Below are 127,614 nucleotides of genomic sequence, written 5' to 3' on the forward strand. Positions count from 1 at the left end.
ATTTTCTTTACATACATTAATTTTCAAAATATTTCGATTATTATCGAATATAAATATTTGGTTTTTAAGTTTTATTTTAAAAATGTTGATAAAAAAAAATTTGGCAGTCAAAATATTTTAAAATGTAAGGTTCCGTATAAAATGGCTTACAGTTATTTAAAAAGCTTTAAAATATATATTATGTACTATATTTTATAGTTATTATTATACTAATAATAAAAACTTAATTCCGTCTCCATTCATTTCGTTCACAATCGTTTTTTATTGTGTACAATGATTTATTGTATAAAACCTATATGGTTTGTAATTATTGAAAACATTAATCATAAAAACATTTTTTTTCTAATTAATAATCTACAAATTCTAATGTTTTAAGATAGTAAATACTTATTGAAATGAAATAAAGAGTTTAGAGTAAAGAAATTAATCAAATAATTTAATATGCTAAAATAATACGTACCATTATAATGAAAATTGCGAGCCAGAGGTTAAATTTTTACTATGGTAACTATATGGTCGTCTGCTTGCGTAAAATCGCTGTAGTAAAATGAAGCTACAATCATTAAAACGATATAACTCTGAACCACTAAAAAAAATCGTGCACTAAACGTCTGAACACATAGATAACTATACATAGAGAATTCTCGGAACAATTCATATCTACACGCCGCCGACGAAAAAACACACACAATAGAAAAAATGTCAGGTCAGATAGATACTATCGCGATCGGCCACGGGAAAACCCGAAATACACCATGCAATTATACAAATAAACCGTAATAATAAAAGCGTATCATATTATATTAAACTCGCCTATTTTTTTTTGGATTTTGGGGGGGGCATGGTCCCCTGGGCCCCTCCCCTAGAGCCGCCCCCGACTTGCATTTATAACAGAAGGCAACAAAATAACACACCAGAACGTTCTCAAACACTTGTACAGGAGCAACGTAAGTCGTAACGCTTTGAGTATGAAATCAGCGTTTAATTATCAATTCGAGATTGCAGATTATTTAAATATTAAAGCGCTTCAAATTGGATGAATGACTATATTATGTCCTAAGTGCCATGCAAAAAAATGGAAAGATGAAACCCATGGACTTTGCTGCGCTGACGGTAAAGTTGTTTTACACCATTTTGAGAATCTTCCAGACCTAATTAAAAGTTTAATTGATAATTCTCACCCTCTATCAAAACATTTCTTTGATAATTCTAGACGGTATAATACTCTGTTTCAAATGACATCGTTTGGAGCAAACGAAATAGCTGAACCTAACCCCCTTCATGCCCACTTTTAAAATTCAGGGTCAAGTGCATCATTTAATAAGTAGTTTATTACCCAAAATTGGAAATAATGCTAAATTTTTACAAATATATTTTATGTCAGAGTCGGATTAAACATCTATTCGAACAAATATGATTCCAAATTTAAAAAGAGGTCTCATTGAATCATTACAAACAGTTTTGAGTGAAAATGATCACCTCATACATAGCTTCAGATCTAATCTGGAGTTGAGGTCTTTTGATGAGTTGCAAAACTTTAAGTTAATTATTCATGCTGATAGAGTTCCTCAAGATGAACACAGAGGTCAATATAATGCACCTACCATCGATGAAGTAGCTGTATTATTAATTACGGAAGATAAAGGTCCCAGAGATATAGTTCTGCACGGTCGGAGTGGACACTTGAATCGAGTTTCCGAATGAAATAGATCTTTTGGTGCACTGCAATATCCATTGATGTATACTAGAGGCGAAGACGGTTATCATATAAATATTTTAAAGAAAAATAACCAAAATGCAACAAAAACTGTCTCCTACATGCAATTTTCTTCTTATAGGTTTATGGTTAGAGAAACAAGTCTAAATCATCTACATTATTACAAAAAAATTATTCAGCCAATTCGCCGTAGATATGATGGCAAAAATGATTTCTGAAAGACTACACTTTATTTGTAACCATCAAAAATAACTACGTGTGGATGATTATGTTCACCTCCGAGATGCTGTTAACAATGATGCAAATATTAATGCTAATAACGTGGGGCAACAAGTAATTCTTCCCTCCTCTTTTACTGGCTCCCCACGTTATATGCATGAAAAAAATCAGGATGCCATGACTTATGTTCGTAAATTTGGCCGTCCAAATTTATTTATTACTTTCACATGCAACCCGGAATGGCCGGAAATAAAAAATGAATTATTTCAAGACCAAACGTCGTTTGATAGACACGATATAATCTCTAGAGTTTTTCATCTCAAACTAAAAAAGTTTATGCATGTATTAAAAAATAAATATATTTTTGGAGATGTAAATTGTTATGTTTACAGTGCTGAATGACAAAAACAAGGTTTGCCACACTGCCACATTCTTTTGTGGTTACAAACGAAAATTCAGCCAGATGAAATTGATAAAATTATTTCTGCCGAGATACCAAACAAAGACAGAGATCCTATACTTTTTGAAATAGTATGCAAGAATATGATAACTTGGCCCATGCGGCCATTAGATCGCCATGTATAAATAATGGAAAATGTAGTAAGAAATACCCTTACAAATTGACCAAGGATACTCAAACTGGAGATGATGGTTATCCGACTTGCCGACGGAGATCACCAGACGATGGAGGTTATACTGCAATATTAAAAGTTCGTGGTCAAACAGAAGTCGTGGTTGACAACCGTTGGGTTGTACCGTATTGTTCAGTGCTATCTAGGTGCTTTAATGCGCATATTAACGTAGAATACTGTCATTCGGTTAAAGTGATAAAATACATATGTAAATATATTAATAAAGGATCAGATAGAGCTACTTTTTCTGTTAATCGTGAAAACGATGAGATTACAAATTATTTGAATGGTCGATACATATGTACTTCTGAAGCGTTTTGGAGAATTTTCAATTTTGAAATCCATGATCAGAGATCCGACAGTTCATCACTTGGCTGTTCATCTAGAAAATGGACAGCGTGTTTTCTTTAATGCTAATAATCTTCATCAAGTTTTTGAGAATCCAAGAAAAACGACACTAACTGCATTTTTTGAACTGTGTTCACATGATGATTTTGCGAAAACACTGTTCTATCATGAAGTTCCTTCTTATTATATCTGGGATGATAGCAGAGGCTGGTTAAAGAGAAGACGGGAAAAAGATGTTCCAGGTTGGCCAGGAATAAAAATGGACACTGCCATTGGTAGAATTTACACGATTCACCCAAATCAAAGTGAGTGCTTCCATTTAAGATTGTTACTAAATTATGTACAAGGTCCTACTTCATTTGAAAGCTTGAAGGCCTTTGATGGAGTCATTCACGCGACTTTTAAAGCTATCTGTTTTGCTCTTGGGCTTTTAGAAAATAACGAGCAATGAAAAAATGCTCTAGCGGAGGCAACTCTTTCAGAAAGTCCTTCAAAATTGAGAGAATTATTCTCAATAATCATAGTTTTCTGCCAACCGCCTGAACCTCAATATTTGTGGAAACAGTTCAGAAATGATTTTTGTGAAGATATTCTTCATACAGAGCGGACTCGATTAAATGACTTGCAATTTACTTTTTTTGATGAAATATTTAATAGAGGTTTGATTGAAATAGAAGATAAAGTTGTTTGTCTGTCTGAAAAATATTTAACTGAATTTGGAATGAACTCACCTGTTCGAAATAAAAATGCATCTGATCCTTTTGAATTCTCAATTTTGCGTTCTTACGATAATAACCGATTACAAGAATTTGCAGAAATCAATTTACCAAAATTAGTAAATGATCAAAAATATGCTTTTAATGTTATTACAGAAAGTGTAATGAATCATCAAGGAAGAGTTTTTTTTAGATGCTCCGGGTGGTACAGGAAAAACATTCCTAATTAATTTGTTGTTGGCTCAAATTAGATCCTCAGGTAAAGTTGTATTAGCAGTAGCTTCATCTGGTATAGCAGCAAATCTCCTTAGTGGCGGAAGAACTGCTCACTCGACTTTCAAGTTATCGTTAAATGTATTAGTTGATACAGAATACGTTTGTACGATTCGTAAAAATGGCCCTTTTAGAAAAATTCTTCAAGAAAGCTCATTCGTTGAGTGGGATGAGTGTACAATGAGTCACAGATCACATATCGGAAGCAATTGATCGAACATTTAAAGATCTTAGGTGTAATAATAAGTTTATGGGTAGCATAACATTTGTTTTCCCTGATGATTTCCGTCAAACCTTACCAGTAATCATTAAAGGTACTCGAGCTGATGTCGTTAATGCTTGCTTAAAATCTCCCCTATATGGAACTATTTTGAAAAACTTTATTTGCGAACAAACATGAGAGTTTATTTATGCGGAGGGGACGATATTTTTCCAGCACAGTTATTGAAAATTGGAAATGGAACTTTAGAAAATGAAAATGGTTACATTTCTGTCAATCACACGATTGGACGGGTGGTTAATAACGTGGAACTGTGGAAGAGTTGATTTTTACAGTTTATTCTGACATTTTTAATCTGTCCAATAAATCTTATCTGTGGTTATGTGAAAGAGCTATTATCTCCCCGAGAAATGTAACAGCAGGAGAAATTAATGATATTATCCTTCTAAAATTCGATAGACACTCACGTGAATATCTATCTATTGATACAGTTACATCAACAGATAATGCTATTCATTATCCACAAGAATTTCTCAATTCTCTTTCTCCTTCGGGATTTCTTCCTCATAAGCTAAAATTAAAAATTGGTGCTCCAATTACATTATTACGTAATCTTCAACCACCGAACTTATGTAACGGTACAAGATTACAAATAAAATCGTTGCGAAATAATATTATATAAGCCGTAATTCTTACAGGGCCAGCGAAAGGAGAAATTGCATTTATTCCAAGATCCCATTATTCCCTCTGACTTGCCGTTTTCTTTCAAACGGCTTCAATTACCGGTTAAAGTTTCTTTTGCCGTTACCATAAACAAAGCGCAAGGTCAAACATTCAAGTACGTTGGCGTAGATCTTCGTATAGAGTGCTTTTCACATGGGCAATTATACGTGTCATTTTCTCGAACTGGAGACCCGAATCATCCTATGATTTTAATTTCAACAGGAAATATAACAAAAAACATCATATACTCAGAAGTCTTATAAAATTATTATTTTAATTCTTTTTTTTTCTTTTTTTTTCTTCATCAACTTCAATCAAATTCTTTATCAACTATAAATTATTTCTTTTTTATCTGTATTTATTTTTATCATTTATAACGCTAGAAAAATTTCAATCCGTTTTCATTAACCGTTTTTTTATATTTACTTGCCGATCACATTAAACAATAATATTTGAATAAAAAATCATGGTCCGAAGGCAAAATAAACAACCAATCACGGGCATAGCTGTGACGGGTCGGCTAGTCTTGTATAAATTAAAATTTGACGTAGCACAGTTAACCAAAACTACCTTCATCCATAACCGATACATGTTTATTTGGAATAATTTCATTTTTTACAGTGTTTGTTTTGACAAACAGAGATATGGATTAGGAATGGTGGCCCTGCAAGAGATAAGATGTAATTATAAAGAAACTCTCAACATTCAGGACACGACGATCTTCTACGGTGAGTATAATTTATAACGCCAATTTAAAACAGGGTTCGCAGTGTGTAAAAACGTAGTAACTTCAGTAAAGGAATTCAAAAGTATCAATCTCAGGATGCCAGTGTTTACAATAAAAACACAATATTTAATATTACATTCGTGAATGGACATGTACAAGGACGAATTCTATGATAATCTGGGGCACACTCTAAACGAATTTCCTTTAAGTAGAATAAGGATAGCCGTAGAAGACTTCAATGCTAAATTAAGGGAAAAGAAGATATTTAGATCAATTATTATCAGTAAACGTTGCCTTCATGATGTAACTAGTAAAAATGGAATCACTTACAGACTTTACAAGTGATGAAGAACTTATTGCGAAAATTAAGGAACATAGAAAGCATCGAATGGTAGATATGTCAATCGAATAGACCATGTTTTAATTAATACTAGATTCGAATATTGTTTATATAATGGCTGCAATTTAGACCAATACCTAGTTAAAGGTAAATTGAAGGTGAAACACAAGAAACTGGCATCTGAAGAAGGAACAATTGTGGACAGATATGATGTAAATACATTTAAGGATAATAATATATGTGCATTTTTCAAGCAGCAATTACACGAAACAGTAAACAATTTAAACATAAACCAAGAAAAAACAATTGATGCTAAATAAAAGGTGGTTAAGGATGCTTTAAAGAGGGTCACATACATAGGTAGTAATAAGCAAACAAAAAAGTATGAAGAAACCGTGGTTCAACAACTTCTATAAAGAGACATTTAATATAAAGAAAGAGGCCAGAATGTTCAACGAATCCTCTAATAGAGAGAAACTGATGGCTTGCAAGGACACAAAAAGAAGTAAGTAATATATTTTGGTATGAAAAATATATAATAGAAGAAACTGAGATTGAATATAAAGTAAATAGAACTTAACAAATATACCATAAAATTAATTCAATTAGGGTAGATAGAAAAAACGTGAAAAGTTTTTTTAAAAAATCGATGGCTCCATAGTGATATTATGACAAGACAAAGTTTTGGAAAAATGGATAGCGAGACTCCGAAAAATAACATTGTCCGAATTAAAAGAAATATTTCATTCTGGATCGACTATAAGACAACAAAAGCTTTCTTTAATTTAAAACTTAAAGTAGATTTACTTGTTGATTAAGGTTCTTGAGAAGCCAGTGAAATATTTGAAGACCATAATTACAATGAAACTTTTGTATTAAATTATATTATTTTCTATGCTACCGGGTATGTGACAAAAAAATGTATTAAAAATACATCTTGCATTTTGTGCTTGAACGCATTAAAAAAATAACCAGAAGTATGTAGATAGGTATTCCTGAAGCAGAATTGGTTAACTTAAAATCAAAAGGATGCCAACATACATTTATTTCATTTTTTAACTAAAGTTGAAGAAAGTTTTGCTACATATTACCATTATAAAAATGTATTTGATCTCACTGTAGATGATATTCAAAATTTTTCTATTTTATTCCCTTGTAATTAACACAAAAGCCAAATAGTTTTATCTATTTAACTAGTTATTTAATTATGCAAATGCGACACTTTACTGCACAAGACAATCGAAAAGAAAAAAAAGCAGAGAAAAGAAGAAAATTTCTAATTTAGTCTCTACTTAAAATATGCTTTATAACTGCTTATATATTATTATTAAATATTTTGTAATATTCTTGTTCATTTGTTGTTATTATTTATAAAATTGCATAGGTATGCTTATAATTATTATTTTTCTTTTAATATTAATTGCATTATTTAATAAAATTTATCACCAGTTTGCAGTTTAATTGTATATGCTATTGTAGTTGGGTGCTTGATTGGTGGTTGACGGCTGTTGTAGAAATGGTTAAAAATAAAAATTTGTAACTAACAACCTGATAAATATTAATTTGAATCATTTTTGTTCCAGGTAAAATGGACGCATAATAGTAAATACATTGTGGCCTATTTCTTTTATATAATACATTTTTTCATAGCTTATAATAATAAATAACTGTTTAACAATGTAATAGTATCTACTACTAGACAAAATGAATTGTGTGGACTTGGGTTTAGTTGATATTAACTATTACAATAGTTAAACCTGTTTCTTAGACACATTTCTTTGTAAAATACTATTTAATACCTACCTATAACTTTTTAAAAAATTATGTAACTTAAAAAGTTTTAAATAGTTATTGGTCATTAGATTTATTATTTACAAAATACTGAAGCATAGAGAAGAGATCTAAAATCTCTTATTTTAATTTATGTTTATTAAAATTGTTATTAATTACTGACTTATTTTATGAATCATTGGTTTTAACTTTTGTTTTCCGTATAATCTAAATTGTAATACACCTATGTAATATACAAAAATTAAAAAAAATGTTAAATCGTTACTTAATCCAATATAATTTTGTAATAATTATTTTATTCGAACGCTGCCATAGCCAAATTCTCTGCGTAATCATAAGTAATTATGATGATTATTATTTATAAGTAGGTATACGTAAAAAAAAAATTATAGTGTTTTTCGTTGCGACAATCGTCTATATCATTGATCAACCAGCACGACGGTTGTGTCGAGTATGACAACATTTTGCCATGGTGGTGAGAAGCTAGGGGAAAAAAAAAAAGCTGAATTGTCACAACTATATACCATAATAATTACATTTACACGAGCCAGAGTTTGTCCATTAAACGTGTGTAAATTTGCCCATTTTCTTTAACCAGGCCTACAGAGTTAAATAATGGACAGATTAGCCCGTCTGTGGTATCAATAGATCGGGCATGATATGCAGATTACATCTTAGTTGTTTTTGAAAAAATTAGTTGAAAAATGCCGAATATATTAGCAAAAAAGTTTAGTATTTTTGAGGCAAAAACATACTGCGCTCGACCATTTTAATTATAACGTTTCAAGGAACAGCGCCAGGGACATTTTATATGTTATCTATGGCCAGGGATCGTATTATCCTCTCAGACCTCTCTATGCCGTATACGTCGTACAGTTCTTACCACGAACTAAGATATCTTAGTTCGTGGTTCTTACACTGATCACCGGGAGCGGTTCCTGCAGTTGTCTGCGACTTCGTTTATCGTATTCGTTCTGGCGACATTTGCTATCGAGTGTTGACGTGGATTTACGCCGTTGCGTCGTAGTATGTTATAACTAAGTGTTATTTGTAGTAATTGTTAACACTATTCATCCATTGTTGTGGTGGGTCGTGTAGATCGTCTAGTGTTCATAATATTAATATTTAATACTGTCATGTATTAACTACACATATTAAATAGATACTTTGTAATTTGTTTTTAAAAATGTCTAAAGTGTATCAACAGAAATTACGTAAAAAGAGAAACTATTTGAAAAAAAACACAGATAGGTACCTACCATATTTATGGATGAGTTCAAAAAAGAATTCTATCACCATAACATAAAAAAAAGTTGTTAAAAATCAAAAAAAACTATTTCCATTTAATGGAAGCGTAGACAAATGGACTAATAAACTTCTTTGTCAATTGTCATCATGGTTCGTCTATGAATGGAGCCAATGGGCTTCATAAGTATAATGATACTTGCATGATTTTACATCAAAATAAATGGCTATGCCCAGTGAACATAACTCGTATAACTTAAATACGTTTATAAAAAGGATAACTGGTGCATAATATACATAAGTATACAATACTATACATACGTAGTTACGTATGAGGCGAATTCTACGGGCATGCGCCGCTTGCTTAAGAATACAAACATGAAAATTTCGTATAAATATAAAAATTATTTTGTCATCAATAATATACTACATTATTATGTATTTAAAATCATCATGATGTATGACAAAAATTTCATCTGAACAGATGAAATAATTATCTTTTATACTTGTCTGTGTTAATTTTGATCGTGACGTTTATTAACAAAGCATGCGATAGCAGTGTGCGCAAGCTATGCTACGCTTGTTATAGCTGTGAAATATTGTTTATTGATTTATCCCGAGACTCAAATTATAGCCGATAGGTTTAGTCGTTAGGTCCCCGTAGATTCGAATCCGGATTGGGAGGCCGTAATTATACGGAAAATAATTGACCGGAATAGTAAAAAATACGGAAAGTAAAATGACGGAACGTAATACCACGGAACTTAAAATAACGGAATGTAGTTATTCGGACCATAATTTTCTGAAACGTAAATTTACGGAACCAGAAAAATGCGGAAAAAAATAATTTGGAACGTATAATTACGGAACCAGAAAATTGTGGAATGTAATATCACGGATAGTAATACCCTGGACTGGATTATATTCATAAACATAACTTCACGGACCGTAATTTTGCGGAAAGTAAAATTACGGAATTTGAAATACCATAAACCAATGATTCTCAACATAACTATGTATATTTTGGTTTTGTTTTTTACATATTCTATAAATAATGCATTATTGACAAAATTAACGACAGTTAGAAGCAGTGGCATAGCCAGGGGAGGGGCTGAGGGGGCTGCAGCCCTCCCTGAAGTTTTAAGAAAATTAAAAAATTATATTATTTATCTATGAAAAACGCTACAAAAGGCTTAAATTGTATTTTACTGTTTTTAAATTGTCTTAGCTTTTTTTTATTTGTTATATATTAATACATCTGCATGTTACACTTATGGAAGAACCCTAGGTAAACCACCGGTGTGAAAAATTGATAGCCACTAGTTGGAAACATACTTAATATAATTTTATCTTGAATAGAAGGCACAAAGGTGCCCCAAACATGATTTTTCGATAAATTAGAAACACATTTTTAAGGTTAATTAAATACCTAGGTACTTATTTAGTTAAGATCTGTACTTAAACACATTTAAACAATAAAGCCATTTTTAAAATCATATGTCACGTGTTAGACAAAGGTATAAAATGACCGGGTGGAAACCCCTTAAGGCTTAAAGAATATTAAATAACAGAATAACAATACATATTATAGAAGTAAATAATTAGTAATCAATGGTAATACCACCTACAATATTTTGTGCATCAATTTGTGTTATACCAACTTTACATGCCTACATACAAATATTTATGTGAATATGGCACATTCGATGTATTTTATATCCAGTGTATATATTTTAATTGTTATTTTTTTAAAAATGTATAAAATGTGTACACACGATTTAAATCGCATTATATAAAATATAAGTAGAAATTAATTAAATGTGTGTAGGTGTATACAATGATTTATAAAAAAGTCTATTTTTTTTTTTAACGAATTCTTACAATATACATCTTTTTGTATATAGTTTTGTATTCTTAATGCAGCAAAGTTTTGAATAATCGGCAATAGCCAATAGGTAGGGAGCATATCATTTTTATTTTTTATTGTACCTACCTTATGTATTAAGCTCTGTAACCAGTGTTGATAAACTGTACCTATTTAAAATTTTTTTTGGTATTGAAAGCTTTGTCTTAAAATTCAATAGTATTTAAAACTTATTTTTTTTTTAATAAATTTTATTTTGATAACGCTTGTTCAATATTATATTTATTTTTCACGCTAGAACTTTTATATTTTCATCAAATACTTGTGCAATAATTTATTTTGTTTTATTTTTTGTGTTCGTTTCTTTAAATAAATTATTACCTAATGAGAGTATAAGTTTAAAACACTTTTTATAGGTATTCTTTAGTAGTACCTAATATCTTGTGGTTTGTATTTCATCATATAAATTAAATGTATTTTGATTTAGATAATCATTTTTACTATACTGGTCATCCCCCAACCCTCGTATTAAAAGTAAATTAATTTCATCTAAAGAATCTTTAATTAATTACTATTATAATGATACCTATATTTCATTCACAACTCAGAATTTTTTTCCAGTTTAGTATCGTTTAAAACAACATAATAACTACAACTAATATAAAAGTAATAACTACATATAGTATATAGAACAGTAGGTATAACAGTAGTCAGTACCTATTATATAATTACTAGGTATATAATATAGGTACATAATGCAGGTAACTAGGTACTTAATATTCATAATAATTTTATATAATATTAACTTTTATTATATTTCATAACAGAATAATTAATTATTAATTTCATTTATGATAAAAACATTCTTTGAAAATGATGTACATCTCCTCGACAGACTGGGCATATTCTAGGATATTGACCATCCAACACTGAAACACATGTTTCACACACCCAGGCGTGACCACAAGGCAAAACTATATGCTGAACTACATTTTCACCAGGAGTTGTAGTTAAACAAACCATACAGTTTATTGGACTGGGTACAACTACTGGTATATTTTGTGGTACTTCTGGTACTTCTTGTTCGACAAAGTCATCTGATAAACCATCATCATTTGATTCCTGATCATGTTCAATACCAAGTACCCAATGTCTTTGCCTTCTTTCGTATCCATCACAGGAATGCGAACATTTGACTAGAAATTGCCATACACTTAATAGACCTGCTTCATGTTGTTCAACAGCCCTTTTTATTCTTCTAGAATTCAGAAGATACTTAGCCTTTAAATTTCTAGTCGGTTGCAGACCATTGGCTATTTGAGTAACCATAGTGTGATACTTTTGGCTCAACTCACATATCTGACCTGATGATGAAATTAAATTAATTATTATATTTTATAATGTTTATGTTTGTTATAGTATAAAAACATAATAAAACAATATACCTATAGCTTCATATTATAAAATTATGTAGTTTAGCAAACAAAGAGTTGTCTTATTGATTTACATCGACTATACACTTTTCATCAAATTTAAAAAGATAATGAATTCAATATTATAAATTGTATAGGTAGGTATGTTCAAAGTATTTATACAATTTTAGTTTTTACACAGATAAAAATTAATTTAGCACTTACCAAGAAAGACCCATAAATTTGGATGTGCGATAGAGAACTTATGTCTCAAAAAGTTATGGAAGCTTTCCAAGTTATTATTTGTCCTTCTTGAGACACCATTCACAGATAAAACATCAACTCCGACACGTCTTATCCAGTAACTGTAAAGTTTAACCATAATAAAAAATGAGTATTTTAATAATTGAAACATGTTAAAGTAATACATAAAATTGTTATGATGAATTACTTTTGGTAATATTCAAATAAATTAGGTAATGGAACGTTGTGGTGGATAGCATATGCCTTTGTGAGAAGAAAACCTTGTTCTATTACTGCACTGGGTAATAATGGTAAACACATAAGGATCTTCAATGTTTTCAATGCATATGGATTTGAATTGATTGTTTGTAAATAATTCAGGGATTTCATTTTTTTCCATACTGCCTGTAAATTAAATTTAATAAGAAAATATTAAGTGATTAACATATTAGATGTTTTTTTTGTAAACTTATAGGTAAATTTAGTTTTGTTAAAGTTATAAAACTTTAAGAGGAAGTGATAACCTAATTTTCTGTCTCCATTCATCTAACAAGTATAAATAGACCATATTCGAAAAAATGTCATATTTAATTGTAAAATATAATTTTATTGTAGAAATTAGTGATATTAATTCAAAACAGGAAAATATACAACACATTTAATTCTTATTCAGAAAAAACATACCTATTTTATTAAAAAAGAATATATTGTTTGAAAATACTTACAATATTTTTATAGAACATTATTTTTATTTCAACCAAAGTATTAGTATAACTTTGATTTTATACAATGTAATTTTGCTATATTTTCGGTTAGATCAACATAGACTAGACAGCAAAAGTGGAAATCAGTCAGATACAATATTATGCCTAATGCATAGAAAAATGTCCAATATATCAACTTAACAATTAAAAATTAAAGTAACTAATTACTTAGGTAGGTAATTCACAAAATTGAAAATATTTACCCTACTCATAAACATTTAAAATGTTTATAAACAAAATACTTAAGTCTACATTTGATTAATGTATTGGTGTTTAATATAGGTACCTACATTAACATTTCTAGAAGAATAATCTAAATTAGTTTATGAATCAATTAGCAACTTAAAGTACTAACCAACAGTAGGTTACTAACTTGGTTATGATGGAACCAACATCCTAAGACACGTGTCCCTTCAACACCCAAACAAGAAGATAATGCATCTCTAAGTGCTGGTTCAAAGTCAGTCATTATCAATGACGGTGTTATGTTAGGAATTAAATTATTCTTCATATAATCCATTACGCATTGAAATGAGTTTCTAGATTTACTTTCCATTAATGCGTAGGCTATTGGTATGGACTGCAAAATATAATATAAAATATTAGCTACTACTAATTAACATTTTCTGTTAAATTGATATTATATAAATACAAATAATAATTATCAAAATTTAATTGTACTTTAGTTAAATTAAATATAACTTACAAAATTATCAATCATAAAATGAATACTTAGCAGTTGAATGCCCATATTAGACGGGACTACTTTAAATGTGGCATCTGCGTGGATCTCGGTTATGCCATGCGACAATACCAAGTTTATTAGGTGTGTACATGCTAATATAACACTGTATTTACCTAAAGCATTTTATCACAAAATTTAAATTAATTGCATAAATAAATATTATAGTAGGTATTATAAAATACAACATATTTTTATAAAGAATCATATTTTGTGCGTAGGCCGTAGGCATATATATACATACATAGGTATTGTAATCTGACTAAGAATTTATTGTTTAATAGACTATCTTATTTTAATTGTATGTTTTGATTTTAAATATAATAAAGATCTGATATAAATTATGGGTTCTCCATTTTTCATAATATATTTATTAAATTTAAAGTATAAAATAGGTATTAACAAAAATTCATGGTAGGTAAATTAAAAATATATATATATATATATATTAAAATAGTAATTATAAATTAATATAAAACTAAGAATCTTTGAATTAAATATGAAATTTTGACAATTCTAATCAAATTTTTAAATTCTACAGGGTATAATTATAATGTATAAAGATATTTGATAAATAAACAATTAAAAATTAAATATAAATATTACCATCCAAATCTCTAACAGATCCACTAAATATGGAATTGTTGCAACACGTATACCTAAGGCTACTGGTGGTTCGTCTCATTATACAACTACAATATTGTGCGTCTTTTTAAAAGTAAGTACCCGTTTTAAATATTTGTATTTAGTACCTAGGTGGCTAGAACACTAGGTAGTTCTCTATCATTATAGGTAGGTACATAATAATAACTAATGTATCCTTTAAGACAGTGTTTCCCAAAGGCTGTCTTGAAAATTTGGATTTTTAATTTAAACATCGTGTGCCGTGATTCATAAAAATTAATTTTAATGTGCCACAATGGGTATGTGGTATTGCGGTCTACCGCTCGTTTTTATACTTCATATTACATATATGCGATCTATTATAGGTGCCATATGGTTGATATTATTTTTATCAACCATACGTAATTACTAATATTACTATAAAAAACTTTCAAAAGCTCATAGAAAACTGGTTGAAAACCACAGTTTTATAGGTTGTATAAATACATCGATAGTTGTGACCGTTATCGAATTAATGAATTAATAATTTCAAGACTAACCGACACTGTGTCGCTAAAAATATCACAGTCGCGTACTTATTCAACTTTTATATTTTTAACGTATAGACGTACCTATAGTTGAATTTATTTTCAAACAATTTTGATAACCAATGGATTTATAAAATAAATGTCTAGGGAGTCAACTTAATGCATAAATCTTGGGAGCCAATTAAATACGTAAAAATGATGATTACCTAAAACGTCAATTAGCCGATTCAATACCTCTGGTTTGGTGTTCATGGTCAAACCTTCATTAGTCTATAAAATATAAATACGAAATAAGTGTTGAATAAGTAACATAGTCGAACATAATACAAACAAAATTTATTATATCAATATAAAAAATATTGTTAATATCATTGTTTTAATTATTACAAGCGTTAACAGATGTAAAAATATTACAGTTGGGTTATTAATAAATAACCAGATTTCAATTCTTTTGCTATTGGAATGTAAACTTTCAAAGAAAATTATTACATGAAGTTTAGAAGAATGGTTCACACTTATGTCTGAATCTAATTACAATTCGATTATTAATAATTTGCACACCAAATGGAGACGTGTAAAAATAACTGATAACTTTTCATATTCAATCAATGTTAAACATAGTTTAATTACCTTGCATATAAACGAAAATAAATTACATTAGTTTGACAAACATTGACTTCGCCCGTCTCAAGCAAATACAAAATTTGATCTAGTAGACTATGACACTGGCTGTAGTATTAACATACTTACTTACCCTAAATTCAAATATAACAAACTCTACACCCAACGCCTTAGCCCACTAGGCCATGAGCCCACAAGTTATTTAATTGATATTTGCGCATATAAGTTGAAATAACGAAGAATACAAAACTATGATAAAAAACGAAAACTGAGTAAAATATCTTTTTTATTAAAAATTTTCTCGGGGACGACAATGCCATCGCAAGGGGAAAAGTTGTGGATAAACGTTTTTAAATCTCCATGTAACTGTTAAAAACGAGGAAAGGAAGTACCCACAAATCTGATCACTCCAGAGGGAAAGTCGTGGACAAACGTTTTTAAATCTCCCTGTAATTTTAAAAACGGGGATAGAATACTACCAACTTACTGGCCTAGAAGTTTGTCTTACAGACGTACGAAATACATTTTCAGTTGTGACTTACCTTTATCGGTGCTGATGTTTTGTTTTCTATTAGTATAAATAGTATGGTTAAAAAAAAAAAAATATTATTATCATAAAGCCAAAGTTCATCACTTTATGAATCATTATGTTGTTTTTTGTGAATTTGGTTTGGAATGTTTGGATAATATTATAATCGTCTTCAATCTATAACATAATAATAGTTATTAATTATTATTATATTCACTCGAAAACTTTTATGAAACTTACTTGTACGACAAACGATTGGTCCATTACAAACTCCGCATACTACAAATAATTGATATATATTTAATTATATAATAATAATTCAGGTTGCAATGTTCCTAATATATGTTGTTAGCCAGTTAAATAAGGTTGTTTGAACAATAATATTATTAACATATTTTTTAATGAGTGTATATTATTTACATATACATGTGCACTTTCATATTTAACATCGATAAATGATAATGAGGTCTCGTTAATAATTACTTATTTACGTTATATATATAATCCTCAAAAAAAACTACTTCTGAGAAGTAAAAAAGCTTTCTGTGCGTAAGCTGAAGAGATTGGGAGAAAAGATAGAATTTTGGTGTTAATAAATATGTGAAATCAATCTCAAAGTCCTGTGCCAAAAAGGGCCACGGTTGAAAAAATAGAATTTGGGGCTTAATAAAGAAGTGAAATCAATACCCAAATTATGTGCCTCAACTTGAAAAAATATCTTATTCAACAAAATTTCAAGATGTTCAACTGTACAAACATTATATATTTTTTTAATGTTTGTACAGTTGAACATCTAGACATTTTTTTGAATAAGATATTTTTTCAAGTTGAGGCACATAATTTGGGTATTGATTTCACATCTTTATTTACATCAAAGTTTTATATTTTCTCCCAATCTCTTCAACTTACGCACAGAAAGCCTTTTTTACTTCTCTGAAGTAGTTTTTTTTGAGGATTTCAATTATTTTTCCGAAGCACGTTTTACTGTGATATCTCAGGACAATGTAATTATTTTGCTTCGAATACTAAAATGTGGGCGTTTTTTGAATTCTGGGGCCACTTTTGTATTTTCGTGATTTGGTTTTTTATTTGTACCCAGTTGGTTTTGTTCTCTCTGATCATTATGCTGTATCTACCAGATTTAAGATTATTCTCGTAGAAAATGCAGCTGTGTAGCATATAGGAGCGATTGTGAATTTTCAGTATAGACGTTGGCAAAGCCTTTATTTTGTAATTACAGAATATATTATCCCCAGGATTGCTATAATAGCAAAGTTTTCCAACTGTAATTGAATATTCAAAACTTTGTTGGTAATTTTTGGATCATCCTGAACATTATGAGTTGTATCCTTGTTACAACTTAAACATGTAGTCCAGGTTTTTTTAATTGAACGTTCGAAATCCATGAGTGTTTTTAACTCATACCTTATTTTCGAATCATTTTTTATGGGTACTCGCATAATACTTGATTGAAATTCTTGGACATTTTTACAAGAACATACAATGAAAATTTTAATATAAACACCCTTGAACGAAACGATATCATTAATTTGATTACTTTTATTCAAAATTGATTGTAAGAAAATGGGTATTGTTATGTTATTATTTGTTGCAAACGTATACTCGTGTCCAGCGAAAAGCATAAATTCTCGCAAATTTTGCAGTCTGTTTGACAAGTAATTATTGATCATCACGTTCAAGGTATGATATGGTGGAAGTTTTTTTATTTGATTCCTCAATGTTGGATTTGATAACAGTAAGAGGAATGTAACCGCTGCAAATGAGTTGTAACCGTCTTCTGGGAACCCTCTGAGATTGGATATGTTATTTTCTGGATCATTATTCTGTTGAACTTCTAAAACTTCTCTTGGAATAGCCCAAACCTGTTCAACATGGTTATGATCATGGCAACCCGTTGCGGGAAGACAATAACCTACCAAGTCGGTTCTAAATTTTTGTCTCAAGAAGTTGTATTGCAAGATTGCTAGTGTATCTGCAACAACTTTAAAAGTATCATAATTTATTAAGTGTAGGCCATTCAGAGAAGTGACTCTAGATGGGGCTACATATATTTGTCCCTTTGCAAAATTGTGCACCCCTGTGTCAATGACTACAGTCTTTAAGCTAATGCCTTGACTTTTGTGTACGGCTATAGCTAGCTCAAGATCAAAGGAAACTGCTCTCTATTGACGTAAACGCCAGTTGATACTTCAAAAGTGACCCTTATCCGTTCAATCCCATGGATTTCTCCACTCAATAATCTAACATTGACTTTTTCAACCTCACCGGTTACAGATCTTGTGATTGAGTCTACTACACATAGAGTTCCATTAACTAATTCAAGCGGAGTATCAATATTATGTCGGATCATGACTTTTGCATTTTTTTTTAATCGTGATTTTCTTGGGAAAACCAGCCGTGACAGACGAGTCTTCATTTTTTTCTAATTTATTTTTAGCATATTGCCGTTATTGTGGGTTCTTAGCGTCTATTTTATCATTGGCGTGTAGTGTGATTTCAGGTTCGTTATTTCTGGCTAACATAGCCTCGTTCAAGGTATCGCACATTTCATTTGTAGGCATTATGCAAACAGCATCACTAAGAGCTTTTACGTAATCACAAAGTTTGTATAATCTTTCACCTGGATTATGGAAATTCAAAGTAATCACTCGTGTTTTTAAAATGTTCGTATCAGCATCACTCACAGTGCCTACTCGCAAATTGGCAAGAATTGTTTTGTAAGTGTCATCATCTTTTTGACGCATATTTATTCGTAATTCATCTTAATCAAGTAGAGACCATAAATCTACTGGAGCAACGGATTGTACACATTTATTTAAAGTTTCGGTTGGAACAGGCACGAAAACGGGACCATCACTGACAGGTGGCAGTTGCAGTAAATCGCCAAAAACCAACAAATGCATTTTTCCGAACCAGCCATCTTCGTCGTTTGAGACCATAGATATTTCATCGACAATCACCAAAACTATATTTTTAAGGGCTTTTCTAATTGCGTCTAGCGCTATATTAGAAAGTGGAGAATATTTAGGCGTGCCTCTTTTATGTTCAACGGGTAGTTGCAACAATCGGTGCATGGTTAAACCTCCTACATTAAAAGCAGCTATGCCCGTTGGGGCCAGAATGGTGACATCTTTTTTGAGTTCCTGACGAATAGCGTGAACTAAACATTTTATGACGTAACTTTTTCCCTACCAGTTTCGCTAGTAACGAACTTTCTGCATATTTTGTTACCATCCTTGACTAATTGGAAGACTGAATCGAAGACCCTTCGTTGATCCTCATTCATGGATTCTACTCCTTTTTGCCAGGCAAAATTATCTTCTACTTTCTATTTTTTGTTTCCCTGAAAATCATCCATGGCATTCTCGACTTCTTCGGGCACACAACCTAAATCCTCAAAAATGTTTTCTAGTGGGTTTTTCTGTTGCTGTTCTTCATCTTCAATATTTTGAGCCATTTGTTCCAGCATTATCTCTCGGTTAGTTATTTTTTCGAAATACGAAACCGCATCAGGTAAATCACCTTTTTTTATCATAAAGGAAGCCTGATACGTCTCACAACCATTTAAAAGTTCGTCAGTCAACCTCCATGGCTGTTTCAACAATAGTAAAAATAATAAAAGTTCTCCGGCTGTATTTTTACTTTGAAGATGTAATGACTGATAACGTATGGTTTTGCTCGCTTAACTAAATATTTTGCTATAGTTTTATTAGCGAAACTACTTTTAATTTCATGAAAATCTCTGGTTTCTCTTTTGGGTTTTTCAGGTTTCAATTCGTACCACTGTGTGAATTCATATAGGCACATGTCGGTTAACGCGATCGGTCAGTTGGGATAAATATCATCAATAAATGAACTGTAAAATACGTCTTCCGACCCTTTTTGAAGTTTTTATAATTGATTTATCGGTAGAACTCTTTTATTTCTTATCATAAAAACATTAAGCCACTTTATAACTGTGTCATTATCAGTGCCGTATAACGAATTCATCAAGTATACATCTGCTGCTTCAATTACACCACATTATCGGTTGTAGAGCGTTGTCATAGCAAAGCTCCACAGCTTTTTGGTAAGTGATCGGGCCGGGAGCGTATGACGATAATACGCGCACCCCGGACACCTATGAATGTTGCTCACCACTAACACTTAGGTCTAAAAAATATGTTATGGAGGACTAGCTGGGTGTGTAGTGGTGTAATAGCTCGAACAGCAGTGGTCGGGATCGCCGGGCATAAACTGTCGAGCTACGTAATGCGTGTAGTGTAATTATGTGTATTATCTGTGTTGTGTGTGTATATAGGTGTGTGTGTACTCTTAAATGCTAAAACGGATAGGTAACTCTAATAAAAATGGTAACTCAAATTGGTAATGGAAAATAAAATATAATAATAAAAATATGCGGCCTACTTGGCCCAACAATAAAATGTATACAGTATAATAAAAATAATAACTACGGCCCTTTTGGCCCAACAGGTAAAAATAGTTTGGCACAGCCTATAATAATAATACCAATATAATATTTAAAATAAAATAATAATACAAAATAACTCACAGATCGTCGGTGCTCGGCTGGCCAGCTGCTACCTATGCTATAATAATAATTTCACAAAACACAACACGAAAACAATAATTGAAATAATACACAAAATAAATAATATAATAAAAATAATAGGTGTATAATTCAACAAGACGATTAGCGCCTATAAAACAATAATAATAATATAATCCATTTTGCGACAATTAGTGCCTACAAAAATGCAATATTGCATATAAAATAAAATATTTAAAATTGGTGGCGATTAGCGCGCACACAATATAATATAATATAATAATAAAAAACGGTGACGATTAGCGCACACTATATAATATAATAATAAAAAAAGTTGACGATTAGCGTCCAATCAAATACAATAATAAATGTGGCGATTCGCGCCCACGACTTTATATTTTGCACAAATAAAACTAACACGGCGATAAAAATGCGTTTATGCGTAAACGCTGGAGAGAGACTGAAAAACAATAGTTATAATAATATTAATTTATTACGACTGGGCCGGCCTGAATCCTTATAATTTCGCCGGCCGCGTTAATATATCCCAGCAGATGCACGGCGGCGGCGTACGATAACGCGGTGTAATCTACATGTTATATAACTCACAAGACACATTCAAATAGGTACATACAAAAATAAATATTATGGTAACAGTTGATAGTGTGTGTGTGTGTGTCCAGCTGTCCGATATCGATAATTATTTTATATTATTTTATATTTATCAGAATTATGTTGCGGCGGCAACAGTAAGACTCTCATTAGTAAGAGTACGTTCCAAAATATTCTGTTCCAGTGCTTTCTCACTTTTTAAGATATATTTGAGGATATAAGTGACCAATGCTGTCGAATGATCACACACAAATTGAATATCCATGTTTCCATTCCACAACATCATAAGTATGGGAACGTAATCATTATTATTAGATTCAGTCGGTTTGCTCACTTTTGACGTTTCTCAAAACAAACTCTTCCGTAACTGGCCTGTCGAATCCAAAACGACAAACTTTCATGAAACCCCTTTCAGTTTTCTTAATTCTCATACAGTATGAATTATGCTTATGGCGTTGAAATCGTGTAACGCTGTCGTAAAGCGTGGGTGATGCATTTTTATCAGGTAATGCACATGAGACTACCCTCATAATAAACTGGGCTATTTCTTCCTCAGATGAAGCACCGAGCATGGGAGCACCTTCTATCCAAACTAGCATATGGAAATGACACATTCCTCTCTGTTGATATTCACGTCTCCAAAAGTGGTGTAAACACATTTCACCGAGCGGATTATCATCAGAATAAATACACTTCAATATGGCCTCGAACTGATTATCCAAATACCTAGCGACTGATACTGGATCTAAAGTTAGAATCTCATTGACGCTCATTTTTGACGTATTAATATCGGGGTTGATATCTCTAATGTATTGAATCAGTTCTGGGTCATTCCACTCGCCAGGACTGAAGGTAACGAACCAAGTAGCTGGTCCATATTCTTTAATCATGGCGTTCAAATCACACGTAGGTTTTTTCCAATATTCTTTGATATTTCTCACTCTACTAAAGACGTTGTTCATCTGATTTTCTCCATCATCAAAATCTCCATTTGCTACCTTTTGAAGATAGATTTCTTTTGTAAGCTTTTGGTTATATAACTGAAAACTTGGTCCAGGCAGTCACCACATGTTCAACAATTAGTGATCGCAAATCCATCGCATTGTCTTGTGTTCCGTGTATTAAAAAAGAAAGAACTCGGAATAAACAGGCACCATCGCCAGCAATGGCAAAAAAAAATGTGTCTATGTATTCTTATAATTTATTTTATCGCTATAAGAATAACTTATGAGGAACTTTGTATTAATTTTTCAAATATTTTGACTCCACCAAAAAAATTTTATCGACACTTCAAAAAATAATTCCTAGGAGAATTGAAAATTTCATTTGTCTATAAATAGCTCAAAAAAAGTCAAAATATTTTGAAAATCAAATCACGTAAAGAAAATGACAATCTAAATAACTGGTAAAATTTTTAAGTATTTACGACTTATACTATTTGAATAACAACAAATATCAAAAATCGTTTGAGGCTAAACTGTTATTTAACGCGGTTTTGTAAAAATTTAAATTTCAAACACTCATAAAAATTTTTTTGTCTGAATCCGGTAGTTTTTTTTACAGATATTTGAAGAAAAATTTATGGAGAAACTTGTACCATATTTTCAAAAGTAAGTTATAAAAGAAAAAATTTTTACGATTTTCCAACCACAAAATTACTTGCAAATTTTCGCAATTTTGACATATTTCGTATAAATTCGAACTTTAAGCACTTATAAAAAAAAAATTGTGGCTAACGATTTCGGATTTTTTTTTGTCACTTAAAGAACAACTTATAAGTAACCTTGTATTAAATTTTCAAGGTTTTCTGTTCAGCCAAAAAATTTTATCGTTATTTAAAAAAAAAATACTTAGAAAAATCGAAAATTGCAATAGTCTATAAATAGTTCAAAAAAAGTCAATTCTTTGAAAATTTAACTGTGTATGGAGAACGTTAATCTAAACATTTGGTGAAAATTTCAAGTATTTACATCGATTAGTTTTTGAGTTATAGCAAAATAAAAAATTCGATTTTGACGAAAACTCTTTTTGCGTAAAAATTCTCGTTTTTCCTTCATTTTTTTAGGGTTTTTCCCTATTCATTTAAAAAATATTGAAAATTTTTAACTTTTGACTCTCCAAAGTACCAACTAGATTCAATTTCCTTTTCAAAGAGGGGCTTAAGTCAAAAATCGAAGCATATTTAATGCTCCAAATGTTGTCGAAAGACACAAAAAAAAACACACATCATTGTAAAATCAATATATTCATCACTCCGTTCAGAATCTAAAAGAACAAAAAAATACTTACAGGAAATGGCACGTCAAATTTTTTTCATTGGCTATTTGGTCGGCTTCATATGTTATTTTAACCCAATCACTTGGATGAATATACCATCTTTTGGCCGATGGATTGCCAGCCCCTTTCATTCTACTCATTGCCTTCTTCGGCAATCGCAACACTGCCGGACCAAAGACGCGTTCCATAAACAGATTTTTATAATTGTAAGTTTCTTGGACATAGGATGAATTACAGGATTCCGAATCGTCTTGCGCGGAGTGTCGTGGAACGCTCACCAGCACTCGCAATGGGAGAGCCGGGTCACCTCCCAAAGTGAACTCGCAATGTTCGAAATCTAGAAAAAAAACATCTTCAAAAACGGTACCAATTTATACACATGCAGTTGTGTGAATAATAAAATGTTACCTAGTTTTAATGTAATGATTAAATTATTAGTTTGGAAGAGTCAAATATTGTATTTGTTAAAATGAAAAAAATCTGGCCTTATTAGAAAACTCTGATAACGAATATGATAAAAAATAAAATAAAATAGAAGAAGAGTAAATAAAATACAATAATATACACCTAAACTAACTTCATTAAGCATTCAATTTTCCATTATATTATTTAGACGTAATGAATGGAATGACTATCAAACGAAATTGGAGAATCTAATCATCGAAGGTTATAAAGCATTAAGCCGCGAAGATGAATATATCAAGAATCAAGATTCAATTACAGACAATTAAAGAAAAGAAAAACTTGATTTGGAAACACGATTGAATGAGCCAATATTAGAATTACAATTGCATCAATCGGAAGAAATAGAAAATTATCAGAATAAAATCAGAAAACTTTCTGCAATTATAACTGATATGAATAGAGCGTTAATATCAACCAGAGAGTCGCACAACATGGCGATATTGGAAATGAGATAGAAGCTTATAATAATATTGAAAACTGTATATTATAAACTAATATAAAATATTATCTCGAAATATACTTTAGTATGGTATATTAATAATATTATACCCCTGTTATATGAATGTGCTGTTTAAAATATAAATATGTATTCACAGGAGTCGTCTCAAAGAATTTAACATATCATTAGCTACGAAAAACGATTTGATTAATCAGCAAAATATAACATTGGACTTAGGGCCCGTATTACAATAGCAGCTTAACCTCCCGTCGGAGTTTAAACCTAGGTCAAATGAAAAAGACCGTATAACAATCGATCATCTATGTTTATTTATTATATCTATAAAAATGAATTTATAACACGGACTAAGATGATATGGACTGGTTACGAACTGGTAGGCGGGTGGTAGAGGTAAAGTCAGTAATTGTTATGGTACCGGAATCATGCGATAGTGTCGGTGCTTAGCGGTATTCTTCGTAAACGCTAGAACTGTTATGATTTATTAATTTATTATGAATTATGATTTTAATTCGTGGTTTTATTATATTTAAAATTTATTATATTATATTATAATTTATAGTTATTATTCATTTGTTTTAAAAAAGTCAAGTTTTCTACTTAGTAGGTACAGAAGTATAAAATTACTGCATATGAAAAATAAAAAAAAAGTACAATTTTTAATTTTAATTTAAAAACATTAATTGTTAATTTTATTACTGTTGAATAGATTATTATATTTTATGTACCTATATCCGACATCTAAGTTTTGACAAATTTTGAATGTTTTTTTAACTGTTTATTTTGTTTTTTTTCGTTACGATTTTGTAGAACTGCATGTTGGCGCATCCTCATTGTTAGGTAATATGTGATAATATGAGTTAGTATTTCATTTTTATGTTGAGAACAGGGAAAACATAAAAGATTAGAACTGTTTTGCATAATATCTTCAACGCAGCAATCAAATACATTTTCATTATTAGAAAACTTTTCAAATGAATTTTCTATCGACAAAATTAAATTAAAAAATCCTTGATTTGGATGTGTTAATCTTCCCCTGGACTTCATATTTGTGAAAGTTGCTTCTTGTGTGGTTGAAGAATTACCTGTAAATTATTTGACATTAGTATTCTTCATGAACTAAGATCATAGTTCTAAGTTCATAGAATTTATATTTTATATTAATTTCTAACGGTTTTTTTTATTTTAAGGACTATATTTTATTATTTCTAATTCCAATGAATTAATGGAGTAATATCAAGCAAACTTGCCTGCTACAATCGCTGAAGTACATTCTTTACATTTTGTATGTTTTATAATTTGTTTACTAACATAACCACAAATATAATAGCACACACAATCCTTCACTGATGATTTTGTGTAATCGTGATCAAAAATATCTTCTGCTTCCCATACTCCTTCATCTATTAAGGTATCTAATTTTATTGATAAATTTCTTATTTTATCTGCCCTTTCAGATGAATCTGTATCAACAATTTGTTTAATATCAGATAATGTAATTTTAGGTGCTGATGTTTCCAAAATAGTACAGTTTCCAGATTTTGGTGGCTTCAAAATGGAATATGACGATAATATCTTATAGATATGTATAAATGTTGGAGTACTAGGATGATCGTTTGGACCTGATGCCTGACGAACCATTCCAAAAAATTGCTAAAATAAAAAAAAGTAAGAAAATGTTTATTCAGGAATATTTTGTATCAATCTTGAATTTAGACTTAGTTCATGGTATCAATATATTACTTCTAATCTATCTTGATTCATTTTATTCGATAATACATATCGAAATCCAGACTGTAGTAAATATTTTGCTAGTTCAATGGTTGATTTCATTGTCACTCGTAGGCCATCAGCAGTTTGTTTTGTTAAAAACTCGGATTCCATAATCTTTTGATCCAATAAATTCTGTTCCCATGAATTAATAAATGTTATTCCATCTTCTAAAACCTTATATAATAACATTTTTTGAAAAAATATTCTATTGTGAAATATTTATAAATATAATTTTAATACTTTAAAATCCTTAGAATTTTGTCTTATACCCTCGGCTGGGAATTTTCTATTTAATGCATCAAAAATATTATTAAATAAATTTGAAAAATTTTCAGTCTCTAAACTATTTTCTAATTCTGGTACTTTTTGATACTCTCTATAATATTTTAAGCCTGCTGCAACTGAATTACTAAAGATCTGTGAAAGTAATGGAACATAAAATATAGTTATAGGTATAGGTAAATAAAAAATAAATATTTTCTTTAATAATCTAACCTGAGCCGCTAGTTTTACGTTCATCTTTGAAAAACTGTCCAAGTACAAATGTCGTTTGGTTAATTTTGGACAAATTCTTTTTGAAATTTGTTTTAGGTCATAATTGTGTAATGATTCATAATGAGACCAACTAATAGATTCATTTTCAGGAGATACCTTAAATTAAATTGTATAACCAATTTAACTACTGAATACTATAGTGAGTTATTGTACATGTGTTATAAACTTACTCTTAATGTTTTTTTATTGTATAATCTATTTCGTACTGTTTTCAGCAAATGTGGAGCATCTGAAAAAAAATAGATTCTACGTTTCCTATCCATTGGATGTATAATACTATTTTTAAGATTTTCTTTTGTTCCATTTATACCAAATTCTTTCCATAATTTTCTATTGGAAGAACCAGCATCAGAAACAATACCATCAATCATAACACCAGCATTTTCAAGCAATGATATTGCCTTTATAACTAATTGTGTGAGTACAATACCTGAAAAACATAATAATATACATATTATTAATTTAATATAATTATGTTTTAATTACCATTCACCGGTCCTTTTGAACAAAATACTGCAATAGGCTGAGTAATGTTTGACCCAAGACTTTGAAACATCATTACGAGTCCGTGATCTGCCTTTTCACCTGTGTTCAAAGAAGGGTCATCATTACCAAAATTTTCTAATCCAGAATATGTTAGGGTCTTTGAGTTGACACTAATACTCTGACGTAAGAAAATTTCATCAAACAAGAGCATTCCGTGTTTTTCATTTTCATTTGATAAAGATATTTTTTTTTTAAATATCTTGAAAAAATTGTCATCAAAACCACAATTTGTTTTCGTCATTGATAAATATCTTCGAATAGTTCGAGATGAAGGTAATGGCAATATACCCTGGTTTCTTAAGAAATTGTAAGTTGAAGATGATCTATATAAATAAATTAATGATAATCATTATCACCTATCGTAATATAATGTTAATTATACCTATAATTTATAATATTAATGTAATGAAAATTTTACCTAATATGAAACAGAATACATAAAAGTAGCCAATTTTCTGAGTATCTTTTGTTTACTGGTTTAACTTTGCTGGTATTAAGCATTTCTTTAATCAATATTTGTTGAGGTTCACTTAATTTATTAATGTCACATATCTTTTTTAACGAATCATCACATAAATGATTCATTTTGTTTTGTAAAGTAGATAATGTACAATTCATTTTATCAATTTTGTTGTTTAATCTAATAACAAAATTTTTATTATCATAATGTTGTAAAGATATTTTTTGTTATTCTATATTTTATTTCTAACCTGTAGTTACATTTTTGTGTTTTATGCTTATTTCTTTGTAATGTTTGTAGAGTCTTAAGTCTATTTGGTGTGAGTGTTGGCCCAATATTTTTTTTACCGTTTGTTATTTTACTCCTTTGCTTATACACCCTAAATATTTGTACAATTTTTTCACACCACAAACATCTCTTTGGTGTAGCATTTTGCAGTATTAATGTACACTTTTTGTGTCTCCAAATATTATTCACCCCTTTAATTGCATGTTTAGCTGAAATGCCTTATAAAAATATAAAAATATCATTAATACCTTTATTAAATATAAGTATATCTTAGTACGAACCTGGATAGTTAGTAACACTTGGGCCCCCTATACAAACATATGTAGAGTTCATAACATCTACCAAATGTTGTATCTGTGATAAATTATGTGAAAATGCTATTTTATTAATCCCCAAAACATCCTCTGTAATCAACTTATCTTTTATATAGGATGTTATTTGACTCTCTTCAAAATTTATAATTACTTGCTTTTCTACTGTTGCTTTAATTATATCTGTTTTTTCATTTTTTATACAGAAATAACTCAGAGCTACCTCATCATAATGAAAGTACCAGCCATTAGGTAATTTTATACTATTTGGAATTTGTTTCAAATCAGATATCAAATGATCAGAGGTTTCAAAACACTGAATCTGTTTCATAAAAAAATTTAAAATATTGGATACCTGTATCATTTTTATATAATTATTTTTTAACCTGCTGTGAATTATTGTTATGTAGTATAAGCTCTGTTTCAGTACTCTCAATGGGCCACAACAATTGTCGCTTGCATTTAAGACTACCATTATCAAGATTGTCTTCTGTCGATCTTTTGTTTGAAACCTAAATGTTTTATTTCCACATGTAACTTTATTTGTAACTTTCATTTAATAATAAATTACCTGTTTACATAATAAACTTGATGTACTATTTATTGTTTCGTAATTAAAAACCGAGGGAAAAGAACCTTTTTTTAGACCAGGCTTGAGTCTTAGTGTAAAAGGAGTCAACTATAATATTGTAAATAATATGTTTATGTACAATTGTATTAAATATTTATGAATAAAATCAACATACTTCATCATTAGTGTTATAACCAGACCATCCTGAATAATTGTTTAAAAAGTCATCTGGCTTAAAGTGTTTTTCGCATACAAAATTAACTTTAGTAGCAAAACCATTTACCTTTGAAATGATATCAGTCCAAATATTTACCGAGGTCTTAGGAACTTTAAAAAAGGTACATTTACTAATATCATCTGCGCTTGTGCACAATTTAATTGCACATTTTCTTACCATTTTTATGAAATAAATAAACACAGTTGTACAGAAAAGTAACAATAACGTTTATTCTGGAAGTTTGGAGACTGGAGTAATGCTCAATGCAAAAAGTAACTATTTTTAAACAAAATATTAAATATGTCCGCTAGAGTGCGTTACTATCGCATAGTTTTGTATCCATAACATTTCCTGACCGGTATTTGGGTATACGTGACCAGTCCATATCATCATAGTTCATGATTTATAAACAATATTTAGTTGTTATCTATGCATATTATGATAGTTATCTTAAATGATTTTAACACACTTCAATTTAAAAGGGTTTATTAAAGGAGACGAAACAAATATAAGGATCAAAGTCACTGCATTAACAAACATAGAGTAACATAGTTATTTAACAAATATATAATACAATATAAAGATTTAACTGATTTTAACTATGTCATTGTAAAATAGCTGTATTAACTAATACATAAAAACAAATTAGGAACATACTATTTCTTCTTTAATCAGTAACAATTCAAACTAAAACTTATTACATTAAAAATAAAAATGTAACAAATAATAATTATTTATTCTGTTTGGTAGCTATAGTTAACAAATAGCACATAATTAATATTTTAAACTTAAAACTAAAAAATATATAGTTGCTAGTAATTAAAACAATTTTATTCATCAGTTGAATAAAATATATCAGTAGTAATATTATCTGGTAAGATTTCTTTTTTAGAATATAATGTATTACTGGTCATTCAATTAATCCTTAACCTTTCTAGGAAAAAAGTTTACACAATTTTTTGTCTGAGATCGTCTGTTCTTTATTCACTCTTTTGTCAGTATAGTACCATTTATAGTTTCGGTAACTAACTTGTTTCGATACTTTGTTTTTATAGCATTTACGCTAGAAAATATTCTCTCACAGTCAGCATTAGAATGTAGTAGACAAAGAACTGATAATGCGAAATCAGGGAGTTCTTGCCCTATTGCTTTAGTTTTTAAATCATAATCCTTGATGCTAGACTTGAAATAACCTTTGTAAAATTATTATATTTATCTATCTATAAATAGAGTTTGTATATGTTATCGTTCAGAAGTAGTTACAGTTTTGTTTAAGTTGAGTTTCATATTATATTTAATTTGAGCAAATTCACTTAGGAATCTTACGAACTGTTGAGTTTTCGTGAGTGACCATTGTGTGAAGGCGGAGTTGTTGTCGCCCATGAAAAAGAATTTAAATTGTTTAATTTCATGTTCGGAAACACCGAATTCGGTCAGTGCGTGTATCATAACAAATAAGTTGCAATAGCTGTTTAAATACTGAGTGTTCAACATACCAGAAGGTATTCCGGCATATAGTCTTTGGTAGGCAAAGCCATCCTGGGATAGGAAAACCATATTTTTATACCAAACGTATAAAAACTCTAGAGTATTATTCATCATTAAAGCTATTTGATCTGCATCAGTCATTGGATGATTAGGATATTCATATGTGGCGAGGTATCCATGATTTTCCATAAGTTTGCAATAAAGTCATGCCAGTATGTTCGAACTAGTCTAAAAAGAATAGTCTGATCAAAGCATGACCAGTCGGCAGTAAAATATGATTGGTATTGCTGTGCAATAGCATTTAAATATTTATTACTTCCACGCATAGTTTCGAGGCTGTACATTATATAAGATGATATTTGTCTAGCTTGTAAATGGAGGGGATCCATTAACATGTATTCCATGGTCAGAAACAGTTCATCGACTGCATAGACGGGACTTTGTTTTAAAGTCCCGTTTCTTTCTGAAATGTGGTTGCGGGTAAACATTAGTGTTGGATACGTGTGGATAAAGTCTGATAGGTCAGACAAAATTTTTTGCTCAGTTGTTGGATTAGTCATGTCATACTTATCTATATTAAGTGGGATTCCTGTATATTTATTCGATGTACTAATGTTCTGTTGAGGTCAAGAACTGCGTTTATGACATAGTCTTTTGAAGTAGGTTTGTCAGCATACTCAGGATTGTGTGAGTATTTAGCGTTTACATGTATTTTAAAAGAGTGACGAATGTGATAACCTGTGCCAGTCGAAAGTGGCATTCCTGCGTGTACTGTATCTACAAAGTGCATTAACTGGAATGGTGTTGCACTGTCGCGGTCGTTATCGCAACGACCGCGGCTGCTCTATTCTCGTCCGCGATAACGCGACTGGAATGGGTCGCGCGGCGACCGGTCCGGCCGGCGACCGGCGACAGGCAGTCTAACCTGAACAACGGTCGCCGGACGTACACTTTGTAATATATTACGCGGTTTGTTAATTTGTAATAATAAAGTTCTTAAGGATTACGCGGCGAGTTTTTTAGTTATCCCAGCCCGACACCTACATTTGGCGCAGTCGGAAAAGGAGTAAGGTAAGTGCTAATTTTAATAAAAATAATTTTACGTAAATTAAAGTAAATTAGCACATATCGGGTTAAAAGAACCTACAATAGGTGTCCTGATCATACCGGTTCCTAAATAGTTTTATTCAAATTATTTATATTTTTTTTTTATATTGAATAAAATATTAAGGGCTTATCCAATCTGAGGTGGTAAATTTTGGCAAAATTTGCATAATTTAGCGTAATTCCTACCGAGCTAAACTGCGTTTTGGCTATTTATAGATTGGAAAGTACATATCTCTACCAGCGATAGCCCGAGTTACGTAATTTCGTATCCATCGTAATTTAATTAGATAGATAATTACAAGTAAATTTAATCTCCACAATGGTTACGAAATGCATTAGTGAGTTAAATATTGTAGAAATTAACCGGGAATTGTCGATACGTGGTATTGAGACCGGGGGGTCCAAGGCCGATAAACTCTTAGCACTGGAGGAGTATATTAGGTCTAAGGAAAACATGGATCCAAGATCAGTACGGTTTGGGGTAACTGACGGGACGTCAGCCCAGGTACTGGAAGATAATACATCGGAGGTCCAGAACAGTGGTGAAGAGGGCAAATCTGACGGAGATTTGATAAACCACTTTATGGAACAGATGTTAGATAGACTGGAGGGGCTGGAAACAACGGTCGACAAGCAGCAGCTAACAATTGCTACTCTCAGCGAGAGCGTGGAACGCTTGGAGCGGGAGTTAGCCGAAGAAAAGCTTAGGTCGACCGAACGGGTGGCGCAAGCAAGTTGCGCATGCCGTGGGGTTTTTCCCAAACCCTCCACCAGCCTTTTGTCCGGTGAAAATCAAAATTTCCCGGGCAAAAGCCAAAATCTTCCGGTCAAAACTCAAGGTGTGAGTTTTGAGAGCCGTTGGGCGAACATACGGAGCAGATTGGCCGGGGAAAACCCGAGAAATCGGGAAGTATCCGGAGTTTCCGGTAACCGGTCCGGAGTGTCCGGTGAAATGTCCGGTGTCTTCGGTGATCTGTCCGGAGTGTCCGGCGAAGTGTCCGGTAGAAGTGATGGGGAAGCGTTACGGAGTAATCTCTCCGGTGGAAAACGTGTTCACTTCGCGGACAGCCTGCTCATTCCTCAAAATGAGTTGAATATGGCCCGTGCGTCGATACCAGAGTTTGCTGGCAAGAGGGAGGAAGACCCGGTGCGGTTTTTGCTCCAGGCCGAAGCAATACTTGAAGAAACTGGTATCCACATGGCTCGATGGGTGACCGTGTTGGCCCCTCAGCTAAAGGCACAGGTAGGTACATGGTGGGGAACCATGAGGGCGTTGGACTTGCCATGGCAAGAGTTCAAGTTTGAGCTTTTGGAAAAGTTCAACGGGGACGAATTACAGTCGAGCTTACAATCGGAACTGTTAAGTACCGCCCAGACCAAGGCCGAAACACTGGGAGGGTATGTCCTTCAAAAGTACCAGTTGTATCGGAGGTTAAATCTTGGTCTGACTGAAGAAGCGGTGGTGATGACGGTGATTGGGCTCATGCGTTATGAATTTAGAATTCATGCACGCATTGAACGGCTGAAATCGTTCAGTGAACTACGTGCGCTTGCACATATTTTGGATGGTAGTAAGGCCGTAGTACCGGATAAGGCGGGAGAGAGCACCAGCGGACCACCAAAATTAAAATGGTTGGATAGAAGAAAAGCTGAGGATGCTAGCAAACCCCGGGTGCCTAATCCGAGGGAACGACTATCTTCGGGTGCAGGATGCAGAGTATGTGGTAGTCATGACCACTGGCAAGCTGCATGTCCGAAAAGAAAGTCGGAGTCGGGAAACGCCAGAACGACCGGCGGGACCGCCGGGTCCCGACCGGCCAGGAAGTAACCGGCGGAAAAGTCACGAGTCATCCGAAGAGTGGTAAGCAACGAAGTTCAACTCGGTCAGTGAGTAACGTTTCGGTACAGAAACCACAAATTACAAGAACTGACCCGAAGAAATGGAACTTCGGAGCGTTACGGACCGGAGACTCGGGAAAGGATCCGAATAAATCGGATCAAAAGAGTTCTGGACCGGAGAAAACCGGTAAGAACAGAAATCCTCCGGAGGAAAACTTCGGTTACCCGAATTGGACGTCCGGAGTGAGAAGTTGTCCGGTGGAAACCGTCGAGCCTCCGGGGAAACACCGGAGAAAACGCCGTAGCCACCCGAGAAAACTCATTGAAAGCGATGTTCCGGAAAAGGAACCACAGTTCGTGACAATGAGTCGGGCAAATGGCAAATCGACGGAGAGGTGGTTGAACCACCCGGACAAGAGGTATGGAAAATCGAACAGGATTGAAAATGTTTCGGACAAATGTGAAGATATCACCGAGGTGAGTTATCCTTCCGATAAAAATGTCGCGAACAGCATTTCAAGTGATGCGGAACAAGATAAGTTAACACAGCTGTTGTTAATTTGTCCGGTCACATCCGAAGATTTTCCCGAGGAAATAGTTCCTTATCCACGGAAGGTGTGCAAAAGGAGAGACTCAGATACGGACTCAAAGTTTGAGTTGCGGCAACGCTTCTCGGATCTGCGGACGGAAGCGTTTGAGTCTCCAGCCATTGCAACGGTGTCAACGGGGAAAACTAGGGTATCGGATGTTCCGGTACCGGCCATAGAACTTGAGTTTGCACTCGGGGCAGTAGTAGCGCTATTGGACTCCCAGGCGGCGAGGACTTATGTCAAACCGTGGGTAGCAAAGAAGTTCGGCCGAAGTTTTACCGAAGAACCGGAGATTGTCCGGATGGCGGACGGTCGGACCCGAGAAATTACGGAGTTTTCCGAATTTCGGGCCCGGATAGTGGATATGAAGGTAAGCTTCAAGGCAGCAGTGTTAGACGATCTCATTGGTGATGTCTTCCTGGGCCACGATTTCCTCGTGGAGCAACAAGTCGCTTGGGACTATAGTGGTTGCATAATCCATTTGGGGAAAGAAAGACGGGTTTCCGTGAGTTGGAGAAATCCAGTAACTCCGGTCACCGTAGGAGTGGACTTAACGACCGCAGTTTTACCGGAAGGAGAGTACGGTACGCGGGTCAAAGAAGTCTTATGCCAATATCCGGAGGTGTTCTCCGGAGAGGTAGGCAGAACTCGGGTGATAGAGCACCAGATCCGTCTCAAGGATCCAAATCCGGTGGCTCTAAATGCTTACGGGTACTCCCGAGAGAAAAACGAGGTAATTGCCGAGATGGTGCGAGACATGGAGGAACAGGGGTTTGTTGAACCTAGCATATCTCCATGGGCTGCACCGGTAGTACTCGTGAAGAAAAAGGATGGTTCACGCAGATTTTGCGTTGACTATCGCCGTCTGAACATGCAGACGGAGTCGGATGCTCACCCAATGCCGGACCTTCATGACATGGTCCGAGGAATGGGCGGAGCGAAAATTTACAGCACCATGGACCTGAAATCAGGATATTGGCAAGTGGGTCTCTCCGCAGACGTTTAGGACCCAAAGAGGATTATTCCAGTTTAGGGTAATGCCTTTTGGACTTAAAAACGCCCCCGCCACTTTCTGTCGCTTGGTAAGCGAAGTCTTCCGTGGGTTAGTTGGTAAATTTGTGTTGGTTTATTTGGATGATATTGTGGTATACTCTGAGAGTCCCGATCAACATCTAAACCACTTGCAGAGAGTCTTGGAGCGACTCCAGTCTTACGGTCTAACGTGTCAACCCAAAAAATGTACATTCGGGGTGGCACAGATCAAATTCTTAGGTCACGTCGTGGACGGTGAAGGAATAGACCGGGAACCGGAGAAATTGACGGCGATTCAGGAGTTACCGGTTCCAAAAAAGACAAAAGACGTGTTGCGCGTGTTAGGCGTTTGTGGTTGGTACAGTCAGTTCGTGCCACACTATGCCGAGATCACAGCACCGCTCACGAGTCTGTTGGCCAAAGGGACCAGATGGCGTTGGTCAGAAATTGGGCAAGAGGCGTTCCGGAAGTTGAAGGAGTCTTTGGTGTCCGCACCACGGCTCTGCCCTCCTCTTCCGGGTAAGCCATTCAATCTACAGACCGACGCAAGCGAAGTCGGAGTTGGTGCCGTGCTCTTCCAGCGGGGGGAGAGTGGCGACAGGAAAATCATATCCTATGCCAGCAAAAAACTTAACCCAGCTCAGGGAAGATACTCGGCAGTCGAACGCGAATGTCTAGCCATAGTTTGGGCAGTTGACAGGTTCAGGCCGTATCTTGAGTCTGGTAAGTTTATGTTATTTACAGATAACGCGGCACTCCGATGGTTACAGCAAGCTCGCTGTACCAACAGCAAACTAACGCGATGGGCGTTACAACTCGGGGCTTTCGATTTCGAAATCCGGCACGTGCCCGGAGTAGAAAATGAAGCAGCCGACGCGTTATCCCGTTGTCCGGCGGGACCGAATACAGTGGACGAAGAATCGTTGGAGAATAATATCCACGACCCCCCTGTGATTCGGCCGGGAGCGTCCGGAGAAATGTTCGGAATCTTCGGTGATCTATCCGGCGGGGCCGGAGGACCCAGAGTGGGTGTCACCCAGTGTGGTGCGATCCAGCCGAAGAAGGATGACGGAAACGTCACATTGCAAGCTGTCCGAGAGTGGCAACAGAACGACCCGAACATACGGGAGATAGTTGCCAAACTCTCCGGAGACGGTGCAAGGTTCGGGCGTCTGCGGAAGCTGTACGTCATGCGGGACAAGGTGTTGCACCGTCACCCTCGATCCATCGCGAATGGAGAGGAGGGGGTGGTCGTCCCAGCTGACAAGGCCCAAATTCTGCTGCAAAGGTTTCACGACCACGATACAGCGAATCACCCAGGGTAGAAAGAAACGTACCGCAGCATAAAGAGTCGTTTCTTTTGGGCCGGTATGCGTGAAGCAGTGCGTAACTACGTGCGGGCATGCGACGTCTGTGCACGGGTAAAACCACTGAATCGTAAACCTGAAGATCGGATGTGCACCAGGGTTCCACGTCAACCTTGGGAGGTACTGAGCATCGATCTTATGGGTCCGTACCCACGGACGCAGCGGGGTAAGACGACGATTTTGGTAGTAACGGACTGCTACAGTCGTTGGGTAGAGGCCTACCCTTTAGGAAAGGCGACGACCAAGGCGATTGTGGATACATTCGAACGGGAGTTGTTCCCACGGTTCGGATACCCGAGGGCATTATTGTCAGATAATGGCCCGCAGTTCGTGTCCAAGGCAATGGGAGAGGCACTCAAGAAGTGGGGAGTGGAAGGTTGGACGACTCCAATATACCACCCACGTGCCAACCCGGTAGAAAGGCAGAATCAAGAGTTGAAGAAAGGGTTACGAACCTTACTTGTTGATAAGCCTCATCAGCTGTGGGATGTCTATCTGCCACACGTGTTGTTCTCCGTAAGAAACAGAGAAAACCGAAACACCGGACAGTCACCGGCCAAAATGATGTTTGGTCGGGAGATCAAGGCCCCCGGAGACTGGCAGCTTGAGTTGGCTGAAGAGTCACCGGACGACGGCAACAATGGTCCGGAGTTGTCCGGAGCACATCAGAACCCTCCGGTAGGAACCGAAGATTCTCCGGCGGAACAGCTTGATGCTCCGGCGGTAGAGGGGGGTTACCCGGTGGTTTCCGGCCCCAAGGCCCCTAATACCCATATACCCCCAGAATCCCCGGGAAAAGGCAATCTGGCAGTAGGGGATTGGGTATACTACAAAGCGCATCCGCAGTCAAGTGCGGAGAAGCGGTTTCACGCGGGGTTCGCCCCGAAATGGTTAGGTCCGGTTAAGTTGGGTAAGCCACTAGGAACCGGAGTGTTCTTGACGGAGGGTAAACACCCTACCAAGTTACATGTCTCAGCGATGAAGCGAGCTGTAGGACCGTCAGAGAACACTAACTAATCATACCTTGTTTTAGATGGCAGAACGAGGTAACCCACCACCGACCCGCAACAACCGGCCATCCCGTGGCATGATCGCCACACATGTGGAGAAGCTCCGGGCGATGGCCGCGCAGTTGTTGCGGGAAGCCAGGAGGCTGACGGGCGAGGGTCCGGACGACGCGGTCGGAGGTTGGTCAGCCGAACGGGCGGCCACCGCTTCGTTCGGCCGAATACGGGCAAGCCCAACAGCTTGGGCGTTGTTCGAACGTGGTTTCGCCGAGGGACGACGGTCCACTCGGGAGACCACCCCTCAGGCCGGGGCAAGGACGAGGGCGGGACCGCCAGGCCGAGTGCCACCCCGACGAGCGGTACCGGCGTATCAACGCCATGACGTACGGGACCGGCAGGGCCGGTTCCAACGTCAAGGGCAGCAGCCCGCACCGCAGGCACCCCCATCGGCGGCTCCAGTCCCACAGCAGCCACCGTCCCAGCCGCTACAGCCGCTACAGCCACCATCGGTCCAGCCAAAGCCACCAACCCCCACACCTCCAACCCAACCAGCTCAACCACCAGTTATACCTCCAATCCAGCCGGCCCAACCACCAGCTACACCCGAGGCGCAGCTAGCAGTCGTGGAGCGGTGGATTGAGGAGATGGAGGTGACGGCAGAGGCGGACGCGGACAGTTAGGGCCGAGTAGGGTGGTCGCGTTTCGCGGACTTGGGGGGGAGTATGTCGCGGTCGTTATCGCAACGACCGCGGCTGCTCTATTCTCGTCCGCGATAACGCGACTGGAATGGGTCGCGCGGCGACCGGTCCGGCCGGCGACCGGCGACAGGCAGTCTAACCTGAACAACGGTCGCCGGACGTACACTTTGTAATATATTACGCGGTTTGTTAATTTGTAATAATAAAGTTCTTAAGGATTACGCGGCGAGTTTTTTAGTTATCCCAGCCCGACACCTACAGCACTAAGGTGGTGTGTGGTATGATCTTGTCTTTCTCTTCTTATGTAAATGGATCTGTATCTCGTTGCGACTTGTTAAAATCAGTAAATGTAGTATCTGTTGTTCCAAGGGGTCTACAATATTTATTAATAAGATTAGAGTATTGTGGATGCTTTGTACTTACCATGTGGTGTAGTAACGGATGAAAGGAGTAGCCTTCTTCTGGAACATCAATAGTTACTTCTACTATTCTACCTTTGTGGTAGCGTAGTGGAAGAATGTAATTTCCTTGATTAGGAATTCTGTTTTTCGGAAGTGATGGAATATCTAATGCTGTGAAGTATTCAAAACGTTCACGTTTTTCAAGATTCTTGAGAATTATATCATATTCAAATTGCAATTGCTGCATCAAATTTACGTCATAATAAAAATTTACATATACTCGTATAGGTAATAAAATCGTTCAAAATATATAGGTATTTATGAATAGGTACTACACTTTATTTTTAAAATTATTACACATATTTTTTTATGAATTCATAACGAGTAATATCATTTGATCGGTACCTCGTTATTTGTTTTTGATTGTGAACTTTCCTATTATATTTGCATCTTTTGATGTATTTGGTATTTTAACGCTATTGATTTTTATATACGTATCAAATTGGACGAAATCTTTCACAACATTTAACTAACTTAATATAAATGGAGAATAATAATAATAATGGTCATTGAAGAACGAATGAAACGACTTCGTCGTAAGTAGAATACTAGCTAAATTACATGCCCATAAACAAGGAGGAAATATACTATCCTCAAAAATATAATTGTTTACTAAATAATCACAATATTTGGTGACTCTTTCATCAGTTGGGCATTCTGGCATCAAATCTTCAACAAAACAATCAGACACTTCTTCGAGATCCAAATATAATAAACCAAAAGTGTATTTAATCAATTTGCCAATTTCCGAATTTGTTTTATATTCTATTACTAAACCATGCTGCTGAATATTTCTACACCACGCCTGTGTTAGATGAAAGCGACATCCAACCCTCTTTGACAGAGGCCATAGTTCATTAACAATTGAGTGTATAGCCAGTTCAAAGTCAATAGTTATATATTTAGTTGAAAAATTTAAATTAATTTCTTTACATTTATCAATAACTGCGTTAAGCGTTTAGAAGTATGTTTCATACTTTTTATCGAGAAGCAGACAAAAGATTAACGGTATATAATGTCCATTTTGAAAACCATGAATGGTAAACATTTGAGTGAAAAATCGCGCACAATATTGAAAAGTTCCATCCATATATATTGTGTTCACTGTACTTAAAAATGTTAAATTAGTCTTTTTTATTTCCGGTAAATCGACGACCAGGAGGGAACCGCTTTCGCATTACTTCCTCCATTAGTCTTTTAGTCAATTAGTCTTACAAGAAAAAATAATAACATTTTTTTCTTGATTATTTATTAAAACAAATGGTTCGTTTTTTGAGGTTACAGTTTCAGATGTATTTAAAGTCATGTGTGCTTCAATTATATTAATTGGCAACACAGGGAGAACTTTACGCCTACTTCTATAAATTACTTTTCTAATTGTAGTAAAATCGTTTGATATTAGGGCATCAGCAAGTTGAGAGTTCTGTGCTAATTCTTTTAAAATAATTTTTTTTGGTTGTATAAAATGTTCTTCCGAAGCTTTTCGTTTACAAGTTGTACTCATCATTTGCCGGTTTATATCTGAATCATTGCATGGCATATGATTGTGGAAATCTTGATCAGATAGTAAAATATTTTCTTCATTTACAACTTTAGAACCAAAGGTATACAACGTGGCAGAACACGAACGTTTTACACAACGCCAAATAACCTCACATGTATTTACGTTATTTGAACCGAAATTGTATTTATAATTATTAAACATTACCTTACCTTATCTCTTATTTAACCTTATCTTTGTCTCTTTTACTTTTTAAAAACACAATTCGTATAAAATTTGTGATATGTTTATACGTCGATGTCACATATTCGGACTTTGATCAAAGCTGATAATGTTTTTTGTTCATTACTTTTATAAGTTTTAAGTATGTAATTTGTTTTATGGTTAGGTACCTTTTATATTAGATAAGATAAGCTACGGTGATGATGCAGTATTTTCATAAAGTCGTAGTCATCATTTTTTCGGTGTGCTTTATAGATGTTGATCGATTTCAATTCGATAACGACTGGATTTCTTATGTGTTATCTGCTATCAATTTTATATATTATCATTTATAAACGATATTTTTTTTTGGCTTTATTTTCTTAACTCAATTACCGTAATTGTACTACTATAGGAGTGCGTTCAGAAACGTTTTCCGGTATCATCGAGTAATTCCCGTCGTCGTTCATAAAGTATTATGGGCGTTTCGGTGAATTAGCTGACACGCCCCTTTCGCGTTCAAAAACGTAGATGACTATCTAGATAAGTCATCACCTTTAACGCACTCCGTTAACCGTCACAACAAAATGGTTATAATGGTTACTGGTTAGAACCTACATTTTATTCCCGCCAAAATAGTGAACATAATATTATTATAAAATTAAAAATAAATTAATAAATAATAACAAATACTATAATAGAACAAAGGTCAATAACATGACAAAGACAATGCTGACTATTGTCATTTGTCAAATTGTCAATTGTCAAATAGGTACTATATTTTTAACAATCTAATTGAAATGTTTCCTCAAGTCACAGTAGTAAGTATCAAAATAAACTACTAATTTTAACATACCTCTAGGCTCTAAGTACAAAGTAGGTACTAGGTAGTAAGTAATTTTAATTATGTTATTGTTTCAGAAAAAATGTCCAATTTGCAGTGGTTATATTGTTTCAAACCAAATGCCTGAACACTTAAAAAAACATAGGTAAGTTAAATTGTTAAAAATAATATATACACACAGTGGGATCACAACAATAAGTAACTTGAATTTTGAATAGTATATAATTAACCCAATAATAACTTATATAATTATACCCATTAATTTATCTCATATAGAAAGCCAATAATTATACTTTTTTTTTGGTTATAGCCAAGAATACCAACTAAAGAAAAATGAAAATATATCTAAACCAAATAAAAAAACCAATTTATTCGACGAATTTTGTACTGAAACAAGGTAAATAAGTTTATAGTTGATATCGTTATTAAGTTTTGGAAATTTATTGAATACTTACATATTGTTATACCCAGTGCTCGACTTAAGAGGGGAGTACCCCAAATAACTTGTGAAACGAATACAACTTTTACTATACTGTCTTGGCCCATTGCTGGTTAATAAATAATTATATATTTTTTTGTTATAGCCAAGAACACCAACTACAGCAAAATGATATTAATATGCCTAAAGCAAATAAAAGAAAAATCAGTTTATTTGATGAGTTCTGTACTGAAACAAGGTAAATAAGTTTATAGTTGATATTGTTATTAAGTTTTGGAAATATATTGAATACTTACATTATGTTATAGCTACAATAGAGCTAGGAAAACTTCTGAAACTAATACAATTCATATAAATTTTATTGTACTTTCTTAGCTCATTGCTGATTAATAACTAAATAATATACTTTATTTTTATAGCCAAGACCAACTAGAGAAAAATGACAGCAATGTGTCTAAATTGAATAATAAAACCGATTCAATTGACGAGATCTGCACTGAAACAAGGTAAACAATGAGTTTAGTTGTTAAAAACTTTTTTTTTAACTAAACTGGAGTTAAAAAGTTAATGTTAAATGTTGGTTTTTGTTTAACTTAAATCAATTGATCGACAATTTTGAATTAATTTTTGACTATTAACTTTATTTAGATTTCAATTTAATTTAACTAAAAATAGCATTACCCTGGCCCAGCCTTGGTAATTGGTAGTATGTTATTAACATTTATTTCAACTTAAGAAGTTTGAAATTTTTTTACTGTGTAGTACAAATGAAAAACGAGTAACAAATTGGACTAAGTCAGAAACACTTAGCCTTATTGAGGCATATGAAAATAATATTTCGATATTTGAATGTAATTCAAAAAAAAATCGCACAGGTTGGATTCAAGTTTCAAAAGATTTAAAGAAGTAAATTTTCAGATATTTGTTTAACATTTTGTATAATACCTATATTAATAATATAAATAACTTTTATATCATTAGAAAGCAAATTGAATATACTGAGGATCAATGTCAAGGAAAATTTAAATATTTATTATTGTGTTACAAAAAAAAACTTGATAATAGACATAAAACAGGAAGTGCCAATTATGAGTTTGACTATTTTGATGAACTTGATGGGTTATTTGGCAGAAAACCAAACATCAAATCAAAGTATTTAGCATCTTCTAGTCGCATTTACAATGGTTAGTAATACATTTTTAATTTCTCTATAAAAATGTTATGAAATACATTATTTATTATTTACAGGCCTCAATGAAAAGGGTATCTTTAACGAAGATAATGTATCAGCTTCAACTCTACATACTTCAAACACTCCTCCAGAAGCAAAAAAACAAAAAAAAAAAAATCCCAGTGTCCACGAAGCTGCAATTCAAAAGAGACACGATGAAAAAATGGCCATGTCTCAACTTGCACTTGATACATATTAAAATTATATGGATAAACTTCTTGAAAAATTATAAAATACTTTTTTAATGTTTTACAACAGATGATTCAACTCAATCAAAGTAGATTGTAGGTGCTATACTGCTATGTCTGTATTTATTTTTATTTTTTAAAACTAAAGATTTAGGTATTTTATAATTATAAAACAGTAAATTGTGATATAATTTAATTTGTACAGTTGTTATAAATGAAATATTAACGTTTCAATTTTGTTAATCTATAATACATATTATATAATATAAGTATTATTAACTTATTTCTGTATGCTTAAGGATGAAAATAACTTTGATCATATAAAAATACACATTAAACCTTGTAGTGAATTAAATTGTCAAAATATTTTCAGTGTTGTGTACAAGATATCAAGAGTTAACAATATTGATAAAAACATGAAATGGAATCTACACATGAATAACATTGTATCATGACTATAGAATTTTGTCATTCAAATTTTATAAATTGAGAATTTTTTTTACCAGTTCATACTTTAAGAATAATCTATCTTGCCTTTTATAGAGCAATACTACAATACAGCCTGTTGGTTTGGGGAGGTACAGCTAAAAACGCACTACAGCCACTAATAATACAGGAATGATTAATAATTAGGATCTGTCTTAGTAAGATAAACCTAGAAAGATCAATAATAGAAAATGTTAAATGTTAATAAACTATACTTTTCATAATTAAAAATTATAATCTATGGGTGGACGTAGTTAACATTTATGATAAAATAGAAAATAGAGCATATGATGCAAAAATACCTTAATCTAAAAAATCTTTCGGACATAAATTTGTTAATAATTATTTTCATATTTTGTAACTTGTTCTTTGATCTCTGTATAATTTATAATAAATGATCAGGTTAGGTATTAAACAAATAAAAAAAAAAAAAAATTCTACAAAATAAAATTTATCATATTATAATTTAAAGGTATCTACAGTATTAAGCATTGTATAGTTCACACATTGCATCTCGCTTTAATTTCCCATATGTGCGGCAGTGATCTTCAGACGATACTCTTGTAGGATTTGTACATTCGATTCTCTGGTGTCTTAAAAAATTCATCCCTCCTTCAATATATTCATTTATATTAGAATCTGTTTTGTTTTTTAAACACAAATTATGTAGTACACAAGCTGCCAAAACTGTAGATGGGATGAAGTCCATCCTTGACATGTCTAGGTATTTAAACCGTCTAAATCTACCAAAAAATAGAGCAAATGAACTTCTACAGTTTGTCTAGTTCGAGATATATTAAAATTAAAGTGTTTTTGAGCTTCTGTCAGACGACCCCTGTTTATATATGGTTCAACACACCATGTAAGTGGAGGATATGCTTTGTCGCCAAAGATATGCTCATCATTTGGAAAATAAAATTTTGGATTTTTCATAATATTTATATATATATATATCTGAATTTCGAAAAATACGGGTGTCACTCACAGAACCCGGATAGCCAACAAAAACATCGGTAAACTTTAATTCGGCATTTGTAATTGCTTGCATGGTAATTGCATAGTTGCATTTTCGTGTAATATATACTTCTGCATCTTCTTTTGGTGCCTTAATGGGAATGAAAGTACCATCTACAGCTCCAATGACATTTGGGATATTTGCCATCCGAAAAAATAATTCTTTTTGCCGTTCCAACTCTTCTCCGTGTGGCCAAATTATAACGTTGGAAGCATTTATTACTATTAAGTTGACAATTCTGAAAAATGATACTGACAGTGATGATTTTCCCATATCAAACTTTTTTCCGACTGATCTAAATATTAAACATTAAAAAAAATAAATAAAGTCTACAAATTTTATTTTAGTGAAATTTTACATAATACAAATAGTTAATAGTAGTTAAGTATATAGGGTAATGTTATGAAATATTTAAGAGTAATATATGACAAACAATTTAAATTAAATCCTCATATTTATAATATAATACAGAGGTGGCCACAGAAAGGCTCATGCAGCTCTAAAATCAGTTTCGTGTGACTCTTGATACCTTGTTTAAAGTAAAGTAAAATAAAATGAAAAATGTGTCTTCATTTTATAAACATCTCTTAACAATGTGATGTTAACATATTGAAACAATTGCACATTTGCACTAATAAGCTACTAAAAATACTTTAAATATTAGCTATTGAATAACACTATGATAAAGAAGGAATAAAGAATGTGTACTTAATGTAAAACACTAAAACCAATATAGAATAAATAATAATATAAAACCTACTAGAAATGCAAACAAGGTAAACTTTCAACTATTTAAACCTAATGCTACAATAAAAATAATATTGTAGAACAATACCACTATACAACAAAAGTGTTAAATTAATTTATAATATCTTAAAATATTAACTTGAAATAATAAATATATATGAACTAAATAATAAATGTAGAAATGAACGTAGTACATTTAATATCATGTAGTTACTAATTAATATTACATTATTTCATCCTAATTGTATATTGAATTAAATTGGAAAACTATAAAATTATTAGACAATATTACAATAATATAGTAGAAGGTAGTTAATTTTAAAGTTATAAATATTATAATATCAGTATCTAATATCTATAACCTATTATAATAGGTATATAACCTAGATGATGATTTATTTTATCAAAAATTGAAAAATGTCTATAGTATGGTTTTAATAAATGCCATGCTTTTTATTATCATCAATGAAACTATTAGGTAAGTAGTAAGTACTAAGTAGTATTGTATTAACTATAACTATTTACCTATATGAATCTGGAGTGGCAAGTATCCAAAGAACAGACAACAACTGTGAATTTCAGGTCTTCCTGTTTTCTTTTCTCCATTGTTGATTTTGTTTTGACTAATTTCTATCATTGGTAATAGAGTATTATGGAACACTGATCTAGATATTCTAAAACAAGTATAAAGAAATATATTCATTTCGTTTTTGTAATTTACCTACCTGCAGTACACATAATATTATACACTTTTTATTTGCTAAACCTTTAATTACCTAAAGTGGCTTTGAAATACATTATCTGAATAATGAACCACAACATTTTCAATGTAGTTTTTTATCCTGATTGGTAAGTCTTTCTCGATGGTTAAATCTGTATCCTCGTCATCATCATTGTCGTCGAAAGTGAATAGTCCACAGTCTAAAAGTAATTTAAACGAACTACTTGCTGCAATGGATAGAACTATATGATTAGTCATAATAAAATAATAATTACAATTATTAATTTCAAAATGATGTACACATTAAAAATGTATAAAAAAATATTTAGTTTATTTATTCATTATTGTACAAACTGCAAATCAAAGTAAAGCTATAAATAGTATAAAATATATAAAAATGTATTATGATTAGGTATATTATCACTTTAATGTTACCAATTATTGAATTATGGTTCTTCTAATAAGGTATATCATATTTCGGTAATCTGGTTGATAACAGAATGGTTCATTGAAATGGGTGGAGTCATATCGTTCCCCAGCGAAAATCTTAATTCTACATGGAAAACGTTTCTGAACGCACTATAGGTTTTATAACGTTCCCTAAAATATAATATTTGACTGAACTATTGCCAACTTAATTTTAAATTGTTCTAAACTACTCTGGACGAAATGGGAATCGTATAAAAACAAAATTTGAGCGAAACGGGTACCTGGGCGGTTTGGTTAAGTGAAACCTTTCATTACTGTATCCATTTTATTAAGAATTTGATTTTAAGCATCCAAATTAAGACCATAACTCTTAGTAAACCCATCAATTTGTAACTGGTTATTTAATAAATCGAACCAATCACTAATCGTTTTAAAAATATCCACTGCCTAAAATAATTTATTACGTGTGTTTATGATTCCTTACTATTTTTAATTTTACGTTTTGTCTCAGTGTACTCATTACATTTAAATGTTTCTCTGTAATTTTATATGCCAATTTAAAATCTGAGTTTTTTGTTGTACTTAAATACTCTTCAATAATTTGCCTTCCAATACATGAAAAAATTTATTGGAAGAAGTAACTCGAGTTACTTCTTTTATCTTGGGCAAATAAAGATAATTACTAAAAAAAAATTTTCAAATAAAATTATTTTATTTTATATTAACAACAAGATTATAACAAATCAAATCATAAAATCAACTATAAAAATGTTTAATTAAAGAAATGAAATACTTTGTACACCTATCTTAGATAGATTCAAATAATTATATAAAAAAATAAAATAAAATAACAAATTACTTACTAACTTAAAAATATTTAAAAACTGTTTATTGTCTAAAAACAATAGAAAAAATAAATAAATATAAATTATTCAAAGCTCAGTGATCTATAAAAATCATGATAAACTGATGATATGAGTTCACTATCACATAAACACATAAACACAACAAATCTTTAACTTTAAGTTTTTCTGTTGACATTTTTCCTGTGTATGCAACTTTTGGTTTAATGTGTAGTATATCATAGCATCTTTCTTTATTTTTCTTAGTAGCTATTATGTCAAGAGTAATAAAACCTATCGTATTAAGGTTATACCTAATTTCTATTAAAAATAACCTTTCATGCAATACTGATACCTCTTTCACATGATTTCATTTAATCACATTTTTGTTTGTAGATGTTTTCCAGTCAAATTGTTCATTTTCTACTAAACATTTGAAATCTAAAAATACATTGTTTGACATTTGAATAATCAAATAAGGTTGTTTAGTTACTTTAACACTTTTCATTTAAGTGACCCATTGCATTGGAACATAAATAATTGTTCTCTTTTTAGCACATTCGATTGTTGCATGCACACTATCACCTTCATTCTGTGTATGACCCTTCTCCAAAAAAGTGTGTCTTTTATTAACTTAATGAATGAAAGCTGTATATTCCCACATTGAGTATATGTATAGATTCCTATTTTGTCCTGCACAGTTATCTGAGTAGAAATTAAATTCACATATACCATGGTTCTCCTTCATAAATTTAAAAAAAATTAATAAACAAGTACCAATGACATAAGAACCTCTTTTTCCATCAGATTCACACCACATATAACAATATGCTTGTTTTTTGCCATTATCAAAAACAGTAAAATTGTATGTGGCAAATTTTCTTTTGTAATACAAATTACAAATTCCCAACATCATCTTGAGGTGTTGTTAGAACTTTTTGGAGATTACACACAGCTAAACAAAATTTTGAATCAGTTAATGTCTTTAGTTTAACAGATTTTTTTTTTTTGTCTTCCTAATATTTTATTTATTATATGCAAATCATATTCAATTTGCATTGTAGTTTCTCTAATGGTCTGGCTAATATATATTTTTCCCATACATCACACTGATCCTTCTTTGGTTTAAAGAAGGATAAATTAAAATTATTATTATAAATATCTGTGTATTGTCTTAATGCTGTATTTAATACTCTAGGATGTAATGTGGACTTTTTTTTTTATCCAATTCAAGTAAAGTCTGTGCATTTTTGATATAGATAGTCCACTTTCCAAGTATTTTCTTTTTGAATCTTCTCTTATGTAGTGAGAATCTATAGTAGGAAAACTATTTATATGCTCTGTGATGTATTTATTCACTTCACTGTTCATAGTTGATTGGCGTTTAAATTTCCCTCTTAAATCTTTTGAAAAAATTGATGATGTTTTTAAATTTATGCAAATATTAGTAACTACTTTGTCCGAGATTCCTAAAGTTTGTAAAAACATGGTTTTGCAAATTTGAATTTTTTCTAATTTAATAGTAAAATAATATTTACGAGAATAGTTTTTGCGAGGTTGTGATGTACCCTCAGAAGTACCAAAAGTTATGCTACTCTTCTTACTCATCATTTGTACATTGCTTGAAATAAAGTCTCGATGTTTCATATGGCTATTTGAGGTCCAATATGAATCAAAATTATTTTCTTATCTTCATCATTCAATTTTTCTATGCACTTCATTTGACACTTTTCCATACATTGTGGTCCCATCTTTTTTGCCATTATCGTTTTACCTTTTTTGTTGATATGCTCTTCTCCTAGATTAATTTTCTTTTTGATTTTACATCAATCCATTCAGAACTATTTTTAATACTTTTCCTTGTTAAATTATCTTTATGAATCAACTGACGTATTTTTTGCTTAACATAAAGTACCTACTAATGTATTCTCTACCTGTATAAAACAAAACATAATAAATTTATTGAAAAACAGTTATATTATTATGAACTTACAACTAATGTATTGGGTAAGACTATCAAGGTTGGAAATATATTTTCAGGTGTCAAACTATTTGTGTCATTTTGTACACTATCATCACAGTTAATGGTCAAGTATTCCGGACCTTTGTCACTATCATACATATCTGGCTCATCTTCACTATTGGAAGCTTTATGTGCTAATTTTTCGTTCTATTAAAAATAATATTATCATCATAAAACATATTAGTATAGAAACCTAACTATGATAATATTTTAATTGTACATCTTATTATTATTTATTAATATTTGATGTCTTATTCAAAATATTATTAAAATATAAATAAATATTTTTATTACTCAATAATTGCATACTAAATGCATCAACATTATGTGGCTAAATCTTTAGCAACATTATTTATATAGGTATTTTATTTTTATAATTTATAGTTGTATAGTTTAAAATGAATTACATTATTATAATCATAATATTAACTAAGTGCCTAAGATATTTATTAATAAGTTTAAGTTTAATGAAATAAAAATAATAATATATGAATTAAATATGTCAGAGTTCACTACAATATTATCAATATTTTGCCTAGACTTGAATTGTCTTATTAACTATAATGCTTAAAATTATATTTATAGGTAGGTATGGAAAAATTGCATGGTTAGCGACTTATTATTTTAATATTGAAATGTGAAACCCTTTTAGTTTTGTTGCATATTATATTTGCATATTTTCAACTATTTGAAACTATCATCCTCTGATGAAATTTGACCATATTCATAGCAATCTAAGATACTATCTTCATTATCTGATGAAATTGGACCTGAATTCGAATCCTGTTTTATAATAATATAATAATCAACAAAAAATGTAATTAGATTATCAGTAATAATACTATGCTGCTATTATTCACTGCTATTGATATTATTTTTATAATATAAAATATTTTCTTATTTTCTTCTCAACTCTAAATCCCAATTTAATACAATTTTGCAGTCGTCCAAGCTTTGGAGTTGATTCATATGTTACTGGTAGAGAGTCATTTTTTATGTTTTTAAAACATCGTGGATTATGGGATTTTCCAATTATGACCAGTTTCATTTTTTTACCAGTCATACTTGCCAAAACTAAGACAGTCATACGTTCTTTAGTAATTTTACCACCTGAACATTTTTCGCCTTTAAATTTTAATGTTCTGTTAGGAAGCATTTTGTAAAAAAGTCCAGTCTCATCTACATTAGAAATTTGGTCATCTGTCTATCCTTCCCGTAATTTCGGCCACATTTTTTCTCGCCAATTTTTTGTTATTTCAGTGTTGACCGAATTAAATTCATCGCTTATTGTTGAAAACACAATATTATGACCTTGATTTAAATCTTTGAATCCAACCAGTGGAACAATTAAAATTATGCTTGCCAAGGCCTTCAGCTAATTCATTCGCTTTTTGTCGAAGAATTGGTCCATTAATTGGAATGCAGAGATTTCTTTGATTTTTAAACCATTGTGATAAAACAGAGTCTAAATCTATACATATATGTACGATTTTAAAGTTTCTTAATTGATAATTTTTCGTTTTGAAACTCTTGTTCGAAATTGTAAAAATGTAACTAAGGATAAAATTGTTTTAATTGGTCAAAGTTCAAGCTCTTTTATAACTATTATAAGCCAAACTTATGGAGAATCTTGTATTAAATTTTCAATTCTTAGCTTCTTACAAAAAATTTTTTATAAATTTTAACTACAAAATAAATTATACATTTTTATGATATTGACGAATTTTTGTGAATATTTAAACTTCAAAAGCTAATAAAAAAAAAAAAAAAAAAAAAAAACTAAACAAAAACGAATAATTCAAATGCCTATGAATAGCATTGAAATAAGCGAAATATTTTGAATTTAGAAAAATTAAATCGTGTAAAGAAAATGCCAATTTAAATGACTGGTAAAATTTTCAAAAATCTATGACTTATACTTTTTGAATAATAACAAATACTTAAAAGCGTTTTAGGATAAAACATTATCGATACGCAATTTCGTAAAGACTTAAAATTCAATTGCTCATAACATTTTTCCAATAATGACGCTTCGAGTTTTCTCTATAGCTATTTGAAGGAAAACTTATGGAAAACTTAATATTGGATTTTTTAATCTTAGATATAAATACAAAACATTTTATGAATTAATTACAAAGCTGCTTGTAAATGTTTACGATTTTGACATATTTCGTAAAAATTTGAACTTTAAACCTTTATAAAAAAAAATTGTGACTAACGATTTTGATTTTTTCTTACAACAATAAGTCCGATTTATAAGAAACCTGGTATTAAAGTTTCAAGTTTTATTGGTGACCCAACATTTTTTTATTGATATTTCAAAAAAAAAAAAAAAAAAATCAGATAAATCGAAAATTTCAGTTGTCTATAATACTAGCTCAAAAAATTCATAATATTTTAACTAATAATGTTAAAATTTAACTGTATATAGATAACGCTATTATAAACATTTGGTGAAAATTTAAAGTATTTACAGTGATTAGTTTTTGAGTTTAAACCACATAAAAAATCGATTTTTTGAATACTCTTGGAAAATTCTTACTTTTGACATCTATAATGCACCAAGAATATTCACTTTGCCATCGGAAATCAAAGCAGAAGTTTATAATTGAAACATTATTTCGACAAGTTTTGCTGAACCCAGACATAAAAACAAAAAAAAAAAACACATCATTGTAAAATCAATACATTTATCACTTCGTTCAGAATCTAAAATTCAGTAGTTATTCAATATTTTATTAGAAACGGAGTGATGAATGTATTGATTTCACACAATGGTGTGTGGTTTTGTGTGTGTGTGTGTGTGTGTGTGTGTGTGTGTGTGTGTGTGTGTGTGTGTGTGTGTGTGTGTGTGTGTGTGTGTGTGTGTGTGTGTGTGTGTTGTGTGTGTGTGTGTGTGTGTGTGTGTGTGTGTGTGTGTGTGTGTGGTGTGTGTGTGTGTGTGTGTGTGTGTGTGTGTGTGTGTGTGTGTGTGTGTGTGTGTGTGTGTGTGTGTGTGTGTGTGTGTGTGTGTGTGTTGTGTGTGGTGTGTGTGTGGTGTGTGTGTGTGTGTTGTGTGTGTGTGTGTGTGTGGTGTGTGGTGTGTGTGTGTGTGTGTGTGTGTGTCTGTGTGTGTGTGTGTGTGTGTGTGTGTCTGTGTGTCTGTGTGTCTGTGTGTGTGTCTGTGTCTGTGTCTGTGTGTGTCTGTGACGTGTGTCTGTGTGTGTGTGACGTGGTCTGTGTACAGCATAACTAGTCTGCTATAATGCTTCAATTTTAAACTTCGGGGGTGGTTTCCGAAGATAAAATGAATATCCTTGGTGCATAATAGAGGTAAAAAGTATTTATATATTATATATTGTATATATTTTTATATTGTATTTATATATTATGTAAACAATTAAATTTTAAATGTTTACGAAACCGCGTAACAATGACGATTTATCTTCAAACGAAAATAAATATTTGTTATAATTCAAAAAACATAAGTCATAGATATATGACAATTTCACCAGTTATTAAGATTGGCATTTTCCTTACATGATTTAATTTTCAAAATATTTTGAGTTTTTTGAGCTATTTATAGACGAAATTTAGACTGAAATTTTCAATTTTTCTGAAAATTTTTTTTTTGAAGTGTCGATAAATTTTTTTTGGCCCTATCAAAATTCTTGAAAATTTTATACAAAGTTCCTCATATGTTATTCTTATAGTGATTAAAAAATTATTAATTATTATTTTTATTAGCATTTGAAGTTCAAATTTTGACGAAAATTCGTCAAAACTATGAATATTTGCAAATTATTTTGTAGGTATAATAATTCATAAAAATTAGTAGCTAAGAGCTGAAAATTTAATACAACATTTTTCATAAATTTAGCTTACAATAATTATAAAAGAACTTAAATTTTGGTGTATTCAGGCCATTTAAACATAAATCACCTTTTTCACCAACCACTGGAAATTATATCCTAGGCTAACTAATCATCTTCGTTCAGAATCGTTTTTCGTGTACAATGATACCTATACCTATCATTGGATTCAAATTTAATTTACTTATAATATAATAGTGATCCAACGGCACCTAATTTATAGCAATGAGGTACCCACTTTTTTATGTTCCTATTACCTATATACTTGGTACCTCAGCTAGAATAAATTAGGAGTATCAACTAGAGTTGGTAGGTGGAAATAACTAAAAATGTCTGTTTACGCTAATGGAGAAGACAGAAATGTTAAGACTGCCACGAATGTAACCAAATATCCGCCTATGACGTGTACTCAATAATCTGTTTGACATCAAAATAAAGGTGCTTTACCGAGATAAACCATGAGCGTGAATATAGCCATTTAAATTATTCTAACGTTAGTTTAATGAAAGTGCTACGTGCCTATTATACTTGTATATATATTTATTTGTTAATTTTTATTTCATTTATAAAATATTATTTTATTCATTCATATTGTCTTTATCCGAACATTTATTTTTTGCCGGGACCTTTAATCTAAGATCATTACTCCCAATAAGTCATTACAACCGGTGTCATTATAAACGGTTTCTGCTGTATAAATTGTTGAAATTTAATGAATAAAGTGAAGAAACTTAATTTTTACTCCTACCTCTATATTTAAAACTGTATAGTGCATTGTAGCTTGAAAATAAAACTAGATATATAATCTTAGCAACAAATATTAGCAATTAATAAATATTATTTTATTTTTTATTTTTTTTTAAAGTTCAAGCAAATCTTGATTTAATTAGGTATATAGTTTAACTAAATTATTTCATTAAAAATTAAAAAGAGGAAAAAGTAATTCAGTGTGATTAAAATTATATTTTGTGATCCTTTAAGTTTTAGAACATTGGTAAAAAATTTCAGATTACTCTACTACAAAATTAACGATACTAAATTTTCAAAAAAAAATTCTCTACAATGAAGAAAGTCAAAACAAACACTGTAAAAAATGAAATTATTCCAAATAAACATGTATCGGATATGGATGAAGGTAGTTTTGGTTAACTGTGCTACGTCAAATTTTAATTTATACAACATTAAATTACAGCGGTGTTACGATGGGAAACACTTATGTCAAAAAATATGATAGTTACAAGTAGAGATGAAGAAGCTACTATACTTAAAGTATTTATTACTTCAATCTTACCGACCTAACGTTGGTAACGGAATCTCGGGCAAACGCGAATACGATTTACCTGTGTCGTCGGCCGGTGTCTGAGGAACCGATAATTTGTTTTGTATATTTGACATATCAATTACCTCCACACCTTTAGGGGTGACCTGATGTGCTATTGCCTTTGACGCCGAAATAAGTGTCCGAACCTCCGCAGGCATCCCGACATCATAGTCTTTCGTTACACTTAGCCGTCTTCGAGCTTATGATGTATACATATTTACCGTTGGTGTAAATTGAGTGGTTCTTCTTATGAACTCTTTATCCACATTTTCTAAACTATAGCGTGTTGTTCCTATTACAATTACTTGATTTGATGAGCATCTCGCCCAATACTCGAAAAAGTGTCGACATAATTTCTTCGAGGAACTCAAAAAATCATCTGAAAAACGGAAAATTAGTCTATTTTTCAATGTGCATGTATTGGAATTTCTCCTTTTTTTTATTACACTTTTTTTATATTTATATAATAAACCATTTACCTATAAAGATTAAACTCGTGAAGAATAGAATAGCATTTTCACCTTATAATTATACAAATAGACATATATTTTAAACATTATATTATTTAATAAAATTCAAATGTAAAATATATTTATTCAAAAATAATGAGTTATTATTTTACTATTGATTATTCAAGTATAATTTATTTATTCTTATTTCACAATATCATATTTAATAGATTTATTATTGTTATCATTGTATTATAATTTATAACTATTATTTAAATATACTGTTTTCTATTATAACTATAAATATCCACTATTCAAAAAAAATTACATTTTAGTGTAAAAAATCTTAAAAACAAAAAATAAATAAATAAATTTACTTGATCCACAAAATTATAAAATCAATAGTTTCTTCACTCGTTTAAAAGAAAAATAATACTGATATTTGTTAAAGCAAATTATAAACCAAATGTAAAACTAAATATTATTCATCAATAAATAGTTATATTAAAATAAATATCCCAATCATGATTTTTAGTTATAGGTTATAAATTTATAATAAAAATATTAATAGTATTACGTCTAAATTATTCATTGAATTCAGTACAACACATGATAGTAATGCTAAAGAATGAAAATTAATTATACTAAAGTATTTCATTTTTAGCAACCTACGTTTTAATATTCGTTCAAGTATATTCATCATTGAAAACTAATACAGATAACTGAGTGAAAATTAAAAAAATATACAAACACTTATGCGTGTGTTAAAAATAGCCGACTGTTAGGTGGAAAATAATAATTTATTTACCTGAAGCTTTTAACGAGGGCAAAGAACTTTTAACGAGTACGAGTAGAGGTGGTCACGCTGTGGTTAAATTGATCGTCCTGGTCTAAGCAGACCGTTGTTGGGCTACCAAAAAACGTAAACACTAGATATTTAACTGCTAAAAAACGTTATAAAGTCATTTACTTGTCAATGTATGTCAACATAGGACGTACTTTGAAGAGCTGCTGTATTTGTAAATAGCCATAATATTTTCAGTAAGTACCTACATTATGTAACTTTGATGACAATTAAAAAAAAATCACATTTATCGGTAACTATTCATAATAGGCTAATACACATTACAATAACCTTTATTGCAAGAGACTCTCATATTTATATTTTGTTTATTTATTGGATTTATAATTTTTTTAACTAATTCGAATCGCTCAAATGTTTTAATAAAATTAAATTTTTTCAAACGTATTAAATTGTTTAATAAATCTATATTATTATTTATTACAAAAAAATATTGTAGCCTATAGGTATACAATTTTTATTGTATACATTGATATAAAAGATATAATTTTAAAGTTATATTTAGTTTATTTTTGTATAGACTACTTAAAATCATTTGTATTCTAAAATATACTTATTCATTAAGTTTTATCATAATCTTATGTATTAATGTATTATACATTTTATTAGAAATATATAATAAGAATTATTATTATTATTATAACAAAAACGGAGAAGACGCTTTATTAAGCTCTGTATTCAATTTTAAAGTTTGAGTTATTCAAATTTTGTTAATTCAGAAATCAAAGTACAAAATAATTTTTAAATATACATGACATAATCCTAAAGGTCACGCCAGACACAATAAAAATAAAACATACATCATTAACCAATAGAATTATCGCTCTGTCTGCTCAAAAAAAAAATCTTTGGCAAATAATTAATTAAAAAAAAAATAATTAAGATATTTAAAATTATTAAATTAGTTACATAATTATAAAAAAATAAATATTTAATAAGTAACATATAAAATATATTTTTAATAAAATAATTATATCGCAATCGTTTTAGATTCAAACTAAATTTTATTTCATATATTTAATAATTGTATAAATATTTATTATTTTAATTATAAAATATTATTTTTTGCTAACTATAAAAAACTATAATTTATGTATATTATTTAAACATATAAATAGATATTTTTTGTGTTTGTTTGTTAATATACATAAGGGGTTATTGAGAAATATAAGATGAAATCTTCAATATCTTATGACGGTGGTTTTTTTTTTAAATAAAATATTTTATCGATGATAAGTGAAAATGGTATGTATAATCGAACAGAGCATAAAAAATGCATTAGTCACTGTCAACTGTTGTGAATTTTTGTAATGACATTTAATGTCGGCTCTAATTTTCAACAATGCTTCATAGAGAAAGGATATAGATTATTGTTTTTTAAGGTTTACATTCAAACTTAGTTTGTTCCAGCAAGAAATATTTGCTTCAAGGGTACCTACTCACCATTCCAAGACAATTTCATTATTCAATGGGGTACCAAATAAGAATTCATAACTATAGTTACCTTGTGATTTTTACTAGTACGGCAGCCACCTAACGATTAATATAACGAGTTAAATAAATTGAAGTGTGACTACTTATTAAAATAATAATTAAATATTATGTAATATAGGTATAACCAAGATATACGTAATACCTAATAATTTCTTTTATGAATTATAATGAATAGGTAATAAAATAATATAGGTACCTAATTTATATTTATAATAATTAATTGATAATAGTAGGTATATTTTGTGCGTTCTATCCAAGTTTTTACACGGTGACAAGGAGTGATTTCTATGTAAATTAGTTTTGTTTACCGTGTGGATACACATTGTACATTTTATCCACACGAACAAAAATTGCACAATATTAAATAAAAAGTGTGTAATTTGTGTTCGCGTGGATAAAATGTACAATGTGTGTCCACTCGTAAACAAAACTAATTTATGTCGAATTCACCCCTTGCTACTGTGTAAAAACTTGGATAAAACATAAAACGTACCTACAAAATATACCTACTACAATAAAAATAAATTGGAACGTTTATAAATTCACGGATTGCATGCCACCTGTTAAAGGTATATTTGAATAGCATAATGTGTATAATTTACACTGTTCACAAATTAATTTTTTCAATTTTGGATTTTTCTAATTTTTCAAAAAACGAAAAATAAATCAATCAAAATTGTTTAAAAATATTTCTTTTTATTTATTCGTGGATAAAAAATTTAGTTTGTTTAGTCACAAATGTGCCTAAATTTTTAATTACTACTTAAAATAATTAAATTAAAATAACATTTTCCTTCCATTTTTTGAAGACTAAATTAGGACTGACTATAAAGTTGTGTTGTACTGATGTGGTTAAAAATATTGTATTTTAAAATATTATATTCAAATTTTAAAAACTTAAAAATAATTAAACTATCTTATATAATTTTATTAATTTAGGTATAGTATAATAGCATTTATATTGTTATCTCCAATAACCATAATATCTGTTAAGTGTTAATTGATTATTCGCATTGTATTATATTAATTCCATTTTTTCAATTAACTATGATTTTGTTAAAATTTGAACTTCAAATGCTTATAAAAGAAATCGCTCATTTTATATATCTTAGGTATTTTTAAATAGCTATAATATGAAGAGCTACTTTATTTAATTTTCAAGTATTTTTGAACTAAGATACAAAAATATTATTAATAAAATAAGTTTAAAATTTTTTTAAATATTTATAAATAGTTAAGAATGTCAAAACATTTTTTAAAAAAAAGTGGTCACCCATCCAAGAACATTGCATACAATTGCTGGCTGACTAGAGGAAACGTAATAGAATCTCTCTCGTTATCCTAATGATGATATTATTAAAAATAAAATATATTATTTAACTTAAAACTTAATTTTTATTGTTGAAACACGAATTACAAATTTTCATGATTTTCATGTTTTTTTTATGAATTTTGTAATTTATTTTTTTAATACCTATTTGCGTAGTTACATTGTTTCTTGTTGGTATAATATTAGGTACTCAATTATATTGAAAATTATTATGAATTCTTATATTTAATCATCAACTATTTTTAAATTTAAAATGTATGTAGTAAAAAATGTAGTAATATTTTTTTTTAATTTTTGGATTACAGTTATAACAACTAATAACTTATAAGGAGATTCGTATTATATTTTTAAACCATTGCTTATATAAATAATATTAATGAAGAATTATTATTTTTCGCGTCAAAATTTAAACTTCAAACGTTCGTAAAAAAAATTTGTGGAGTTGCCTACAAAACTTGATAAACTTTTCCGAGAACTTTGTATTTAATATATTATTAATACTTGAACTTGATTATATGTATAATACATACATGCATATAAGTATATATTGTATGTATTATCATACATATGTACTTCGTATATTTGTTACGTATTAACTTTTGAGTTTATACCGACATGCAGTAGAATGCAAGTATAATTAAGCAATACAATAAAATTAATCTAAATGTTTTAAAAAAGTCGATGTTTATATAAAATATGTTAAAATATACATAAAAGTTTCAAATTTCTATGAAAAATACTTATGAATTACAACAAAATAACTATTGCTATTTTTCTTCGTTTAATAACTAATCTCCTCCAAATCTAAACTGTAATTGACTTTAAAAAAAAAATGTGTTGATAAAATTTTAGATTTTTTGGTTTCAGTAAAAACTACTTATAATTAACCTTGTATTAAAAATTCTATAAGAATTGAATATTTTATAAATTTTTAACTACTAAATAATTTTTAAATTAAAAAAAAAATAACACATCCCTGACAACCCCCCACGAAGACTCAAACGTAAATGGGTTAGAGACCTCCTCCATTAATTAATAAAATACCCAAATAGGTAGCTCCATTGAGAGCCCTCCTACATCGTGCCATATTCATATTATGTAATCCTCTTCATCATTATTACTTGTTGTGCTTAATTGTATAGTTGTATATTTCTTATTAAATAAAAAAAAAAATTAAAAAAAAAAAATAAATAAATAAAAAAATAAAACCAAAAACAATCGAAAATATATTAATAATAATATGCTAAGTTAATAATAAAGTATAATAAAGGCTATATAAATAATATATAATTAGCGTACTTTGAAAGACATGGCTGATAATAATTAATATATATATATAATTAGTTAGACTTAGTCTATTGGCAAATAATATGAGTGCCAACGGAAAAATAGAAAAAAGCGTCGAAAACATCCATTTGGAAGTCGAAGAGCAACTGGAAAAAAACAATAATAAAGTAGTGGATTCCAGTGATGATGCAAGTTGTGTAAGTACAATAAATAAATCCTTACAATTTACATAGTTTTTATAGTTTTCAATGCTTATTTTTGTAGAATAGCTATAATACCAATTGATTGTAAGTAAGTAGGTACCTAATTTATAAATAAGCAATGTCAACTATTTATTGAGCTACTCATTTAATTATTTACTATAAATTGTATGAATTATATTTAAAACACTGATTAATTACGTTAAAAGTAATAGATTTTACAATAATATAATTCATATAACTAATTTCAATATATATAATATATATATATTGCTGTAACTATGAAATATATATATATACGTTCATAATTGGACGTAATGGACTATAGCTTATATTAAATCTGCAACATTTTCATCAATTTCATTGACTGAGTCCGACATTAACATCAACACATATTTTACTAATTTGAACCCGAGAATTTAGATCAATATTCGATGACAAGTGAACAGTAGTTTTTAATACGATTTTAGATTTTACTTCTTTTTTTAGTATTTAATATACGTATCAAAAAAAATCGACATTTCAATCAATAAATAAAACATCATTGAGTTTACTTAATGGCCACAGGTTACAGTCGAATCGTTATTTAAAACAAATATAACAAAAACGAAAACGAAAACTTACGTATAAGTAGGTAATTATTCGACGGAAATTACGATTTACGACAACGCAAAACGAAACGCCCTTCAGGATAAAATGTCTTTAAACATTTAAGTCGATAGAAGTTAAAATCAGTTTACATGTATAATAGTGTAAACAATAATAAGGTAGTTATACATTTTTGTTTGAACATTTTTGTTTTTGTCATTGCGATAAGAATCTGTTGCAACGGCATGACGAAAAACACGAGTGCAAATAACCAACGTTTCACTCCACCGGGAGGCAGAGAATACCGAATAATTCAATTATAATTGAATTACCTTACAAGATTTTGGTAATTTTTGTAAAATAAGTATTTTGTACTTTGAAAGATGTTTAATTATAATTATGAGGAGTTCAGCACCTCCCCAATCTCTGTCTATCATCATGTAGGTTACTAGGTCCTAAGTATAAGCTACGCAGTAAGGGTACTACAGTAACAATATCTCTACTATTCGGAATTTACTAGTTTACTATTATAATCAGTGGTGAATAAGTGGTAAACAAATTCACGGGTATACTATAATTATGCCTTTTTTTTAAACATATTTCTCGAAATGTTGTTTTATCGCTGCAATGGAACACTATAATAATATCATTTATATTGTGTTTAATTGTGTAAATGTAGATTTGTGTGTGGTTATTTGTTGCCATCAGTCTTTGCTACATATAGCTATACAGCTGTAAAAAAAATATTAAGAAGGAAGTGTATAATATAATAATATACATTATACATAATATATATATTATATATGCATTGCATCTGTAGGTATACTGTATACATCGAATCACATACATTTTTGTAAGCCTGTAATAAACATCTAAAATCAAGTAAAACAAAGTGTTATGCAGGTAAATACCTATCGTATTTATGCCACTGCTATCAATAATGAATTATATACACATATATTTTCATTCGAGTGGAGATTATCAAATTGCACTTGGGTTAAAATCGCTAATCGGGACATATTATATAATACTACTAGTCTAACTACATTTTGATTTGAACTCATTTGAACCATAATTTTCAATTAAATGATTCCCAGATGAAAGTTCAATTTTATAATATTTTAATAAACTCATAAATTTCCCGAATAGGTAGGTACTTGTTGTTTTACTGTACTGTATTTAAATAAATTGGTAATTTTTGAATTGCTTAGATAATCTGCTGCAGATCTATACATTTTTGGTAAAAATTTCAAAAATTTTCTGAAGTTACCTACATAAAAAAATTGATTTTGTTAAAAATTATATTTACGTAAAAATGTCTGTTTATCTTTAATTTTTTATTGTTTTTCCCAATTATTTTGACTTAATTTTTATCTCTACAAAGTACAAATGAAATCCTGCAATTTTCTATCTGAAACCACCTTCAAAGTTTTGAAAACCGAAGCTATTTTTCGACTGTTTATCGTGTCTGTAAACACGATAAAAAAAAATCAATACGTTCATCTTTTCCGTCCTGCAGCAGAGTCTAAAAAAGGGTTATACCTCATAAAGGTTGTAATATGAGCGCTGTGTTTAATTACTTGCTGAGCAAGATAGATGTTTTTTACTTATTGAGGCATGGCTCCGATTATTCATTTAACAATGTAATAATTAAACGTGAATTTTCACACGAAATTCGACAACATAACTATAAGAAAATCGGATGAATTTCAATTTTACGCTTCGCGATGGTCAGCTCGCGAATATCCTTGTCGGAGGTGGTGACAGCGATGCGAATGGAGTGAAGGGGAAGAGCGCGTGCGGTGACGGTGGAGGCGGCGAATGCCAGGTGTTCGCCTTAACGGACAACGCGCCAGTCGTCCATTCGACATGACCGCATACGCGTTTTATTGCTCTCGTCGAACCTTCGTCGTCGTCGCCGTTCCGCTCACGTTCAGCCGCCGCTGCCAATAACTCGCCGCCGGCACGTTTCGTGTTTTTGTTCGGTGCACACAGTAGTCACCCAAAACCGTGGAAACTTTTTGCATGCTGTAACGTCACACTCCGTTTTATCCACACAAGGTATATATTCACACATTGCGCACACTTACATATTGTATTATGCACATAATATTACAATATTATATATAATATTTTCGTTAAAGTCGACTTTTTTACTTATTTATAGTAGGCCCAATATAGTCTTAAAAACTTACTTGGGTACCTATTTAGTATAAGACTTAACGTAATAACATAGCTTTTCTCGGTTATTTCAATACGTCAAATTAAAAATCATGTTTACAATAATATAATAATATAGTTAAAGATAGATAGGTACCTGTACATGGTATCATGGTTAAAAATTACCACTATCTTATGCTTAACTCGAAGTTCTCAATGTTTTTTATTATTATTATTTATTTTTTTTTTTTTTTGAGGGGGGGGGGGGGGTAAGTAGTGGCTGGAATAATGGATAATTAATGATAGGAGAATGTGTATAGATTTTTTTTTCTAATAGATACATAGTCGGTCTTATGCATTAAGTATTTGTAAACTACCGAATTCGACGTCGACAATAAAATTATCGTAAAGAATTGACTTACAAACACATACACAATACCAATATTTAGGTTCTACTGTTCTAAATGTTTAAATGCTAAATAAGCTAAATGTTAGCTTAAATAATAGAATGAACTGGCATATAATCAAACTTAGAGGTAAGAACATTATTTTGTGTTCTATCTTTGACTTTTTAAAATATTTTGACTTTCAAGCATATATAATAAGTACGTAAAATATTAAAATTTGATAATGCACATAACTTGCTTAAAAATTAAAATATTTTAAAAAGCAAAGAGACTACACGGGTATTGTTCTAACCATTAAGTTTAATAATAGTTCAATTTAATCTAATATTAAGGTAACAACTAACAACATAAAACTTGAAGTCCTGAATCTAATTATTGGTATTTTACATGTAAGTAAAATGTAGACAAGTCATGTAGGTATGACGTTATCTTAAAAGCCAACTGTGCGCTCACTTATTAGTACCTAAGTTTTAATCTTAAATAAATATAATATTATATAGGTAGTTATGTGTTTTGAAAACCTGTGTTTATAATTTACAGGCAACAAAAACAATTCTAATTGTTCTTTGATTATCAGTTTTTTTTATTTATACGTTTCTAAACTTTAATTTGACTTGAATCATTCATCACATTATATTTAAATAAACTTCCAAAATCTTTTAATAATAATATAATATTAAAAGGCAATAGTTAATTAAATAATTTCTTTAATGTACTTACACTTTATTTTATACTATGTAAAACAAAACAAAAATAAGTTTTGCAATTATTACTATATTTTTATACCTACCTACTCATGATATACTTATTTCGTGCAAACTTTATACCTATAGGCTATAGTAGGTATTTCGAATGGTACACACTTTTTGAATATTGTATAATGTACCTACATTATATTAAATACTTTTTAACTTATTTTATTTATAGATATTTAATATTTATCTATTTCGTTGTCTTAACAATTTATTTAAGCAATATCATAAATTATACTAGCTAAGAAAAAAGATTTTTTAAGAGTTCTCCGGAACGTTTGAAAAATTTAATACAGACATTAGTTGGAAAAATTAAGGAATTTCACCAAATTAAGTTTTAACTAGTTCTTTTCAAAATCATTTATTATCATAATTTTAAAATTGAATAACATAGAAAAAAAATATATTAACTCATTGAACCTACACACTTCTAACACATTTTTTTTTTTTTAGTCTTATTTAATTTAACTAATAGCAACTGCCAACTATATAATAACATTTTAATTTTAAATAAAACTTTTATAGTTAACCTAAGTATAACATTTTAATGTATTTTTATTGTATAATCTACTTAGTATAATCCAGTAACTTCTATTAAATTACATTAAATATTGTTTAACCTTCACGGTTAACACACCTTGTCAAAAGAACATTTTTTAACGTTTTAATAATATTATTATGTCCTACATAATTAGGTATTATGAAGTTCAATTTAATAACTAGAGAATTCAGAAAGTATGTAAGTTAATGGTTTTACAATTTTGTAATAATAATTTTATTGAGGACATTTAATTTGTTTGTTATCGAGCAAGTGTTTTATTTTAAAAGCTAAAGACGTATTATAGGTACCTACTCGTAATAACATAATGTGCGCGGATCGACAAATAGATTGTGTTAAATTATTACATTGAACACTAAAATTTGTCCATCTACCTATATCATAACATTTGTAACGAGTACTTACAATTTATTTTAACGATCACTTTTACTTTTCATTACCATCTGATAACATAACATTGTAGGTAGGATATAAACTATAGGTACATTTTATTACAATGCATGAGAGTATGAGACACACCTGCTGTATTTAAATGTCATATATTGTTATGAAGTTTACAACATTCGTAGATATTAATACATGAATAATACTTTTCGTTTACTACTAGATAATTATAGGTAGATATAAAATTTTTTTCATGATTATGTTTTACATGAACATTTAATAACGAATTATAATTTAAATACAATATTATTCGTATTGATTTATTAATATACTATACTAATATTTCAGAAATTAATATTGTAGCTTATTCTTGTTCTAAAATAATTATTATATATAAGTACATACATATTATGTCTTATTATAATAATAAGTTCATCAACGTTAAAAATACTATGTTCTGTAAAGATAATGACTTACAACAATGGTACAGACGTCTAATGTGTTTTTATTAACGTTTAATATTTCTGTAAATTTGCCATGTTAATAATAAATAAATAATAATTTAATAATAACAATAAATAATTATTAAACATTTAATAGTCTACTATATGCTAATGGTCCCTTAGACGTGATTTAGTGAACCATTAAAAATTATTGACTCAATAAATAAATAAATTTTTAGCAATTTGGAATAACTCGATCCATAAAACAAGAGAGTCATCTATTAATAATACTTTGAGGTGGACAAGGCAAAGTGATACGTTATGACTCTTGACAATCATTTTAAAAAGGCACATCTGTCAGTCACGCATTACAGAATATTATAGTAAAAATCTCTCATCCTGTTTCACTCACTGTGATTATATTATTCAAATTAGCAATCATAACATTTATAAAAAATAATATTATTATGTGTGTGTCAGAAGCCTTTTTAAAATATTTTTTATTTTTAAGGAAGTTGTTTAACATTTTTTCAAGTTATTAATAACTTTCATAAAATTAAAAATATTAAAAATTTAAACTTTTGATAGAACACGAACACAACGTTTTTTTACGTTTAATTCATTAATAATAATTTAAATATTTTAAATACTTATGAATTATAAATTTATGTTGTGCATTGAAGCCTTTATAATATAGAAGAAATTAAAATTTAACAAATTCAATGAATGAATTGCATGTATAAAATGTAATTGTTTGATCTGTATTAAGAATTTAAATAGGTACCTATGTTATTTTAAAAGTGAAATAATATAGGTAGATCGTTATATGAAATTTGTCGTGTAACCGCGTAAGTACTCGTGAGGTATCTTGGTATATTATAAAATGTTCACGGAATTTTATTATTATTTTCGTCATTATATTGAATTTAACTATATGAGTAAGTTATGTGTATGTACCTAATAGGTAATATTTGTGTATATAATAATACGAGGTTCGCTGAACATTTGGATAATATTATATGTTTACCTTGTCCTTTGAACCATGTAATATTTCTACTGTGTTATGTATTAGTCATTAGAATATAAATCAAAATAGACCGCAGTAGTCAAAGACCTTCGTCCTGCATGAAGTTTATACATTTTAGAATAGTTATAGTAGGTTCGTTAGCTATACTTATATAGATACACATTACACATAATATAACATGACTCGTAAATAAACCAGTCGTACGAATGAATATTATAAACCTATAAAAAAAAAGAAAAAAATGCAGGGATAAAATAGTAATTGTATTCTTTCGCGTAGTTCAGCGTTACGGGTAATTAAATACTTAATATTACGTAGTCATCTTGTTCGACTATGTATATATACTGAAAATTAATTTTTCGTATTTTTCTTGATGAAGAGTAATCAAGGCTGGGAAAATCAATCGATTTTTCTAAAACATTGAATTGAGATAAAATTAAAACATGATAAATTAAAAATTAAAAAAAAAAACAATCAATCAATTGAAACTCAACAGAATTGAAAAAGAAATTAGGTAGGTTTCCAATGTCAATATTAAGTGAAAACAAGTATAAAACATGTATCTATTATCACATATTACGATTAAAAAAAATGATAGAGAAATGTTAGCAAATAAATAATAATATTTTATTCGTGGAATAAAAAAAAAATAACTAGATATATTTTAAAATAAAATATTACTTCAATTTACTACTACTGTCTAATTCAAGTTACTATTGCATCAAAAAAATAACTAGTTTTGTACTCCAATGACTTAATTCAAATTTATACTTTAATTTGTTTAATATTTAGTCTTAATATTTAATTATTATTATGCATTTTTAGTTACTTTCTTATTTTATTATTATTTTCAAATAATAATTTCAATTAAATTAAACTACATATTGATATTAATACCTAATGACATATTATATTAAATTAACATTTTTATTATTATTTAATTTTTTTTTATATTAAATCATAAACTACATAAACTTGTTATAATTATCTACTAACCTAAATCAACTTTTGAACATAAAGAGTTCTGAAAGTGTTTACCCTATTGTCATTTTAAATATAGGATATCAATAATTGGATCATTTTGATGCTGTATCCTCAAATATAATGTACCTATTTAAGTAATTAGGTATCTAAGTAAAATTAAGTAATATTATATTGATAATGTGTTTATTTATGAAGCATATAAAATTGTTTTATAATAATGACTAGGTAAATATACAACAATATATTTTAGCATTTATAAGTGAATAAAATATAAATAAAATATATTGTTGTATATTTACCCAGTCATTATTATAAAACAATTTTATATGCTTCATAAATAAACACATTATCAATATAATATTACTTAATTTTACTTAGATACCTAATTACCTAAATAGGTACATTATATTTGAGGATACAGCATCAAAATGATCCAATTATTGATATCCTATATTTAAAATGACAATAGGGTAAACACTTTCAGAACTCTTTTTTTCAAAAGTTGATTTAGGTTAGTAGATAATTATAACTAGTTCAGTTTTATTATTTCACTGCTAAGAAACAGGTAATCAATTTATGTTGAAAATGTTTATTATAGTATTATTATTATCGATATCAACTCACAGTTATCAATAAATTGCTTCCATATTCATGCAGTGTGTCTATAAAAAAATATAAATAAGTATTAAGTATACCTGTGCAAGTGCATGTAACCCACATTTTATTATTTCACATCATTTTGTAAATAAATAATACTCAAATTATATTTTTATAAATTTGATTATTTATTAACTCTTAAATTATTAATTGTTGAGTTTTTATGTATCTATTATTTACATATTATTATAATATTAGTCATTGGAGTACCTATATTTATTTATTATTTGAAAATAAATTATTGAATTTAAACTGTCCATTTGTAAACATTGTGTAATTTCAATGTAAAATATTAATAAATAATTAGGTATTATGGCATATGGTATTAGATTTTATATACCAAATATAAATTGTAGAATATATAAAGTTAGACGAAGAAATAATAATTTGTACAACAATATAATATTACTAATACTTCAACTGTTTTTACGAAGGTATTGTTTTGTAGATATACTAATTGACGTATAATAATATATTTTTAGAACTTTTACATATATTATATTATTATGAATTTTACTTCGCGTAATGCCATTTTTGATTTATTTTAAGTTTTACACTAGAATATATTTTTTTTGTTTTACGGTAACAATATTTTTTACTATGTACCTAACATAGAAAATATACTTATTATTACAACTTATAAGAAGTAAATACTGCTATAAATATAATATTTTAGGAAAAAATTGTATCAACCTATACCACAATACCAAAAGGAAAATAAATTACTTTAATAGCTATATAAAAAAAAAAAAAACATATCATGAAGTATAGTTTATGACATAGACTGACAGACCATCACCGCTCAGAATCAATTTTCGTGAACAATGTTATATCGTTGAATTCAATTTTAAAACATTCGTTATAGTTACCTACTCATTCGACCTAATACACAGCAGAGTGTACGAGGTACCACTTGCATACCTTTTAAGGGAGGTTTCATTATAAATACAATATATACATACATTTATTTATTTTTATATCTAATATAATAGATAATATATTAATATTTTAAAAATACAAATATTTTCATTTTTCAATAAAAATAAAATATAGGTATTAAGAAAAGTTTTCATTATCATAATTTAATAAGATGTAGTTTTACTTCATTAACAATACTTTTATTATACCTATATGTTTTAAATGTTTATAATATTGTAAAATTGTTACTAATCAATAAAAACAAATCAGAACGAATTACAAATAATAGGTATTCTCTCATATTCAGTAGTTAATTAAAAGTTGATGTTAACAGTAAATATGATAGTAATAAAAAATTCAAATATTATTATTTCTAACATCAGTTATTAAACTGTAATGTTATCAATATTATAATATTATAGTATAAAAATTCGTACAGACCGTCTAGTGTTTTAACTTAGGCCTCAGGAACGAATTATTATTTATTAATTACTATTACTTTTGAATTTTAAATAAATCTCCAACGACTGAATACAAAATACGAATGCATTCTCTGTACAAAAGATGTAATTTACACAAATTCCTACTCGTAAAGGTGTAAATGACAAATAATAATAATAATTAGTGTCTGCATTGTTGGAAGTGTGATTTCATATTTTGTATATATATAAACAATATACGTTATACGTATATATCTCGTTATTGTTATAAACCAAGCCTCCTGTTAAATTCGGTGATAATATTACCAGCATTGTCATTAATTGTCTGTATAATAATATTATTGTTGTCTAAAATATTTTTGATACATTAACAAAAAGTATAAATTATACTTTAAAAAATGTGTTGTAGGTATATATCATCTATGTCACATGTATTTAATATTATAATCATTTATCCGTTATTTTTTTACGCTTGTACCTATTTGGCAAAGACTCGAATTGTCCGTACACCAGCGAAGTACGTAGGTACAGGTGAATCATTTCGTTTGTCCGTTTTCAATAATAATTATGACTGTGATCCGTGACGTATATATAATATATAATAATACATACCTAATACATTATAGTCAAGATATTTTTTATTTTTCCAAGAAATCCTTTGAAATTTTATCACGTACGTGGTAATAAATATATTTTAAGTTAACTTAGTATTAAGAATAGTGGATTATGTTATGTGTTATCTACTGTGATAAGTAGATACATATAAATTATAATTGAGAACTTTTCTTTAACCCCTTTACACGGTATCCGAATAATTCATTCTTCTACCCACCTCTTATACCGAAGCTCTAAGAGAGTAGAGATATATAGACATATAATTTTTAGTTTAATTTGCGCTTATGTAAAAATAATTTAAATTATTATATACATAAAACAGTTTTATACATTGAATATTTAAAATATTCGTATCTAAGACTTTGAAACGATTTTTTTTTTGTTTTTGAGTAAAGGTAAACCTGAAAATACTACTCATCAACTACAACGATTAATCACTGAAGCTAATAAAATTAATATTCATGTAGTAATAAATAGAGCGTGGATTTAAATGCATTTAAATATTTATTCTGTCTGATTGTATATGATGTTAAGTAAACAAAACAAGTATTTCATAGCATAGAGATTAAAAATAATGTTATGAAATTATAATAATGTATACTTATTTCAAACTTAAAAGAAGATTATTATACAAAAAAAATTATATTATTTGAATTTTGATATTATATTTTTAATAAATGTTTAAATAAACTGATACGGATTTGTCGGATACAAGCCACCGTTACAATATATTAACTTTCTGTATTTAGTTATCATTACGGATATCATACATAGTGCATACGTATAGAAAGACAAAAATATATTTTCCACAAACACTTTAAGAGGTTTGATTTTTGTTTCCACCAAACACGAATACAAGTAGTATAATTTTAAACTTACGCGAATAGTTAAATTAGTGATTAAAAATGTTATACGAAATAATGAAGAAATAAAATATCAATTATAGATACCAACACTACAATAACTATTAGAAATACTAAAAATAATAACACTATAAAATAAAATGATAAAGAAATTAATTATATTTTTAAAAATACTTCTACATACTTTAGCAAAAAACTATGACGAATGTGTCATAAAAAATAAAAAATTGTAAAATTAAATTAAAAAATATTTTTAGTAATTGTGAAAGCATCATTCTCGTAGTAACTTCGATGCAAAATGACAATTATTGTTTTTGTTTTGTAAAAATTTGAAGTTTTTAGTGCATATATAAACATTGTTATTTTTAGTACAAATAAATAAATCAATGAATAATATTTTTTTTTAATATTATATTTCATAAATATTAGTCAGAAACAGAGTATTATTGATAGAGTGAAATTATTTAGCGTTCACTATGTTGCAAAATATACTATTTACTAAGTTGTTCATTTTTAGAATTTGAAGACAGCGGCTGCTGCCGGTAACTTAGATTCTGAATAATACTTATAACTTGAGAGTTGTATTATTAAATATTTTAAAAAATAGGTTATCTATTTAACTGTATACCTTATGAGCTGGATTTTGAGTAACTTATTTTCAAATTAATTTACGTTTATTTTTTATCGGGCGTGTCATCTCGGCAGTAATACGATTAAAAGTATCATATAATCTGGAAAAAGTTGTGTGACTTTCCTTTCGATTTCACAATTTCGTCCTATTATCTGAGTAATATGCCCTTATATATTATACCCTATATATACTATATATTTTATATTATTATATATATGCTTCTATAGTTGTTCATAAAACCGTGCGAGTAGGTGAGTAACGTGTCACGTGCACCATCGGTGGATGGGTGTCCGCTATCATTCATCACTTGTTGTCGCTACAGCAGAAAATTGTGATTTCGAAACAACAAAGTCATCTTCTCTTTTTAATATGGAGATTCAGCAGTTAAGACGTCTACCATACAGTTGTCTAATCTTTCATTATTATCACGTTTTATCGGCGGCGGCGGCGCCACCGTACAGTATATGGGAGGGGAGAAAAATGAACGTTTAACATTGTCGTTCGGTCATCTGAAGGTCTCAAAGATGACGTTTATAAGGTAGATTTAATATATGTATATGTATACTCACATATAACTTGCCTATTACTTTTTTTCGTTTTTATTAGTCGGCATTGTCCGCGGGCTGTTAAGTTTTTTCGATATTTGCGTCAGATTGGCACGGTCGATGCCACCTTGAGGAATATTTCTACCTACCTACCAATGTACATGGATAAATATATAATTTTACGTTTTTCTTACAATAAAACCTAGTGGGTTATTTTTACGAAATGTCTAGTTTATAAGTACGATAATATCAACAATAATTTTTTTTAATTTTTATTATTTTATTATTGTTTTTAATATTTGTGTTTCATATTAGCACGATAAATAATATTGTGGATCGTCATTATATTGTGTTCTATCTTATATATAAGTTTATAATATTATATAGCAGTACTAATGAATGTAATTTATCATTGAATTAAATAATGGCTTTATAGAAAGAGGTTCCTCTATTTTTCTATTGGACAACTAAAGTCTAAAAGTATGAAGTTCCTATACATTCAATATGTAAAGACGTATTTAAATTCTAAGTATAGTAATTTCTAATTACACAGGTGTACAAAAAAAAAAAAAAATGATTTTTAAAAAACTGTTCTGTTTCTTATCTCTGATCTTATTTAAACAATGTGCACAGCATTTAAATATATTAACTGTTTAGTCGTACCACGTCATAATTTTTTACAATTAGGTAAATATAAATAATAAAAATATTTATATAAAAATTTTAAGCAAACAATATAATTAGTAACACATATCTACCTATCTCCTATATAATCAATTTATGTTTGAGTCAAAGTAATTTATTCCGATCACTGACCTTATGCCGTGTTTTTTTTCAAATTGATTATAATACATAAATAACTTAAAATAATCTTCTTTTAATAGTGTAAAAGCATATTTTTAAATTCTCTACTATCCATAAAAACAGTGTGCAGGACTTTCCTGTAAGTAACTATCAAGCCATCTCTTAGAGCTTATACGGTATACTAGTACATACATGTACAACATATTATAATAAAAGCTAGATAGCATCCAAATGAAAACTATAGGCGTATCTATAGAACTCTTTAACAGATACGGTCAAAAGTAATAAATTATATATGAAAATCATCGTTTAAAAAAAATAAATTCTTAACGTTAGAAATTCAAGTAGAAATAATTTTTTTGGGGCTATTTAAATCTAAATTATGAAATATTTATGTTGATTTTAATCGTTTTATAAGCAAAAGTTTTACTCAAATTTTTAGATATGATTTGAGTTTCTTGAACAAAATTCATAAACGATACTTTTATTTTAGACTAAGAAAAGTATTAAGTATTAACATACATAAGTACTCGATAACTTAATTATAATAATTATATTTATTTATATTTAATGAACAACAATGATGCTAACAGAATAATATACAGGTGGGTTATAAGTGAGTTCTAGGTCAGTCATACTTTAGAAGTGCTTTTATAATAATTATTATCATAAATAGATGACTTTTATCATGTCAGATTTTTTATTTTTAATGTCAATCAATCAATCAATAAATAATTATAAATTATAATACATTAAGAACCTATGTATACATAACAAAATCATATATTTTTAACGATTGTTAGAAATATTTAAGTACTGAAAATATTCACAGCGGGTGATTTTTCGTTTTTGGAATAGACTGTATAGCGAGTCTGAAAATGCCCACCTCCACTTACCCTGCAACAACACAGTCAAAAAAATCCTTGAACCCGCTTCTGCAGCAGATATAGATCATTGATACTAAAATTGTACAGGCATTATACATATATATATATTATATATATTATACAGTACAGTTGATGACCAGTGAAACTTATTGGTGGGGGGGGGGGGGGTGGTACGATGAGAGGGTCTCGAGGAGTAGTATTCGCGGGGGCACAGGAGATCGACTTTCTCGCGCCGAATGTGATATAATATTGTAACACGGCACGCCGCGAAATGGAATTGCGGTCAAGGTCGTCACCGTCCGCTATTGGATTCGGCCGGCGCGTGAGTTTCCCATACATAATAATATTATATTATAATGTATATGTGACAAACACCAGAGTAGCGTAATAATATAAACAATATTTAATATAATAATAGTTTATATATATATACCATTACAAACTGCCCATAACCTATGACTACAATATTAATGACCAGCAATTATGTCAGTGCCCATTGTTGGTGAAATAAAAATAAAAATACCAATCTTTTAGGTCGCATATAAACTCGATTTATTTCTTAGGTATTTTGAACATTAAGATTTATTAAGCGTACCTATATGTGTTAAGAATTTTTAGATATTAAAAGTTTCAAAGTCCATCCGTTATTAGCATTTGAATCTATAGTTTGGAATATTAGTCAGGTTGGGTTAATAAATAAAATTGATAAAATCCGGAAAAAAATTCTCTGTACGTATAATCGCTCTTAAAAATATATTTTTAGTAAAGTTGGTATTGTGAAATTAAGTCAGTAAAATGTAATTGTGTAACCTTATCAATGCAAAATGGATTACGACTCATAATTTTTAGAAAAATTATATTTCAAATTTATGTTAAGCTATTGAAGTCCTGTTAAGTTAAAAAAAAATTATAATAAGATATCTTGCTATATTGTGGCTATCATATAATGAATAATTATATTCTAACATTAATTATGTAATTTAATTAAACTTTATGATTACCTATTTGAAACTGGTAAACTCTGTAGTTTTACTACGCGGAATGTTAATAAATAAATAAATCCATGAACACATTCACTTATATAATACAACTATACAAAATGATGAATACATACATATTACTACATAATATACTATATACATAGTTGAAAATTGTGTTAAAATATTCGTATTGTGATTCAGTGATAAACTATATAGAACTTAGGGAGAAAGAAGTCGAGTCCACACTCATCTCCTCTCATTTCAATTTAAATATTAGTTTAATTTATAATATGTTTTCACACCACCAACATGTAATCTAATAAAAAAAAATATGTATATCAAACAATACATTAACGAGAAATTTCAAAAATTACCATTTTAAAATACTCTAATATTTACTTTAAGTTAAAATACTAGAATTAACATTGTGGTGTGATAATATTATGTATTAGAAAAACGGAAAAAATACACCCTGGTTTAACTTATAATTATACTATTTTATTAAATTATTTAACACACCAATAAAATTAAAATTATAATACCTATCTAGGCATAATATTATAGTTTTTACTTACTATATTACAAATTAAATAATTTGCCTTTTATCATGTACATATTTCATATATTATATGCTTTGTATCTATTTACCTAAAATATTTTAAGTATTCTGTTAGTTATGATACAGGAATCGAAAATCATAGAAGCTAAAATAGGCAAATATGCAAAAAAAAATTATTCAAAATTCCGAAAAAAAAATCTAATGTTGCTTATAATATGTAAAAAATAAATGTAAAAATAAATGTACAGTTAATACTTAACAAACGTAACAGAAAAACGGTTGGTATTTTAACAGTTTAATTCTTAACTGTTTTTTTTTTTACATATAAGGGTGTATTCCAGCTTATCTATAACACAGATTACTGTAACTAAATATGTTATTTGATTAAATGTATTCAATAATAATGAGACAAATCATCAAATTGTGTATCAGCCGATTTTTAATCATTTTATATAAACAAAAATTAGTAGTAGGCGTAGAACGAACGTGTATATTAAACCGTTATTTATACCACTTGTCGTAGATTTGTAGACTTGTAGTGTATAGTCTTTACCTCTTCGTGACAAGTGATTCCATACGACACACTATTGTACATGTGTATTTGCATTATACATGTATCACAACGACGACAGCCGGTCAACAATGTGATGATAATTTAAAAAATAATTTTCCAAAAATAACAAATCGGAAAAAAAAACATTCGTAGGCGTTGACGTCAGTACTCACGATGCGCCCCCCCCCCCGCAACCTAAGCTACCAAGTCGAATTTTATTTCTATAAATATTTTTTTTCTTCATTTGATCGATACCGCGCGTAACCGCGGGTATTCGCGTGACCATCGCGCGGTTACCGAAATCCGCATGGACAACAATACACGTAATATTATCAACACATTTTTATATTACGTTCGAGTCGGAATACGTCACGAGTCACGACCGACTATTTGTACGTATTATATTATATATGTTCATATACACCGGCACCGTATAATAATGTACTTATCGGTTTCGTCATCATATTATATCGTGTAATACGATGATTGCTTCGCCGCCGCGCTAATACAACAATATTATGCGTGTTGTGTTCTATAGGTAATACTGCGACTGTCGTTGCACGTGTGTACATCTCGAAACGCGTCCTTGCAATCGAGACGAAAGTCCCGAAAAAAGTAACCGTATTCTATTATATATATACGTACACGGTATGGTTACGTTCGAGCAAACGAAACGCGTCTTCAATTTTTAACAAAAATCACGTTTTTATATCAAAAAATCCAGAACCATCGTTGATTAAATCATTATAAATTTTGTTATCCTTACAAAAATAATTTATTAATAAAATAATTAATAATATATTTTTTTGAAAATTCGTTTCGCACAAAAATAATAATTAAGCAGGTAGGTATATTATATTGATTGCAGTGTAGTGTGTGTAAGTATTGAGAAAAACGGCATGTTTAAAAAAATAACCTTTAACAATGTATACATGCCTTTGTTAAAAGGCCGAGCTTTACGTGTCGTGTTTTTCTTGCGTATACCTTAGTCTTTATGCATAATATATTTTAATATTATTCATTATTGATCGTCCGCGACCAATGAACCCGACCCGTGGCTCTCGCCGAAATCCAAAAGTTTTTAAATTAGGTATACCTACGAATAGAATCGGTCAAATTACACACTTTTATTTATTCATAGGTACATGTTATTTTTGAGTTTTTAGTACTATATACAATATATTATCGTATTATATAATATTATTAGAATTCATATCATATACTTGCCTATGTATGCAATTCATATATCTAAGAAGCACTCGTTTAAAACGTAAACAAATTCTTATTGTGCAGCAAGTGTGTGAATTACAAACAATATGACATTACCTATATATATCTTCACATAATATGGTACTATGTACCATGTATAATATATAACATACATGTATATCGTATTTATCATATAAAAGAAAGTCAACGGTAACATACCTTCATCGTTATAAACAAATGTTTTTTAACGAGCACTTCGACGTGTTTTCTTCTTCCCAGGAAAAAATGTCGACATCATCATAATTATTATTATTCGTGTTTCGTGTGCAGTTAGTTTTGCTGCCCGAGCACTCGGACACATATTATATGAAACTAAACGTAATTATAGGTACGCGCACTTACGTATTATATCACGGAGAACGGTGTATACCTACGCAGATACATACGATAGACTTATAAGTAAATTAACTTTTATTATTTAACTATTTTGTTAATAATTCTGCGATACCTCTATACAGAGTGTAAGTCCTAATCAGTGGATATCAGTCCTCCTCCGTGTTATGATGATATAATATTGTGCAGAACGGTAAGCCACCAATAATGATTGCCGTCAATCTCAGCGAGTGATTAAGTCATCGAACGGCTGAGCGCCAAATGTGTCATCGTCGGAGATGGTAAAAGAACGCGGTAACAGCATTATTATTATGACGATCATAATATAATATTATGTCGTTATACAACGAAAACAAATAACAATCAATAATTAAAAAGAAAAGAATGAAAATTATAAGCGAAGGGCAAAGAAGTTACTTGTGTGATAACAACGACGATTTGTATAATAATAATAATAATAATAATTGTATACACAGCTGTATAATAATAAATATATAATGATAATAGCGCCGATATAATATTGGTGCCCGTGAAGATACTTTCATTATGTAATAAAATATAAAGTGATAATGTTGGAAATAAAAATCTCAATTATAATTTTCGACGCTGTGAAATTGCCAACACACTCATTGTTAATGGCCGATGGGATATACCTAATTCAACCACAACGCAATAATAATCGTGTAAAATCACTGCCCTCTGACCCGAAGAGCGCATGAATTATAGGTATGCAGATATTATAGCGTTAAGTATTTTTAATTGTTATTATTAAAATAAAGTGGACGAAAAGAAACGATGATGACTGATCGTCATTTTTAAACTATGAAAATGCGAGAAATCGGTGTAATCAGTGTAAAAAATTATTATAATTTATAATGAATAATATGTATGGGTAACAAGTAAATATAATAATACCCTATACCCTATACTCTATAGTATATAGATAGAAGTAGAATACAGCTCGATGGTTTTCAAGTGGTTAATAAATGATCAAATATCGTTTATTGTTTCAATTCCAAAGAATTAACGTAGTAGCTGTAGACATCATTTAACGCAAAAGGTTCTATAATTTTCGATATAACTGATATAACTGTTGTATATTATTATATATAGGTGACTATGTGAGGAGAGAATATTATTGTATAGTAGTACATATCGAAACGAAAGTATTTATATACTTCGTAACAACATGACCGGATCACACATTTATAACTTATAAATTATAAGCATTATTTTTTCTGTTTGATCTATAATGAGTGACACTTTAGTGCATTTAGTTACACTTAGTACTTACATTATACTTTTGTACTTATACTATTATTCGTATCAATTTAGGACTTTATCGTAATTAAAAATAGTTGAATTCTCTTTTCGCATATTTTGAAATTATTATTGAGGTTTTAGATTTTTTTTACGAATTGAACGTCATATTTAATTTGTCTAGTGTTATAAAAAAAAGGTTTCATATAACAAAACCTTATTTAAACTAATCAAACTTATATAAGTTATACTTGTCTAGAAATTTATAATGGGTATATAAATCCTAGTTACTACTCTAATTAGTTATATAAATCTGTTAAAGAAAAAATAATTATAAATGATGGTACCTACATAATCGTTCTAATATATCTATTATCTACTGTTGTCCATAAAATTGTTTAGATGCAGCCATTTTAAATTGTTCTCTGTTAATTTGTGTTATTTCTCTTGAAATAAAAAAGATACTAAATGTAGAAAATTAAATACATTAATTTTGATTGTTTAATGTTATTATTTATGTTGTATTATAAAATATAGGTAACAATTGCTTTAATTTAAATGTGTGAAAGTAGAATAAAATAGTTTATCATCTGCTTGATTTATTTATAGTTGACTCATACACTGTAATAATATTGCTAAATATATGAGTTTGTGACCTTCCTTAATCTTACTTCACCAATGTACAATATAATAATATTATATGTAAGAACTATAGAACTATGTGCATTGTATAGAAACAGTGTAAAATGATTTTTAAATTTTCTAGGAATTTAGAAATATCCTATTCTAGTGTGACTTTAAATGTAGTAAGTTCTACAAATATTATGAATCTATGAAATTTCAGTCCTAGATCCAAACCCTACAGTCCAAAATCGAATATCAACGAATGGTGTGATGATATTATTATTTAGTGCCTACCAAATATAAACCTATCAATATCGTAAGTATTATGAAAAGAATACGATACGAGTACCTACCTACCAATAGAACAGTAAATAATTATATAATACATTATTAGATTACTTATATATTATATTATTGGTACGTGCCTATACTTGTAATATTTGTAAACAAATTAAAATTAAATAAAATTAAAATATTACTCGTAGTTGTAGTCATGTTCTATGACACCGTCACGACAATAATATCATAATATATCATACTGTGTATCATAATATATGTATGCTGTGTATCTATATAATATATAACTACATTGCACACCATCGCGTGGGTTTATCACACACTGCCGAGACCTTCGAATTCCATAATTGCAGGACCGTTGGTGCAGCTGCAATGGAATTTACAGTCTCTGCATTGAGACTAACAATAATAATATTCTTCTTAATGTCTATCGTACGTACATTTATTATACTAAACATATGGATACGGAATTCCTGTGTTCACAAAATATACAATTTTAGGGCAGCATAACAAAGAGAGAAATGATATTTCTCACTCGTGCGGAAACTAACGTTTAAACAAGAATAAAATAGATGTTACAACGTTATGGATAACAATAAATGAATATTATCAGTTGTACCTATTCACTTACGAAATTTTACACAATGTCAATCCACCTTGCACAATGTAATAAACAATCATACATAGATAATTTGTATACCATCCACAAGTCATAGATTTAATATCGATGTTATTATCGTATAATTTATACGATACATATTATATATATATTTTATTACGTAACATTTTTGCATCTAACTTATCATAATATACGAAAACCCAATTTGAATAGGTAGCATCAAAATTAAATAATGCTATGCTCACTATACTCAGCTAGGACAGACCGAACGAAATACGAACCAATTGTAAATATCCATCGCGCTATTGATCATTTTAAGATAATCATTTATAATTTGTCTTGTATAAGATATCTTATTTAATAAAGTTTAGATGTAGGTAGGTAGTAGGTACCTATATAAAAGTAATACTTATGAAAAATTAAAATTTAATATTATGTAACTTTGTGAAAACTATTTAACAAAATAATACAGTATAATTTTTGATGCTTTTAATTTGTCTAAAATTTAATATGACACACTATAGCCTAAATATTATAATATAATTCATTTAAATTGAATTAACCGAACAATAAGAAAATAAATAAATTCTTTCCACAGTAGTTATCGATTGACGATACCGAAAAAATCTTCCACGGACCCTTTGTCTATTATGATTACTAAACTATAATTATAATTGTTGGATTACGCTAAGTAAAAAATAATACAATACTCGTAAAACAAATGTGAACGTAAAAAATGTGAGTTTCTATATAATGCACTCGTTTTGAATTGGATCAATGATTATTTACTGTAGATTACCACTTATCAGATTACCACATTTGTGCGTCATGCCGATCGCTAATCGATGTCTACAAACGGGTTTGCTTTTATATTTTCATTGTGAACTTTTTTCAATTGCTACCTATTCTCAATACTTGTGTTATAAACTGCGTGAACTACTTTAATACGCAAAATATAGTTCACGTCATAAAACTGGTTTGCTAAAATGTCCACGTGAAACCAACCAATGAACTATATAGGTACATATTATTTTTTAAAACAAGAATTTGGACAGCTATTATAGCTTCTGAGTTCTGATGTAATACATTTGTTACTTGATTTGGATTAAGGTAACATTCGCTGTACTAGCTACACATATCAAAATATGTTAATTAATAAAAAAAATGATTGAATATTACATATTTATTATATAAATATAATGCTTAGAGATGGTACTCACCTTCACGTACGGAAATGTTTGTTGTTCATACGCAATACTAATGATAAAATAATATACAATTTCAAAAATGATAGGTTTTGTTTAGAAACATAACATTGTGCTTATATATGTATTATTTTATCTTATGGTTTTTTTATACATTTACATAATTGTGAAAATATTAATTAATAAACTACTTGCACTGTACAGAAAAAATAATTGCAGCTTAAAACTTTCACAATATATTCATGTACCTAGTTGATTTATTTATTTCTATAACTATGTTTAATGAAACAACAATAACAATAATGTGATAGAAATAAAATTGAAATATAAACCAAATACGAGTACCGGAAAACATACATAGATTACCTATTTATTATACAGCGTATGATAAGCTAACAACGATGCGTACTATTCAAAATTCAGATTAGAAGACAGAAAATAAGAGTGACATAAAGTTGTCAGTCGTGAGATTATCTTAGCATTCTAAGCTACGAACAATTATTATTGTATGCTATTGCTATTTATTTCGTTTTCGTGAAAGCGTGATGATGTTATATTCATCAGAAGGTTTGAGCTTAAAGCTCCTGTTTTTCATAAATATCACATTAAAAATGTAATTTTAGTCTCGAAATTATTTATTTATTGACGTGAAAATTGAAAACTCAGAGATGTACTTACTTTATACAAATTATGATCAGAACCTAATTAAACTTATTCCATTATAATATATGTTATAACATATTATAAAATAAGATTTTTTTTTAATAATAAACGTCAAGCCTGAGTTCATTTTTAGTCAAAAAAGAATGCCATACTATTACTCTATATTCGAATATTGAACGCACCAAAGTGAAATATATAATGCCCGCAGACAACTAGCAGAAGAAAACTATTTGGTATTGCGTTTAATAAATCCCAAGACTTTTAAAGCTTTACCTAAAGTGACATTAATGTGATGTTCAAAGTTTCCATTATGGAATATAATGTTACCGAGATCTTTATAAAATAAAACCTCCCGAATTTAAAACTAAATTTGCACCTAATTATGCTTAACACAATGATATTTTCAAAGTATTTAGATTATAACACTGCGGCTATTCAGTAGTCTCCTAGGTACTTATATAATAATACGTTAATACCTACATATTATTATGTGTTTTTTTATAAATGCTTAGTCATTGACCATTGTCGACGAAGCAATTATAAATACACGGACACGTGTCGGCTAACGATTATCGTTTCATTAATGCGTGTAGAATGGATGTATTTATTGTGGATACTTACTTTAAAAAGTTTAGACCCTCAACCGGAAACAACACGTAAAATACTTTAACTTGTATTCTCTTGCGTTAAAAATACACTACGCATGACCCTGATGGTGGCCTGCCGACTCGGTGAACCGAGATTTGATTGTTTCTGCCCGGCAGTAATATGAGATTTTATGACGTTTTTTATACATAATTTTTTTTCGTTTGATTCGGTTTTTCGAGCCGCAGCAACGACAATAGTTATTACTTATTATCTAGAGACAGGCACCATCCCAAGGACTCTCTCGTCTCGTGCGGTTGTTCGGCTTTTATATTACATATTATTACGCCCATATAATACACTACAGTGTAGTGACTACACTCATTATAGGTCACGATATTAAACTTGAAGTGTAGGCGAGTTAGACCGAGTGATTTCTTATAAAACATATAGTTAATATACTTATATACCTACGGATTTTGAGCGATATCCCGCAGGTCGCAAGACCATAATATATTGTCTACGAGTGTAAACTAGTACACGCTCTTTCGGATCGGGATTGCAGGGGACACATAAAAACTTAAAATTTCTATAAAAAATAATAGTGTCTATATAATTTTTATATTTTATATTTGTATGGTTCTAAAATGAACTACTTATAAGGAATTTTGTATTGAATTTTCAAAATTTAAATACAAAAACAAAAGTTATTAGTAAGTATTTTTATCTATAAAATAGTTTGTATTTTTTTGAGATTTTGACGAATTTCATCAAAAGTTGTGGCTATGTATTTTTGATGTTTTTGTACAGATATGAAAATATTTTTTGCTGATAGATCTTGTATTAAATTTTTAAGCATTTATACTTAGCAAATAATTTTTAATGTATTTGAATTGAAAATTTCTTACGCCTATAAATAGATAAAAAATTGTCGAAATATTTTTAAAATGTTATTGTTAATAAAATATGATAATATAAAAATATTGTGAAAAATTCAAGTATATACGGTATTCAATTTCAAATTATATAAGATTATAATAGATTTTGTCAAAAATTGGATTTACGTAAAAATTCTCGTTTTCCTTAATATTTTGTTTCTTTTTCCAGATTTTAAAAATAAGTACTTACTGTGATTTTTTAAGTTTGACGTCTTCAAAGAACAAATTAGATTCAATTTTTTATCCGAAACTACCTCATTTTTGAAAATCAAAGCATTCTATCGATAACTTATTATACACAAAAAAAACATATCATAATAAGATCAATATATCCATCTCTCAACTCATTAGAATCCATAATATTAATAGAATTGTAAATTAGATTTTTTGATAATTGTGGGATATTCAATTGTAAAAATCTGTCCAAACTAACAGAGCCGTGCCGTGGGGGCCTAGGGGGCTAATATTTTTAATTTTTCCCCGGACGCTAAATCTTAACAGCATGGCTCTGCAAACCAAAGATAGTTTCGTATTTATAGTTAAGTATATCGAAACATATATTATATTAGATAGATATGTACCTACGCGTATTTCATACTGCGTTAGGTGGTACACAATAATACGTACGCGAGTACAGTTTAGTGAGTTAATCATAACACAAACCATACCTATATTATTATACACATTAGTACGTTACACATCGTCAACCGTACCCGTCCGTACCTATGTCCATATAGACAATTTAAGACCTATGTGGATGAACATATTATGTACAAAATACTGTATGCTGTAATATAATATGCTTGTATTATAATCTGTGTATCTGACTTGGTGAACTGATAAACTCGTTGTTATTTATTTTATAGCATAATATTATATAAATAAAGCTATAAAGTTATTATATAAATTATAAAATTATTCCATAAATTATATATGAATCGACGTGGAAGAGCTCGCTGTTGAATAGGTAATCATACAACAAAAATACCTAAACGTTTTATGTAAATACATCATACATACCTAGTTCTTTTATGCCTATAGTCTATAGTCGTTTTTATATTGTTCTCATGCAAGACAACTGTATAACATATTTGCATATATTATATTAGGTAAATGTATTTAGTTTTAGTATCTATTATTTAAATGTAATTCACTTCTTGAGCTTTTTTAAACTGATTATATACTTATGAACATTGAATATATTTGAATTTATTTAAAGAAACCAATAATTCAACTTTTGAAATATACCAGATACCTACACATAAAACGGCTCATGAATTGGCTAACTTAGATATTTTGTACAACATAGGTACTAATCACATAAATAATAATAACTTTAAAGTTAAAATTATTTTGAGTTTAGATAAATCGAAAAAAAATATAATAACTGTAGCACTACAGTAACCAATAATAACTTTCTAACATTATTGACTCCGTTTAATATTTGTATAGGTAGGCATTGTAAACATTTTATTGTAAACACTGCATGTGCGATAAACTATAAAGCACGCATGGATAAAAAAAAAATGAAGACACTGACATTTTCTCGGGGGTGTGGTTGAGGTGACAACATTATTTTTTTAAGTACACGTAAAACCAACAAACCACCGAACGATGACCTGTATAAATGTTAAAAGTTGTCGTGTACTCACAAATTCATACAAATCACACACCTACTAAAATTTAATATTTTATATTGGTGTATACAAATTTTCAAAATCCAAATGGGACCGGGGTGATACACACATATGTAAAAGAGCATTGATCAGGTAAACAGACTCGTGTAATAATCTCAAACTATAAAATTAACTGATTAACGCAAATTTACGTTCAAAGATTTTAACTTTGTAGTGTTGTTAGTTTTAATATTGCAGTGAATCTACCTATTATCAAACACAATGACGTAATAACATTATTATCTGTTATTTTTACGTCGATCATACTTTTATACCTACATTAAAAAGTAAATATATTTTAAAATAATACAATATCGGCATTTTTATATTACACTCATGTAGTCATGTATCGTTTTTAAATTGAAACATTAAAAAAACAGATAACGTACTTGCCTGCAGTTGTTTTTAAGCTTGATATGATATATAGTTTAATACTCGATTCTCTCTCGTACTAAAAACTAACAACAGTATCAGTTGTTGTCATACCTATTCATAATTCGTAAATCTATTATACACTATACCAATGGGCTTTTTAGCTTTTTAATAAGTAATTGTTAAATTTATTTTTAACAAAATTAAAGATTATAATTATACCTATTTGATAATTTAGTAAAAACTACACAAAATAAAACATTTTAATTAAAATAGTTTAAATATTTTAAAAATATAAAATAGTTTTAGTCTCATTTTTATGATTAACATAACAATAAGTACAAATGACTAGGATTATGAAAACTATTTTCTGTTCGGGTATAGTAGGTAATTTTAATGAGACTCGTCTTAAGCCCCACATACTCGTAGTTCAAAGCTCATATGGTCAAATATTGTATCAAACATTATAATATCAAATATTATAATATATTAATTGACCACGTGAATGGGACTTCATAACTTTATAAGTATTCTTATATCAATCTATTAAAGTCGGTAATATGCAATTTATTGCAAGCTGTTTTATAGTAATAAGTAATAACAAATAATAAATAACGTATACCTAACATATCATACTGTAAAAATGTTCATAGGTACCTAAACACGATTATTTTATTTTGTGACATAAAAAATATTGTCGTATTAAATTACGTGATGTAATTAAATTTTAAATGTAGGTATGTATTTTTTTAATTTTCAAATTATATAACGATTAAGATATAAAAAGAAGTTTGATATCACGAGAACTCTATTTGTTATTAGGCTGTAAAACTTTTTTTCACAAGAATCGTTTATAGGTAGGTACCTAGTATAATTACTGTTGCAATTTGCATGCATCGTTTCATACAAGTGTTTCAACATTGAAAATTTATCGAATATAACATTTGCTTGCCAAAAAGTACCTATTATGTGAAAATGAGAAAGAGAAATGAAAACAGAAAATTTAAGTCTATCGCTGAGCTTCTCACTCACTAATTTTTACACCCAACCAACCTATGAAATAGCACCCAATTTTTATGATCTCTATATTTTCTAATAAAGTAATAGGTATGTATATAATACATAAATTATTACAGTAAGCCATTAAATATTATTAATATTAATAGGTGAGCAACGCAATACAATTTTATATATTTTATAAATGTTCACCAATTATCGTTATTCAAGTATAAACAATGCACCTACCCACAATGCAATAAAAGTGAACGTGGCAATGAAAATGCCGTACGACATAAACGAACGAGGACTTTTGCTAATTTCAAGGATTCGAGCGACGATTACAAACGCGCATGACTTTTATTAGCGTATTTTTGACAAGCGTCAATGCATTTAATTTAATTGATTCCACTTCAAATGATATACCTATTTAATTCTTTTGAATAGGTACACATTATTACTATAATTATAATATATAAGCTTATTATTGTTTAATAATCGTATTAGTGTTGAACACGAATAAAGTATTCGTATCTCCTATACAATATAGGTAATGTATATATTATTAAATAACATTTAATGTATAGAAAACACGATATTTTTTCTTTGTTAATACACGAGTTTTGGCTTAGAAAATTCCAAAAGTTATCGAATTTGGAGTAATGTGTTCATTTTATACAGTTAATAGAACTATATATGTTTCTCCGTAAAACTTTGCATTTGATATATTTTTAAGTCTGAAGGATACATAAACTCTAAAACCTGTGATTATTATGTCTTAGTAGTGCATACATTGGTGGTGTTATACTTGAAATTTAGTTAAGCTGGTGATTTTGAACCTACGGGAGAGTAAAATATTGTGACCGAGTATAGACATTATAAGTTATAACTGTATGTATACCTACGCCGTGACTTTACTATAAAAACGTTATAAATTGAAAATTGTTTCACTGGTATAGTGGGCGACAGTATTTTTACGATTATTAATATATTAGTTAAATAATACAATAATAATCGTATATATATATATGCTATAAACATTAAATAATAATAATTAAATTTGATCGCAACAATTTAAACGTAGGCATTAATTAATATTTGCATATTATACAATGTGCGCACGTGTAACGTAATTATTCGTATCGTACCTATGTATTGCCATATAAACTTCTGAATTTGTGGATTGTTATTAATATTTGTTCTGCATAAATATATGCGTAAAATCATTTTATTTCGTAAATGTTGTTCCCAAATGATTATTCACAATATTATGTTGGAATAATTCGTCTGTTGTCAAAATGTCCACGCCCTTTATTAAATTATTTTTATATTTATATATAGGTACTTGAATTATACAATTGATACTGTAATGGACTCATTATGTAACTATATTTGGGTATTATTTAATTTTATTGATAATAGGTATACCTAAATTTAAATAAAAAACAAGATTCTTAAAAACTTAGTAAGTATGTATATTTCGCATTATAGCTATATAGAAAGGACGATAGTAGACTACATATTGGTGGACATCGAATTGATAATTATGTTGCACAGATTGTAAAAAAAAGTACCTAAAATTATTTTTTAGATCATTAACTATAGTGTAAGCCGTTGAGTATAAATTAATTGAGTTTTGGCCTAAATGTCCCGATATTATAATGTTCTTAAAACGGTGCTTGCTAAAATTTGGCATTTTTCATTGTTAAAATTTTTATTTTTTTAGTTCACTATAATAATAAGTTAAGATCTTAATCTTAATCTTTAAGATAAGGTATGCATATAAAGATAAATTAACTATAGATACAATGTATACTGGACCTAACCTAACAGAAAAACACTCATTATTTCAATATCTATTAAAATATTATTTTTACATAATTTTTAGTCGAAATAAACAACATTAAAAAAATATATATGTATTGTTTAATATTTTTTTTATTTTTAAAATCAATTCATAAAAATCAAATTTTGGATGAAAAGTTTATGAGTTAATAAGTATTTAAAGCGTTAGTGAGCAGAATAGTAGACCAACATTTTGTGGCGTATCCCCACTTTCCAACTCTACTAAAGTTTTTATATACTTTTAACTCATAAACTATTTGTCCGAATTTTAATTATTATGTATCGAAATACTCCGAAAAATATTCTGCTTTAGAGTATGAAATTAAAAAAGGACATTAAATTGGTAAACTACAGGTACAGTGGGAATCGAATATAATTACATTGGCTATTATGTCGGCACTAATAAAATTACTTAACTAAGACAGCCCTGAATATTTCTCTACTATTTTTAAGTTAAAATACCTGTATAGTTATAGTAGCGATAACGCTTTAAGCTATAACGTCAACGCTATAGTTTAACGAATTAACTATACTATACGTCTATACATAACAATATTATTATTTTGTATCCACGTAATGTCTATAATTTATCAGTAATTAGATAGGTATAATTTTATCATGTAGCTAATAATATAATTGAGAAAATGCAGTAAAGTTGATATATCACTTCGTTTTTTATTTAAGTTTTGGTAAGATTGTTTTTAATACATTTTAAAGAATTCAAAATGTCAGTTTATACATTTTCAAAACTATAGCTACTTTTATTACATCCTACCGTCTATAATAACGAATTTCCCGGGTCTCTTGAAAGTTTTTATAACCAATTTCGACTATTATTATACTTTATATGTGGTGCAGAGTTGTAATTACGATGCAAAATTTTAGTTGCATTATTAAAAAATGTGCAAGTCTATATTTTAAAGGCTAATTTCTTTAAAATATTAAAGCACAACTGTCGTTCAACTCAAAATGGTGATAATATTAATTATTTTGATAAATTAAAAGACCTCGAAGGGGCCATGAAAACGGTCTAGTTATTTTTTTCTCGTTAAAACGTGTGACGCGGAAGATTATCGTCGTCAATTCGTCATTGCAATCGTCGATTCGCGGTGCGGCACGAACTGTATAACATCATAGTTAATAGCTAACACTGCTTTCTTGAGGAATGTCCCTGAACATTATATTGTTGCCAAAGATTGTTTTTTATTTTATTTTTTTCAAATTTTGTTCGCTGGAAAACAAAATAATCAACCGATCCAACAAACCTTGGAATTTCACAAATTATATATTTACTCGAATGTAGTCAGGTACATATGTAATTTATTAAATACATTATCGTTTTATAAGTATATATAGTACGGATATACTAAAATTGTCTCCCAAAATTTTTTTTTAAACGTTACTTGAACTGACTTCCAATTTCGAAACTATCACTTATTCAAATTTCCTTTCATATCAGGTATTTTACCCTTTAATAGCCACTGATAAATTCAACAAATCGATGGTTTGAATATTATTTAACTTTAAATATTGGTTTCATATATAAATATAATCAATCAAACTTCGTTAATACTATTAACATCGGTTAATACCAACTACTTCTTTTTTTAAATCGTCATCAGTCGTAGAATAAAGCATCGAAAATTTTAAAAAATAATTGAAAATGTTAGTGTTTTCAAAAGTATGAAAAACTAATTTATTTTAATAAATAAAATTAACTATTTAAGTATAGTTAAGTTTTAATTTAATTGGATATAAATCTAAACATATCAAAAAAATTCCAGGAGATTTATACCTTTGGTTACTATAAGGTAATCTCATAATGGAAAATTATTTATTTTTCGGTGGGGGGGGGGGGTAGTTTTGCTTTCGCGGCTATTTATGGTACTGAAAATCTGCATAATATATTGTTATAAATATACTTAATATACTTAATGAATTCGACAATTAGTGATAAACTGACAACTAATGTATTTTGTTTTTAAACATCCTATTATTTGTTTGAAATGTATTAACTTTATCATATTTAAAATTTATTTAAGCGAACTAATGAAAATTATAGATAACTAATTATCAATTATGAATACAAAATAAAATATTTTTCCTAAGAACCTAAGAAAAAAATATATTTAAACTACTTATATAAATATTCGTTAATTTATTATACCTACCTATTTACATACTTTTACCTAAGTTATATCACTGATATGCCATGTAAATATATTTATATAGTATAATGATTGTATATTAATAATAGATGTTAATAATATTACGTTTATGAAAATCAACAGGAATCCAAAATGGGGTTCGGTTCTAAAGATGAATGGTGTGGAACCATTGTCAAGTACAGCATGTTTTTGTCAAATTTTATCATATTCGTAAGTATACATTATTTTTCTTGATTACAAATTAAAATAATCGATTAAAAAAAAAAAGCTTATTTTTATATTTTTGAACATTTATGAATATTATAGATACACTATACAATATAGGTATTTATATGTCCAAAATTAAAGGTAACATTTGTTATATTTTTTTTGAAGTTACCAAAAGAAAACAATGTTTAATATAGTTACAAAACTTTTAAATAAAAATTTTAATTGTTATGAGTACATTACTGATTACTATGTTATTATTTTATTTAAATAATAATTAAACGAGAATAAATTCAAGTTTAGAGTTAAAAATTGGTGAAATTTTATTATGTTATATTTGATAGTATCGTAATACCGTGTAACTATAATATAATAGGTATATATAAGTGCTATACCTACTTACTTTTGGGCAGAATTATTACTTAACTGTCTTAACTCTTATTTAGTAGTTTATTCTGTTTCACAAATAGCGATATTTTCACATTAAAGCTCAACAAATAATCATAAATTTGATCATTTTACCGCTACATGCGTTAACTAGACTTACTGTGTTATTTAAAAAAAATAATTTAATTGCTTTGATAAATTGAGTAATGCCAAAATTGATTGAAAATATTTAGTACTTATACTATTTAAATCTGAAGTTAAATATTCCTATAATAACAATAACAATACATTTTATCTGCTCATCAAATGAATGAATTTATTTTAAATATTGATACCTATCTAAATATCTAATACAATACATTTCCAACTTAGTTATATTAGAAAATCCATATAATAATATATACGAATAATTATTCATACAATATTTTATGAATTGTTACCTTAGACTTTGGGCATACTTACAACTATGTTATGTACAAAACTTTAGTCAATAGAACACATTCAAATGCATATTAAATTTGTTTGCAGATTGGAGGAATCGTATTGGTGGCCATATCAGTGTATACACTGTACGATAAGTCGTTCATCAAAGAGCTCTTGGGCACAAACTTATTCACAGGAGCAGTGTACATATTAATCGTAGCAGGTATCCTATTATCACTTTTGTCATTCCTGGGATGCGCAGGTGCTGTCAAAGAAGTCAAGTGCATGTTACTAACGGTATGAAAAACATTCATAGATAATCAAGACGCATACGACTTTTTGTTTTCAAAAAAAAAAATAAAGATAAAAATGTTCGAGAAACCACAAATAAAATTTAGACATTTCAAATGCATATAATAACAAATTATTATAAAATGTTATTAATTGTATTGGATGGTCAGTTACAAAGAAGTATAACTAACCTCGCCTTCACTACTACGATCACTGATTAGTTTAACAAAACAAAAACTTTAAAAGCCTAGATTCATACAATATATTCTCATTTAATTGGTTCATCAGTGAATTGTTTGTAGATCACATTTTTACACATGAATGATTTACATAGACATTTAATATAAGATCTTGTTTCCTACTTAATTCTATATAATATATATATATTATTTCTTATACTTTTAGTGTTTACTGATTTACGGCGTATTTAAAGATTGTAATTTACAACAGTATTTACTGTATTTTTATCATTAATAAAAAGAACCGGTGATTATAATCTGCATCCGGGTAAAATTTTAAAAATCAATAGCTATATTTTTACAAAATTATCTTTAATGTATACTTAATTTGTTACAGCCATATAATATGAATAATTAAAATTAAAATAAGACAAGGGATTAAAAAAATATATAATTTTAAAAGTAAAATAATTACAAATATTACAAATAATAACATATTGTTGATGCATAGTCATCAATTGGAATTTGACCACTATTATAATATTTATTAATTAAATGTAACTTTTCGCGGTTTTTTTTTTTTTTGTTTTAGAATTTTGGTATTAAAAGGGTTTATTTAAAGTGTTTAGTTTGATATATGTTTCTATTTGAATTTCAATCAAATAGACTTTTTATAATTAATAAGTCAAAAGTTATTAAATAATAAGTTATAATAAGTCGGGCGCAGTTTATAAAAAAAAAGGTCATTTGGGAGTCATTTATGTATGTCCAAAAGAATTTATACCTATAATTAGCTATTAGGAACTTTGTATTACACATTTAATTTTTTTTTACTCACTAACAAAAATATTTCCAATCATTAATTGAAATAAAAACTAAAAAATAAATGCGCAAATATTCCGGATTTCTGACAGATCTCCCCATTTCCCCCTTCCCCTAACAAAATCCAATTATTTTTTCGATGAATTGATAAAAATTCTTACATTAAGAGCTAAAAATATTATTTAAGTTAAGCTTTCCCTACATAAGGAATACTCCTATGTATTTGAACATTGTTAAACTAAATGTCAGTACAGCTAATAAACAGAAGTTGTATATTATTATAATGTTTACAATTGCCTTTATATTATATATACTATAATTATTTATCGATTACTGTTGTATTTCCGTACAGTATTTCATAATTCTGTTCATTATATTCATTGTGATGCTCGTTGGAGGGATATTATGTTATATGTTCCGACAAAGAGTGCAGACAACTATGCAGCAAGAGATGCTCAGGACCATAAGGTTTTACGGCGATGACCGGGCCATAACTAGAGCATGGGACGACCTTCAGGAAGGAGTAAGTCGAGACCGAAAAAACATAGGAAAAATTTTCATGAAAATCGTTTTTGTATAAGACATTATTACATCCTCTTTCTTATTTCAGCTACACTGTTGTGGCGTTACGGGCTACGATGACTGGAGACAGCACAGAATCGGCGGAATCATTCCAAGCAGCTGCTGTCAAGAGATCAACGGAAAAGTGAGTCTTACCTACGTATTACCTATATAGTTTATACTACTGTATATCATGTAAATGTGTATAAAATTAACCTTTCAATTATTTAAATAAAAATTAATATTATCATTTTTGTGATTGTAGATAGCGTGCTGAAAGTTCATATAAAACTTTCATAATTACAAGTTAATTTTAAAATTATTTTGGTTTTCTTTGAACGTATTACGTAAGACGTAACCTTATATTAAAATTGTAATAAGTAGGTATTTAAGATTGCTACAAAAGTTCAAAATGTTACCTATACGCCCACAAATCACAGTATCACATTTTACCACTTACCTATATGAAGGATTCTAGTTAAACTTCTTCTATGTAATAAATTACCATTTATCACAGAGGTATTAATAGTTCGATGGTATTTTCAGATAACAATGTCAAATTTCACATTTTTAAACAAGCAATATGCGCGTCCGTTTTTCAAACGGAGAACTAATTTTTTTCTTTTATACAAAATTTAACTAATTCATTAGTCAATATACTTACTAATTGCATAACAATTATTAATATTATTAAATAATTGAATTATTGTCGGTCAACCAAACGAAGGTTTATTTAAAAATTAAGTTTGCCCCTCAAGAAATTAAGGGGGCATGTAAGATGCAAAACCCCCCTGCTAACCTTAGGTCTTGGCCCTTAGCCATCATAATTATTATAAACCATTAGTAACATAATCATGATTTATTGTTATTAGAAACAACCGTGCAATTTGAGTTACCAAGCGAGCCAACAGATATACAGTACTGGCTGTCTGAACGTGACAACTGCTTTCATGAAAGACCATGCAACTACCGTTGGAACCGTTGGTATAGCTGTGTCACTCTTTCTAGTATGTACCTGCTGATCTTACATTTAAATATTTAAACGTATAGTTATGGTGATCAGATATAAAAATTTAAAAAAGCACATTTTAAAACTTAGCTTCTCCTCTGTCGTAATTGCCAATGCAACCCATTTGCCCATATCATAGACCATAGGTCCTTCTACAAAAATTGTATTTTTTAAGATTATTATGTCAACTCATTAGATGTGTGTCTTTATGATAACAATTCTATGAAATTTAAGTAAACTTAAACTTAAGTGCCTATAAATATTTTAGTTATTTTTTAAAGGTAAAATACCAAGTGTAAAATTTGAATAAATTAATAAAAAAACTTTGTTAAAATGTAGGAAACATTGACAAATTAAATTAACTATGCTGACAACCAATTAGATTGCATTAGCTTGAACCATAAAATATAAATTAATACCAAATTATAAAAAATCATAAACATGTAGTAACTCATAATATTTTCAAAAAAAGATTACAATTTCATATATTTAACACTATTTTTAATGACACTAGGACTTGCATAAAAAAAGAGTATTGTCCTATGAAAAATAGTACTTCTGGTCACCATACGTATAGTACATAAATAATACAGGCACAAAGCAACTATACAATATTTGTCATTTTTGTTATTTCAATAAACACGCCACATAGGGGAGTATGTAGCAAACTAGACATTTTTTTAATGTCTATCAATAAAATACATAATAATTATTCAAAATTTTCAGCAGATGAATTTATTGATAATTTGTTAAAAATTTAATGTAATTTCATTGATCAAAATTAAATCTTTTTCTTAAACTCAGAAATAAATAATATATTTCGAAACCTAAGACAGTGATGAAACTACTACTATTCCTCTATAAGACACAAAAGTAATAACTGTTACATATTTTTTTTTTTTTTTGTTTCAGTTATTTGGATTGGCATTTTCGTGTGCACTGTTCATGATGATTGTTTAGAGTCATAACTGACATTTACAGATAAAGAGATCGTTGTTTTGGAAAACCATTTTGAAATAGTTATTTAAGTAGGGAGAAAAAAAGGTCATATAAATTATTTTTAACAAGTTTGCCATAAGAACCAAATCACCGTCATTGACTGCCAGTCAACAGTATAATATATATATTAAACACTATGTATATTCATAATACCATTGGATGTGAGTCGATGACAAAATTAAAATATTTCAACAATTTGATATGTATAAAGTATAGATAATTAGTTACTTACATAATATTATATACTATTTAGTTAGTTAGTTAATTAAGTTTTGTTAACAAGTAAAAAAAAAAAACAATGGGTAGATGACGCAAATGGTTTTTATACCTATGTATAATATACGCACGTTATAGACGTACGTAGAATTCTTTTTTGGGGTATCTATTCAAAACGCCACCGCACCTAGGACGTTTTTAAGCCTTTAAAGTTTTTAAAATTTTGGTAAAAAAAAAATATACGTAGATAAATTTTTTAATGTAATTAAAAAATTTAGCTTTTTACTTTACTTAATAAAAGTTAAAACCTTAAACCACACTAAAATAAAATAATTTTAATGTTATAATATGATTTAACATACTTGATTATAAGTAACCGTGTGTTGTTTTAAAATAATAGTTACCTATTGGAGAATGATAATAGTGGATAATACTATATACCCAACAGTAATAACTAAAATCACGTCAAGCTATATTCGTAAGCAATCTTGGAGAATAATAATATAATATGTTGGTAAGACAAATTTTCAAATTTAAAAACAAACTACTTTCCTATTTTCACATATTAAGACACATAAATACGATATCAGTCATACATTCACTTACTACGTCTAAACCACACAGTAGGAATATGTGTTTTGCAATTCTTATTTCTTATGAAATGTTACAAATCATTAGGTAGTAATCAGTAGGTACTTGGTACTACCACTACTAATTACTACTCACTTGGTAATCGCTAAATTTCACTTCTTTTACGTATTTCAGTCTTTATAGTTTATTTCTTCATTCGCGTTGGCTTAGAAATTTCAAATTCTACCCTATCTGTGGTAGATTTTCATTTTTTTCGTCTACATTAACAATTTATATCATGATGTATATTGTATAAAAATATATAGAAATAGATATCATACATTTTCCAGTTGCCACGTCTTGCCCGTTAAAATTAGATAGGTACGTGGGTATCTTTGAATTTTTAATCACATAGGTAATATTAATTATTATTAAATTATTAATTTATTTTCACTTTAAGTAATACATTTCTGGTAGCATTATTATTATTATGCAAGATATGTACCTACCATAATATTTTATTTTAATAATATAACTTGCATTTGACGTTTATACTCATAGTATTTTTATTATTTTATATATATTTATATGTATAAAATAATTTCGTACTTCTTGTTTTTAATTTTATTAATTACCTATTTATTAATAAATCTATTATAAATTATATAAATTATTATATTATATACCTGTTAAGAAAGATATATAGCCTTAAACTATATGCATGTATTTGTAAATATAAATGCCCATTTGATGGAATTGTATTCGGTCAATATTTTTGTGTAATTTAAATATCTTTAACATCCACACGGAACAAAACTACCTATATATATTTCATCGGTGCGGTAAACGTAAATATAATTTATTAATATACCTAACGCACAACAGATTGTAATCGTCAATATAATATCGATATCGGTACACTATATTTAGTATTTACCATCATTTAAGTACGAATAAGGTACCTATTTAAAATAATATTATTATTCATTCTTGTGATCTGTAAAATATTATTTATTAGTTATAACTTATATGACGTTAATTTGAAATAAATTATAAATATATACATTCATATGTACAAAACATACAAAATACGTATCTTGTTTAAATTGTTATTCATATTGATAGTAATGTTATACCTACGTTATAACTCTCTTAGCAAACCTAAATGGCAAATTATTAAGTAATATTAATATTACCAGATATCTGAATACCTAGATACTATATATGTATAGTCATATTATTATTTATGTTTTTTGTTTTTAGATGTGTTAATTTTTCTTTTATAAAATGGATATAACGATATACAATATAACGGCTGTATACGAACTGAGTCCTAATAAAACCTTTTATAAAATATTGTAATTATTATACTGAAAAAAGATAAAATATAATAATGATAAAATAGCTACGGTAAAAAAAAAAAAATTCAAAATTCCGAACTATATAACAGTATGTTATTTATATCTGGCAAAAGTCATAAAAATGATATGAACGATATCACGTAGTCGTCTCAAAATAATATGTATACATGCCTATTATTGTGGTTGGTTTTATATTTTACTCAAAATAATCCTCGGACTCAATTAGTAAAATACTTGTTTATATTCAATAAGTATATTATTTTTTTCCCGTTCAGGCGGTATTGGACTCAATTCGTATTTTTTTTTTACAGCGTATAACCATATTACTTATAGAACCGTAAAACCTGTACCTACACATTCAACTCCTAAGCACTAATTCTTATTCCTCCTCACATTGGTGTGTACTATTAACGCTGTAATTATGAAGAACCACATTTTTGTCTACGATAGGTATCTACATCGATACTACATTTTTACTTTTTAGGTAATATGAATATTATGATTATAACGTTTAGTTTACATTATTATTATAATTATTTTGATTATTAATATTACTGTAAAAATTAAAATTCGAAATATTTAGAGCAACGTCTATCTATTTTAGATTCTGAACGAAGTGATGAACGTATTGATTTTACAATAATGTGTGTTTTTTTATTTTGTGTCTGTGTATAGCAGAACTAATCGAAATAATGCTTCAATTTCAAACTTTGGGGATGGTTTCCGACGGGAAAAGTGAATATCCTTGGTACATTATAGAGGTCAAAAGCAAATATTTTCCAACAGTTTTCAAAAAAATCGAGAAAAACAAAAAAAAAGTGACGAAAAAACGAGGATTTTTACGCAAAACCAGTTTTCGACTAAATCGATTTTTTTATATGGTTGTAATTCAAAAACTAATCACTGTAAATACTGAAATTTTCACCAAATGTTTATGTTAGTGTTATTTATACACAGTTAAATTTTTTTTTTTTTTTAATTATTTATAGACCACTGAAATTTTCGATTTTTATGAGACTTTTTTTTTTGAAATGTTTATAAAAAAAATTTGAATGACCAAAAATACTTAAAAATTTAATACAAGATTCCTTGCGAGTTGTTCTTATTGTAGTTAAAAAAAAAAATTAAAAATCGTAAGTCACAATTTTTTTTTATAACCCTTTATAGTTCAATTCTTTACGAAATCTGTCAAAAACCCGAAAATTTGCAAGTAATTTTGAAGTTGAAAAATCATAAAATTGTTTGTGTTGATAACTAAAGATTAAAAATACAACACAAAGTTTTCCATAAGTTTTCCTTCAAGTATCTACAAAGGAAACTCGAAGCATCATTATAGAAAAAATTTTAAGTGCGTTTAAATTTTAAATTTTTATGAAATATTGTAACGATAACAATTTTTCCTCAAACGATTTTAAATATTTGTTATTATTCAAAAAATATAAGTCTTAGATACTTGAAAATTTTACCAATTATTTAGATTGGCATTTTCTTTGCATGATTTAATTTTCAAAATATTTTGACTTTTTTCGAGCTATTTATAGACAACTGAAATTTTCAATTTTTCTGAAAATTTTTTTTTGAAGTGTCGATAAAATTTTTTTGGCCCAATAAAAATACTTGAGAATTTAATACAAAGTTTCTTATAAGTTACTCTTATAATGATTTAAAAATTATAGAATACGTAGGCACAATTTTTTTTATTAGCATTTGAAGTTCAAATATTGACAAATATTCGTCAAAATCATGAATATTTGCAAATTATTTAGTAGATATAATTCATAAAAATGTTACATAAGTATAGCTAAGAGTTGAAAATGTAATACAAGATTTTTCATAAATTTAGCTTACAATAATTATAAAAGAACTTAAATATTGGTGTATTCAGGCCATTTAAACATAAACCACCTTTTTCACCAACCACTGGAAATTGTATCTTAGGCTGACAAATCATCTTCGTTCAGAATCGTTTTTCGTGTACAATAATAACTATCATTGGATTCAAATTTAACACTCCTATAATATGTTATAGTGATCCACACGGCACCTAATGTACAACGGAGCGGTACCCACTTCCCTGTTTTTTTTTTTATTTTAATGTACCAACAAAAATAATGTTTAATACGAATTTAAACGAAAAAAAAATTTAAAAATAGGTGCTACAGTAAAGTTATGTTAAGTTTGGTTTGAGATTAAACTCAAAAATAGCAATATAATATATTATTTTTTTGATTTTACGTGTGATATTTACAAATACTCAAATTAAATAGTTCAAAGCTAATATTTTTAAATGTTTTCTGTAGAGTTATATAGTTTTACAGTTATTGTGTGTGTTTTTTTTAGGACACTACAAAAAAAAATTTTTATAACAATCTAAAAATTTCAGTGGTCTATAAATAACTCAAAAAAAAGTGAAAATTTAACTGTATATAAATAACACTAATATAAACATTTTGTGAAAATTTCAAGTATTTACAGTGATTAGTTTTTGAGTTATAAACACATAAAAAAATTGATTTGGTCGAAAACTGGTTTTGCGTAAAAATTCTCGTTTTTCCGTCACTTTTTTTTTTGTTTTTCTCGATTTTTTTGAAAACTGTTGAAAAATGTTTACTTTTGACCTGTATTATACACCAAGGATATTCACAATGCCATCGGAAACCACCCCCAAAGTTTGAATTAATAAAAAAAAAACAATCAAAAAAAAAAAAATAATAATAAAATAACTATTTTATCACATACTTTTTTTAAATAAATTTTAACAATATCTCTTTTCTGTTGATTTTTTGAATCAGCATATAACAATCCAAGGATTTTCATAGATTCATAACTATTCGGTACAGTTTTAAGAACTTTTTCAAAACACTGAGCAGCCTAATGTAACAAATCACAATTTAAATCTATTAAAAATTGTATTTAATTTTATACTTAAATAAATAAAACGTTATAAGCAATTATTACATTTTCTATGTCACCTCTATTAGTATACATTTGACCTAGACCAAAATATGGAAGAACAAATTTTATAGATGCAAACTGTGTGGCTTGATAATAGTATTGAAATGCTCGTTCATAATCATTCTAAAATGTATGTTATATAAATTAAGTTAATACTTAACGGTAATAATAACAATAATAATATATTACCTCTGCATGAAAACATTTAGCTATATTATAACAACTCTTAGCTTTTATAGTTTCATTTTCTGTGTTTTGTAATGCATGATAGGCAAGTGTTTGAGATGTTTTGTAATTTTTTTTAGAGAAAAAATGATTAGATAAATGATTTAACACCAATGGATTTGTTGGATCAATCTTATAAGCTTCAGACAGCAAATTTACACCAAGTTCTATGTCACTAAGACATTCACTATTCAACTTCATGATACCTAGACTCACTAATGCATCCACACATTTAGAGTCCAACTCTAAAGTACGTTCAAACGATAAACGTGCTTTTTCTATGTTTCCCAGCTTTAAGAAACAATGTGCCAAACCTAATCTTACATCAGTAGGAAAATTTGGATTAGAGCGTAATACTTTTTTAAAATATGTTAGGGACCCTCTGTAATCCTTCCTATTAAATGCAATATATGCTTTGCCTAGTTGAGCTGGTATATTATTCAGTGATTGGTTCAATACAGAATTGAACTGTGTATTGGCCTGATCGATTTTATTACTATCCAGTAAATAGAAAAAACCACGACCCAATAAATGATTCTGTAAAATATAAAAATATATAAAACACCTATGTAATTAGTTATAATAATATTCTTACCACATCATGAATTATTATTTTATCTCCTGTTGTATATAGTTGAGTTGCCCTAGAAATGAGTTTGATACGTTCATCTTTATTCTTTTCTCGTTTAGCTGTTTGTACATAATATGCTGCTAACATATCTAAAGCTCTCATTTGGTCTTTATTACTGTCTTTATATTTCAAATTTGAACTACTGAGTGATGATTCCAACAACTTAACAAAAGCAACTGAATTGTTTATTTTATAATACTCCAACTAAATGTTTTGAAAAAAAAAATAATAATAAAATAACTATTTTATCACATACTTTTTTTAAATAAATTTTAACAATATCTCTTTTCTGTTGATTTTTTGAATCAGCATATAACAATCCAAGGATTTTCATAGATTCATAACTATTCGGTACAGTTTTAAGAACTTTTTCAAAACACTGAGCAGCCTAATGTAACAAATCACAATTTAAATCTATTAAAAATTGTATTTAATTTTATACTTAAATAAATAAAACGTTATAAGCAATTATTACATTTTCTATGTCACCTCTATTAGTATACATTTGACCTAGACCAAAATATGGAAGAACAAATTTTATAGATGCAAACTGTGTGGCTTGATAATAGTATTGAAATGCTCGTTCATAATCATTCTAAAATGTATGTTATATAAATTAAGTTAATACTTAACGGTAATAATAACAATAATAATATATTACCTCTGCATGAAAACATTTAGCTATATTATAACAACTCTTAGCTTTTATAGTTTCATTTTCTGTGTTTTGTAATGCATGATAGGCAAGTGTTTGAGATGTTTTGTAATTTTTTTTAGAGAAAAAATGATTAGATAAATGATTTAACACCAATGGATTTGTTGGATCAATCTTATAAGCTTCAGACAGCAAATTTACACCAAGTTCTATGTCACTAAGACATTCACTATTCAACTTCATGATACCTAGACTCACTAATGCATCCACACATTTAGAGTCCAACTCTAAAGTACGTTCAAACGATAAACGTGCTTTTTCTATGTTTCCCAGCTTTAAGAAACAATGTGCCAAACCTAATCTTACATCAGTAGGAAAATTTGGATTAGAGCGTAATACTTTTTTAAAATATGTTAGGGACCCTCTGTAATCCTTCCTATTAAATGCAATATATGCTTTGCCTAGTTGAGCTGGTATATTATTCAGTGATTGGTTCAATACAGAATTGAACTGTGTATTGGCCTGATCGATTTTATTACTATCCAGTAAATAGAAAAAACCACGACCCAATAAATGATTCTGTAAAATATAAAAATATATAAAACACCTATGTAATTAGTTATAATAATATTCTTACCACATCATGAATTATTATTTTATCTCCTGTTTTATATAGTTGAGTTGCCCTAGAAATGAGTTTGATACGTTCATCTTTATTCTTTTCTCGTTTAGCTGTTTGTACATAATATGCTGCTAACATATCTAAAGCTCTCATTTGGTCTTTATTACTGTCTTTATATTTCAAATTTGAACTACTGAGTGATGATTCCAACAACTTAACAAAAGCAACTGAATTGTTTATTTTATAATACTCCAACTAAATGTTTTGAAAAAAAAAATAAATAAAAAAATTATTCTATATTAATGTTTAAAATATAATAAAACATAAAACATATTGCTAAGTTGATCCATATATGTAAATCTGAACGTTCGGATATTAAAATATCATAAACTTTTTTTACTTAATTAAATATTATACATTTAAAGTAAGTATAAGTTATTATTTGAATATATATATGTATACAATGTGTAGGTGCTGTTTTATAAGAGTATTAAAAACTATACTTCTTCAAACTGTTAATAGTAATTATTATATTATTTTTCGTGTACTACTAATAATAATTCCTATATTTACTTATGTAATTATTCATGCACAATAATTAAACTACAACTACTACTAAAAATAATAACTATTATATAGATATTAAATACCTATATACATTTACAATGATAAGTGTTTTTTTATTTATTTTGTTTTGCATTCAAAAACATTATTTAATATGAAAAAATGCTTCAATCATCAAGTTCATAGAAGATTATTGATAGCAAATTGTATCTAGTTAGTACTTTTGGAAGGTTAAAGTTAAAAAATTCTAAGTAATAATCATAACTATATAGTAGTATAATAATCTATCTAAACTATATATATGAATATGATTAACTTAGTTATATCGCACATCAAATGACAACCACAACTCCCAAAACAAACACGACGGTTTCTGATCTTAAAACATTGATGCTTCCGTTTCGCATAGGTACCTAGGTAATAATTGAATAATTGATAATTAAAAACACCGTTTCCAGCAAACTATATTAATGCATAATTAAATTGTTGAATTAAATTTTGGATCGTGTGTCATAGGGTGTTCCCGCACACATGTAAAATATCCGAATGGTAAAGACAACATTCTGTAAGTATACGTACCTTATTGGTCTTCACTAGTAATTCGATCGTGTTAGCCATGTTCGTGACGGCAAACGGAATGCAAATGTCGACCACCGGTGGAAATTAAACTTTCAAAAACTACAACGAGTCAGCAAATGAAAAACTATTATCTCGCAAATTCCACAATACACGCAAACAACCAAAATGTATGAAACGTCTTCAGAATTAGGTCAATTTAAACGCACATCTCCGTCTGAAGTTTGCTCGGTCCACGAGCTTATTATTGACTCGTTTAGTTAAACCACAAAATTGGGTCATTTTATAATTTCCTTCAGTTCATTGCATGTCTTCCACCACAAACTATACACGTGGAATTCAACCTAGGGTAAGATTATAGCAACCACTACCCCTCGGGGCGCTAACAAGTGTTATCAATACACGGGACAAATGGCCACAATTGATATTGATTCTTACTCCTCTGCTTTACATGTAGTTGTGCACTTGTTTCACTTGCTCTTTAGCATCTAATACAAAACTCCGCCCGATAATAAAAAAGTTAATCGTACGCTGTAACCTGATTTTTTAAATAATTGATAGAAAGCACTTGTAGTAGATTTATTGTTTTTATTTTTGAGAATTATATAGCTACGAACCCGGGTAGGGCCAGTAGGAAATTAGCATATTCTATTAAAATAGTATACTTCATATAATATTTAGTTAAGCATACAAGACGGTCTTAAATACAAATGATACTTACAGGTTACATGTAATCAGGTAGGTAATATGCTAATAGATCCACGAAACTGTGTGATTCGATCTATTCAGGTAATTGTGTCTTTGAATGCTGAAACTGTGAATTGTACTTTATCCTTAACGGATAAATAAACTCATATCCTAAGGTTAGTTTGTGGCCTTGTTTCTGTCTTTTTAGAGGTTCATACTTCAAATCATAGGAAAACAAGAACTCGATCAGCTAATTGAGTGACATTTATATATTATTCTTTGATGTTTGGTCCTGGATCAGATACTACAAAATGGGTGGAACTTTTTTAGCCCAAATATTTTAAAACTACTTTCTCTTTTCGCCCAAGAATATTATACTACTTTTTGATAACATTTTTATAATACACACTTTGGGAATCATTTGCTTTAAATTATTTATGTCTTATAAAGATAATATCACCACAATAACTAAATCCAAATGAAGTAGTAACTTCTTTTGTTGAAGATCTACTATCTGAACAGTAATAGAGCAGAGTCTTTCCCGCCTTTATAGAAACCCATGATGGGGTATAGTGTCAGATAGACCTTTTATTACCTTTTATTAATTTATTTTAACTGATTTAATACTTAAAATATAAGGGTAATTTTAATATTACGATATACCTAATCCTCCTTCTATTAATAGTATATCAACTGAACCATTATTTTCATAACAACTAATTGAAATTCTGTATGACACGCAAGTATTACGAAGATCTTGTGTTTAAATTATCTGAAATGTTGAAAAAGATATTTAGTAATTATTGGACAAAAATAAATGATTAACAATTGATCAGCAAGTAACTCACAAATCACAGCCCAAGTAGGTCTTCGTTAACAAAATCCTTAACTTATTTTAACTTAAAAACTATTCTAATAAATTATATAATATTAATCAATATTGAACAAAGTAAGAGACAAAGAAATGTCTAATATTTATTTAGGAGAAAATGCATAACAAAATAGAAGTTAAAACCTAAAATAATTATTGACAGTAATTTATAAATTTTTAATAATAATAATTTTACTATACAGTTTTAAATATTTGAGTAATTTTATCAGTTTTAAAATTTTAAGATAAGGATATTACGGAAGTACACCATACAGTCCTCAACAGGATATTTTAATTCTGTAATCTAAATTTCAACTTTCTTCTATAAATTTAAAAATGAAAGCATCAAAATTCTTATGGCGGGAATTTAGGCTAAATATTTTTCCTCCAAAATGTAATATTGCCTAATATAATCAATTCAATTCAATACATTATTAAATATAACAATGGATTATTCTGTACATAATATAAACGTAAAATTAATCGTGTTATGCGTTAGTAAGACGGAGACAACATACATATATATTTATGTATATCTTATAAATTATAATACGCATTTTAAGACTATAATATTATGAAAAGACTGAGTTTAAACCTTTATTTTTCACTGTCCCTTCCAACCCTCTCTACAAATAGAACTAAGAACGCATATTATACAATATTATATCGCATCTATTAGGTACATATTAGGGATTTTATGTGCATTTTGTATTCAATTTTATTCAAAGAAATACTATCTATGACAATATTTGTAGGGAAAGAAATGTAAGATCCATATTTTAGCTATGATTTGAAACATTTGTGGACGCAAAACAAAATACCATAATATTTGTTATGATAGTAGTATCAACATTAATATTAGTGATAATGAATGTATCATTATGAACTAAAAAGTTACCTGGTTATGTGTTATTATTTTTATTTTATTATTTCTTGTATATAATACTAAGCTTGGCAAGACGTTGAGTACCTAAGGATAAATAATATATTAATATAATAATTAAAATATTTATTCGTGATATCCCTATCGGCGATTTCAGAAAACCTGAAAAACACGCTCTGAGCGTCATGATATGAAATGTGAAATCCTGATTAGAGGGTAGATGCTTACGTGTTGCTAAGTGGTGGTTGCGTACCACGCCCGTTGTCCAACCGAGGAACATTCACTTACATTTTACTTTTTCATCCATCCCGACATTCCGGGAATCGAAATCAATAAAGCTATTTGTTGACCGTGTGCGGTAAAAAGACATAAGTTGGACGAAATTTTCAAAAGAAAAGAAAAACAAACATGGCTGACTTTAACGCAAAACAACAAAATCAGGTAACTGAACTAATTTTATTGTTTTAACGTCCATGTGTGATTATACTGTAAACGGTATGTACTCAGAATGACAGTAAGTTGGAAATGGGTAGTGGTTGCCTCGGTCCGAATTCCAAGTATGTGAAATTGATCTCTAGCGATGGAAGAATGTTCATAGTGAAACGTGAGCACGCCTTGATGTCTGGTACTATCAAGGCCATGTTAGAAGGTCCTGGAAAATACACTGAGACCGATTGCAACGAAATAAATTTAAAGAATATTCCGTGAGTATTTCATAGTTTCACCAACATCAGACGTCTTGATTATTTGATTGTTGTTTTTCATTATTTAGCTCACACATCCTGTACCATATCTGCTTGTATTTTACCTACAAATATTATTACGACTTCTGTACAGACTCTAGTTCAATTGATATACCACCGTTCGATATACACCCAAATATAGCTGTGCCTTTAATGATGGCAGCAAACTTTTTGGATTGCTAATACTCCACGGAAATAAGTATTCAATATTTTTATAGTATTTATAATCAAAAACAATATTATTATTTGTCAACTATAGCATAACATATTATGATTTATAATATTTAATAATATAATTTAAAGTAGAATAAAATTAATATTCTTAATAAAAGACCATATTATTATACTTTTTAATTGTTCATTAATTATTAATTAATACATGATCGTATCTGCACACCACTCTATCTACCTAAACATTAAATACTGGCAACACTAAAATTCTTGCCAAAACTAAATTTTTATAATTCTAAGTACCTATTCTAGAAAATGTCTACTTTGAAATGAAGTATTAAAAATGCACATTTTTATTACAGAATAATATGTTTATTTTTTTTTCTTCTTAAAACTATGTAGTAATTAATATATTTAAAATGAACGTCTTAAGAGAATGTTGTACCCACATGTGTTGTCTCCGTCTTACACACATACGACATACCAAATTTTTGTTCACCAGTTTCAAAAGTATGCTGTTAGTTTTGATATTAGAGTGAATTGACCTATTATAAAATTTAAAGGTAAAATTATTATCTAGGGCCCTATCTAACCTTTTAATGATATTATTATTTTTAAGTAAGTTATGATCATTTTAAAATGTGGATTTTCAAAAAGGTCATAACTTACTTAAACTACTTAAATATATGATTAAATATATATAATTATGGTATAATAAATTATATTATAATATATAAATGCATTATTTTCATAACATGAACAATTATTTAATTTTGTTAACATTAGAATAAAATTGTTTTCATCAAATTAACTACTAACATTAAATAGTTAAGCAATAATATATAGAATATGTATCATTTCAACATTTTACAACATAATAACAATTATGTGTAGTATTTAGTTTCAATAAGATAGGTTTCTTATTTAAATTAATTTCAATATTATAATTCCAAATTATAATTGTATATGTTTTTAAAAATTAACGTGTTTGCAAGTGTCTGTATGATATTTAATAAAATTATAAGAAGTTTATACTTACAATTTCATAATTTATAGCCATCAGATTTAAATAGCATTATTTAACAATTGAACTATAAGGATATAAATTGTAAATAATAATATTTAATGAATTATTACTATAAACATAATACATTCAAAATTTAATATCAAATTAGTAACATGTATCATAAATTGTTTTTAATATCAGGTATTGTTAATTACTGGTTTCAAATGTATAGCAGACTTTCCCAATTTCCGACCATCTGAAAAACAGGTTTACATTATTTTACATAATATTAATAAAATAGTCAATAATGGAACTTACAGCTCTTTAAAATAATTGAATAACATCTTTGAGTAATTGATTTTATTGATTGTTTTCCTGAAAGACCTAATAAAATACCTCTGAACTTGTAGTCAAGTTAAATTTATTAAAACTAATAAGTAACAATAGACTCTGGTCACTTTTTTGTTTAGTTTACAAAAACATGATAATAAATTTGAAAAAAAAACATTAAAGTATATAATTAATAATAATGTAAATTTATAACTGTAAGTATGTATAAATATTGTATTTCACTATTAATCATTTACTTATAATATTATGTAAGAGGGCATAATTTTCAATTGTTATACAGTTGAAAGTTATTACTGTTATGAGTATACGACATCAATTATGAAGTATAAAAAAAGTGTTTTGATAAACTTATAGATATTCTCTCACTAAACATTTACTGTGTTAGTTGTATAATCTATTTCCGTGCATTTGAATTACATATAAAATTTTAATTTTATCTGAATTGTGTTTGTGGATTTTCAATGACAAGTTCAATTTACTTTCACGATTTCTTTCTTAATTATACTTTTTTTTTATTAAAAAAAAAATTCTAAAAATCAATTAAAAATAATATTGTGTCGTACCTATGTGAATTGTTATATACAGATATAATCATGTTAATGTTTAGTAATTTATTTTAGCTTATTCGAAGTATGTATAATATATTATAATTAGGGCCCGGAACTTAATGATCTAAAAATATATAAAAAATGATATTAAAAATGTATATTTTATTGTAAAAATTGATAAATAGGTATTGTTTTGATACAAAAATTAAAATATTAAAATTGTTATATTATATTATTATTCTATTATTTATTATAAAATTATTTTTATTTAACTAAATAAAACCTTATGTTAAAAAATTCTACAGATTATTAAATAATCGTAGATCGCGACAACAAAAAAAAATATAATAAACATTGATAATCGACAACCTAATGGAGTTTCCAGTTTGCATGTGTTACATTAAAATGTAACTTTCAACAAGAAGAATGCAAATAGGTATACATAAAAAAAAGTACAAAAATGAATAAAATGCACCAAAAATACTAAAAAATGACCGTAAAGTATAAAATTCCTTAAAAATGCAAAAAATGCAAAATATAAATTGTACCATTAAATTCTATACTTCATGAATCACATTTCTGTATAGACGAGCATTAAATGTGAGCATTAGAAAAAAAGATGCAAATGAATCAAGTTCCAGGCCCTAATTATAATTGATACAAAATTTACAATATTAACTTTATCATAAAGTTGTGTTATTTATTTGCAATAAATATTTAAATCCTAAATCCACTAAACTTAAATATTATCAGTCAAGTGTATTTATAAAAGCGAAATATATAAAAAATATTTATACATTCATTATATATAGGCATATATATTTTTTTTATATATAGTTTTAATAGATTGTTTTTTCTCTAACGATTAATTTATATTATTATTATAATAAGTACCTAATTATACATATTTTTTTCTAGCAAATTGGTTTTTAATTATCCATGAAAATATAAAATTCTTATATTTACATTAATTAATTTAAACTATTATCAAAGGATACAAATTCATTACATCATGAGGATTACGTATGTCTAGTTTATTAGCTGCTCCACTTGTAATTATTAAATTCTAAAACAGATGTAAAAATTTAATTACATGGATTTAAACTAAAATTTTTGATTTTACTTTTGATTTTCCTTTAATATAAAGTAGATGAGCTAAAGTAAATGTATCTTGACGTGTAATAGAACTAAATAACATTGGACCATAAGATATTTCAAAATAAATGTTTTTTTCAACTGCGATTGTGTAGTCCTTTGGAGTAATGGATGTGTTTATATTACAAGTTATTATATCGATTGAAGGAGAAGTCACTATGTCCTAAAAAATTAAACAAACAATAATTAAAAAAATATAATAACAAAATTATAAGCAAATATTATAAAAATATAAGTGAAAGAACTAATATAAATGTCTCCTGTATCTCTATTAATTTTTATCTAGAATAGTAAAACAAAATAATTTATTGAACAATATAAATGGATAAAACTATTTTTATATATTAACTGTAATTTTTAAATGTTAAATAATATATAGTATATAAATTATAATTACCCTATATAATTATTATCCTACCAGGTTAAAACAGAAACTCCTGAAGAATAAATTTAGTATCATAATACATAGTATCATTTCTATTTGTTTAAAAATCAAGTAAAGGGTGTTTCATTAAAAACACCGGATTCGATCTCATTATTATTTTTTAATAAGTAATTGATTAGAACAGAAGAACCCTCAAACTCTTTGTGCAATAATACATCCATATCAGAACTGAAACTTACCAATGTAGGCAAGCAGAAAATATATCAGATATTACATTTTATACATACATTGGGAAAATGTATACAGTAGATTCCACTTAATGTGAGTCCGATGAAACCAGCTCTATTTGATTACATTAAGCAGTTTCCCATAAAAACCAAAATTAGTTCAAAACACAAAAATTTATACCAAAAAAAAGTTTTTATTTTGTACATGTGAAAGATTCAATTGAAAAAAATGTTAAATTACTACCTAAACAAAAGTAATTATAACATACTAAATAAAATTACTATTTTGAGGTTTTAAACTTGAATGTTTTGTAAAATGCATAATCATTTAATGGTTATGCTTTTTATAACCTTCGATAAACACTATCTCATAGATTCAAACTAATTCAGATTATATTAGTCATTTTTTAAATACAAGTGTGTATACATATTCTAACGCAGCGATTCCCAAACTCTTTTCCACCTCAGCACATTATTATTAGTTATGATAAGTCACGGCACACTTTGGATAAATATTATTTTCTTATTGAATAATATGTATATTATGTTTTTTTATAAAAAATGTTCAAGTTGTCGCAGCACACCATTCAAATTTCACGGCACAGCATTTGGAAAACATTGTTTTAACACTATGATAAAATAAAAAATGCCCACATAAACCAAATTGATTACCCATATTATGTGATTTTTTTTTTAAATTAGTTAAATAAATTTGTATTGGGACCAGACCATTTTGCCCACATTAAGCAGAATCAACTGTACATTCATATCCATATCATTTATTCTAAACAATTTTTTCTAATAAAATAATAACGAGTTCAAATTTGGCGTTCTTAATGAAACACCCTTTACTTATTATTAATAAGTAAACATCAAACAGTTTCTCAGAAACGAGTCTTTTAGATATTTATTAATATTGACTTAATATTCATACCTGAAAAACTTTATCATCTAACGGTTCTACTGCTAGGATATTATACAATTTGAAATTTTGAGAACTCAACTAAAATACAAAAGAAATATAATTAGTTTATAACTAAATTTTAAGTGTATTCATTATTTCATTTTGTTGTATTACTATTTTTTGCAACTGGCCAATATTGGATATTTGTATCGTTAATCGATTTAGAATGGTCAATTTGGAATCATTATCCTGAAAAAAAAAATATTGAATTTAATCTGAATTATAAATTGTACTATATATTTGTATAACTAATATTATAATAGGTATAATAATATTAATACCCAACTCAGTATACCGCTGAGCCTATTGTAACATAAGTAATTAAAAGAAAATTTTGTTTATAATAATTCAAAAGATTTTAATAAATTATAATATATCTTCAAGTTACGGATATAATTTATTTAATGAAGAAAAAGTTTGTTGAAATGCATTTAGTAGCATACTAAAGTAGGTGATATTATATTTAATTTGAAAGTTTAACCTAACCATGCTTTTTATAATACTATAATACATAATTATATCTATAAAGGTACATTGAATTTGTTATAATATAAAAGTACAGTACTATGTCCCGTTATTGAAACTACATAATGTAAATTCTTATTATCATGACTATTTAATTAGTGCTATGGAGTATGAACTACTCAATACAAATATAGTATTGCTGTAAAAGAATATAAGAATATAGATTTAATAAATAATACCATATGATTTTTAATTGAATCACATGTGGTTAAACTTTTATATACTTTGTGTTTTAGAAAATGCTCCATTAATTTTATTCACCTTGCAACAAACTTTCAGTACACGGGAGGAGAAAAACAAGAAAATATCAGTATTGTTTATCATATACTCAGAGTTGCATCAAGGTTATTCAGGGGGAAGAAAAAATATTTGGTAAATTAAAGGAACCAAGATCAATTTTCAAAAATTTATTTTTATCTGAAGTAAGAAGACTTTCTACAGCCTGAATTGAACATCAATTTTTTTTATTTTATTTTAAATAATTGTATAAAATAATTTTTTAAAAAGCTGCCTTTTCATAAAGACACATTACAAAGCTTGAGATTAAAATACTGAAAAACAGAGTTTAATACGAGTTATAAAATATTGTTTATTTTTATTAATTAAAACAATAAAATTCTACAGCACAGAATCATTATTCCCGTGTAGTGTATTTTTGAAGACAAGATGACATTAGTACTAGGTATCTTCATAGAAATTCAATATTTAATATTTTATTTTGATTTATTTTTACAATTGATATAATTTAAGTATAATAAATCACCATACTCACATTTATTAATTTAGGTGTAGGTACCCAGTCTTTTTCTTCATCATCTTCATCATTACATTCTGTAAATTTTCTTTTTTTTTTGTTCAAACCTCCATTGCTTAGTAATGAACAATTTACTGTAGTGTTTACAGCAATCAAAGCATACCCATCTAAAAATAAATATTCCATACATTTTAAAACAATCAAATAATACTATTATTATATTTAGTATAATTTATTTAGTAAATTTATTATTATAAGCATTTCAAAAAAAAAAAATTAAATTATGCTAACTTGAAGTTATTTATGGTTAAAATATAACAGATGCACATAGGCAATCATTGATGTTATAATAATGAATTATGATGTTGTAACATTATGTGGGCAAAAATATTTTTATTTCTTGCAGTGTATATTTAAATAATTGTAGCATGATAATACAGTTAGCTGGTAGGTATCTACTCAGTATAAGTAATGATAGAATTTCAATGAAATTAATAAATAAAGATATGAATAAGACAATATACAGAACCAGATTTGATTATGATTTGACTTTAGAGAATGAAAAAATAACTACCTACCAAATGGCTATGATTGTTATAATTGTGTTAAGTTAAAATTAATTGACAACAGTTTTAATATAATTATATTAAATTAATAATATTGGCTTTTAATCAACCCATGTAGAAAATATAAATACTAATAACTTTTCTTATATGGTACTAAATATATAATAGTTATTAACGATTTAGTCAGGTGAATAACGAATGGAATGTATATTTCTACAAATTATATTTCATAAAAAACTAAGATAAATGATTTGAAAATAAATAAAACGCCACAGATAAAATTACAGTCTTTAGATTTTCTCTTCTGTATGTACCTATACATTTTTTTCAATAAATTTAACAAACTAATTAAAAACAAGTTAATACTTATAGTTTATAGATTATAATATACCTACTATAATAATATAGTTTCTTTAATATTTTAATTATTATAAAAAAATACCTTTATATAAATAGAATACTGCATTGAAATTTTTATAACGATCCATACATACTTAATTTGAATATTTTGGCTAAAACTAAAAAGTACACACTTAACCTGTATATGATGAAAGAAATTGCAATAACAACTGTTACATTGACATAACATTTAAGACATTTTAAGTAAAAAAAAAAGTTTCAAACATTATTATTTGTGTTAAAAAAATCAATAGATGTGTTCACTAAACAAACATAACAATAAATAAAAAAATTGTTATACTCACGTTTAATAAATGCATTAATCATTTCGCCGTTGACACTCTCGACGCGTAAGTCACAGTATCCATTAGGTATTTTCATTTTTTTTTTTTTTTTTTATAGCATTAAACGTGGTGGTTTAGCAATAGCAAAAACAATGTAACTTTAGATGTTTAATAACGTTTAAATAAAATGTTAAATCGACTACTTTACTAGTAAGTGAATAAATCAGTAAATAATGACATTTTTTAACGCCGGTCTGTTTTCAAAATGTTCAAGCCTTATCATGTTATCATTTATCTGTTATTGTAGTATACAAATTTTGATATCGATGTCACATCGTAATCATCGTATACACAAACCAATTTTATTGTCAAAACATTAATTGAAAAACCTTTGATGATGCATATTATTTCCAGAACAAAATAATTGGAAGGGTCTGTAGTACAGACTGTACCATAATTGATATTCAGCTTACGGATGACGGCAAAGTAAAAAAAAATCTGTTATCCAACACAACTGATATCATTGCTTATCACGATATCATTATTTCTCTTACACTATCACTCTTGTTTGAAATGTGAATTTCATCGCTTTATTGTTCAGACGCTCAGTCGCTCAGTGGTGTTATTGCCGTGTCCATGATACGTTTCATCAGTATTGTTTGTAGTTTTTTATTCGCTCATCATAATATGATGTTTTGACGATTATGCGATAGGTATGTGTCATTTCAAATTTCTACACATTTTTCTATCTTTTGTAAATTGTTGAGCGGTAGTACACGAAAACGTATGTGGACAAAGTTCATCGTTATCTATTATCCGTATAAAACAAAAGGTTACTATAATTTTTTGATTGCGCATGACGCATCACAATTTTTATTACCGCCTTACATGATTTACGTACACAATAACATTTCCACATAGTGTTCGTTGACGGTTGAACGCGCGTTCAAAAGGTCTTTTAATTTAATGATATTTTGTTGACAATAGTCCACAACAACCGACTGAAAGTAAAATGGTAAGGAAGCTACAAATATTTTGTCACAGTGCGTGCTTTGAAGTTTGGTCGTACTAATTGAAATATGTTTCAGTTTTCCCTTAGTTTATTCAATGACATACTCCGACCATTCAACACGACATACAGATGCTGGTCAGTGTCAATGCTACCTGGCACCGAACGAGAAGACGTTGAACGTGGTGGAAAAAGTAAGACGTTTGATGTCATTTTGGTATATTTTATTACATTATTTTTCTTAACACAATTGTTTCAGTTATAATGCCCCCGTCTGCTCTGGATATTCTGACTCGGTTAAATATCAACTACCCGATGTTGTTTAAGCTAACTAACAAAAAAAGCAACAGACAGACTCATTGTGGTGTATTGGAGTTCATTGCAGATGAAGAGAAAATATACATTCCTTATTGGGTATTAATTATATATCACATAATATTAGATATAAATCTAGTCGAAATTACACATTGTTATTTTTGCACAAATTCATTAAATTCATTAAATCCACGCACAAAAATGGAATCATAAATCAATAATTATTTCAGTGACCAAGTTTAAATCATTTCTTACTTAAATTAAATAATAACTTATCATCTATATTACATTTGATTAATCCATAATTATATATTATTTTATGCTTAATTAAATTAATTGTCATGTGAGCATAGGATTTGTTTTAAATTTAAAAATATATAATAATCAGTATAGAAACCTAACAAAATTTACTAACTTTATTCACTCATTTTTAAGTTATTGTAATTCATGTGTATTTTATTTAGATGATGAAAAACTTATTACTAGATGAAGGAGATGTGGTGCAAGTTGAAAGCGTTTCGTTAGAAGTAGCCACTTTTTCAAAGTTCCAACCTCAAAATTCTGAATTCCTGGATATTACTAATCAAAAAGCTGTTTTAGAAAATTGTTTGCGCAATTTTGCTTGTTTGACTACTGGTGATATAATAGCCATAAAATACAACCAAAAAGTTTACGAAATGTGTGTGTTAGAAACCAAACCGGGCAACGCCGTTAGTATCATTGAATGTGATATGAATGTTGAGTTTGCTGCACCAGTTGGTTACCAAGAACCTAAACATGAAAAAAAACCTGCTGCAGAAGAGATGATGATTGATCCTGCCGATTTAATGCCTGAACCAACAGGTTTCGTAGCATTTAAAGGTTCAGGCAATCGATTAGACGGTAAAAAAAAGAAAGAAAATCCTGACGATCAATTGAATCAAGTTAAAGTAGCATACCAAAGAGGTATCCCAGATTATAATTATTCTATTGGAAATATACAGTTCTTGAGGAATATTCGTTCTGTGACTAATAATGAGGTAATTACTAAATTTCTATATATTTATACTTTGTTCTATAATCTATTTTACACTGGTATTTCATTACAAATGTTCAACATAAATACATAATTAACATATTTCTAACAATACTATTACTTACTAAAATTGATCAAAAGTCGAATATGATGTTTGAATGTAGCAATCATAAATCAGTCGTCTTTGTTACTGATTTGTGAAAAAAAATTATGCAAACAAAATTTATTTTGTGGTTTAATTTTTGGGTAGTTCTTATCATTTTATAAAAAACTATAAGACTTTTTTATTATTTCTAAGTTAAATTGTGTATTATAAGTTATATATTTTAATAATTGTTGAGCTATTATAGTTACATACTAAAAGCTATTAATAATATAAAAAAAAAAAAAAAAGTTATATATTAATGACTTAATATTTTGCATTTCAGAATGAAAATCAAGAAGGATTTAAGCCATTTGCAGGTTCTGGATCAGTACTAAAAACAAAAAAAAAAAAAACATAAGATAATTTTCTTTTAAAGCATGCACTTATATTTAATATGGGAGCATTTAAATTTTTAAAAAATGTACATTTTTCAAAATAATTTTTAATTTAATTGCAAAATAGTTTTGACATGATGATTTTTTTATAGTTAAAAATAAGTATTTTACACAGTTATTATATTATATTCAAGTATTAGCACATAGATTATTGGTTTCTCATAGATGTAATTTTCTCAATAAAATAAAAAAAAATAATAAAATGTATATAAATATGTAATAACATTATTTTCTATATTTTCAATGGTTTATTATTAAAAATTTTTTCATATATTATATTTTCAACAATTACTATTAGTATATGATAGGCGATTACAGATAAAAATATTAGTTTGGGATGAACATTTTGTTAAGGATTATGTTTATTACTAAATCAACAAACCAAACAATAATAATCAAATAAGAAAATACCTGATAATAATTTTAATTGAACTAAAATACTGAATATATTAATATAGAAGATTTTACATAAATTTGTTATTATTGTTTTATAATTATGTTTAATTAATAAATCCTTATTATATTTTACAAATAAAATCATTACAAATTAAATTTGCATTATTAAATACATAAATAATCAATAATGACTAAGACAATATTATATTATGTTAAAATACTTTAATATTAAATATTATATCACGTGATTAATATTTCATCATGTGCTAATTAGATTTAAGAAAACTGAAATCTGAATTAAACATAAATCATAAATTATATTATTTACTACAAAATAATCATTTTAAATAAATGTAATAAAAGTTTAAATCAAAATGTATAACCAGGCCATAATTGATAATAAGTAATAACTCACAGAAAAATCGATGCAGAAAAACTATACTTAGTGATGACGTATAGATCTCTTGTAGTTAAACACAATTATTTTCGAGTATTCAATATTATTATTTAATTTACTGGCATAGTGTTGGTATACTCTGTTTCAAAAGATATTATACCAGATTTACGTAACATAACCGGTTTTGCCCGTAGCCGCCTGGTATGATCTCTTTTGAAACAGAGTATAGTTATTTATTTTTATGATAAACTGTTTAAATAACATTATAAATATGAGAGACTAGAGTAATATCATGTTTATTAAATTATCCAGGATGAAAGATATAAACTTTAAATAGGTAAAAGAAATAAACCAATACTTGTCAATAATAAATTCAACAGAGTAGAACATTATTTAAATAAAATTGTATTTGAACAATTTTCAGTTAAAATAACAAAAATTCGAGGTTTAAAATATATGAGTTTTGATTTGTCATTTTAAAATGCAAATACTAGTAATAGTTTGTATTTTAAATCACATTAAAAAAATGATATTTTATTCCAAATAAATACAAAAATATATAAAGAAAATATTTATAAAACTATAGAAGAGAATATATATTGTTCTTTTTTTTTCTTTTAAGGCCTTTGAGACCACCTTGCCATAGAACAAATCCTTTCCCATTCTAGAAATTCTCCGCCACCTCCTTTCCAATCCATGTAACCATATAAGAGAGTATATTATAAACTATAATTTTGTAATAGGTAATTACTAAATTATATGATGATATACCACTTATTTGTAAAACTGCAAAAAATATAAGATAAAAACAAAAAAACTCACTAAAAATATTACAGAATTAATAAATTAGATTTAAATTCAAATAAAAAAATTTCTTAAAAGGAGTTTATGATGCTAAATTTTCAGAAAAAAAGTCATACTAGCAAGTATTACAAATTTCTTAAAATTACAATAGATAATTATAATTCAACACAATAATGTTCAATTAATCAATTCTCGAAAGAATGTATGAAATTTGATATTTGATATGCACTTAAAGAGAGATAACAAAGTTAATCTAGATGGGACTAGAATTAAGGAAAGTGACAATTAACAACAAAAATAAGATATCAAATAATTATACTTAGTAAAGTACAGACAACCATACACATAATAATGATATTATAAATTATAACATGATATATAATAGGCTAATTAAACAACAACACAGGTTTTAATAATTTTTTTTAAAAATACAAAAATCATTATAAATATATTAAAAAAAACAAATGAACATTATCAAAAAATAAATTGTGATGAAAATGGATCTGTGATTATGGACTTAATAAAGAAATTTAATCAAGGAGTATTTGCAATGCCTTTGACAATAATGAATATTTTAAACATAAATGAAGTTTTATAATAATTCCATAAAAGTGCATAAAATAGTTTTCATAAAAATTAATGAAAAATGGGAAAGAATATGTTTTCCAAATGGCATGAATGCTAGCAACTTTAAAAGAAACTATGTCCAAATGATATAGAAAATTACAAAAAGTTCATATTTTTAATGTATATGTTTCAGAATTCTAACAAATTTATGATACAAATTATGGGAGAAAATTGAAAATTCTTAAGAGATAATTAAATAATCTAAAAAGAAATTGGAATATTAATAGAAAAAGGCCTCATGGGCCGTACATGATATACTCAATACACAATAGTATCGTATCTGATGTTTACTTTTGTTTTTACATACATTGTGACTTATCATTAAAAAAAGTATATATTAGGGGGGTAGTACTTAACCTATCACAGCATCATACAATAGTCAATTACACAAAATGATTAAACAATACTTTCTGATTTAAGTAACATTAACCTACATTCAGTACACACGTTGTCTTGTTTCCAAAGCTGTAGTTTTTATCTTAGATCTGTGATGAGATCCCATTCGTGAGAAGTACTTGTCAATCCCATGTTTATTGAATGTGTTAATTTCTGTAAGCAATAATTCATTATTACTATGTATATAAAAGAAACTATAAGTTAAATATTTATACCATACATTCAATACTACAATTTATTTTCAAGGGTTAAAAGCTACATTTATATTGAAATTGAAATCAACTGCCTATGGAGAAACTCTAAGAAACACTTTAAAAAAATTAATTTCCATGATTAATTTAAATTATAACAAAAGTATTATCAATGTAATGACTATCAAATTGCTGTGAGCAAAAGTAAATTTATTGACTAAGGAATCAACATAGAAATGTTTTCAGGGTGTATTTGAAATACTTTTGACATTTATCAATATTTTAAACATAAATGAAGTTTTATAATAATTCCATAAAAGTGCATAAAATAGTTTTCATAAAAATTATTGAAAAATGGGAAAGAATATGTTTTCCATATGGCATGAATGCTAGCAACTTTAAAAGAAACTATGTCCAAATGATATTGAAAATTACAAAAAGTTCATATTTTTAATGTATATGTTTCTGAATTCTAACCAATTTATGATACAAATTATGGGAGAAAATTGAAAATTCTTAAGAGATAATAAAATAATCTAAAAAGAAATTGGAATATTAATAGAAAAAGGCCTCATGGGCTTTACATGACATACTCAATACACAATAGTATCGTATCAGTTGTTTACATTTGTTTTTACATACATTGTGACTTATCATTTAAAAAATTATATATTAGGGGGGTAGTACTTAACCTATAACAGCATCATACAATAGTCAATTACACAAAATGATTAAACAATACTTTCTGATTTAAGAATTATTAACCTACATTCAGTACACACGTTGTCTTGTTTCCAAAGCTGTAGTTTTTATCTTAGATCTGTGATGAGACCCCATTTGTGAGAAGTACTTGTCAATCCCATGTTTATTGGATGTGTTAATTTCTGAAAGCAATAATTCATTATTACTATGTGTTTTGTGTATTTATTAAATTGTTTTTTTTTGTATACTAGTTTTTGTGGTGCCAATAACTTGTCTATTTATTATTGCCGTTGTGTTGCAATAGTGTTGTTGGCAGCCCTTAATTGTTATCGACAGCTGTGATAGTGAATTTTAATTATTGGCTATATTCATTATTCTTATTTTTTCGTTATGATTTTTCCTCACTTGTTTTTCGTCCATTATTCGGACAAGTCCTTCTTTTTTAGGGGTAATATCCACTATAGTTTAGTTACGTAACAGCCTTTTTTTCCAAAACTCGTGTTAGGTACCTTTTTATGTTTTTGGCTGTGATCAACTCTGGTTTCTTGTCTATTGTCTGGTAAATATTGTTCAATAAATTTAATTTGAATTTATATATATATTATTATTATTGGTTTAAGGTTGTCGCTTTACCAGCAATAAAACAACTTTGGCACCTAGTGTCTGTTGGTCCAGCATTTGTAAAAGGTGCATGGTTTCTGTTACTTGTTAGCTGTGTTGTGTCGGCCACGTAAGTTATTATTTTATTGTAATTGTGGGAGCTGCAGCTCAATATTGATTATAAATATTTTTTACCTCAGTATTATTTGTATTATATTATTAAGGCCGTCTGAGGCATATTATATATATTGTTATAAAAAGGCCGTCTGAGGCATATCATTTATTAGTTTATTAAGGCCACCTGAGGCAAAACTCATATTAATTAGTTCATAAATTGTTCCTTTTTTTTTTCTCTATTTGATCTCTAAATCAACACATTTTGTTACCACTACATTAAAATCTTTATATATATTTATTTATATTCATTCTTAAATTATATTGCCAACCAGGCAGTCCATTTGTTTATATTATTTGCATTTATTTAATTATTTAATTTTACCTATTCTTTATACAGTCCATTCACATTTTATTTATTGGCGACAAGTTTCTTCCTTTATTTATTATTGTGGTCAACTTATGCGCCCACATTTTGGTCTTCTTCGAGCCCGATTTGTTTTTTAAATAAATTGCAATTATTAACTAGCCTGGTTGTAGTCGTATTTATATATATTTAAGTTATTTTTTTTTGTTCTAATATTGTGAAATTTCTTATATGGTCATATAGAAGCCATTATTTATTAATTATTATTGTAACGGTTAGGACTATTGATTATTTTTGTATATATTGTAAATAAAATAAAATACTGTTACTTCCGTCATCATGGCTACATCATCAGCAATTCGAATCAAATTCATGATAACTACACTGAATGAAATTAATGTATTTTCTAGGGATTTCACAACTGAAAATAATACCAAAGCACAAATACAGGTACAACTAGAAGAAATCTCTACCATGGCTGACAAATTTGAGGATTGCCAGGCCCAAATAGAAAGTGATGACACAAAGACTGAACAAGAATATATTAATGCCAGATGTGGGTTCCGAAAACTTTTGTTTGATACAAAGTCAACGTTGTTAGAGCTTTTAGAGCGGTGTGATAGAGCCAATGAGTCTTTGACCACTCCATCGTATAGCCATAATTCAAAAAATAAAAAACTTAATATGTTAAAGCTTCCTACTCTCAAGCCTCCTTCATTCAATGGTGATTGGCAACAGTGGACGGCCTTCATTGATGATTTTGATACCATTTTTCACAAAAATGAAGATGTACCAATTATTCAAAAATTTCATTATTTAAAAACATGTGTTGAAGGCCCAGCAAGAGAAGTAATTCAAAATTTTAAAACAACAGAAGAAAATTATCAGGTAGCCTATGATGCTTTAAAACTGAGGTATGAAAATAAAAGTGCAATTATACAATCACATATACGGTCTTTACTTACAACACCTAAGGTGACAGTGGCTTCGGCTAGCGAGTTACAACGGTTACATTACCATATTTCTTCAAATATTAATGCTCTAACAGCCATCAATCAACCAGTGGATAAATGGGATGCCTGGTTAGTGACTCTCATGTGTACCCGGTTAGATAATGTAACTGTTGCTGAATGGCAACTCAAACAAGACACAAGGGATTTACCCAAGTATAAGGATTTAGAGGTGTTCTTGTTTAATCGTATAACAGCTTATGAAGCGGGTGACATTGCAACGGTATCCTATCCAAATGAAGCAGTAAAAAACGACATGACCTACAAGGCTCGTACTAAAAAGGTTTTGTTAGCAGATGCTAATAATGATAAGCACACACAAAAGCCTTTTAAGGCTCCACGTTGCAACTTGTGTGCAGGCCCACATAGATTGCCTAATTGTATGCAGTTTGATGCAATGAACATGAAGGAGCGCCGTGACCTCGTTGAAAGGGACAGATTATGCTTTAATTGTTTGTACTATGGACACGGTGTTAGCAAGTGTAGGCATTCTTCATGTCCCAAATGTGGTAAACGTCATCATGAAAAATTGCATATTGATAGCGCACCATTGGATCAATCGTCATCAGAATCAGACAAAGTTGTTTGCATCGCTGAAGTTCTTACATCCCAAATTAACATAAATGCTGCTTCCAAATCAACTAACAACAGGATCATATTAGCTACTGCTATTGTTTACATTACTGATATAAATGGTACACCTCAGCCATGCAGAGCAGTGATTGACTCAGGTGCTGAGATCAGCTTGATAACTGCCACCTGTGCTAAACGTCTGCAATTACCATTTGAATCATCGCCATGTCCTATTTCCGGTATAGGAATGATCAATTCAAAGGTTAGCTCCGTCATCAATGCCAAGTTGTCATCGCGCATCAATAATTATTACTTTACCAATCTACAGTTTCACGTACTCAACAGCATAACAAATAAAATGCCTCATCAATATTTTGATGTTAGTGCTCTGGAAATTCCAGAATCAATTAAGACTCAATTGGCTGATCCAGACTTCAACATCCCTGGACAAATTGATATATTGCTTGGAGCTGAGGTATCATATAGTATTTTTAATGGACAAAAGTATCCTTTATCTGATTGCGCCATTCTGCATCATACTAGTTTAGGATGGGTATTAGCTGGAAAGGCTTTTCTATCATCAGTTAATACCAATAATGAAATACCGGCACGTCATCCCAGTATAAATTCAGCATTAGCCTTGCTAAGCACTAAACCTGAATCACTCCGGCAAGAGGAGGCTGAAGTTGAAAGGCACTTCTTGGAAACTGTTAGTCGTGACAAACATGGTAGATTTGTTGTGCAACTACCACTTCATCAACCTATTGATGATCTTGGCGATTCTCGTTGCATGGCTGTTCAAAGACTTTTCAATGTGGAAAAACGCTTAGCTAAGGATCCATATTTAGCCACCGAATATCACAAGTTCATGGCAGAATATCTAGCTCTCGGTCACATGGAAGTGGTACCAGCGAATGAAGCCGAAATTAAATCATACTATCTGCCCCACCATGTAGTTATCAAATCCACTAGTTTCACCACTAAGGTACGAGTCGTTTTCGATGGTTCAGCGAAAAGCAAGTCTGGTTTTTCTCTCAATGATATATTGTCACGGGGACCAGCCACCCAGCCTGAGCTTTTTTCAATATTATTGCGCTTTCGTGTGCATAGATACGTCCTTACTGGAGATGTAGAAAAAATGTATAGACAAGTCAGAGTATCCTCTTCAGATTGTAATCTACAACGCATAGTGTACAGAAGCTCTCTCGAAGACCCTGTAATTGACTATAGACTGCTCACAGTAACATATGGAACAAGGTCTGCATCGTTTTTAGCTACAAAATGCCTTTCTCAACTAGCTAATGACACCACTGTTGCGTCCGTTAGCCGTGCAATAAGCGAGGACTTTTATGTCGATGACTTGATTACTGGAGCCTCATCTATAGACGAATGCTATGCAATTTATACTGAGTTATGTCGAGTATTGAATGCAGCAGGCATGCCATTAAGAAAGTGGTGTTCAAATTCTCCATTACTGCTCAATCAAATTCCATATACTCAGGACGATCCATCTTACTTATTGAAGCTTAATGATGAAGACACCATAGTACTCTAGGGCTAACGTGGCAGCCTAGCAGTGATTGTTTTAGATTTATATTTAAGGATTGGGATCCTCCTATAGTAATGTCCAAGCGTTCCTTGCTATCAGATATAAGCAAAATATTTGACCCCCTTGGGCTATTAACGCCTGTGCTTATAAAGGGCAAGATATTCTTGCAACAATTATGGACCTTGAAACTCGGATGGGACTCTCCATTATCAACTGATTTCGTATCACGTTGGAAGCGCTTTTATCATCAATTTAAGGAGCTTGAACACATCAGAGTGCCTAGAATTGTCCTGAATAGTGATGCTTCAATAATTGAGCTTCATGGATTTGCCGATGCGTCGCAAGAAGCTTATGGGGCATGTGTTTATTTAAGATCCCTGACCCCAGGTGGTAGCCTATCAGTGTCACTAATTGTATCCAAATCTAGGGTTGCTCCACTGAAGCCAACCACTATTCCAAGACTTGAGCTTTCTGGGGCGCTTCTACTGGCTGAGCTTGTTCATAATGTTGTACTTGAATTAGCCAAGGTTAATGTTATTATAAATTCTACAAACATAATGCTTAGGTCAGATTCAACAATTGTGCTGTCTTGGATTAACACATCTAAACCACTCCAGGTATTTGTTGCTAACAGAGTAGCACAAATAATTGACCTTACCAGTCCAATACAATGGATGCACGTTCCTACCAACAGCAATCCTGCTGACATAATAACCAGAGGAATTGACGTTCAATCACTCAGTACTCACCAGTTATGGTGGAACGGCCCCTCGTGGTTAAGCCAAGATAGAAAATTTTGGCCGGAGTGTCCTCTGTTAACTGATGAAGTTCCTGAAACCCGACAAGTCAAACTGATTCTTTCTACCGTTCTGCCTACTACCACCTTGCTTGATGAATACTCTGATTTCATGCGCTTAATTCGCATCACAGCATGGATATTAAAATTTAAATCAAACTCTAGTATTCCCTCGACAAGATGCCATCTTAGGAAGAAGGGCCCGTTGACTGTGGTTGAATTATCAAATGCAAAAACAACCTGGTTACTTTACGCTCAAAGGCATGCCTTCCATGATGATTTAGACCGGTTAAGTAAAAATCAGCAACTATCTAAACAAAGTCAGTTAAAAAGGTTACATCCCTTTATTGATAGCTCTGGGCTAATACGTGTAGGTGGTCGTTTGTCTCAGTCAAACTTATCAGACAACATGAAGTTTCCTATTGTACTGCCATCAAAGTCAAGACTCACTCGCTTATTGTTTGAATATGAGCACAAACGTTTGTTACACGTCGGACCACAAGCACTGCTAGCTCATATTCAAGGCACCTTCTGGCCAATGAGGGGAAGGATAATTGCAAAAAGTGTAGTGAATAATTGTCTCATATGTTACAAAACCAAACCTACTCTACAAGCACCATTAATGGCCCCACTTCCTCGAGCTAGAGTTACTATGGAACGGCCCTTTGCTAGAACAGGAGTAGATTTCTGTGGCCCCATACAGATTCGAAGTGGCATACGAAAGGTCCAGTCTATTAAAAGTTATATTGCAGTATTTGTCTGTTTTGTGACCAGGGCTATACACTTAGAACTCGTTAGCGACTTAACAACAAGTGCCTTCATGGCTGCTCTCTTCCGGTTCATGTCCCGACGCGGGCAGTGTGCCCACATGTACCGTGACAATGGCACCAATTTTGTTGGTGCAGACAAGGAGCTAACTTCATATTTTAAGATTATATCTGGTAAGCGTTCAATTCAAGAAAGCGTAACAGATTATGGTATACAGTGGCATTTCATACCTCCAGCTGCACCCCACTTTGGCGGATTGTGGGAGGCAGCTGTGAAATCTACAAAGGCTCATTTAATAAAAATGTCAGGTAGTGCACTTCTCAACTTTGAAGAAATGGCTACACTTTTATGTAGAATTGAAGCTGTACTCAACAGTCGTCCATTGACTCCAGCCTCTAACTGTCCGTCGGACTACACTGCGCTAACACCAGCACATTTCCTAGTCGGTGGAAATTTCCTGCTACTTCCTGAACCTGACTGTCCAGAGGTTCCTCGCAACAAGCTGCAACGTTGGAAATTGGTTTGCGGAATGGCTCAAGGTTTCTGGAGACGCTGGAGTAAGGAATACTTGCCTCAGCTACAGGTCCGTGGAAAGTGGACTAAGCCTAGTCGCAAGATCAAAATTGGGGACCTGGCAA

General features: G+C 29.1%; 13 protein-coding genes, 2 long non-coding RNA genes and 1 pseudogene across 19 annotated transcripts in view; 10 read left to right on the forward strand and 6 right to left on the reverse strand.

Annotated features, from left to right (window-relative positions):
* Window positions 1-11,588: 11,588 nt before the first annotated feature.
* On the reverse strand, window positions 11,589-14,676 carry LOC126552741 (uncharacterized). 2 transcript variants are annotated; one of them, XM_050207605.1, is made up of 6 exons: window positions 14,583-14,676; window positions 13,941-14,092; window positions 13,608-13,814; window positions 12,679-12,875; window positions 12,453-12,592; window positions 11,589-12,179 (listed from the first exon to the last, which is right to left on the reverse strand). In XM_050207605.1, exons 1-6 carry the CDS (start codon window positions 14,659-14,661, stop codon window positions 11,665-11,667), a joined length of 1,290 nt encoding a protein of 429 aa, XP_050063562.1. In that variant the 5' UTR covers window positions 14,662-14,676; the 3' UTR covers window positions 11,589-11,664. The 2 variants fall into 2 exon arrangements, with proteins under 2 accessions (XP_050063562.1, XP_050063561.1); XM_050207604.1 differs by having other exon boundaries at window positions 13,590-13,814.
* Window positions 14,677-27,409: 12,733 nt separating this feature from the next.
* LOC114129889 (uncharacterized) lies at window positions 27,410-28,301 on the reverse strand. The gene is made up of 2 exons (XM_027994744.2): window positions 27,951-28,301; window positions 27,410-27,855 (listed from the first exon to the last, which is right to left on the reverse strand). The coding sequence occupies exons 1-2, from the start codon at window positions 28,148-28,150 to the stop codon at window positions 27,465-27,467; spliced, it is 591 nt and encodes a 196-aa protein (XP_027850545.2). The 5' UTR covers window positions 28,151-28,301; the 3' UTR covers window positions 27,410-27,464.
* Window positions 27,589-29,178, forward strand: LOC126552798 (uncharacterized). Of its 2 annotated transcripts, XR_007606245.1 has the most exons (4): window positions 27,589-27,655; window positions 27,794-27,839; window positions 28,798-28,843; window positions 29,019-29,178. It is a non-coding gene; the product is annotated as an uncharacterized LOC126552798 (long non-coding RNA). The 2 variants fall into 2 exon arrangements; XR_007606246.1 differs by lacking the exon at window positions 27,589-27,655 and having other exon boundaries at window positions 27,747-27,839.
* A 7,627-nt stretch (window positions 29,179-36,805) lies between these two features.
* Window positions 36,806-37,819, forward strand: LOC126552319 (uncharacterized protein K02A2.6-like). Its single transcript, XM_050207009.1, has one exon. The coding sequence runs from the start codon at window positions 36,806-36,808 to the stop codon at window positions 37,817-37,819; it is 1,014 nt and encodes a 337-aa protein (XP_050062966.1).
* Window positions 37,820-37,835: 16 nt separating this feature from the next.
* On the forward strand, window positions 37,836-38,489 carry LOC126552320 (WAS/WASL-interacting protein family member 3-like). Its single transcript, XM_050207010.1, has one exon. The coding sequence runs from the start codon at window positions 37,836-37,838 to the stop codon at window positions 38,487-38,489; it is 654 nt and encodes a 217-aa protein (XP_050062967.1).
* Window positions 38,490-41,470: 2,981 nt separating this feature from the next.
* On the forward strand, window positions 41,471-43,383 carry LOC126552321 (uncharacterized). The gene is made up of 8 exons (XM_050207011.1): window positions 41,471-41,491; window positions 41,592-41,659; window positions 41,825-41,911; window positions 42,099-42,191; window positions 42,373-42,459; window positions 42,716-42,859; window positions 42,935-43,137; window positions 43,202-43,383. The coding sequence occupies exons 1-8, from the start codon at window positions 41,471-41,473 to the stop codon at window positions 43,381-43,383; spliced, it is 885 nt and encodes a 294-aa protein (XP_050062968.1).
* Window positions 43,384-44,115: 732 nt separating this feature from the next.
* On the reverse strand, window positions 44,116-47,409 carry LOC126552048 (uncharacterized; annotated as a pseudogene).
* A 6,912-nt stretch (window positions 47,410-54,321) lies between these two features.
* LOC126551958 (uncharacterized) lies at window positions 54,322-55,413 on the forward strand. Its single transcript, XR_007605814.1, has 2 exons — window positions 54,322-54,621; window positions 54,679-55,413. It is a non-coding gene; the product is annotated as an uncharacterized LOC126551958 (long non-coding RNA).
* Window positions 55,414-62,859: 7,446 nt separating this feature from the next.
* On the forward strand, window positions 62,860-97,790 carry LOC114129991 (CD151 antigen). The gene is made up of 7 exons (XM_027994865.2): window positions 62,860-63,078; window positions 91,159-91,245; window positions 92,158-92,349; window positions 93,697-93,867; window positions 93,955-94,050; window positions 94,778-94,912; window positions 95,827-97,790. The coding sequence occupies exons 2-7, from the start codon at window positions 91,168-91,170 to the stop codon at window positions 95,872-95,874; spliced, it is 720 nt and encodes a 239-aa protein (XP_027850666.2). The 5' UTR covers window positions 62,860-63,078; window positions 91,159-91,167; the 3' UTR covers window positions 95,875-97,790.
* Window positions 97,791-100,729: 2,939 nt separating this feature from the next.
* LOC114129986 (RNA polymerase-associated protein CTR9 homolog) lies at window positions 100,730-102,087 on the reverse strand. The gene is made up of 4 exons (XM_027994859.2): window positions 101,836-102,087; window positions 101,205-101,777; window positions 101,019-101,138; window positions 100,730-100,931 (listed from the first exon to the last, which is right to left on the reverse strand). Exons 1-4 carry the CDS (start codon window positions 101,971-101,973, stop codon window positions 100,755-100,757), a joined length of 1,008 nt encoding a protein of 335 aa, XP_027850660.2. The 5' UTR covers window positions 101,974-102,087; the 3' UTR covers window positions 100,730-100,754.
* Window positions 102,000-103,516, reverse strand: LOC126548861 (RNA polymerase-associated protein CTR9 homolog). Its single transcript, XM_050207012.1, has 5 exons — window positions 103,164-103,516; window positions 102,533-103,105; window positions 102,347-102,466; window positions 102,099-102,259; window positions 102,000-102,033 (listed from the first exon to the last, which is right to left on the reverse strand). Exons 1-5 carry the CDS (start codon window positions 103,299-103,301, stop codon window positions 102,000-102,002), a joined length of 1,026 nt encoding a protein of 341 aa, XP_050062969.1. The 5' UTR covers window positions 103,302-103,516.
* Window positions 103,517-106,988: 3,472 nt separating this feature from the next.
* Window positions 106,989-113,479, forward strand: LOC114129990 (elongin-C-like). Of its 2 annotated transcripts, XM_027994863.2 has the most exons (4): window positions 106,989-107,170; window positions 107,237-107,433; window positions 107,502-107,671; window positions 113,041-113,479. In XM_027994863.2, the coding sequence occupies exons 1-3, from the start codon at window positions 107,138-107,140 to the stop codon at window positions 107,653-107,655; spliced, it is 384 nt and encodes a 127-aa protein (XP_027850664.2). In that variant the 5' UTR covers window positions 106,989-107,137; the 3' UTR covers window positions 107,656-107,671; window positions 113,041-113,479. The 2 variants fall into 2 exon arrangements, with proteins under 2 accessions (XP_027850664.2, XP_050061953.1); XM_050205996.1 differs by lacking the exon at window positions 113,041-113,479 and having other exon boundaries at window positions 107,502-107,818.
* LOC114129989 (ribonuclease P protein subunit p30-like) lies at window positions 108,746-115,266 on the reverse strand. The gene is made up of 8 exons (XM_027994862.2): window positions 114,829-115,266; window positions 113,577-113,725; window positions 112,394-112,468; window positions 112,250-112,318; window positions 110,672-110,866; window positions 110,547-110,614; window positions 108,968-109,047; window positions 108,746-108,905 (listed from the first exon to the last, which is right to left on the reverse strand). Exons 1-8 carry the CDS (start codon window positions 114,902-114,904, stop codon window positions 108,847-108,849), a joined length of 771 nt encoding a protein of 256 aa, XP_027850663.1. The 5' UTR covers window positions 114,905-115,266; the 3' UTR covers window positions 108,746-108,846.
* Window positions 115,267-115,418: 152 nt separating this feature from the next.
* Window positions 115,419-118,130, forward strand: LOC114129987 (ubiquitin recognition factor in ER-associated degradation protein 1-like). 2 transcript variants are annotated; one of them, XM_027994861.2, is made up of 5 exons: window positions 115,419-115,822; window positions 115,896-116,010; window positions 116,076-116,230; window positions 116,596-117,150; window positions 117,575-118,130. In XM_027994861.2, the coding sequence occupies exons 1-5, from the start codon at window positions 115,820-115,822 to the stop codon at window positions 117,647-117,649; spliced, it is 903 nt and encodes a 300-aa protein (XP_027850662.1). In that variant the 5' UTR covers window positions 115,419-115,819; the 3' UTR covers window positions 117,650-118,130. The 2 variants fall into 2 exon arrangements, with proteins under 2 accessions (XP_027850662.1, XP_027850661.1); XM_027994860.2 differs by lacking the exon at window positions 115,419-115,822 and having other exon boundaries at window positions 115,887-116,010.
* A 4,489-nt stretch (window positions 118,131-122,619) lies between these two features.
* Window positions 122,620-125,418, forward strand: LOC126552322 (uncharacterized). Its single transcript, XM_050207013.1, has one exon. The coding sequence runs from the start codon at window positions 122,620-122,622 to the stop codon at window positions 125,416-125,418; it is 2,799 nt and encodes a 932-aa protein (XP_050062970.1).
* Window positions 125,419-125,486: 68 nt separating this feature from the next.
* Window positions 125,487-127,614, forward strand: part of LOC126552323 (uncharacterized) — a 2,459-nt gene continuing 331 nt past the window's right edge. The window contains exon 1 of the mRNA XM_050207014.1: window positions 125,487-127,610. Coding sequence (XP_050062971.1) covers window positions 125,487-127,610 — 2,124 coding nt within the window. The remainder of the gene's footprint in view (window positions 127,611-127,614) is intronic.

Source organism: Aphis gossypii, chromosome X, assembly GCF_020184175.1.
Source record: "Aphis gossypii isolate Hap1 chromosome X, ASM2018417v2, whole genome shotgun sequence".
Taxonomy (NCBI): domain Eukaryota; kingdom Metazoa; phylum Arthropoda; class Insecta; order Hemiptera; family Aphididae; genus Aphis; species Aphis gossypii.

Bases quoted from the DNA above. Each gene is read 5' to 3' on its own strand.
- LOC114129889 (XM_027994744.2), bottom strand. From the start codon at position 28,150: ATGAATTGTACATTATCTACTTTACAAAACAAAATGAATCATTTATGT. The intron at 27,856-27,950 runs GTAAAATTTTCA...TTATTTATATAG, and splicing joins TGTATTCTGTTTCATATTAG to ATCATCTTCAACTTACAATT.
- LOC126552741 (XM_050207604.1), bottom strand. From the start codon at position 14,661: ATGAGACGAACCACCAGTAGCCTTAGGTATACGTGTTGCAACAATTCC. The intron at 12,593-12,678 runs GTAATTCATCAT...TAAACTTTACAG, and splicing joins TTATTTGAATATTACCAAAA to TTACTGGATAAGACGTGTCG. The intron at 12,180-12,452 runs GTAAGTGCTAAA...TTTCATCATCAG, and splicing joins AAATTTATGGGTCTTTCTTG to GTCAGATATGTGAGTTGAGC.
- LOC126548861 (XM_050207012.1), bottom strand. From the start codon at position 103,301: ATGAGAGCTTTAGATATGTTAGCAGCATATTATGTACAAACAGCTAAA. The intron at 103,106-103,163 runs GTAAGAATATTA...TATATTTTACAG, and splicing joins AAATAATAATTCATGATGTG to AATCATTTATTGGGTCGTGG. The intron at 102,034-102,098 runs ATTTTTTTTTTC...GCTTTTGTTAAG, and splicing joins AAAATAGTTATTTTATTATT to TTGTTGGAATCATCACTCAG.
- LOC126552322 (XM_050207013.1), top strand. From the start codon at position 122,620: ATGGCTACATCATCAGCAATTCGAATCAAATTCATGATAACTACACTG.
- LOC114129987 (XM_027994860.2), top strand. From the start codon at position 115,887: ATGTTTCAGTTTTCCCTTAGTTTATTCAATGACATACTCCGACCATTC. The intron at 116,231-116,595 runs GTATTAATTATA...TATTTTATTTAG, and splicing joins AAATATACATTCCTTATTGG to ATGATGAAAAACTTATTACT. The intron at 117,151-117,574 runs GTAATTACTAAA...TTTGCATTTCAG, and splicing joins GTTCTGTGACTAATAATGAG to AATGAAAATCAAGAAGGATT.
- LOC114129986 (XM_027994859.2), bottom strand. From the start codon at position 101,973: ATGAGAGCTTTAGATATGTTAGCAGCATATTATGTACAAACAGCTAAA. The intron at 101,139-101,204 runs GTAATATATTAT...CATACATTTTAG, and splicing joins CTAAATGTTTTCATGCAGAG to AATGATTATGAACGAGCATT. The intron at 100,932-101,018 runs GTAATAATTGCT...TTGTTACATTAG, and splicing joins ATAGAGGTGACATAGAAAAT to GCTGCTCAGTGTTTTGAAAA.
- LOC114129990 (XM_027994863.2), top strand. From the start codon at position 107,138: ATGGCTGACTTTAACGCAAAACAACAAAATCAG. The intron at 107,171-107,236 runs GTAACTGAACTA...GTATGTACTCAG, and splicing joins ACGCAAAACAACAAAATCAG to AATGACAGTAAGTTGGAAAT. The intron at 107,434-107,501 runs GTGAGTATTTCA...TTCATTATTTAG, and splicing joins ATAAATTTAAAGAATATTCC to CTCACACATCCTGTACCATA.
- LOC126552319 (XM_050207009.1), top strand. From the start codon at position 36,806: ATGCGTGAAGCAGTGCGTAACTACGTGCGGGCATGCGACGTCTGTGCA.
- LOC114129991 (XM_027994865.2), top strand. From the start codon at position 91,168: ATGGGGTTCGGTTCTAAAGATGAATGGTGTGGAACCATTGTCAAGTAC. The intron at 93,868-93,954 runs GTAAGTCGAGAC...TTCTTATTTCAG, and splicing joins GGGACGACCTTCAGGAAGGA to CTACACTGTTGTGGCGTTAC. The intron at 94,051-94,777 runs GTGAGTCTTACC...TATTGTTATTAG, and splicing joins GTCAAGAGATCAACGGAAAA to AAACAACCGTGCAATTTGAG.
- LOC114129989 (XM_027994862.2), bottom strand. From the start codon at position 114,904: ATGAAAATACCTAATGGATACTGTGACTTACGCGTCGAGAGTGTCAAC. The intron at 112,319-112,393 runs GTAATACAACAA...TTTGTATTTTAG, and splicing joins TTGGCCAGTTGCAAAAAATA to TTGAGTTCTCAAAATTTCAA. The intron at 110,615-110,671 runs GTAAAATCAAAA...CATCTGTTTTAG, and splicing joins ATATTAAAGGAAAATCAAAA to AATTTAATAATTACAAGTGG.
- LOC126552321 (XM_050207011.1), top strand. From the start codon at position 41,471: ATGTTTCCTCAAGTCACAGTA. The intron at 41,492-41,591 runs GTAAGTATCAAA...TTATTGTTTCAG, and splicing joins TGTTTCCTCAAGTCACAGTA to AAAAAATGTCCAATTTGCAG. The intron at 42,192-42,372 runs GTAAATAAGTTT...TTATTTTTATAG, and splicing joins GAGTTCTGTACTGAAACAAG to CCAAGACCAACTAGAGAAAA.
- LOC126552320 (XM_050207010.1), top strand. From the start codon at position 37,836: ATGGCAGAACGAGGTAACCCACCACCGACCCGCAACAACCGGCCATCC.